This window comes from Haemaphysalis longicornis, unplaced genomic scaffold (genome assembly GCF_048455015.1).
Source record: "Haemaphysalis longicornis isolate Haplotype H1 unplaced genomic scaffold, Haemaphysalis longicornis Haplotype H1 scaffold_12, whole genome shotgun sequence".
NCBI lineage: Eukaryota > Metazoa > Arthropoda > Arachnida > Ixodida > Ixodidae > Haemaphysalis > Haemaphysalis longicornis.
In genome coordinates, this window is record NW_027526225.1 from 1088714 (window position 1) to 1232892 (window position 144179).

General features: G+C 48.3%; 2 protein-coding genes across 2 annotated transcripts; one reads left to right on the forward strand and one right to left on the reverse strand.

Annotated features, from left to right (window-relative positions):
- The first annotated feature begins 26011 nt into the window (after positions 1-26011).
- Positions 26012-60070, forward strand: LOC144162249 (uncharacterized). Its single transcript, XM_077692709.1, has 27 exons — positions 26012-26170; positions 27972-28007; positions 28906-29069; positions 30337-30477; positions 30999-31166; positions 31732-31995; positions 32753-32892; positions 33733-34134; positions 36675-36843; positions 38421-38705; positions 39437-39673; positions 40562-40779; positions 41926-42017; positions 43555-43679; positions 45254-45424; positions 46037-46157; positions 47732-47969; positions 48444-48942; positions 49699-50142; positions 50956-51102; positions 52114-52167; positions 53326-53763; positions 54511-54811; positions 57178-57335; positions 57643-57903; positions 58765-59062; positions 59711-60070. The coding sequence occupies exons 1-27, from the start codon at positions 26128-26130 to the stop codon at positions 59998-60000; spliced, it is 5904 nt and encodes a 1967-aa protein (XP_077548835.1). The 5' UTR covers positions 26012-26127; the 3' UTR covers positions 60001-60070.
- Positions 60071-65967: 5897 nt separating this feature from the next.
- LOC144161829 (uncharacterized) lies at positions 65968-104470 on the reverse strand. Its single transcript, XM_077692422.1, has 7 exons — positions 104389-104470; positions 97465-97585; positions 94031-94179; positions 84586-84766; positions 81012-81184; positions 73712-73850; positions 65968-66229 (listed from the first exon to the last, which is right to left on the reverse strand). The coding sequence occupies exons 1-7, from the start codon at positions 104399-104401 to the stop codon at positions 65986-65988; spliced, it is 1020 nt and encodes a 339-aa protein (XP_077548548.1). The 5' UTR covers positions 104402-104470; the 3' UTR covers positions 65968-65985.
- Between the last annotated feature and the right edge of the window lie 39709 nt (positions 104471-144179).

The following is a 144179-nucleotide window of genomic DNA, read 5'->3' on the forward strand; positions in this document are numbered from 1 at the left end:
GATAAGAATTTCAGAACGTGTGAATTGAAACCGCGAAAGGCAAAGACTTTGGCCTTGAGTCTCCTTAACCGGTTGGGTTTGGAGCGGCTAGAAAAGGAAGTGCGCAAGAGCCAACAGGACGTTCCGCGTGTGTTCTTTACAGCAAAGACACACAAGCCTGGGTTTCCGTTCAGAACGATTGTTACAGAAGAAGGATCTTGGCAAAAAGTGGTGTCCAACTATTTGAAGAAATCGCTAGAGGGTCTTGTGCCTACAGATCCGTTTCTTGTGCGTAGTTCTTTGACTTTGGTTGAGTGTCTTCGGGGAACTTTCCCAGTGCGAATGCTGCCCTCTCGGTAGACATTACGGACTTGTTTTACTCAGTCCCTCATGATGAACTTTTTAAGGCTGTGCGGGATCTAATTGAAGAAACGGGTGCGATTTCCTTTCAGAATAAGTCTGGAATCGCGGTGGATTCTTTCCTTGAACTTTTGAAAGTGTACCTGAATACCACGATCGTTCAACATAATGATGGGTTCTTTGTTCAACGGCGTGGAATATGTATTGGATCCTGCGTCGCACCCGTGCTGTGTGACATATTTCTAGCCCAGTTTGACACAGTGCTACACAGCTCAATACAAGACTCCCGCATTGTCAGGGTTTTTAGATATGTTGATGATTTTTTAGTCTTCTTGCAGCTAACAGATACGGACGAGCTCACTTGTGTAGCGGACCAGATTTTAAACCTGTTTACTGCCTGTTCCCAGAACTTGATTTTTACGCATGAAGTTCCTTCTGACAAAACCATCAGGTTTCTAGATTTAGAAATTAACTTCATGCCCGACCAGCACGTGTGTTGGAAGTATTGCCCAAGGTCTAAGAAGGCGATTTTGCCGTACAGCTCGGCACACTCAAAGTTGGTAAAGCGAGGGATTGCAAACCTGTGTTTTCTGAATGCCCTGAACAAAAGTTGTCCGCACGTCATGCAGGTGAGCCTTGCAGAACAAGTAGAACGCCTGAAAGCGTCTGGTTTTCCCTCTCATATGTTGCTGGCGGTTGGGGAATCTTTGAGTAGGAAATTAAACAAGCCTCCTGGAAAGTCTTGCTGCCCAGAGAAGAATGCGAGAAAAAAGGTGGAAGTGATTCCCTACTTCCACAGGACATCGCATGGACTGAAAAAAGTTGCGCAAAGATTTGGTGTCACCATGGTATTTTCAGCACCACGAAAACTTTCTGGGCTGTGTTCCCAAATTACTGGGGGCCATCGGAAAGGCGACCCCTGCAAGACTAACCACCAAACAAAGTTTACGTCGTGAGCGGTGGGTGTTGTTTACTCAGTCCCACTGTCCTGTGGGAAAATTTATATTGGACAAACGGGCGGGTGCATTAATGAACGTTTGAGGCAGCACCGAGCAACTTTGAGTTCGGGCATGGGTAGCATTCTAGCTTTACATACAAAAAGCTGCCAGGATTGTGTTCCAAAATTTCACCATGCCGTAACTGTGGGGAGGGGCAAATCAGGACGTGAGCGTGAGTTACTTGAGGCGTTTTTTATAAGAAAAAACAAGAAGACATGTGTCAGCGTTCCTTCGGTGGTTCTAACAGATAAAGAATTTCACTTCCTAGATGTATAAAGTTGTCTCTTCATGCTGTCAAGGTGTGCGCGTGCGCGTGGTTTTGTATATAAGTGTATCGTAGTTTCCCGATTAAATCAGTTGGTAGTCCAGCGTTGTGTTTGTGTCCCTCCTTCTCTTGTCCTGCGTGTGCTTGCCGCTGGTTTCTTTTTTGCAACAGTATGAACCAACAAGCCCAGCATTTCACTCTCTTGACAAAAAGCTTATTAGGCACAAAATACTTTTTTTTTTCCTGTTACAGGTAGCCACTGTCGTAGGCAATATTCCCCTCTCTGCTTTTCCTCCACCAGCATTCTAATCTTCTTTTCGTCCCCTCGACAGCCTTGAAGTTAACTTCTTCTGTGATACCCTTAAATCCTAGGGCTTCTGGAAGCCCAATATTCCCTTCATGTAGATTTGGATGGATACCCTCACATTCTAACACTATGTGCCGCATAGTTTCTGTTTCTTTTCCGCAGACGACGCACACCCCATCATTTTGTGAATACTTCCCCACAAAACTCTTAGTTCGCAGGCAACCTGTCTAGCCTCAAAAAGCAAATCACTGCCCTGGGAATTATCGTAGAAATTTTCCTTTCTGGTGTTAAATTTCTCAGCCCTGTACATCTCTAACGACGTTTTAGCTTCCATTTTTTCCCTCCATTTTTTCCCTCTCAGTGTGGCTAGCTGAAGCTCCATGCCCAGTCCAGAGTCAACGGCGTTTAGTAAACAGGCCGATGAAGGAGATTCCTGCTTGTGTTGTACGTTGTTTGACGATTCTGCGTGAGTGAGAGGCGTTTCTTTTACCGAAATATTTATTTTCAGTCTCCAAAAACACCAACGGCAGCTTAAAAAAAAAGGACACACCTGGGGAGAATCGAACTGCCGACCTCCACAACACGAAGCCGGGATTGTACCTATCCTTCATCATAACTGATGGCGTTTTCATGCAAAATGGACTAGGGAATAAGAAAACACGTAAAACAATAAGAAAGCCTGCAACTCGCTATTTTTCTAGCTGGGGACAAGTTTTTAAATACCGCTTTTCATCTCGCATACAGACAAAAGTATGTTGCCGCGCTACTGTATGTCATGGTTGCGAGCATTATTTTTGGGAGGACACATAAGGCTCGTAGTTCTAAAATGTTCGATTTAAAATGTTCTAGGGCGTTATCAGTAAAAGCATTTCGCGCTAAGGTGTTTTTAGGGATTCTCTTTTAATTTATGGTATGGAACAATATTCGACGAAAATCGGTTGTCTATCCCTTTAAGAAATGAGATCCAAGTGCGACACGGGGAGGGATGGCGTTCCTAGGCGTAGGATGAGAAGACGAGAGTGTAAAGTTTGGCTTGTTGGTGATGCATTCTTGTAGGCAAAGCGCGAGGCAGACACAGGACGAGAGAAGAGAAGGGACGAGGACGAGCACCGGAATGTGTCAGCACCCCCTCCCTCGCGCTTTGGGATAAAGAGATGCAATTCCTGAGGCTTTAGGATGTTCGCGCATGGCAAGTCTGTTATCTCTAGATGATTCTGTGTAATTTTTCACTGTTTTGGCACGGGGTATATATTCGTTTGCTTCTCGAAATAAACTCTGTTGGAAGTAAATAGCGCTCGTCCTCGTCCCATCGCTTGTCTCGTCCTGTGTCTGCCTCGCGCTTTGCCTACAAGGACGAGAAGACGTTTTATATATTTTTATGGGAGGGCAGTGTGCTAGTCGGGGTGAACAGGGAGCACGGTATGCGATTTGGAGCGCACCTTAATCGGCTGCGCTGGTCCCTTCCAGACCCGTGTCCGTGTGTTAATGTAATGTGAACTTTTATCATTGTGGATTTGGGAATGTTTCACAAGTGTTTAGGTACTCTGACTGCAGCCAAGAGACTAATGGCCGACTGAGCGTGTGTAATGATTCTTAAGCATCTGTTAAATCTCCCGCTGGCTATGCGCCAGTAATCAGCATCATCATGTAGATTTCCCCTGTCATTAAAGTTGTCGTCCCCGCTAAGGGCAGCCATGGCCCAGGTCTGCCTTGCGTCGTTCTTCCGTAACATTTTGGCGCCGTTCTACCCGGGAGGATGACCGCACGCGACGAAGGAGACCACCGACGTCCCCTCCGGCTTGAGGTTCGCAGAACCCCTCTCGTTTGACTGTTTTATACGCTGCTCAGCCCCGCCCTCAGCCGGAGGTCAGCATGGCTGGCCCTGAACACCTTCCGACGACCGACCGAATGCGTGCGATGAATAAGCTGCGCCGGCAGCAACGCATCCTTCGCGGCGCTACTGCGAGACTTCTGAAGGCAGCGAGGAATCTTCTGGAGGCCACCTCAGCGTCTCCGCATGACCTGCAGGAGTCCATTGACCAGCTGGAGAGAAAGTACTCCGCACTTCATGAGGTAGATGAGAAAATCATCGATCTTCTTGAGAGTGATGAAGTTGAATGTGACTACTTCGAAGCCTTGACGTACCAAGGACAGATATGTCATGCCATAAAACGCCTGCGCTCTGCCTTGAAGTCTCCGAAGGCTGTCGGTCTGAGACATAAAACCGACGTCACTTTCGCCCATCCAGATGACCCTCCTCAACGCGGCTCACGCACATCGACCTCGGCGGTTGTCTTGCCGAAGCTACAAGTTTCTGCTTTTCACGGTGAGCCATGTGGGTCCACGTGGATTGGGGACCATGTAGAGACGACGGCCCACAGTCACCCGAACCGTCCCAATGTCGTCAACGTGAGCACTGCGAATCGTTTGGAGCTCTACTTGCCGGTGCAGCAGACAGATGTCTTCCCGTTCACGTCCCTGACGGGGAGCCTACGAAACAAAGGCAGATGCGATCGCTCTGCACTCACCATGATGACGTCCGCAACCTCGACTCAGGCTAGCGTGAAGCCAGAAGATCCTCTCGAGAACTACTGCTCAATGACGGCGGAAGAAGAACCCGTTCCACACAACGTACCGTGCGACGCAGATAAGGGTTACCTACCTCAAACAGAACATGATAAGACGATAAAGAACAATTCGTCTGGTAACGTCCCCGAAGTCTTTGTACACGAACAAACCGTCGTAGCAGCGCAGGATTCTTCTCCAAAAGGCAGGAGATAGGGCTTAACACATCCAAGTGGGACCTAGAACCGAGATAGCGTCCAGCGTCCCAATGAGAGGCATTTGTGAAGAACGCGAGGCTACGCCAGCCACAGAGAAGGATGTCTAGGCTGCTTCTGTGCAAATGGAAGACAAAGTACATGAGGTAAAGTTCGGGAAAGAAAAGATAGAGCCTCCTCCATTTGTGTTTGAGTGCATCTTCGTTCCCAAGTACATCTTCGTTCATGAAGGGCACATCCTTACCGAAATTCTAGTAACTCGACTACCAAAAAACGTTGCAGCAGCGGGCAAGGTCGCACCCATCCAGGAGTCTGAGCCGTTCCATCCGCCTGGAGGTCTAGAAGCGGAATCACCCTCGCTCATCGCTTCGGCTCCGTGTGAAGAAATGGAAAGGCCGTATTGCGACCTGACACCAAGCACGAAAACAAATTCGACGGAACCACAAACTACCGAAAAGCGAATCCGAGGCAGGCGCAAGAGCTATTGGGCAACACCGCTATACTCGCCGCTCAGAGGCTATCGAAACAGCGAAAATGATAATTTCCCGACACCCTTCCCACTACACTTTCTACAGACGACCTACTGGATCCGAAACGTTTCAGCGGGCTGGAAGCATAATTTTGGTGCCGTCCACTTCGGCTTGGCGACGCTAGGTTCTGCTGAAAGTTGTACGACGGCGGATGCACCGTCGGAAACGCAAGATGGGACAGCACGACATGACAGCTTTACACGGATTCAAGTTGCGAAACGAAACCCAAACATTTAGGATTGTGGACTTCTTGCTCATCCTCGCAGCAATTTTCTGCGATCGGCCGTTTTGAGCCGACGAAGAATTCGGCGACAGTTGGACACCGTTATGATCGTGTCAGCCTGCGCATCCAAAACAAACGTGCGTTCCCTGCAGGTCCGAGACACCCCGACTATCATGACTTTTTAGGAGTTCGCTGGAAGTTGAGAAGCAAAAGGAGACATAAAAGGAGACTCAACGAAAACTGGCAAGCCTCGATGGCCGACTCAGCGTGGAGAAGTCGAAAACATGTCAGGACCGGAGCAACAGCGCATGTCTCTGCAAGGAGCCCGAGGATCCACTCAAGCTTTTTAATGGACGGCGGGACTCAGTTCGCGCATCGTTCGAAAAGAAACATCAGAGAACCACGGCGATTTTTGGTTGAGACGCAGTAACAGTGCCACCTGGAGACGCCAGCGACTAGCCAGCAAGTTCCATGTGCGGCACAGCGTTTGTGCGGACACGAACGTTGCGCGCGCGGAAGCATGTTAGCTCTCCGGCTGGCTATACGCCAGTCATCAGCATCATCATGTAGATTTCCCCTGTCATTAAACTTGTCGTCCCCGCTAAGGGCAGCCATGGCCCAGGTCTTGATTTCGTCGTTCTTCCGTCAACAGCATCTATTCGGTAGTTCCGCTAGACGGGAGGGGGGGTTCGCATAGAGGATTCAATTCCTGTCTGTAAGAAGGTAATGGAATTACAGCGAGTGCAAAGGTACTCCTTTACGACAACTGTTGCCTTCGTACTTTCGAAAGCCCCGGCGTCGGCGTATACAGTTTTCCTCGCGGTTTTGGAACTTTCCTCAAAAGAATTCGATCCTGGCTTGTCGCCTGTCCTCGCTTAGGTATGGATCTGTTTTCAGTAAGAGAGAGATTTTATGGAAAGTTGCTGGATAGGTGACATATCCATCATGGCACACAGCCTTTTTTTCTTTTGTGGATGTGTGACTACATTTTATAGGACGACCGGTCCCCGTTTTGTTTTCCTCGGACGCTCCTTTTGTGCTAGGAGAGTGGCCTCTCTGAACTTCCTCTCTGAACTTCTGAATGACCTCTTCCTCTCTGAATGGCCTCTCTGAACTTCCACTAACGTTTGCCCAGGATAATGCGGTTAGGCGCACTTCCGACATCGCGTTGCTATCAATCGAGATGAAGTAGACCGTTCGACAGCTATTTTGTAGCGTAAGCTACACTGGCCGAGGTTGAGCAGTTTCGCGTGGGCCTTGAAGGGCCGTGCTGCGCAAGCGCGAGGAACATTGGAATGGATTGGATTGAAATTTGGTTCGGATTGGATTGGAATTAAATTGGATTGGATTGGATTGGAAATCCAATCCCACTGGAGTGCGGTTGTGTAGATAATTGGGTCTGCACATTCGCCGGTCTGTGCATTCCAGAGGAGTGACGTCATAGCCGCGGCAGACGCACTGGCGCCGGCGCGTGCCCAGCTGTGCGCCTGCGTTGTGCAGTAGCCAAGTCTGACCCTGCGCCGGAGCCGCTTGATAGCCGTTTCGCGTGGCTCCTGGAGAGCCGTGCTGCGCATGCGCGAGGAGCAGTGACTGGACTGAACTGGACTGGACTGGACTGGACTGGACTGGACTGGACGGGACTGGACCGGACCGGACTGGACTCTACTGGATTGGATTGGATTGAATTGAAAATAGTTTTAGCAGCAGTAAGCATCATAATCAGCTAATGCTAGTCAACCAGGAAACCCAAGAATAACCAGCTGAACCTTAGCTCAGGCTACGTATATACTGGCGTAGCTGAGCTAAGCCACTGCTATTTTTTTCCACCAGAATAACGGTCGGAGCAGCAACCCTTGGCATTGCGAGTAAAAAAAAAAAAAAAACGGGCTCTGGTTTACAAAGCTACTTGCTCGCACGATATCGAAGAGCAGCTTTGGTTAGCCGGCGCCTCGGCTATCACATCGCTCTCTTTGAAGGGAACAAACCGCATGCGCCCGGAGATTAATAACTATTTTAAGTACAGTTTACGTGCAAACAGCTTTGTGAATTGTGGCCCAGTATTTTTCGCCTTGCTGCACATCGAGAATCGAATAATAAAAGTTGTCTGAAACTATAGCCAGCTTCCACAACTAAATGATGCACTAAAACACGAAAACGTTATCTATCTGCCTCTGTTTTCTACTTTCCCCATAGACGTGCTGTTGAAGACATTTTACTTTCAAGTAAACTTTATCTAACCCTCTAGAAAAGTAAGTACATCCCTTGGGAATTGAAATGGCAAAGCATATGTCATGGCAAAGCGCTTTCTTTACAGGGATATTCAATAATTGTGAAGGCGCGAGGAACAGACACAAAAAAATTGGCCGCGTATCTGCTCCTTTTGTCGCAAATGTCGTCAAAAGACCATAGTCTTTATCGACTTTTGCCAAGTAAATGCCTCCCTTCGCTTTCCCGCTCACCTCTCATGTTGTTCCTCTTGCGTCGCGCTCCTCTCAAGGTAAAGACGCCAAAGGTTTGCTTAAATCATTTTAAATTTCCCGCCTTTCACTGCTCCAAACCGGGTGTCTAGATGCCAACGCTGCCGTACGGCGAAGACGCGCGTGAATCGAGGCGCCCTACTTCAACGTTTATAGAACCGCGTTTCCCTAGTCCACGTGCGTTCCAAGCAGAACGTGGAATCTATCTAGTGGAACCTTTCGTAACTGTTGCCACTTGATTTCTTCAAATGCCGCCTGAAGCTATATGGCGCGGGCGACAGCAGGTGACGGCGGAGTGATATTTTTTTCTTCAGTTGATGAAGTATTTAATCTCGCCAAAATCAAACATGTACGATTTTTTAAAAGGAACGCTGCAAATATCACTTCTGTATTAATTTGCTGTCTTATATATACGTAATGTCTTGTTGTTCTTCAACAATATTGACAAGTATGAACATTACACCGGAATTAGACGGACACATTTAGCTGTGACTATATAAGACTATTGCGCAGGAATTGTTTTACTTTGGCCGGATGGCTGAATCGAGTCACAGGCAGACAGACGGACAGACATACAGACAGACCAAAATTTCTGGGTTTAAGTAGCCCAAGAAAGACTATCGTCTTAAAAAAAAAAACGCTAGCGCGCAAACACGGACCGCAGCAGACGACGTTTGTACACGTGTGTCCTCGATTCGGCCGCTGCGCGGAAAGCGCTAGTGTACGGCTGCACTCGCACTGTAAGAACTGGCGGTGCACTTGCACGACACTTTTGTGAACTAGTGCACAAAGTGCAGCCAAATCGAGGAGACCTATAAATTGTATGGGACTGGAGGTAGTGAAGAAAAAGGGAATAGCTACCGGCACGAAAACTAGAAGTGCAGAAAATAGTACAAGCGAAGATCAAACAAAAAGCCGAACAATGAATGGCAGAAATACGGAAGGACGAAAGCGCACCCAAGGAGTTTTGGAACCATGTAAAATCACTAAGCTCAAAAAACAATATCAATCAAAGATTCTTGATTGATGGGGATGGGAACATTTCTGAGGAGAACAGGCTTTAGCGCATATTCATCGAGTGAGTTGTGAGAAGTTTAGGGAAACAGAGGAAGTGAAGCCTACAGCGATAACAACAGCGACACAGGACACTGCGGAAAGGAAAATAAATCGGAGCAACCTTGATTGAAAAAAAGAAAAAAAAAACAGAGCAAAAGGTTTCCCCCAAACAGCAGTGGGCCCGGACGGAATACCAATGCAGCTGACAAACCTGCTTGGACCAAAAAGTAAACCATTGTCAATGAGAGCTATACATAAGGGGAAACATACCAAGCAAATACCGGAGGATGGCTCGAAAGTAGGATGAATTGAAAAATAAAGGCAGAGGAAAAAAATAGTATTTTTTCATACAGACCACTCACAGTAACGTCAGTCATGCGTAGATTCATATTGCAGGCGATAAAACTTGAAATTCAAGCATGGACGGAAGAAAATGAAATCCTTGGGGTACCGCAGAATTAATCTAGGCAAGACAGGCGCTTGGATGATAATTTGTTCGTGACAACACAGTGCATTGAAATTGCGAAAGCTCAGAATAGACCATTAATTATGGATCAAGCTCGTGGACATTAAATGGGCATGCGACAACGTAAACATATAACTGCTGTGGAGGGTGCGGAAACTCTAGGGCTTAGATGACGGGTTCACACAGTTTCTTATAGCGATCTATAAAGATAACAGAGTGCATCTGACATGGGAAGGACATAAATGCGACCAGCAGGTCAACACCCATTGAGGACTGAAACAGGGATGCCCTTTGAGCCTAATACTAATAATGTTTTACATGGGAGGGTTAGAAAAGAAACTGCAAGAAAGTCAATTAGGGTTCAACCTAACGTATATGCTGCAAGACGAAGTGGTACAACAGCGTATTCCGGGAATGTTATACGCAGACAACATCGTTCTTTTAGCTGATAACCAGAGCGATGTGCAGTGGCTCATAAATATTAGTGGCCAGGAAGTCACAGTCCTCGGGTTACATTTTAGCGCAGAAAAACCGGGAATAATGCATTTCAAAGACACTACCACTGGTGCAGTGTCTATCCAGCATGGCGAATTACCTCGAGTCAAGAAATATAAATATATGGGAATGTTGATAAACGAAGGGACAAACTACGTAAGAACTCACGAGGAGCAGAATAAAGGAAAGGGAAACCCAGCTATAATGAAGCATAGAGCTCTGTGGGGGTATAACAAATATGAAGTAGTGAGAGGAATGTGGAAAGGAGTAATGGCTCCGGGCCTGACATTTGCGAATGCTGTACTCTGCTTAAAATCAAACGCTATAGCAGGCCTTGAAGTCAACCAGAGAACGGTAGGCCATTTTGCCTTAAAAGCGCATGGAAAAACAACTAACGAAGCAGTGCAGGGAGATATGGGATGGGCTTAGTTTGAAGTTCGAGAAGCTAAGAGTAAAATGTGTGTCTAGAGGAGGCTGAGAGCAATGGATCAACGAAGGTGGACAGCTTAGGTTTTTAGGTACCTATACGTGAAAAGCATGGACACGCAGTAAATAAGGAAGACTAGAAGGCTGACGATGAAATACGGAAAGAACAGTGGAGAATCAAAGACAGCCAAGGTAACCAAAAAAGAGGCAAAACAGACAGAAACGAATAAATGGAGAGAAAAAATGGAAGCTAAAACGTTGTTAGAGGTGTACAGGGCTGAGATATTGGATATCAGAAAGGAAAATTTCTACGATAATCCCAAGAGCAGAGTTTTCATTTTGGAGGCTAGAGCAGGTTGCTTGAGAACGAAGAGCTTTGTGGGGAAGTACTCACAGAATGATGAGGTATGCGTGGTCTGCGGAAAATCATTTTTCTATAAAGTATGCAGAACATAGTGTTGGAACGCGAGTGTATCCGTACAAATCTACATGAGGGGAATGTTCGACTTCCAGAAGCCCTAGGATTTAAAGGTAGCACACAGGAAGTTAACTTCAAGGGTGTCGAGGCAACTAAAAGAAGATTAGAATGCAAGTGGACGAAAAGCAGAAGGAAACAGTGCCTAGGACAGCTACCACCTGCAACGGAATAAAATGTATGTTGTGCCTGCCCTAAGAGCAGCGGTAGTATTAAACGAAAAGTATAAAACACAGATATATTAGCTTCTTCGGTAAAATGGCACGTCATTACCCCGTTACAAAGGGGACGCCACTATCAATCAACCAAAATCAATCCTATCTTGAGGTCAAAATGTTCCCTCAAGGTGTATTTTTTATTTGCTATCGCGAAAAATCAAGCAGCCATTTGTTTTTAGTTAAAAGAACAACGCAAATATCACTTATGCATTAATGTCTTGCCTCGGATATGCCTAATGTTATCTTTTGCTTAACTATATTGACATGTATGAATATTGCCACAAGATTTTAGTAGTTTAGAAATGCTTTGCCCATGTAAACGTCTCGTTCAAGAATTCGTTTCACTATTGGCCGGTCGGTTGAATTGATGGACAAGCAGACACAGACCGAAAATTTCGCGTTTGAGCAGCCCAATAAACACTATCGTGTTGAAAAACGAATCCGATACGGAAAGTTTATGGGGCGAAGATGACAAAGCATTAGTCACTGATATTGTTGCCGATAAATCGGGTTGTAGATAATAGAAAGGCAAGGAGCAACCGATGCATCCACTACGGCTGGCGTCTTTCTTGTCGCCTTGTCTTGGTGTCAACACGTAGAATGTTTGCATAGCCCACTGCAGGAAGTGAGTGATAACTGCTTGACAAAACAGCTACTGCTGTATCGATGCCCTAGCGTGAGCCACAGGCAGATTAATATGGAAAAGAGCTGCGCACCCAACGGTCTCGGTCCGGTTCAGGGTGTTTACAGGCTAAGTATACGATAGACGTGAAGCCTATGGTTGTGGTTTCTTTTCAAGGACGTCAGCCAGTCTCTCTGAAAGGGCCATGATCGCACTCTGATGCACTTCTAAACCACTTTCTTGATAAAATACGCTTCCGGAATTTCCCGCTGTAGTTTAGCGCTGCATTTTTGCAGAAAATTAGTTTGCTCTAACACCGGAGGGCATTTGCATGTTTTACAGTGTTCAGACACTTGGCCCACCTGCATTGTTTCTCCCTGTGGAATTATGTTCACGCACTCTCTTATTGAAGAAACGACCTGTATGACCGATATACATATATCTTGCAACTGACGGCCGTCCGGTGCACTGTTCTCATATTTATCAGCGCTGCTAGAGATAAGAGAGCCACATGAGGTGACAGCCTGCCGCCGTACATGCAGTTCTCCAACATGGCAGCGACAGTGACGTCAGTGAAAGCTATGCATACTCTGCTGTAGCTCATAGGGACTTCATACACTAGATTTTTGGTGCTGCGCAGTTGATTCTTCGTGCACTGCGGGGTCTTCATTTTAGTCATCACAGGGCAGATCTTAGCCAACTTGGCGGGTGCGCAAAAAGCAATTAACACCATATTTTTGCGTAACCTTTTTAATGTCATTTGACACCGGATGCGAGTAGGGGATAACATTAACCTTCTACTTGTCATTCCTAAAACACCACTGCACATAAACGCTTTCGCTCTTTCGTTCATGACGGGAAGCACTGGGAAAGCTATATCGCCAGCACAGATCGGCACTGCGTGATTTACCCCTCGCAGCCGATAGGCATTCAGTTCCTGCTTTGCTTTTGTTGCGCTTTCCTTTAAAGTGGCTATCAAATGCGTTTGTTATGTCTCGAACTGAGACAAAGTGGGCCAAGGGCGGCGATACCACTTGAACGACGTCATTCATCCCGCAAACAGTGCTTAGACCAAGAGAGAGAGAGAGAGAGAGAGAGAGAGAGAACGGTCTTCAATGAAGCTGACGAGATTAGCCCTGTATAGACTCCTAACTTGCTACGCCGGATGCTTAAACGAACTGATGATAATGAAAGCTAAGATCACAACGGGGATGATGATCGTAATTGTTGGTTAGAGATTTTATAGGCACTGGAACAGTTCAGTACCTCTGAGGAAAGTCGGGAGAGATTTGGTAGCACGGCCAGCTCGTATATGGCATGATCAGGGGCCCAACACGTCGCGCAAGGGCAGGCGCACGAAGAGAGGCTGGCCCAGGGGCCAAAGACAAAAAAAAAAAAAAAAAAAAAAAAACAAACACCGCGCACATTCACAAATCATATGGTGCAAGTCCTCGAGCACGTTAAGAAGTGAGCGGAGTGGCGAAGTAGCCTGTTCAACCTTGAAGAAGCGCGTAGTGCAGGGTACATTCAGCAGAATCCGGTGTAAAACAGCTTCTTCATGCTTGGTAAGTTCGTGAGGCACCTTGAAATTAGAATGGGGGTCTTAGATTGAAGAGGCGTTCACCAGCCTACGTCGGTAGTTGTATGCTCCAGGCAAGCCTTGATGATAGAACCAGAGTCCTTCAAAAGCACTGAAGGACTCCTATAGAACTGAGGCATCTGCCCTTGTGAATGGAATTGGTGATGCAGGAATGCATACGTCATGTGCGGTGTCAGCCCTGTCATTCCCAATTATTTCGTTGTGGAAGGGAAGCCACTCAAGCGCTATATGGTGTTGCGCCTTCAAAGAGTGTAGAAGTAGGACACTTATGTAGAATGCACGCTGGTATTTCGGGTAAGACGACAAATAGTGAAAGGGACTCTGCAGCACTTCCGATACACGCTTCCACTCTTTTCGTCGCATCTGGACGCATTGTCACATCTATAGTTGTCGTCAGCCCGGAGAGGAATTGGGTGATTTGCTCGTCGCACCAGAACTATCCACCTACCGTTTGTGCTTTGCTTTGTGGCTTCCTTTTAGATACGAAGAATCTCTTGCTCGGGGGGATGTCCCGCGTCCGTGCCCCGTCCGCAGCGCCTCTGATGATGATTATGGCAGGATGCCCCTAGGGATTGGCCAACCAAAAAATCCATCACGAGATAGCTTCGCGTTCAACCACCGTAGTCATCTTCCCGTAGGGGAACCGCTGAAGAAGAAGAAGGAGAATAAGACAAAGCTGCGAAGAGGAGGGCGTGTACGTTGCTCTCAGCCGGTGCACCAACGTCAACAACCTTTACCTCATCAACGCTGACGGAGACTACCGATTCTACCACAGAGACGACAACATCGACAAGAAAATGATAGGCGAGTTTGGTCGCCTCGAGAACCACCGCCGACTCACCGTAACACAACAGTACTTGCGTGCCTTTGCCACCGGTGTGGACCCGGACGCGGAATTCCCTCTGGCGCTACTAAACACCAGATCACTCAACATAACGGCAACACAATGGCACCACACGGAATCCCCATGATGCTTCGCATCCTCATCAGGGTTCCCCACGGGAAGATGGTGTAATTTTTAAAGGGGTTCTGACAAAAAATATTGAAGGGAAGATAACTTGAGAGATAGATTGGTGTGAACACGCATACATAACTTGCAAAACATCACCGGCAAATACATCCTAGAACGTATTTAAAATCAATTTTAAAGGGTGCGAAACTCTACCTAGCAGCTAGTGGAGGACCTCATGCAATCGACATTGCCTAGATGTGGAGTAAATAAACAACTGTTTGAAACACGTCACGAGTTTGTGTTGGCCGCTTCCGCACTGCCGGAGTTTCTCGCCGGCTCGCCGCTCTCGAGCAACGGACGATCCGATCGTTGGCGGTGGAGGCGCCGGGATTTCGTTGGCTCATCGGGCACCTGGCCGCGACCTAAGTTCTACAGCGATTCTAGACACTCTATTTGTATTGCTTTTTATTACAATGGGCGCGAAAACTCGCCGGGGGCACTAAAAGCGCACAGAGCGACCCGCACGGTCGCTGCGCAGGCCGGCGCAGGTTGCTTGAACGATAGGTCAATTGTTACCGCTGCACGAAATGAGACTCAAGTCCCAAACAAGGCAGCTCATACGAGAAAGGAGTTAATGATGCGATGGCGAATTGCATTTAAAATGTTCATCTGCACCGCTTACGAGAGCGGCAATCGAATATCCGCGCGGTGTCAAGGCTAACACAACTGTAGGCAGACCTGTAGGCAGACCGGCTCCTACGCAGACCGCTCCTAGCGCGCGTCTCCCCACCCACTGTCTCGAGCGTCGCGCGTCGTTCTCTGGCCGCGGCAACAATTTGCACTCGAGGCACTTGCATCACGTCCACGTCGCTTTTTAATTAAGCGGCTGACGAGGTCAGTACGTAGGGGCAATAGCAGAGACTGCCGCCGACGCGGAATCGACAGTGCTACGGCAGCTGTGCCCTGTTCTTTCGTGACCGTTGGTGTCAAGAGAAAACTCCCGCAAACAAATAAAAGAAGTTACTGGCACCGCCAGGAATCGAACCTGCAACGAACAGAGAAACGGAACGAGAGCCCGCTGTGTTACCGATTCAGCTACGAGCCCACGCGGAGAAGGGGGAGACAGGCGGCGCACTCACCGAGCACAGCTGCGGATTTATCACCTGCGTTCTCGCTGAATGCCACCTGCTGGCATCACGCCACCTCTCGCACAGAAGTCTGAGCTTCTCGTGGTGAGGAGACGCAGAACAAAAAAAGATGTCGACAACATCCAAATCACCCTCGATGGGCACGACATCAAGCCAAGCAAATCAATCAGGATTCTGGGTCTGCTCATCCAGGCAGACGGCAAGAACAATGCATTGGTAGAGCAACTCACCAAGACCATCGAACAGGTCACGCATATGGTACGCAGGTTCACGAACCGACACAGAGGCATGAAAGAGAGCGACACGCTCAGTCTTATCCAAGCGTTCGTCCTCTCACGAATAACCTACGTGACTCCGTACGTCATCCTGAGTAGAACGGAACAGGGGAAGATCGACGTGCTCATACGCAAGTCACTTAAGCAAGCCCTTGGATTACTCATGAGCGCATCCACAGACAAGTTACTACGTATGGGGCTGCACAATACTGTATCGGAACTCATTGAGGGCCACTTGTCAAATCAGAGGGCACGGCTCGCTCGTACACGAACGGGCGCAGTGTACTGACCAAACTTCAGAGGGTTCCACGAGACCAGCCCCAGTCGTAGGCGATCCGGAATCGTGGCGTAAATCCATATTAGTCCACCCGATACCTAGAAACATGCACCCGAACTACCATCAAGGTCGCAGAGAAGCACGCGCAAAAACGCTGAATCAGAGCTACTCCCGAGTCCCAATGACGACCTACACCGACGCAGCCCACTACAACGGTAAAAGAGCCATGGTGGCCGTGGTGACGGACGGGTGTAAGCATTTGACCAGTGTATCCATTCCAAGAGCCACAGCCAAAGAAACTGAAGAACTTGCCATCGCTATCGCCCTAACGCAAACCAACACCACGGCCATTGTCACAGACTCACAAGAGGCATGCCGCAGCTTCATGTCGGGATGGGTGTCACCTGTGACGCTACGCATCCTGAAAAGCAAGACGCCGGACAGGAAGGTGGCAATTGTGTGGACACCGGCCCACTCCTTCATGAGAGGCAACGAACACGCCCATCTCATGGCCCGAGATCTCGCCCACCAGGCCGCGGAGGAGACACCGGAACCCACGCTTCTCAGAACCTTCCACGAAATTACCCAACACTACAGGCTCAGTAGAAGAACATCCCCGGCACCACACCCAGAGCTCTCAAGGAGCCAAGAAACCACACTCAGACTAATACAGACAAATACGTTTCCACATCCAGTCAGGATGCATCTGTTATTTCCTACACAAACCGACGCAAAATGTAACCAGGCACTCTACGGCACATAATATGGGAGTGTGTCAAGAACCCAGACCTGCCAGCCCCTTTTCCTTCCCCTACCCCGTAGCAGTGGGAGATGCTGCTGTCAAATTCTGCTGGTCGAGAGGGCCAGTCAAGCAGGGACAGCACATGGTTACCTGAAATGAGGAACCACCCCACCTCAGTTCAATAAAAAAGTTTTGTCTCTCTCTCTCTCTCGCACAGCTGTGCACTCCGCTCACGTCGAGTGTAGTGGCAATGAACGCGCCTCGCGCATGCGCTAGGAGTCAGAAAAAGTTTAAAGAAGCTCAGACCGGTGCATGACATCTCATTTCTGCCCCGTCTCTGCTGTCGATCTCGTCGCCTCCGCCGGCGGCGGCAGAGATGGAGGAGAAGTAATATTGTCTAACACTGGGTTTGAGCTTGCTTTTCTTTCATTAAAGGAGAGTTTCCATTCATGTGCTCACCAATGCAACTCAACCAAACACCATTCATGGATCTTGCATTGATTTGACCATAGCAAAAATATCTCTTTGGAGTAATAAAGGGTGTGGTTAAGTGCATTTTACTTGTCTCTGGTTTCCCTCTTTGTAGAGCCACGTCTGGGAATTCAAGTTACTTCGCATGGGTAATCGTTGTGTGTGTCGTTTACAGCTTCGCTTTCCAACCACCTTCACAGGGTGGATTGGCGCGCATTTTTTTTTGGCTGAGGTACTTTGCGACCACCTATTCTAAGTACTGGATGTGTTTGTTGACTACGTTCTAAAACTATTCACGATTTACACAAGAGATTAAAAAATGGTGTTAAAACAGAAATTTAAAACAGGGCCACCAGAGAGTCCGTGAAGATTGCCCACTGACGTGTTGGTTGCTCTGCAAGAAACTAAGGAGCCTACATGCGCCGCGCCTTCGACGAAGGCGCGGCGCATGTAGGCTCCCTACAAGGAACGCGAACGCAGCACGCCGTGCGGCAAGTTCGGTACCCGTGGGTGTCGTCCCGTGACTGAGCGTAGTGCTGATGAGCGAGTTTCCAAGTTATCTGATGGGCTTAGAGCAGTAATATTTGGCTAAAGTACTTTGTGGTCGCCCCGTTAAAATACTAGATGTACTTATGGACTACGGTCCGACAGCACCTAGGATTTTATGAAATGTCCAAAAAAGTGTTACAGGGTCCCATCTAATAGACCGTGAAAACAACGTGCATCGTTGATCACTGGTAACGCGTTTGATTCCTCTCTGGCACCTAAGGAAGTTTCTCGAAATAGCAGCCAAAGAAAGGGGACGCATATTGACAATATTGAACACTTTCCCGCTGCACAACGTCATTGGAGACGTACCAGAAACAGAGAAGCAACCGCGTTCGCTCCATGATTCGCATTCGCTCCAGAGGCACAATGGCAGGGTCCTGTTTATTGGCGGAGCTCTTGTTGGGTGGTAGATCACGCAGACTAGACGCGACAGTGTAGCAACGTCGTCTCTAAACCGAGCCATTTTCTCCTCCCTTACTTACAACTGCTTCAAAACTGAGTTTTTTTTCTTCGCGCATGCGCAGGGGGTTGCGGATCATGTCGGATTTTCCTTTAAACTATCCAATTAAAGCTTCGCTTTAAAGGAGTTTCGGAAGACCTCTATGCTTAGGTGTTAAGATGGGAGACGTGATAGACTTACTCCGTTGTCGAGGGAGCTTCTGGAACGCAGCTGGTACGTTCAACATCCATGCTGTATCATTTTATCGCGGTTTTCGCTATCACGCTGTTACCCCAAATGCCTTCTTTTTTTGGGTCGCGATGGCTTTGCGCGAGATAAATGTGGCTGTTGATAACTCAAGTAGGGCGGTGGCGCTTACGCGGATCCAATTTTATGAGCAAAGAAAGCGAAATGCCCGTGAACTTTTGTTCAGAGAATTACGTACCGCGCCACTATGATATGTAAAAAATTAGCAGTGGCTTAGCTCGGCTATGCCAGGATATGCGTATCGTGAGCTAAGGTTCAGCTGGTTACACAGAAACGGACGCCGCAGAAGTGCTTTTTTACGCGATCGTCCTGAAAACCGCGCGCAGGACTGTCCCACTGTGACCAGAGTAAACACCACCTGCTCTGAGTGTGGCAGACCAAGTCACGGTGCCTATAACTGTCCTGTCGAAGCAGATCAGGAGACAACGACGAAGTAGCTGCCTGTGCCATTTACGAGCCTCCAGGGATAGCCGCGAAAACCAAGTTCCACAGAGCCCAGCCGTCGGACTCAACTGGACCTGGTCCCACCTCCAATGACACTCAACGTTTTTGGCCACTTGTTCCAGGGCAAGGGCAAGGAAAATTCGCTAGCGCACTCCGAGGTACTAGGAGCGACACAGCCATCGTCCGCCTGGATACAATTGACGACGATTGCTTGCGTGGGAAGACACGCCGAGTTGCTGTTCTTGACGGCTCCATCAAGGAACTCCCAGAAGCAAAAATTCACGCATCTCCACGAAGTGAATCATGACGAGTAGGCGAAGCACTGGGAATCGTTCTTACCCTAAATCACCCGAGAGAGTGCTTACTGCTGCTAAAACGATTTCCAATCCAACCCGATTCAATACAATTTTATCCAATCCAATCCAATCCATTTCAATCCAATCCAATCCAATGGTCCTCACGCATGCGCAGCGCGGCTCTCCAGGAGCTCTCTCTCTCTGCCTCTAACCTTTTGTGAACCTTTTATTTTGTTCTTTTTCACCCTTTGTGAACCTTTTGTTCACAGGTGTTTCGATTTACACGGTGCTGTTGCGTGAGCACGAACGCCGGACGCCGGACGCCGGACGGAAAAGCCTCGGCCTTAAGGTGCATCGCTCCTAAAAATACAGGTCCCCACACCGCGTTTTGAGAGAGAGACCATCACAGCCTACATGACTCATCCGGTTTACGAACTGGTTCTTGGCACCATACCAGACCCTCACTGGGCAGCAATGTCCGGGTCTGGGCACTGGCCAGTAAAGACTGGGCAGTAATGTCTTCCCAGGGCTCCATGTCTTCCCAGACGTGGAGCCCTTTGTAAGTTGTGCTGCTGAGCACGAGGTCGCGGGTTCGATTCCCGGCCGCGGCGACCGCTCTTCTGATGGAGGCGAAAAGCAAAAAAAAACATTCGTGTGTACGAGATTTCGGCGCACGTTAAAGATGCCCACGTGGTCAAAATTAATCCGGAGCCCTCCACTACGGTGCGCCTCATCGCCTGCGCTGCGTCGGCGCGTTAAACCCTACAATCAATCAATCGAGGCCCCTTGTAAGCTGACTTTCCCACATTGCGTGTTGCGCACTGACACATGGCAATCTGCGGAGGACGTATGGTTACAGCCCCACTTCGTACTCTCCACCACCGCCACCTGCTTTCCAAACCGTGAATAGCACGCGCGGCGTCGATCTCCCCCGCCATTGCGCAATGCCACATTGCGCAATCCTCGGCGGCCGCCCGTGCGGCGCACTAGAGCCTGAGATGTGGTAATTCAACGTCGTTGTCTCTATCCACCAATTGAGTGTATCCCTAGTCTGCCAATAAGAGATCGGGCCACTGTCCTTACAATTCAGTATAGAAAATCGCCAATGTAGCTAAATCCCGACATAGCAAATTCAATCAGGCCACCAGCTTTGCTGGACCTCCCTATATCCAAGGGGGAAGGTCTTTGAGTTTTACTTTATTGTCACCTTAAAAGCCGGAGAGCGTTACATAACGGCGGGCAATAATGATTAGTCGGACATATCTAAATAATGAGGACAAATGAATGCAAAGCAAAAAAAAATAATCAAAGGCTCTTTTTTGCGAAAAAGATGGTCAAAACCTCAAAGCTCTCAAATACAAACTGCTGAAGTCCAAGGGCAACGCGCGCGCAACGAACCGAAATGATATGCTATGCGACCCGAATGCGATGGTGGAACGTTCATCATTACCGGCGATTCTATTACACTGCGTACCGTATCGTGTTTTGTACGTAAAGACCTCCGATTGTCTAAGTGTGCGGTGTGATTAATGTGCCTGCGTTGAAACCCATTGCGTGAGGTTGGCTTTCCTGCAGTACGTTTTGGCGCAGCTAAATCGCCACCAGTGTTGCATAGAAGGCTTCGCTTCAGTACCGTGTCCGAACCCGAGGGATGAGGTTCCATTCCGACCGCGGGAAGCGTTTCCTTTCTTGAGGCGCTTGGCTCTTTGTAGCGTGGGCTACACTGGTCGAGGTTGAGCAGTTTCGCGTGGCTCCTGAAGAGCCGTGCTGCGCATGCGCGAGGAGCAGTGCCGTCTCACGGCGTGCAGCTGGCGCGCCGGAGCCACCGCCACCGCGACTGGATTAGATTGGATCGGGTTAAATTGGATTGGATTGGATTGGAAATCGCTTTAGCAGCAGTGGGAATGATAATCAGCTATTCCTAGACAACCAGGAAACATAACAATAACCAGCTGAACCTTACCTCACGCTACGTACATCCTGGCATAGCCGAGCTAAGCCACTGCTGATTTTTTGAAACACCATGGGGAGCTTGACGTGCCCGTGTAGAAGCCCATTGTGTAAAGGTGGCTTTCGTGCAGTGCGTTCTGGAGTTACTACTTTGCCATCAGTGAAGCATGAAAGCTTCGCTTTAAAATATTACAAACAAAGAAAATTTATGTGGGTAGGTTACAAGGACATTTGCAATACAACAGATTAAACTGTACAGCAATGACAACAATAAAGAACACGGACCGACACATATTCACCAGTTGCACACGAGGTAAACCTACAAAAAGAATTCACACAGTGCAAAAAATTGTGGTGAGCGTTGTGTAGAAATTATTTAAAAGCGATAGAAGAACACATGCAGAAAAAAATTAGGAATTACAGTACGCGAAGATTAAATTTTTCGCGCAAGGTTAGGCGGTTGGATGGTACAGCGATACGGTTTGGTAAGTGATTCCAAATTATTATAAAATGTGCAAAAATGAGTTATTTATTGCTGAAGTACGGCCACCATTAGGTGTGTTTGGATGATATTCGTTTAAAAGTGATGACGTTCCGGATGGTAGTTCTAACAAAAGTTGAGTCTGTTGCGGGCGGTAAAAAAAGCACTGAAGTAAGCAAATGCGAGAGGTGTTTCGGCACGACGCTGACGAAGGGAAAGGTAATGTCTGTTTTAATGCACTCACGCTGATATTATTGCAATATTGGCAAGTCATGAAGAGAGCAGTTAGGTTTGGGGAATTTTCTAAGTAGGTACGAACATGAACTTGTGAAGGGCTCCAAATGGAAGAGGCGCCATATTCAAACTTAGGTAGGATGCTTGCTAGATGAAGAAGTTTTTTATATAGCTGGACGCTTATATTGATAAGTACCTCTTATCAAATAGCCAGATGTGCGCAAGGCGTCTGCGCATGTTTTCTACGTGCGTAGTCCATGGTAGTGGTGGTGGTGATTGCTTTCATTTGCGATATATCCGACCGAATATCCAGCCACCTGAAACTAAGGCCCAGCACCCGCTACCCTATACCATCAGGTATGCCAGAAAACGTCAGGTCTACAAGGTGTCTCCAATCCCTCCATTCAACAGTGGGCGGAGCGGTTGGCCGGCAAGGACCGCACGATCAAGCTTGACTTGGTGAAGAGGGCCCTCGCAGCCAGTCGATGCCAGAGGATCCCGGACTGAGTATCCCCTCCGCCGAGCGGGTGCCCTAACAACAGTATCTGTCATTGACTAAAGCTTTACTCATTGATTCATATAACCTTAGGGCGCAGTGAGTAAGAAGCGAGGTCATGCTACATCAAAGAAGATAGTTTAACGCCCCGGATGTGACATGTCATTTGCACGCAGGAGTATTTATCAGGTGTCGTCTGGTCAATGAGAATGAAATTATTTTGTAGCGTTATGTCATTAGGTCATTTTTGCGTGTGACTGATAGCAGTTTTCATTTTGTTAGGTTTAGGGTTGGGAGTGATGATCCTCACCCAGACGTCATCGCATTACGATCGCGCTTAGGCACTGTTTTAAAGACGATAGTCTTTCTTGGGCTACTTAAACCCAGAAATTTTGGTCTGTCTGTATGTCTGTCTGTCCGTCTGTCTGTCTGTGACTCGATTCAGCCACCCGGCCAAAGCAAAACAGTGCCTGCGCAATAGTCTTATATAGTCGCAGCTAAATCTACCCGTCTATGTCCGGTGTAAGGTTCATACTTTTCAACATTGTTGGAGAAGAACAAGAAATTACGCAAATATGAGACAACAAATCAATACAGAAGTGATATTTGCAGTGTTCTTTATAAAAAAATCAAACATGCTTGCCTTTTGCGAAATTAAATACTTCATCAACTGCAGAAAAAGAATTCACTCCGCCGTCGCCTGCTGTCACCCGCGCCACTATAGCTTCTGGCGACATTTTAAGAAATCAACCGGCAACAGTTACGCAAGGTTCCACTAGATAGGTTCCACGTTCTCCTTGCAACGCACGTGGAGTAGGGAAACGCGGTTCTATAAACGTTGAAGTAGGGCGCCTCGATTAACGCGCGTCTTCGCCGTACGGCAGCGTTCGCATCGAGACACGCGGTTTGGAGCAGTGGAACGCGGGAAATTTAAAATGATTTAAGCAAACCTTTGACGTCTTTACCTTGGGAGGAGCGCGACGCAAGAGGAACAACATGAGAGGTGAGCGGGAAAGCGAAGGGAGGCATTTACTTCGCAAAAGCCGATAAAGAGTATCGTCTTTTGACGACATTTGCAACGAAAGGAGCAGATACGCGGCCAATTTTTTTACGTTATGAAAGGCCGCATACAAACCGCAATGACGGTAAAAAGCCTTAATTTAGCATACTGTGTTACGCGGAAGCTTATTTATAAAAAAAAAAAAAAAACAGTAGAGGTAATAGACGTTCGCCCTGCGGGATGCCCAATCCTTCATTGACAAAGACGGACGGGTGGGTATTGGCGGCGGTGAATTGCTTCCTGTTTTATAGGACATTTTAAATCGAATTGACCGTTTTCCGGGAGGCAGAGGGCAGGTAGCTTAGCTAGTAGTAGATTATGTAAAACGTGGTCAAATTTCTAGGTGAGGTCTTGAAAGATGGCATCTACTCGGCGGTAGTTATCTTTTCCCCGCAGCACGTTAAGGATGAATGCTGCTAGCTATGTTTGACATATGTCATTAGTTTGGGAAATTCGTGTTGATGAGCGTAGAAAAATTAATATGTTTTAGGTAGGGCACACTACTAGTGGCTGTAACGTGCTCGAGTAACTTACATAAAATGCTTGGCAAGGAAATTTAAAGGTGGTTACATAGAATTTCTTGATTGCCTGATTTCGGACGATAATAATTTGGTCTTTTTTTCGGTCGTCCGGCATGCTACCCGTTTTTAATGACTGAGTAAGTATTGTGAACATGATTTTATTAAAAAAATGAAGTAGTAGTACCTTTCAGTAGTTTGTTGTTGATGAAGTCGCCACCGGTAGGCACTTTGTACGTTGGTATCAGAATTACGCCCGTGTTTTAACCGTTTGCAGAATTCTATTTGTTGGCGGCATGGATTTGTCACTCGAGTGAATCGCTGGGAGTCTGAACCAAGGGATTGCCTTGGAGAGTGTGAGCACGTTTTGAGTTATTTCATTCTGTTACGCCCTACTCACGTGACGGCACGTGAGCAGAAGAGAAACCCCCGAGCACCGCACAACTCAGGTTCTTGGGAAGTTGCGGCGTGTGTTACCAGTCTACTCGTGGAATCAATTTGCACCAAAAGGCGAAGAAACGGAAATGAAGAGAGAGAGAGAGAGAGAGAGAGAGAGAGAGAGAGAGAGAGAGAGAGAGAGAGAGAGAGAGAGAGAGAGAGAGAGAGAGAGAGAGAGAGAGAGAGAGAGAGAGAGAGAGAGAGAGAGAGAGAGAGAGAGATTTGTTGTGAACTGGTGAGGTCAGTCCTGCTAGTGCTTGTTACGCCAGGGCTTGCTACGGGTACAACAGTGAAAAAGCAAAAAAGAAATGTCGAAAACAAGATATAATGAAATGCTACCAGCAAAGCTCAGCAGTAAAGAAGCCACAGAAATAATCCGGGTGAAAAGGCGATGAAACAAAAGCAAAGAAAGAATTGCCGATGCAGTTAAATGGTAAAAATAGTATTTGACAAGTGTTACCAGGTTTTCTCCTTTATAGCACGGAAACAGACTTAGAAACCCCGGTGAAGTTTTTTGGCGATGACTTCCAATTCGAGTTAAGTGAGCTAAAAAAATGACAGTTCCGGTTATGATTGAGTTCCGGCCAAAGTAGCGGTTCGGTTCGCAGTAGATTGCACTTTTGGTCCCTATACTCCATCAATGGAACTTTGAACGGAACAGTTGGCCAAGTCATTTTGAGCTGATCAACCGACAACTTATTGCTCGAGATGGCCACGTCTAAAGCACGCCGGAAAGAAGCGAGGATGCACGAAGAGCAGATGGGCGCACATTGACCCTGCTTCAGTGCCTTGGAAGAGATGTGCAAGTTAGCCGTGTCCCAGGATCTTGTTATTGTAGCGTGAGCTTCACTAACCGAGGTTGAGCAGCTTCGCGTGGCTCCTGGAGAGCCGTGCTGCGCATGCGCAAGAAGCAGTGACGTCACACGGCGCACAGAACGTTGCTCGCTGCCCGGTGTCTCTCACACACCCCACGTGCCCAGCGTCTTCGCTGACCTCCGTTCCACACATGGCGGCCCGGTTCACTTGATGATCATGCGGGGCGTGGCCGGGTGTGGAAGCGATGGCTTGTGCGTCGCAGCAACACCGGCGTGCGCCTGTGGAACCAGCTTAGCTCTGGGGCAATTGGTGACGCTGCGCCCGAACCGCTTGATAAATACACATGTGTCATATAATGCGTATACTGTGTGCGTGTGTGTCATTGAAGCAGCAGTAAGCATTATAATCATGCTAATTCTAGACAACAAGGAAAGCTCAGAATAACCTGTTGAACCTTAGATTCCGCTACGTATATCCTGGCATAGCCGAGCTAAGCCACTGCTAATTTTTTTACAAATGCGGCTGCGCTGAATCGAGCATGTTGCGGATGTGGCACTAAACCGCTCTGGTTCGTTCGGGCTTCGGCCGTGCGTCTTGACCATAGGCGGGCGCATAGGGCACGTTGTCGCCCGGGAAGAAGGGCGCTTATCGTCGTGGCCGCAGCTAGGCAGGTTCTCGAGGAGTCGGCAGCGTTGGCGATGATTAGCGGGCCCCCCAAGACTTGCTGGCCTGTGAAGGCGCTCTCTCCCCTCTTTTTCCGAAGAGCACCATCGGTCCTGGAGGCGCTGTTTTTTTACCTCTCCCCGCCGGTCTTTCTGCAAGAGCCAGCGACGCGCGATGCTTAGCCAGCGCTGGCTGGGCAGTCCTGTGGCGGACGCCATATAAGGGACCGCTCCCCGCTGTCAGGGCAGGCCAGTCGGGCTCCGAGCTTCGGTAGGACCACGTACACGCGCCGACTTTCCCGTCCAGGAGGAGAGCTTGTGCGCTACCGGACACCATGAGGGTCCTCGCAGCCCTCGGTTTGCTCGTCGCAGCTGTCGGTGAGTGGTAGAAACGCTTCCCGGAGTGGAGACGCCTCACGGTTTAGGCCTAACGGTGCGGGCGAGGTCCAGGGCACGTAGCCGTGGGAACTTGAATTGGTGGCTTCAGGAGACCATCGTGCTAACCACAGCGGAGGGAAAAATCAAGAACGAAAGCGAAGGCCCACAGGACGTGCCTTCACTTGTGTCCCTGTTCTTTTTGCTGCGTTGTGGCTGTCACGATGAATTACGAACTCTGTTCAGGAGACCAATATGGAGGATAGCCGTTTGTAATGTTTGCGCAGGCAGGCGCGTTCCCACCGAGGATCACGTAATAGCTGCATAGGATACTACTTTTCAAATAATCGCATTGTGCGGCTTGCTGCACTCTAGTCACGGAAGCCAGATAGTCGATGAAAATAATAATAGACACAGCTTAAAGCGTGTCGCCGTTATTCGAACGCGACGCTTCATTTTACAAAAGAACATAAGGGCTGAGAGCTTGATGCCATTGCTCAGAAATACAAAGGTTTAAAAATATTGAAAAGACGTAGGCAGAATTACAGGGCCTAAGCCATGAAAAAAAACGAGTTACAATTTCTCCCAAGTGGAACCAAGCAATGAACCAGCACCGAAATTGAAGATGAACAAATAAATAGCTACGGCACTGCCTAAATATCGCGCCTGCAGCGCGAAAACAATAACAAAAAAACGCCTATTGATTTGGTAATTAACCAGAGGGTGCTTCAGAGAGGAGTATTGGCCTGTATTCTTGGGAACGTATTTACCCGAAAAGTCTGCATACAATGGAGCGCCAACTGTGATAAATAGCGGGGTAAAATAGATAGCGGCTTTCAAAAGCATTGTTTAGTAAAATGTGTCAGGGTAGCTACCTTCATAAACTACGTGCATCCGCCGACCAAAACTGCACGCAAGGGCAACCTTTTCTACACGGACCTACGATTGCAAGACGCCCAGCTGTCTCTCCCGTACTTCGGAGGCGGCGACAGCTTCGCTGACGGTGCACAGATTACTCCAGCTGCAAACGCAGTGATAGAGATAGGCCTCTACGGAAGATTAAACTGTCGCGTTTAAGTGAAAAGTGACACTATAATAATACATACTCCTGCACTTGAACACGCTTGTCGGTAACGTGTGACGAAAGTTCGTATCGGGTCCCAGCTGGTGGAAGCGAAGCTTACATAGCGCGCGGAGACTTTTTTCAAACAGGCCCTAGATAAACGGCAACATCTTGCCGACACTTTGATCAGACCGCAACTGGCTGTAAGCTTCCGCGGAGAGTTAATCGCAGGAAGTTAATTTTGTTATACTTATCAGAGTTTCAGGTTTACGTTAAGGGCGGGTGGACAATTAGCTAAACAGGTTCACTTGTTATGGTTCCTTGGCTTCCGATTAGTCGGCATTGCTTATACTACTACTTTATACTACTACTACAATTACTACTACTAATGATACTTCTTTATAATACTGCCACTACTAATACTACTCTATAAACAGTAATGAGCATAATAAGTAGCGGCGGGTGCTGATCAGCTATTGCACCAACATTTATATGCATTTAATGTTTAGTTACTTGCAAAAATAGCATGAATGAATGGTTAACCTAAGGTTTATGTTCCTATGTATTCGCGAGCAGGTATTGATCTACAGAAAAACCAAGAAAGAAACCTCAATATCGATTACTCTCCGAGCAGTAAGCTGTCGATGTTCTTGTCGGTTTGCGTTCGTGCGAAACATTTTTTCTAACAAAAGCAAAGTTCAAGCTGCATACTGACATTGTTTATTTTCTCTTCCCCCGCAGCTGCGTTCGAGGTGCCCCACACCTACCCCAAACTCGGTGAGCATTGTTTTGTGATATGCTTGGCTGTTATCGACAAAAGAGCACTCCTGTCACCGAGAATTGATGCGCGCACACGATTAACACCATTTGCAAGTATTGCGGCTTTGTAAAACCACATGAAGGCTTGACATGTTGAAGGTTGAAGGTTGAAGGAGGCATTTCTAACATTACCCTTATCAGGGGATAAGGTCTTACCGTGCGAGACCTCAAAAAGATGGTAACTTCACCAACGATTTCTCACTATAGAGTACCGGCTATACAAGTAAGCGTAAGAAAGCCATAAAGATTTGGTTCACGTTTGGCTGGCACCCAAGCAATACCCATGCCCTACGCAGGGTTCTGGAGACGCAAACAAAGGGTATCATCGCACTACACCTTCGTCTGGCGCGTGTTCAAACCTTCGTTTTTTGTCTTGCGGCGATTTATACCCGGAAGAAAGCAAGGGTGGCCCCTGAACTTACACGCACTTATGCCGCACTCAAAACGTCGGAAGGATGCTCGAGAATGTTATCTTGTTTTATCAGAGAATCTTATACTGCTTAAAGTAGGATGGTGAAAGGAAAAACAGCCCTCATGGGGAACACATCGTATGCAGGAAATCAGCATATGCTGTCTTATTACTGCTAATAACACGAAGGCTCACATCAATCAGGCAGCGCTCATGGCATTATTAATTTGCTACTGCCATGTTGAAAGTTTAATAGTGTTATCAAGGTGCACAACTTTAATTTCAAAAGTCACACTTTCATTTACAAGCGCAAGGTACAGTTGCTTTAACAATGGCAGACAACACTGTCACAGTAACTTAACTAGCCCATATGTGTTGACGCCAATAGCACGCTTCTTGTCTACTTCAAGGTGGTAGTGTGTTAAAAGAGAACCCTTTCGTCTGCAGTGTTCGAACCGAGGCAGGAATACACGTACAAGTACCGCAGCGCCGTCTCCCTCAGCGTCCCCCTCAAGGCCCCGCACGCTACCGGCGAGGAGCTCTATGGTTACCTCAAGGTCATCGTCACCGCGGCCGACCCCGTCGCCAAGACGGCCAGGTTGTTCGTGCAGGTAAGAACCCCCGCTCCTCTTTTACGCCAAGGACAACCTCCGTGGTGACAAAAATTTTCTGGGTGAAAATCCCGGACAAAAAAATTCACGCATCTCCACGAAGTGAATCATGACGAGGGGGCGAAGCTCTGGGGATCGTTCTTACCGTAAATCACCCGTCCGTGGCATTGCCCACTCGCGCATGTAAGTGAGTGACAACGCGTGTATATACGTGTATACAGCATATACAATTCCAATGCAATCCAATCAGCTAAAATTCAATTGAATACGATTTAATCCTTTAAATCCAGTCTAATCCAATCCAAATCCAAATCCAATCCAATCCAACCCAAAGCTCCTCGCGCATGCGCAACACTGTGTGCACGGACTCCAAGCCCCGGACAGAGCGAGGTCCTAAGGTGCTTCGCCCCCTAGAAGATGCCAAGCTTATCTAAATCTGCGCAAATTGTTCCCAAGGCTGGAGCAGCAACAAAAATAATTTTGTATCGCGCTGAATTTTTTTGGTTGCATTTAGAATTCAGGATACTCTTTTCAATACGAACACTTTCAGACATAGTGACCCGGTACCTTTAACAAAAACTGGTTCTTCGAAACTCAAATACAAAAATGCCACGTGCTTTCAGTGGACAAAACCTTCGCTCGCAATTGAAGGGTCCCATATACTTGAGAATTCTGGTCGCAATGGATGAAAAAAAAAAAAACGAGATGATGTAGTGGTTCAAAAACATATTTGTGTGTTATTATCTAGTCAGTGCAGTATTAAACCGCGGCGAGATGTACATCACCAAATGCTCATGTTTACTCTATTTATGAAACCATTACACGTGCGTTAATGTCTCTGGGAAACGGCAGATTACTAATATGGTTGTAGCTAATAAACCCAAAAATATCAGAATTCATATGATCCCTTAAGAACCCTGCCCAATTTCTCAAGATCATTTAGTATTACTCTTTGTGGTGAAAGCGGCACCAGGCAAGCAAGAGCTGTAGTTAGGGGCCGGAACTTCTACCGCGATAGTGTATCGATTGAGTTCACCAGGCAAACAAAGTGGTGCCAATCTCAGGTAAATTTTGGAGCTGAGGAGAACAACCTTACGCTGCATTTTGTGAAGCATTGTGTAGTTCTCGACCGAGACGTTCGGCAGGGACGTGGCCTTCGTCAGGCACTGTTACCCATCTAGCAGCAAGCTTTTGGAAATGAACTCAGGTGTCAGTTAGAACGACTCTTCCGCCTCGGTGTTTGACCTCCTCTTGTTTTCGCTTGCAGCTCCTGAACGTCACCACTGCGGTGTACGACAAGGAAGTGCACGACCACACCGCGCCGATCCCGGGACTGTACCACACTCCTCTGGAGCACTTCCTGGAGCACCTGGCCAAGCCGGTTATCTTCAACGTTGAGCAGCTCAAGGTGCGTCACCAACTCGCGCAGAGCACTTGTCGTGGGGTCTACAGGGACCCCCAGTTGACTAAGTGCGCGCTTGGGAGAGTATAAAACTAACTACTTCGTTGCCGGACACCCCTCAAATACGGAAATTGAAGTGTCCGAATCAGCTAGAAGGTTGACATTTACCCGGGCTTTGATTTGCAAATCGGGATTATAAGGACGCTATTGACTTACTATTGGCTTGCAAATCTGCACGTGATGCTTAAAATTGTTGCTATTTGTACTAATTTGAAATCACTATTGACAGAGCACATGTATAATTCCAAAGCGGCTTTATGTAGTGTCGTTTGAAGGCTATTAATGCTTCCCTTAAATAAATACAGAAAATGGATTCATCACTGCAAGCACAGCGTCTAAATACTTTAGGCTGCTGTTTAAAGAGTAGAGAAGCCCGCCTAAACAGCCAAACTTGGGCTTGACCCTAAACCTGCGTTGTCAAAGCCGGGGAAGACAAGATCACGCCCTCCGTCCCCTGCTGCGCACAGGTGGTGACCATCGAGGTGCGCGAGGAACTGCCCGAGCCCGTGGTGAACCTGTACCGCGGTGTGGCCTCCGTGCTGTCGTTCAGCGAGCCTCTGACCACGGCTGTTCCCTTCAGCAAGGTGACGCCCGTCGCCCCCGAGGACGAAGTGGTCGTCTACAAGGTCTTCGAGGTGAGCTGCCCTGAGCGCAAGCTAGCACCTGCTCACCGGCAATGCCGTGACCTGAAACGTAGATCACACCGCATAGTCTGCAGCAACATTACCTGACCTTCAGACTGTGGGGTTTAACGCCCTAAAGCTGCACGTGGGCGCGCCGCAGTGGAGGGCTCTGGATTGATCTTGACCACCTGGGGATCTTTAACGTGCGCCGAAACAAACGTTACATGATTTTAATTTGTGGCTTAGAAATTGTGCTTTAACAATACCTTTTACCTTTTCGCAAGACTGCGAACTTGATTAGAACGAATACCTACCTGGTCACGAGAAATGCGCCCGGAAAATTTAACGCAATATGCCTCTAAAGGCGCAGTACATACGCAGTAATCGTGTAGGAGAACGTTGTTTATTTAAAGACGCAGCTATCATTTATGGGCCACCTGCGTGTCGTAAGTGTCAGAGCTAAAGTTACGCAAGCCTCAGCTTACACTGTGTACAGTAAGCAGCGCAGCTCTATAAATGCGCAAAACGCCAGGACGGGAGTAGCATCGCTCAAATGGCATGACTGTGCGACGCGCAGCACGACCTGGTGGGCAACTGCGAGACCACATACCACCTGCTGTCCGACGTGCACGACCTGAGCGTGCTGAACCTGACCAAGACCAAGAACTACCACAAGTGCCTCGGGTACACCTCGGTGTTCCACCACGTCGACTACGAGTACCAGGGATGCCCGCATGTCTGCCCCGTGCACAAGCCCACCCTGCCCTACGAGCCGGTCGAGCCCGAGTACACCCACTACGTGGACCCCTACGGCGCCGGAGGACTCAGGGAGGACTACCAGGTGCGCACAGCGCTAAGCATACCGTACAGGGACTAGCCGTCACGTGACTGGCCTCACGAGTACATTGTGACTTATAGCGTACTTACTTTGGTTAGTCGGAGGCTAGCGGAGTTTAGCAGTCTCAAGCGGTCTGGGCTAGTTGGTTGAGATACGTGATGTAGACCTGCGAATAGCGCAATGGTGAAGGAGCAGCCCACGGACGGGAAACCGCCCATTCGTCTTTTTTCCTGAGGCGTTAATTCGAGGCCTACATATTCCCAATCTTAATGACGACATCTAAACCGTTTTTTTTCTGGAGAAGGCGTTGGCCACAGCGGCCCCTGTTCAGGTGATATTTCAACGAATCTTTGGGAGCGTTAGACACCCACCAGATGGCGCACTGTTTGTCCACAGATGTACTTGCTGTCAACCAACCTTTTATGATCATTTAGTTCCTAATGAGGCCCAGAGTTTTAAGATGTAAAACGTGAAAGATATACCACTCAATTCTTTACACTGCTGTTTCCCAGTTTGACAATCTGCGAATTGTTCCCCTTACACTACCAAGATGCCTGTAGCTGATCAAGATGCCATAATTGCTGTCATTGCCATAGCCGAAAAAATTTACCTGACGTATTGTTCATGCCTCGTTGTACCTTTCTAACAGTAGAAAGCGCACCCGTCTTAACACGCTGCTTCTTAAGATACTGACCAGGATGCACCTCAGCGGGACAAGGGAGAAGCTTCTTCACTAAGCCTCTTCCTTCGTTGTTTGCAGAAGAACGACGTCGGCGACTCGTTCCTGACCGTAAAGTACAACGTCAGCCTCTACGAAGAGTACGGCCTCCTTGAGAGCGTCCACGCTGTCGACAAGAAGGTGCTCCTCACCGGAAAGCAGCAGCTCGTCGCCACCTCCGTGTGAGTGCAAGGGCGTTCACGCCGCTACTATTCCACACAAAATAAGCACGCAGTCAGTTCCGGCCTCCCAGCCAAAAAGTGCAATCAGCTCAGACGTTTTAAACTGGCAGGCTTGTGCGCATGTACTGAAATAAGACTGGTCGAAAGCGTCATTAGTTTCATACCTACAGGAACTACTTTCCGTTGACTTAGGTACGGGCAGGGCACCATTGGAAGAAATAAGACAAAAGAAGGGGCCTTAAAGATGTAATAAGTCGCGAATGGTTGCCGAGGCATGTGAACTTAGTTTTGTAATTCTGTGGCAGGAAATGTCATAAGGTTTTACCGGGAACAAGTGATGTAAATGTTGAATAAGCCAGAGCTGAAGCAGCAGAAGCGTATCCTGACTTACCTCGAAAATACGGGAGGCAGACGTTTTGGAACATGGAGATGAGCATGGTGGTCGTGTGCACTGTAGGCTTGGCATGGATTGGCATGAATTAGAATTGGGCGTTTTTTTGGCATGAATCGATATGGGGCTTGGGAGAGATAGACCGACACCACTCCTTACGTCCATTACAGAGCTCCAGCTGGCCGGTGCATGAAGATTGTTGTAAATGGCTGATCACACTAAAATAATGTAGTAAAGGTCTGGCACCGAATTAAACTGTTAAAAAAGACAATTGAAAACTAAAACTGAGAACGAGTGTTGATCTAACTGACTAGAGTGGGCAGTACTACAACAAAAAGAATGGTGCTCGTATTGAAGGAAACGCTGCTTCCCAAAGTGAAACAAGTAATTTCCTGTATTCGTGGCATTCATATGCTTCTCTCTCTCTCTCTTTCTCTGCCCTCTTACAGGATGTCCCTGGAACTTCTGTTCAAGGAATCTGCCCTGAGGGTCGCCGACTATGAGCAACGTGAGGAAGTCTCCGACTACGTCAAGACTTACACCAACCTGACCTACGCCTACCCCGACCAGCACTACGTGACCTACGGCCCCGCCCTCGAGCTGGAGCACCTCAGTCTGTGGGGCCCCATCGACCGCAAGGAGGCCATGGTCGCCGTCCGCGTCCTCATCTCCAGGCTGGCCGAGCTGATCGCCCTCGACGACCTCGAGGTCAAGGACGACTACGCCGACCTTATTGTCCAGCTTCTGACCGTCGTCAACGCTCTCACCGAGGAAGACTTCTACCAGCTGCTCGACACCGTCGTGTCCCTTGAGAAGGTCAACGAGGTCAGCGAGAAGGAGTACCTCGAGAGGTCAGTGCCTTGGGGGCGGACAGAAAGCGATGGGAAGCGGTCAGACCGAGGGGGTGAACAGTTCAGACGTTCAAATGCGCACGCTCACGGGACAGCGAAAAAAAAAACGAGATACGAAACTAGCGCAGACTAAGCGTAAATATAAAGAACCAACTAGCCGAACAACACGCTTCACCGAGCGAATTTTGTTAAGAAACACGCGGACCTAGCCTTGCTGAGAGTGCTGGAATTTGCTCCGCCATAGCAGAACAAAACAACTACTAGTCCCATAGGTTTGTGTCCGCATCAATGACGTGGCTTGCTCATTGATATGATGGCTGGTTCCACGGTGTTAAGGTTTTTTGGGATGAACAACTTCGACTGCGGAATAAATATAAAACATAACTACCACTCGCGATTGCACTCAGGGCAGGCAAATATTTTTCTTCTGTCAGTAAACTGATGCCTGTAGTGTTAGAGTGACTGTTTGATCTCGGAGTCTCGAAAAAATTAAAATAAAGAGCGGAGGCGTAAATTTTGTATCGAAGGAGCGAAAGAATGTGGAATTAGTTAGCATAAAGTAGAAACGAATGACAAGGCGTAAGAGTAATAAAACGAAATGCTCAGAAATGAGAAGCTCAGCAAGACACCGCACCAATGCCGTGGTTTGTGTATTAGATGATGGTTGATTCCATGGCGTGTGATGCCGTTTTTTTTTCGGAGGGACAACATAAAGTTCTGAAGTAAAATACAACGGAAGCATCATCGTCAGGAAAGGCAATTATTTCTGTTGTGCCAGTTAACAGAGGCTGGTAATGGTAGATTGCCTGTGTGACCACGGCGTCTTGAAAACAAAACGTAGAGCGAAGGCGTAAATTTTCCTTTCATTTGATTTAATTTATTGCATCCTTAAAGGACCGAGGGTAATACATAGTGGGGGGGGGGGGGGGGGGGAACAAATACGCGCGGTAAAATGTTGTGCTGAATGTGCGCAAGAATGCCAAATTACTTACAATGGAGGACAAAGAAATGACGACAAGTAACTGTAATGAAACTAAATGATCAGAATTGACAAGTCTTGCAATTAAAAGGGGCTGCAAAACGCTTTTTTAAACCGCGATATATTGTGTGCGTCGTAAAAAAACGGAACTGGTAGTTGACACTGGTTCTCGCTTTTAGTGACCTGGTAACAACGCAACGAATTCCCAAGAGTAGTACGCAATAAAGCGAGATTGCTCTTGGCTTTCAACTAAACGAAAACATTAGCGCAGAAGTTAGCGCAGAAAGTAAAAGTAGCTCGGGAAGCGGGCTCCGAGACAACCACGGCAAAGTTACATCTTCGTGATCGCCCTTGAGCTAGACATCGCACACACAAAAAAGAACAAATATGGGAACAGGTTAAGTGCCAGGCACAACTGGAGGAAGGAAAACAGAAAGGAAAGGGGTGCACCTTAAGGGGTGCCTGGCGCTTAACCTGTTCCCATGATGAAGTACCAACTAGCTTGCACCGACAAATTAAAAAAGAAATATGGTTTCGGCAGTATTGTGTTCTCACCGGGAATGTTCAACTGATCCCCCTTAAAGCGGAGCATAATTTAAATGTGTTTCGGCCGCATTTTATATCGATTAATAAATTCCTTGCGTGTAAAAATTAAAACATTCCGTAGTCGCACCTTGCTGTGGGAGATCCCCCACATTATCATTTAAACGGGTGCGGGAACCCCCTAAAATGCTAATCATGAGACCACATTAAAATATCACAGAAAACATTAGTTGCAGTAGTCTCCAAAGCAGAGTTCTAAGTAAGCATCGGGCTACAATTGATAAAAAATAGGAATTTGAGGCAACAGCGAATAATCTTTAATTGTACGGGGCAGAAAGGCAGAAACTTGGAGGCTCACTAAGAGGGTTCAACTTAAATTGAGAACTACTCACCGAGCAGTGGAACGGAAGATGATAGGTGTAAAGAAGAGAGCGGAGTGGTTCAAGGAACAAACGCGCGTTAAGGACATGTTAGTACAAGTTAAGAAGAAGAAATGGACGTGGGCAGGGCATGTAATGCGAAGACAAGATAACCGTTGGTCATTAAGGGTAAGAGAGTGGATCCCTAAAGAAGGCAAGCGTGGCAGGGGGTGGCAGAAAGTTAGATGGGCAGATGAGGTCATGAAGTTTGCGGAGATAAATTGGTCGCAGTTGGCACAGGACCGGGGTAATTGGAGATTAATGGGAGGCGGGCGTAGATAGGCTGCTGCTGGTGATGATGATTATGATGATGATGATGATGATGATGATGTAAAAGCTTGTTTTCTTAGCTTTCGCGTAAAATACTTTGTTTTGAGACGCAGGTTAGCTTTGAACAGGTTAATTGTTGTAACGAAGCTGGAAACATGCAACGGAAAATTAAAATACAGCAGTAATAAAAGAACAGGAAGGCCGAAACTTGAATGCTGACTACTTACCTAGACAGGAGACTGATGAATACCATTATCACGGATGAGGAATAACGAAGCGGAAGGAATATGAATGTTGCTGATCGCGCTCTCCGGTTGTGCCGTTTGCAGGAAGGTCCTTCTGGACGCCCTGAGCCTTGCTGGCACCGACGACGCCGCGAAGACCGTTCTCAGGCTGCTCTACGAAGACAAGCTGACCCTCGTGGAAGCCATGCACGTGCTCACCGCTCTCCAGACCTCCCTGGTCAAGCCCGGCGCCGAAGTCCTCGACAAGCTCCTGGTGAGAACATTGCCTCCCATTATTTATGTATTTATTTACTTATTTATTTCCGCAATAGTCTCGGTCTTTGAAAGAAGGTCCTTGGCAGGAGTCAGCGATAAAACAAACGGATGGCATCGAATATGTGCATATAAATAAAATCAGTCATCTGGGGTACTGAAGGTGAACACCACGGCTTTTCGTACGAAAATTCAAGAGAACGAGCAGCAAATAATTCAAGAGGCTTGTCATTTCAAGGCTCACCTTCAGCAATTAAAAAGGTTAATCTTTTTGACCTTCTTTATACTGTTTTTAGCAAGTACAATAAGTACGTATAGACACAGAGCCTATTATTAGGTTCATAAAAACAGAACGAGCCAGTGCCAAAGCTTCCTTGAAAGATTAAAGCATATATTTTTGAACCAGAATAATAGTTGTTCCTAACGAGAACAGTTTGAAATTGTGAAGTTGAGGAGGGGAGAGAGAAAAACATTGTTTATTGGAGAGGTTAGCTCCAACCGAAAAAGGAGCTGGACACTCCAATCTTGGGAGTGATGAAAAGGTATAATGCCTGACTTAGAAACAACGAGGTAATAAAAATTGCATTATCGTTTATATCCATTGGGTTAGGGCTGGAATTAGGTTAATGAAAAGAGTTCTAAGTGATCGGTTAGACAGAAGACCACATAGGCAGTAGTATACATCAAAGCCAGAACGTGACAATGCTGTACTCAAATGGCCTCTGTGTATCGTGTAACACTGCACAACTCAACAGACAGACAGACAGACTCAAAGTAAAAAAAATTGGTTGTACGTCCCGCCGCCGAGAATTCACCAGGGACAGGCTACGCGAAGCGCAAGCTAAGTGCCGCAATCAATCAATCAATCAATCAATCAATCAATCAATCAATCAATCAATCAATCAATCAATCAATCAATCAATCAATCAATCAATCAATCAATCAATCAATCAATCAATCAATCAATCAATCAATCAATCAATCAATCAATGAATCAATCAATCAATCAATCTTTTTATTTCAACAACATCTGTGTTGGGGACCGTGAACAAAAAGCCACCAAACAGGCTTGACCGGGTTCACGGCCCTGTGTACAAGGCAAGCGCAGCAGCGGCGTGCTGCCAACATAAGTATGTATATACTTGAACACATATGAAGTTACAATACATGTACATTAAAACACAAATCTCATCGCAAGAAGATCTGCGTACGCATAGCAACAAACTATAAAAAAAACTTAAATGAGACACGAAGGAAAACGTAACACCAGTTTTCTAAAATAAAAGAAAAAAAGAGATAAATTACACCAAGCATATGGTTATACAATCACTAGGCAAGAAGTGGGTATCAATTGAACACTACGATAAAAAAGACACCGAGTTTTCAAACAAATACTATTTAGTGTCAAAGCTTGTTTAGATAAAAGGGAAGAACGTGAGGTAGCATTTGTGTGCCGTAGTTCGTGCAGGCCCGCGGCATTTCCCAGCCTGCAAAAGTACGGACCTAACGGATTAGTTACGTCCGTACGGATTAGGCCTAACTAGTGTAATTCTAAACTTTGCCCGTCGCCCGCCGCAGGAACTTTGCGTGAGCGACAAGTACGTCGAGAATCGCCTGCTCTTCTCCACCTCGTGTCTGGCCCTGGCCAAGACGGTAAGCAAGCACTGCACCAAGGAGCACTTCACCCACGTGAGCAGCGAGTTCAAGAGGAACATCATGGTCAAGAACGCGATGAAGATCCGCTCGAGGCAGCAGTACTCCTCCGAGGAGTACGACGAGGAAACCCTCGCCGAGTACAAGGAAGTGCCCCAGTACGACCTTTCCGTCACCTGCACCCTGGAGGACTACGCCAAATACGTCAGGGTAAGAGCGCACGAAGGACTTGCTTGTCACATGTGTTTGCTTAAATATGGTTCTTCTTGACCACACAGAACAAAACAGTTGCAGAATTCTTGCTTTTATAAGACTGAAATGACCTCGAAAGGACAGGTACTCTCCATTTGTAAAATACCTTTTGGATCGAATGAACGAACATGCTTGAAATGATTGTGTCCTCCTGTTATCTGGGTAGAACTTTAGAAACGGAGAGAGACAATAGACCTGTATTAGTCGAGCAGAGGCTGATGTATGGGCCTCGCCCCGTGAGAGGCATCCCTATTCTGCGATTCCTTGGCTTTAACTGGCTCTCCTCGTGAGCTGGGTGTTCGTGTCTGGGCTGGCTAGGGAAGCCATCCACTGCTCTAAGGCGGGGTTGAAAAGTAGGGGCAAATATGGGACGCTTCTGCATGCCCATACCATGTGGTCAGCGTGCCGGGGTGGTGACAGTAAGCGCAGGGGGAACAATGTTTGGTGGGGAAGATAGTAAGATGGAGGCGGGTGTGGTGAGGGTAGGTGTTTGTCTGGAGTCGCCGCATAGTGGTCGCTTCCTCCCGGGAGATGCGCCAGTGTGGTGGGGGGAGGTTGCGGAGAGTTTGTTTACGAGTGGTTTACGAGGTTCCTTCTCAAGGTTTCAAACACCGAACCCAAACGTCTCCAGTGCCTCTGGTACCGCCTTCCGTTTCTCACTCCGCCATGTCGGTTCCCTCCCGTTTCAGGCCGTCGTCGAGAAGTTGGAGAAGTCCAAGGAGTTCCACGTGGTGACCGTCCTCGTGCACACCCTGAGCAAGCTGCGTCACCCCGAGGCCCTCAAGGCGCTGGTTCCCCTCGCCTTGGGCAAGCACCCGCTCTGCACTCTCACCCTCGGCACCGAGAGCGAGTCTGAGGCCTGCCAGTACCTTCGTCTCGTCACGCTGCACTCGCTCAAGCACAGCGTCGTCACCTACCCCGCCGTTGTAAGTAAGGGTTTCTCATTCTGAGTTCTACGAGGTGCCCTTTTTTGTTAAAAGAACCGTGAAGACAAGAGAAACTTGGTTCATTTTGAACAAAGTAGACTGCAGTAGCCCACTTAGCCCCTATTCCAGCTATGAAAGACATTTTTGAAGTAAAAAGAAAAAATTACCACTGACATAGCTCGGCTATGTCAGTATATACGTAGCGTGAGCTAAGGCTCAGGTGGTTATTCTTAGGTTTCCTGGTTGTCTTGAACCAGCTGGTTATCATCCTTACTGCTGCTAAAACGATTTACAATCCAATCCAATCCAATCCAATTCAATCCAATTCAATTGGGGCGACTCCGGCGCGCCAGCTGTGCGCCGTGAGACGTCACTGCTCCTCGCGCATGCGCACCACGGTTCTCCAGGAACCACGCAAAACTGCTCAACCTCGGCCAGTGTAGCTCACGCTACAAAAAAGGCAAGGAATACTGAAACAAACTCTAAAATTTCACGTTGCAGTGGTGTAATATGTTCCGGCCCTATAAACATACGTACCAATGTGTCGACCGCGCTTTAGCTTTCAAGTGACGCGATCAAACAGAACTACAGGCCCCACTACAATCGGCCGGTGATGTTTCCTGGGGGGGGGCACCAATCACAGAAACAAGATTCTGTGACGTCATAGAGACGTTGCCGGAGAGTGGCTGCCGAGTCGTCACTGCTTCGTATGCTTTCCTTAATAGTTTGTGTTGCAATTTGACATCATCGTTGTAGGGACAAAACAGTCCTTTTGATGAACCAAACTTGTATTTGGCCTTCGAGGCCCCTTCGAATGGGGCTATCGGCGCTGCAGCGTAACAGCTGAGGCATTTTTGACGCGAATCCGGTACCTTCTTCCCACCGCAGCTGCAGCCCGTGCTCCAGACTGTGTACTTCGACAAGGACGAGGACTACGAGCTCCGTTCCGTGGCTCTGTCCCTGCTGCTGCTGACTTCCCCTGCAGAGCCCGTGCTGGCCCGCGTCGTGCTCGAACTGCCGCGCGAGAAGAGCCTCCAGGTGGCCGCCTACACCTACCACACCCTGGTGGCCTTCGCCAACCACACGCTGCCCTGCTACCTGCCCACGTGAGTGCCGGTCCACCCTTTGCACACAATGAGCGCGCGAAACAGGGCAGGTTGGTCCGCCTTCATGGTGGCTACGGAGTAGTAAACGACGAACGACTGAGCAAGGCACCATGCAATACTTTGCTCAACTTTTCTCTAAATCTTAGTCTTTCGGACTGCGGTCAACAAACACATTCAGTACTTAGGTCGCAAGTACTCCAGCCAAAAAATTACTCATATACGCCCATCAGATAACTTAGACTCTTGCTCGAAAGATTTTTTTCCTCTTTCCCGGTATTGGCGTTCTTCGAGCGCTCGAATGACGTCATTAGAGCGATGTAGCGCTCATTGGGCGGTTTCCTTCCAGTTGCAGCAATAAACGCATTTGGTATCCACTTAAAAAAATCGCTACAAAAGCAAAGCAGAAACGGAAGGCGGATCTGATGCGACGAGCAAATCATGCAGTGCCGCTTTGTTCTGGCGAAAACCAAAGCTTTCACGGTGCTTACAGACCCGAAGGAAAGAGGGAGAGCGTTTATTGGAAGCGTTGCAGGGTCCCTTTAGGGTGCGAGGGCGAACAAAGGCAAGAGAAAGGACGGTACTTGTCTCTGTTCCTCTTGTATCCACTTAATATGGCTTTCGAACTGGCCTTAAAGTACACTTTGACTAAACAAAAGGGAGGATAAGCTAGACCCCCTTTGTTTCCTTCTGCCGCGTTTTGCGTAGACTGCGTGGATCAGGCGCGCAGACTGTTGGAGCGGGTTGGTGCAGTGGTTACCATGGGAAACGGAAGCGTGAGGGGTTGGCGCAGGATGCGTGGTGCAGGATGCGAGACTGGATTCAGGATGCCGTGTCACCCTGCATTGCGGTCTTCCTCTCCTTCGCCAACTTCCTTCACAAGCCCTAAGTTTCACTCTCCCATACACATAGAAAAGCTGGGCAAAGATTTTCACGATTGCAAGCGAGACTACTGGGTTCCTTCAGCCAGATGCTAATGGAATGCTCGGTAGTGACCGGAACGATTAAGCTTGAGATCGCCTTACAGAACAAGGGAAGGAACCGGTAGCAGGGGTAAAGGTGATCAGTCAATGATTGCGTCTGTCCCTAATTCCGACACGAATTGAAGCGAGGTGATTTGACTTTATTTTGTTACATTTTTATGCACAGCGCCCACCGTCTCAAGAATCTCCTGCCTGTCCTTGAACGCAAGGAGTTCGGCCTCCACTACTCGAGCCTCAACATCCTGACCGCCTACTCTGGTAAGTGTACGCCTGAAGTGGCGCCAAATTCAAAAGTTGCGTGCTCGTGTAGGCATCGAGGCGCCGCTTGGGTACCAGAATAAGATATTCTCACAGTCGACCAAGGATGCACCTTTGCAGCTCCCCATGTCTAGAAGAGGTTTTGAGCACGATAACTGCAGCTCAGCTCTGTAGCGATATGCCACAGTGTAGTAGTCTTCAAATAAAGCTAGTTTTAAACAGTGCCTAATACTTTGCGAAGCTTAAATTTAAAATGCTCCGGCCTTGCGGTGAGTTCGTTAGGCCTGTTCGCACACGCGTTGTTACGAGAAAAGTGTGCGCTTGATGTGCACTTCTGTCGCACCAACCTCCTCACCGGTTTACGGGCGTCAGTCTTAACGACCCCGTCGGTGTTACACAGGGGGTAGTTTAACCGATTTGAAGCACGTTCAACTCGCATGAGCAGTACGTGGGCCCATATAAATCCAACATTAGCCATGCAGTATGTGAGATATCAAATTGGGAAAACCAGGGTAGCATTAAAGGACGTCGCAAAACAGTATGATTGATTGATTGATTGTTGGGTTTAACGCGCCGACGCAACGCAGGCAATGGGGCGCGCCGTAGTGAAGGTCTCCGTATTAATTTCGACCACATGGAGATCTTCAACGTGCGCCGAAATCTCGTACACACGGACGTTTTTGCTTTTCGCCTCCATCAGAAAAGCGGCCGCCGCGGCCGGGAATCGAACCCACGACCTCGTGCTCAGCAGCGCAACGCCATAGGCACTGAGCCACCGCGGCGGGTACACAAAACAGTGCGGAGTCACTGAGGTAGCTGAGGGGTATGATAACGGTATCTCATTCCGCGTTTAAAGCGGCCACAAGGACACAATGCAACGTCATTTAATTTACAAAACTTGCACTTTGATAACTCACTCAGCTCATCAGCAACTAAAGACGTTTTTCAACAAAAAACAAGAAAAAAACTAAAAGCTTTAAAATTTCGCGCCACAGGGACGCATGCATTGGCGGGAGTGACGTATTATGGGCCAGCGTTACAGAGTTACCAGTGCTTTGATTGTACGTTAGCATTGAAGTGATACGATGAAGCGGAACTAGAGACGCGACTGCCGCACCCAGTCAGGTTTCTTGGCTGTGGCTTATGTCGGCGTTTGCTAATCGCACAAGCAATATTCTGTGACGTCATAGAGAAGTCGCCGGATTGTGGCTGTGGATTGGTCAATGTTTCGCCTGCTTTCCCCGAATACCCCGGTTATTTGTCTGATGTTGCCATAACATTTGCGTCATTGTTATCGGGACAAAGCAGTGTATTTAATGAACCAAACTTGTATTTGGTCTTTATGGCCCGTTTAAGAGCGAAGCTTAAGCATCTTCCAAGTTCCTACGCGCTTGTCCGTCATTTCAAGATATGAATCCTCGTGAGCTAAGATTAATAATATACGCCGCGTAAATGATGAGTATCCCGATGGTGAAGCCAGGCGTGGTGTGTTTTTTCAGCGTGGGAAGCGAAACAAATACCTTTCAATCTTTTCCAGAGGAGACCGGCCTTGGCCTGCACGGATACCTTGGTCTCGTGAAGGGCAACACCAGCTTCCTTCCCCGCAGCCTCTTCACCGGCGTCGAATTCACCAAGGGCCCCTACACCTCCCCGCTCGTCGAGGTGAGCACACGGCGAGGGGCCACAAGAGATATCAATCTCTCGGCAAGGAACGTGATTTGGAACATCGTGATGGTAGCGCCCTTAAACACGGGCACTACGAAAAGAGACGACAAACCACAGCGCTGTGGTTTGTCGTGTTTTTTTTCTAGTGCCCGTGTTTAAGGGCGCTACCATCAAGATATTCGAAATGCAATACCAACTAGCCCAGTTGTCACTTCTACAAGAAACGCGAGGCTAAACAGACGGATGTTTCAAGTACGGAGCACTTTAGAGGTCTGGCTTGTCGACAAGGGTCGTCTGGGGTCACGGTATCTAGCAACCGTAGTCACGTGGCGTCACTCACCCAAACAGAGGGTTTGAAAAGCTAACCGCTTCCCCTGGTCGGGATGCAACCCGGGTCCGTCGGTTTGCGAAGCCGATGCCGATGCCATTGCGCCACACAGCAACACGTGACTCGTATGCAGAGGTTTGGGGGTGATCTTTGGGCTGCGCCATTTCCGCGGAGGCTGCCGTTGCTGGGCCGAAAATAAATACACAATCATAGAAAATAAGAAAAGGAACGACGAATTAACGCATTAATTACTACAAATACATGAAAACGCAATCCGTTGCCTCTTTGTAGGCCTTTTGAGGGGTTGCGGCGCCCTCCCTTGACTACTTTCGGTATCAACGGCAGGCCGATACTGAAACTACTCAAGAGAGGGCGACACCGCCCCCTTAACGAATTACTGCTCCACACTTCACAGCTTTCACATTGAGTAGCGCTTCCTCAATTTTTTAGTATTACGCAATAAGCAGAGAGATTGCAACGGCGCACGGGCAGTATAACACGATACATAGTTCGGATTTACGCTTTACCAGCGGAAGGCCATGGGAATGGCGAACTACACATAACTGTTTGGGGATACGCATCGCCTTGCGATGACGTGAGAGCGGAGGAGTCTTTTGGAAGAGAAGCCACAGATAACGCTAGTACGAAAGGCGGAGAAGCAGGGTTGTAGTAGTATAGTAGTATTAGCATCAACTTTAATATAGAAAAGGAGGACCCGTGGTCCAAGTAGGGGAATGGGGGCGGACTGAGGCAGGCAAAGCAATATAAGCTGCTACGAGAGAGGTTTCCATGGGTGCGATGAATTTGTTTTTTCACTGATGGTTCGTTGTTGGAGGTCGTAGCGAGGAGTACAGACCCAGCATTCAGAGTACCCGTTCTAGGCCGATTGTAAAGGAACAAATTTCTATTTAAAAATTTCTGTTTTGTGTAGCGTGTACTGATTTATTTGGGAGGATGGGATATGGTTTGTTTCTGATAGTTTGGGTTAGGCTTAATTAATTTAGCCCAAATGCAACTATTAGAGGCAAGCTTGTATGAGCACTTCGCTCACATCATCAGAAGTAGCAGAATATGTAACGGGGTTGCCACAACAATTACCGAGATCATTTTGCAGCTTGCTGTGGATTGTCCTTTTACGTGCTTTTCAAAGGTCTCCCTCAAATCCTTGGTTCATTTGTGCGTACGGTAGTAGCGTGGAGGGGCGTGCCCAAGGGGGAGGTTCTGAGGCCTCGCTTGTTCGCAGCTCTCCGTGGTGAGCAAGGGTCTTCACGAGCTGCAGAAGTACCTCCTGGTCGAGGATGGACCCCTGTCCCTGCTCGCCAACGCCTTCCAGAGGGTCCGCCGCAGCCTCGGCGTGAAGATGGGAGAGACCTTCCAGCCCCTGGACGTGCTTCTCGACATGCTCGACCAGCAGGTCAGGACCCCCGTCCTTTAGTGTCACATCGGGATGGAAAAGAACGCGCGGAGGTTACGGGTGCCCCATGCACAGTAATCAGAAAAAGAGAGAGGTAGAGACGAAGAGAGACAGAGAAGGAAAGAGTGAGAGACAGTTATAAAGATAGATAAAGAGATAGATAGAGATAAAGAGATAGAGAGAGAGAGAAGGGGAGAGGGGGAAACAGTCTTTGCCGCCGTAAAGGATTGATTTTGAACCGACTTTTACAAGTCTAGTGTGAGCTACCTAATTAAGAAAAGTTAATGATACTCGACACAATTACAGCGTCGTCTCGGCGGCTATTTGTTGAATGACTCTTTACGGGATAGTGTCAATAAAACAAGAGGCACAGCCATTTCCTGTAGCCATACTCCCGCCTACTACCACTTGGAAGCAGTCTCTATTTTTATGATATCGACGCGAAATGAACAGAAGCGCAGGAATGAAATCTTGAAAGCAGACTATCCGTGCTCCTAACATTGGAGCAAAGGTGGTATGTTGGCTATCAAGATTACGAGTTCGAGATGTATGGAGCGCGTTTCTAGCGACCGTGGACACTGTCCGCTTAAGCCCTTCTCGTTTTTCCGGCAGTTCAAGTACGACACCGAGACCATCGTTGAGGAACCCAAGGTTGTCCTTGAGACCGCCTTCCTGGGAACCGACCTGTTCCTGCCCATCGACAAGTATTTCGTCAAGGAGCTCCTCACCAAGGGTAAAGCTTACGTGCAAGGGACTTTTTTTTAGTACGCAGCACTTTGGCGGCCGCTACCGTGGTTGGGCTTCGGCGTCAGCGTCGTAACCGAGCGAGCGAAGACGGAGGGAAAACTGCGGAGGAAAGTGTGAGGGGGAGGCAGTGAGACATTCTGGGCGGTGGCGACGCGCTGCGAGGTGACGTCCACTTTCCGAGACGTGCGTTCCCTCTCTTAGACGCAGTTCGCGCTCCCTTGCTGAGACGCAGTTTGCACCGCCGACGCCGTCGCGGGAACCCACGAGTGAGTGCTGCCCCAGCGCACTGCAGCACTCAGAACGAGTGAGGAAACCGGTGGATGCGTTTCGCGTCATCCTCACTGCGTGGCTCATCCTAAACACATGAAATTTCCGCGAGAGGTTCAACTACGATTTGCAACAGCATGCTCGGTGGCAGCGACGCCGTGCGTTCGCTCCTCACGCGATCACTTCCTGAGACGCAGCAGATATGCGCCGTTACAGATAAGACTGCCCTTCGCGCTGCGCACAAATTCCGCATTAGGGAGTATATCAATCGTTAGCCTTTTTTTCAGATGCTCGCGTTGAAATTAATAGAACATTGCAGCCATTGTCTCATGCTATGAGAAACAGTGAAGCGCAGTACATTCGTCAAGCATGATCACCGCCCGTACACAAACTATTCCTCCCATGAAAACAATAGGCAGCTTACAGCGAAAAGGTACGAGCGCATCGATCGCCGGTCCGGGTGCGCCCATGTTTTTTCGTAACGGGGCCTTAGGAGCCGCCACAGTTGTTAGAGGAATTTACTTGCACACTGTGTTTAGAACGTGTTTAGAAGGTCTATAATATATAGTTTTCCTTTCTTCCCCTACGAAAGCTGAACATAAAAGCAGCACCAAAGCGCGTCGGCATACTGAAGTGTGCTGTTATACCCTGCTACGCTTTCAACCGGTGACCGAATGAAGCAATGATTTCACATACTGGTAAAATCATTTAGGAAATCAGAAGCCGCAATTTCAGTGTATCAATATCGAGAATAAAGTAGTGCAAGTACTAACATGGAAACTGCCACCTATAACATAGAGTAAACCTTTCATGTAACAAAGTCCTAGGTCAGGCAGCTGACTTCGTTAGAAGAAATTAGTTAAAAGAAGAGGTCCGTTAAAAGAAATTTGCTAATAGAAGAGATTTGTTAAATGAAATTTGTTAAAAGAAGAGGTTCGTTAAAGAAACTTCGTCAAAACAAGAGATTGGTTAATAAGATTTGTTAAATGAAATTCCTTAAAAGAAGAGGTTCGTTAAAGAAAATTCGCCAAAAGAAGAGATTGGTTAAAAAGATTTGTGAAAAGGAATTCGTTAAAAGAAAAGATTCGTTAAAAGAAATTCGTTAAAAAAAGAGATGGTTTGCTTCCTATGCAAGGCAGTGGGGACCATGAAGCACATGGAATAGGGCGAAATTTCGAGCGATTTCGTTAAAAGGAGGTTTTTTAGCATGTGCGCGGACACGTGTGCTCTCTCGCATGGCGGTTCCTGCGAACAGTGGCCTCATGCATTCCGCTGGTTCCGTATCCCTCGCAGGAGCCGAGTACGTGAGGGAGAAGTGGGTGCACCCTGTGAACGCTCGCTACGTGCAGCTGCGTCTGCCCTTCACCTACCGCAAGGTGGTCCCCACCGTGGTCGGCTACCCCGTCGCCCTGACCACCCGCTACCCGACCGTGGTGTCCCTGTCCCTCAAGGACTTCAAGCTCCGCTACCAGCCCAACCCCAAGACCCTCGTGCCCAGCATCCTGGCCGTGTCCGCCCTGGTCCAGCCCACGTGAGTTGTGGCGAGGAAAGGTTGCACGGTCCGCGATGTGAAGACACGCCATAAGGGGGCTTGGTGCACACGAAACGTATGATCGGGCACTCCATCCAAGGACATGGCTGGAACCATTGCTTCCTTAGGGAGCGATGCGAAAAAGGACTACTCGAGTGAATTACCACATCGTTGCATAAACTATATAAATGATGTAAAGTGCACGGATAACCTTTTTTGTCATGATTGACACCCCACTCGGTAGCCGTTAACTTTGTCGTGGGGAGTCGATTAAAACGTGCGGTGGATGATTCACAGGCCAGCTAGCCATGTTCATCTTGCGCCAGAAACGCGCAAAGTACAGCCTTTTGCAGTTCAAGCTTCATAGCGTCAGTAGGCCTATGCAGTGAGCTGTGACATTCAGTCATCGATGTTCATTTCCCACAACATGTCCAACGCCGTCTAAGACAATACTATTTCTCTCGCTCCCCACAGCGTCTACACCACTGCCGTCTCGTCGGCCGTGACCGTGACTCCCTTCACCAAGCTCGTCACCGCCGTGCGCGTGATCGAGAAGACCCGCTTCACGTACCCGCACGACCTGTCCCTGCAGTTCTCCGGAGTGAACCACACCCTGGCCTTCACCTTCCGCCCTCGCTACACCAAGCTCTTCACGCACGAGACCAAGACCATGACTTACACCACCCCCGCCTTCTTCTTCACCGCTCCCCAGCGCTCTGTGCTGGCCACCATGTCCGTGCTGGCCACCCAATCGAAGCCTTTCGAGTACAAAAAGGTCTTCGGCCACAGGCACCTGGGCGTCGGCCTCGAGGTCAGCGGCCTCACCGCATACCCCGAGAAGTGCCCGCTGTACAAGCTGAACAAGCCCAAGGAGCTCGTCAAGTCTCTCGTCGAGGCCGTGGTCAACCCGTATGCCGTCTCCAGGAAGTGGACCGTGCGCCTTGTCCGCAACCCCCACGCCCCCGTTGACGAGGTAAGTTTGCGCCATCGCCCCCCTTTCCCACAACCAATTTTCATAATAAAACCGTGAGGGAAAGTGTGGTTGGAAGTTGTTACGTGTAACATTGCAAAGGTTCAATAAGCAGACGTTTAAACGCACAAAACGAACATTTGAGGCCATTTTCGCATATGAGTGAACTGCACAGTAAGCCTTCACAAACTGAGGTGTGAAATTATGCATGTACACGTCGTGAAGATGTGCTCTCAGTGAGAGTTTCGGCTGCTCTTTGGACCCGCAGGCAGCCTCAAGTGGGAAGCTTAAGCGACGTAATTGGGGGCGTGAAACCATAACCATGTACTATCAAATAGTAAAACTAAAACAAAGCAACATTAAGGAATCAAGCTTAAGTTGAATTTTTGTTAAGGGGGTAGTGAGAAATGCTGAACATTGAAACGTTACTTGGCTTTGAAGGCTCTGCAGACAGGACCCCGTGGCGCGAGTACGAGCACAAGGTGAAGTCGTTCCACAGCCCCAGCTAGGGGGAGGTATACTTCAATCTACTTTTCAAGTATTTACTATTGGCGAAGCCAGAACTTAATCCGTATGTCTCATAACTCCACTCACTTGAAGACTGCCCGTAGATGACAAAATTTTTCTGTTTTTAGAGCAGTTGTGTACATTGGCAGATGCATCCACATGCATGCAGATGGGCTCCGTAATACAGTCAGCCTCAGTGGAAGCTCCGTTTCTAATACCAGCCTCCCTTGTCACATTCTTTGCGCTTCGCAGTACAAGCTGGCCCTCCGCTTCACCACCACGCTGAACGGCACCGACCCCGCCGACTACGTGAAGGAAGTGAGGCCCAAGTACCGCGTCTTGCCCCAGTACCCGACCGCCCGCCACACCTACCCCGAGGACCTTAAGACCCCCGTGTACGAGGAGCTGTACGAGAAGTTCGCCGGCGAGTACCCGCCCGAGCTTGAACACCACGAGGTGCTGCACAAGGTCGTCGAGGCCACCAACCTCGTCTCTTACCCGAAGGCCGAGAACGTGAAGCCCTTCCTCGTGAACGTGACCAACACCACGTACGCCTACGGAGTCGAGTTCGTGCTCACGGCCCTGGGTCCCCTTGTGCCCAAAACCGTCAGCGGTTACTTCGTGTACGGAACCACCTTCGACAAGACCCTCCACCTGTCCCAGCTGTACGTCAACAAGGTCGACAGCGAGTACGAGGTGCAGCTTGCTCTTGCAATCGGCTAAGTAACTGATAGATTCATAATTCCTGTGACGCACAGTTGTGATAAGGTTCGGTGTCGATTATAAACATTTTCATCCGTTAATCTTTACCAAGATCAGGGCATGTTCTGGGCTATGTTGCGCATGCGCAGTAACATTTTCCTGTCGACTGCGCCAATCATACAGCCGCTAGCGCAGCCCACTGATAAAATCACAGCTGCCAGGACGAAGAAGTTCAGAAGGTCTAAGGAGCGAATAATGCAGCCAAAGACAACGAACAGGATGAATGCGCATGGACAGGGCGCTCTGTCGGTGTGCAGCTGTGACGTAAGCAGGCTTGACCAGCGAGTGCAGATCACCGTACCAGTCGCAAAGAAAGTAACACGACTTTGTAGCTGATAGGGGTCCCTCATGGGCTAATTCGCAAGGCCGAGTACGTACCAAGGTATGCAAGGCGTAACAAAGCCAGAAAAGCAAAATTGAAGCAATTGTCAGGTTTTTGGAACTCAAGTAAAGGAAACACCACGCAACAAAGCATAAATGTAACAAATTTAACCAAATGCTGAAGTCAAGGTTTCCAACACTAAAACAAGTTGTGATATCACGAAAAATATTTCTCAGAACTGAAGCTGTAAGAGCTGAATCACTGAAGCAGGACCCCAAGGTGACCCAACGGACGTTGCCGGTCATTTCTCATGCCGTCGGGTGGGGAACAGTCGTAATTGAACAAATAAATACTTCGTTCGGGCCAGAATGGGCAGGATAAGACAAGACCGTAACCACCGTTCTCCTCCCGGTGTTCTCTCGCAGACCAAGGTTCACACCGCCCTCCTGAAGTCGCCCAAGCCCAGCCCGTTCAAGACTTACGCCGAAGACCGGGAGAGGCAGTACCTGTACGTCACCAGCAAGGCTGAGGTCTTCCACCACGTCTACGGACCCCTGAAGTACAGCTTCGAGGTAAGAACACTCCTACACGGTAGTGCACGATTTTGCATGCGCTACAGGAACAAGGGTTTAACAGCCTCTTGAGTGTAATGGCGCGCTGAAATGCCCTCATATAGTAAGCTTTTTGTTGCGCAATTGATTTGAGCTAGAAGCTTCTTCCGCGCGAGGCAAATGGTCGAGTCTTATTTCTTGTGTCTTCTACTTAACCATTTCAGCCCTCTGTTGAAATCTAACGATGACTTGAACGTCCGAGCACACTGCAAGATGTTGTCGTGGCTTGTATACCCGTACCTTGTCTAACTAAAGGAGGAAAGTAAAGAATGGCAGCGTTGCTGCGGCTTGAACCTTGAAATGACTTGGGTTTCGCTAGGCTACCAAATAATATTTCGTAATAGCCTTAAATGCACTATGCTGCGAAGAACAACACAACAGCTTGAGAGCAGGCAGGTCCTTAAACAATGTTATATAAAGACTCCCGGCCAGAATGAGAAAGTTTGAAGTGGCTGTGCTGCGTCATTGTCCGCAGGATCTCATATAAAAAGCGGATTGGTTAAAAATTTAAACTTTTCGAGGGCGTGTTTCCTCGGTGATTCGGTGATAATTACGAAATGTTTAGACGTGTTTTAGCAGCAATGTTTTCGATAGATATTGTGCTCAGTAACAGGAGTAACTATTGAGAATTGAGGATAAGGCGAAAGACGTCATTGCGCGAATGAGGCCCCGCCCGTCACCTCTTTTTCGCCGCTTGATGGAAAAACTGACAAGATATAATGTACAAGTCAGATAATCTGAACCTTGTTCGTTGCCTAACAACGTGATGTCTGCCACGATGTTCTCCTAACGAGTGTTCTTGGTGGTAGACCGCCTTTAGCCTTTCCCGACCAGCCCAAGTTAGTTACTGCTAAGCTCTTGTAAAACAGATGCGCAGAAAAAAAGGCACGGATGTAGGACCGCCGAGTCTCTGTCTTGTGTGTACCCCGTTGAACTGTTGTACATTCTCGTACCTTCACTTTGCAATCGCAGTTTGAAGCCACTCCCAGCCCTGTGCAGCTGGAGGAGCACTCCCTGCTTAGCACTGTGAGTACCTCCTCAAATATTCTCCCTTCCTTCCTTCCCGTTCAAGTGTACATACTTTAAAATCTGCACCCTGAAAAAACAAGCAGCAAGCTACTCCAGGGAGCAAACCGCACACACTTACTATAAATAAGAAAAGTGCGCACAAGCCATTAAATCTCACCGTAGAGGAACGCCTTAAGACGAAATTGTCGCTTGGCAATTGCTTGGTTTTCTAATGGTTAAACTCAGAAAAGAAAACGCTTTGCAAAAATGTCCTTTGGTGAACAAAACGTATTACAGAATTTGGGTGGCGCCAATCAAGAGTCCATGGCTCGATGCATAGCCCTTTAATCCTGCTTCGCATGAATATTACTCGAAATTTGAGATATAGCACAAGTGAGAAATAACGTAATTTTGAGCAGTGCTTTGTCAAAAGTACGCCGGGGTTGGAATATAGAAATAGTGTAGGGGAACTGACTGACAAGCAGGTTAAAACTAACTGGGTCGAAGACAGGCACGCAGGCACAACAATTGCCACCCATTACTTAGGCTCTATTCTCAGCGTACTGACTGAGAAAACGCTCAGCAATACAGTTAGTTACGCCCGCGACAGCGGGAATCCTGTGGACGCAACTCGAGCCCTGGCGTGCGCGAGTAAAGACGTTTATAGGGTCCATTAGGACAAAATACAAAATTCAAAAGGACTGGGCTTGAGTATCTCACTCGGCTACGAAAGACGTTTTTGAACCAAGGAAATGAAAGGAATATTAAAACTTTCAAATTTTGCTCAACAGGGACGTGTTATAGGCAGGAGTGACGTCATATGCACCTGCACGAAAAACAATTTTCAGAGTGTTGATTGAACGCTAGCATTCAAGTGATGCAATAAAGCAGAACATTAGGCCCGGCTACAGTCGTCCAGGCATGTGTCTAAGCGTTAGTTTATGTCGGCTGCCCCTAACTGCAAAAACAAGATTTTGTGACGTCATTGAAAAGTTGCCGAAAGGTGGCCAGGAAGTCGCCACTGCTTTGCGCGCTTTCGTTAATATCTCCGATATTTGTTGAAAGATTTCCATAAATTTGGTATCACTGTTATCGCGACGGCGCATTCGTTCTAATAAGCCAGCATTGTATTTTGGGCTCCCGGCCCCTATAACGCTTCCGCCCTTAACCAACCAGGAGGGCGCTGTCAAGAAGTACCACAAGACCGCGGCCAAGAAGCACCACTACGAGCAGGACAACGAGCCTCGTAGGATGAGGAGCCGCCTGTACAACAAGAAGGTGGTGGACGACGATTACGAGCTGTACAGGGGACGCACCGTGCAGCGCAAGCCGGTCCACCAGCAGTACGATGACGACTACTACCACCCCAGGACAAGGCGTGCCTTTGTCGACTACGACGAGCACGTCTACGACCACATCCAGCGCTCCAAGTACCACGACCTTCCCAACGTCGACGCCTACAGCGTTCTTCCCGTCTACCTGCCCTGGTTCTACGAGAAGTGCTACGACGACACCCTGCTCGGACAGGAGCTGACCAGCTACGCCTGCAAGAAGACCTTCTGGCACGAGCACCGTCTCGACAAGTTCGTCCTCAAGGTCACCCTGCCCACCGAGGTGAGGAAATTCGACGAAAATAGTAAAACAGAGAATAGAATGAAGTGAGAACTGGATAATCTGGTTATTTTTATACATGGTATGAATTAGCCTGTTTGGCCGCTATCTTAGCCACAGAACTCAAAACTTTTCGGCTTTTCCTACGAGTGCAGTATTGGAGATAAGTCTTAATAGAAGCCTTGTCGATAAATCAATTACCGGGATTGCTTATTGCGAATACCGGCAAAAAATTGCAATAGCGAGCGAGAATTCTCGTATATGATCGAAGACGATGAGTTGGACAAGGACAATATAATAATAAAAAATAATAAGCAAGTAAGCGTAAAGAAATAGAAAAAAATAAAGTTATTGTCAAACAATCGCTGCGTAAATTTGAGCGAATTCCTTGTTAATATTCCGGAGTGTAGGATTTGCGACTACCAGCTGTCTCCCAGTAATGCTCCCAACTGCATTTCGACTTCCTCCGAGAGTGTAACTGTCGTAAAGTGTACAGATACAAATGATAAGTTAAATGACCTTCTAAAAAATGACCTTCTGCATGTTTTTCATCACACCTGGTGTGTTTTATTGCTGTAGAACACCACCACGCTTGACATTACTTATTACAAACTGATATTGTTTGGAGAGGCACTAATGTCGGCGTGACAGCGGTGGCTGATCTGCTAAAGGTTGACAAAATCATCTGGATGGACGTCATCGCACACAGCTCACAGCAGGCCATGCCGTGCCGCACCATCGTTATCGCAGGTGCCCAGCAAGCTGCTCAACGTGACCCACAAGCTGTACCAGACCGCCAAGGTCTTCTTCTACGACAAGCTGACCACCGAGTACGTCGAGAGCCCCGTCGTGTCCAAGGGCGAGTTCCTCGTGGAGGCCGTGCTCGAGGACCTGTTCACCGGCGTGACCGTGGCCAACGTCACCGTGCACACCCCATACTACGAGAAGGCCGTCTTCACCCGCATGCCCTGGCTCAAGTTCCTCAGGCCCACCGTTGCCCAGAGCTTTGTTGGCCAGCTGGCATCCGTCGTCAAGAAGGGATACCCCGTCCGTGAGTATCTCGAAGGATCGAAGAGGCTCAGCAAGAGAACCGATTCATTCGGAGTAGGAGGACAGACAGACAGACAGACAGACAGACAGACAGACAGACAGACAGACAGACAGACAGACAGACAGACAGACAGACAGACAGACAGACAAAGTAACTTTATTTGGCCACATCTGGGGCGATTAGGCCGGTGACGTCTTATCCGTCATCCGTATGGATGGCAGGCCTCTTTTGGAGGGGGGGGGGTGTCCAGTGCCGGCGGCCAGGCGGCCCAGGTCTTCCTGTTTTGAGACCCAATGCCCCAAGGTCAAGAAGAGGACGAGAAATACTTTTACTGGAAGGAGAGGCTGTGAGACATGAGCGCATGCAGGATTTTTTTTGAGGGTGGCAAGCCCATTGTACTGTGGATAGGGGAGAGGGGAAATTGTGCGGCTTTTGCTTGGGGAGGAGCGCGAAGGGCCCCTTTCGCATTCCCCCGCCGACGCCCATGCTGAAAGCCCATTTGGAGAGAGGAAGTGCGGGGTGGGAGTGGTGGCCTTTGGGGGCTGAAGACAAGGAACTGGATGTGTGTCTCCGAGAGCACAGACATCCGCGTTCATGTCGCATGCTTGCATGTTTTCGCCGAATTCAATCTAGGCTAGAGGCTGCTGTAGCCCTGGCAATCCTTTTGGACACGGAGCAACATTAACCTTCGCCGCCACATGTACTACACTTCCAAATATTGTTTATCGGGAATAGCTAGTTCGTCGTAATGAAGTTGAGGGAGATTTTTAACACCATCGCGGGTTGTTCTCAGAGCACGCGTGACACTGGACGCCCTTTATCGCACTTCAGAAAACCGACAACAAAGGACTTGAAGGAGCATAGCTGAGGCTAGAATATATATAGATATATATAAAAGAACAGCTGCCCTTTTCATTCCTACACTCAGCGTTTTGCGTCTGTGCAAAAGTGCCGTTCACCTAGCTCCTTTTGAGCTCGCGATTCACGTCACGACGCCCAACTCGGAATTTTCGTTTTGACCTGAATTTTCTGTTACTTATTCCAAACTGTACTGAATTCAAGAACAATGTCCCTTGCGCCAAATGTAAGCTAAAGTAATGGATGTTTGAAAGAGTCCTGCTTCAAAGGTGCATGGTAGGGACGCTGCTACGGTGACACCAGGAACAACATAATTTCAGAGAAACACAGGCTGGATCGGAATGCGAATGTAAGCACATCCACGCAAGCATTTTTACAGCAAAACGGCATACCTCTACCGCCAACGGTTTCCTCTCCATGGGTGAAAACGCCAAGGCGCCAAGGCCTAAGACACCGAGAGCATGCGTCATGCTAATCAAGCATACAACATAGAGCTCAAAATTCGTTCAAGGAAACCACAAAACCAGCGTCGAAACCGCATTATGGATGATAAGACGTCTGTGATCAATGGGACCCCCCCATGTGTTCCTGGTAAAGATTATGTTTGCAGATTATCTTTGAAGGCTAGGCAGGACTAGTGTCACTGAAGAGAGCATTTGAAACGCCATGAGAATTGCGCGGAACGACGACACCGAGAGGAGACAACAGGAGACAACAGTCGTCGTTCCGCGCAATCCTCATGGCGTTTCAAGTATCAGACCAACTAGCCCGTCAACAAATCTTCCTGAACAGAGCAGTTCTTGTGTAAGACGACGAGCGCACGCGTCAGGGTAGGGGGTACCCAGTCTCTGCCTTCAGAAAAGCCGCACTTAGTGTCAGTAGATATGGTATTAAGTACTGCCACTCAGGCTCGCAAGTCAGCAACGGCGGCCATTTTGCCGTTCATCGGTGTTGCGAGATTGCTGCGTCTACGGCCTCGTGGTTAATGCCGCCACGGATAATTCGAACTACGCGCCACCGCGCCGGCAGCTGGGGGCCTGACGCATGGCCAGAGAAACGGCCCCGCTGCCTGCACACAAGGTTGCGTCGCCCCCGGAAAGGAGGGAAAAACAGGGAGAAGTTAAATTGTGTAAGAGAAATGAGAACAGGAGTTCAGGGCATCAGTTCTGAGGTCAGAAGCACAGCACCTGTCGATGCCCGCTAGCAACAGTGCGGCCATTGCTCAGAAGTAATGACCGGATGGAATGCTACCCCTCTCTTCTTCACTTTTGGAGTGCGTCAATAGGAGGCCTTCCGCTACATTCGCCCGTTAGGGAAAAAAAGTTCTAGCTTCCCCCTTCAGGCATAAAAGACAGGTTCTAATCGTGGCCTTATCCAAGCAGTCAGTTTTTGACATGCTCTACGGCTCCACAATCGCATTCTAGCGCTTTTGTGCGTCAGTTTCGTTAGTTAGAACTTTATATTATCCAGAAAAATATTTTTTATGTTTAATTCGGCCCCAATTACAGCCACCTGCCACGTGACCCCGTACTACGTCAAGACCTTCGACAACGTCTCCGTGCCCCTGGAATCCCTCAAGAAGGACGTTCCCCACGTTCTTCTCCGCCATGCCGTCGATGAGCCCGAGTTCTACGTCCTTTTCGAGCAGAAGAGTGAAGAGGATCAGGTAGGGGAGTCAATCAATCAATCAATCAATCAATCAATCAATCAATCAATCAATCAATCAATCAATCAATCAATCAATCAATCAATCAATCAATCAATCAATCAATCAATCAATCAATCAATCAATCAATCAATCAATCAATCAATCAGTCAACATTTCTTGGTTCTAGGATATCCCTAATGCTGAAATGCCTTTGTACATATTGTAAAACAATGCCACTAGCAGCTCCGGTAAACGCCGTAAAGGGCCACGTGACCCTTCCTGATAATCGGTTTCCTCACAAAGCGAGCTTCCCACCCCGCTGCAGGTACTGAGGGTTATCCTCAAGAACCAGACCCTGATCACGCTGACGCCCCCCAAGGACCAGCAGACGTACCACGTCGAGGTCAACGGAACCCTGCTCACCGTCGAGCCCCTCAAGTCGCACGTGCTGCAGTACTACTTCAACTACACCTCGCAAGTGCTCCTCTACGTGACCGCCCACAAGGACGTCGCTCCCACCCTGTGGCTGAAGGTTGTCGACTCCGGACTTGTCCTCGCCTACAACGGAAGCAGCGTCGTCGTCCACGTAAGCCTGCCTTGTGAGCCGAATCTCGGCGGAGGTCTCAGGGAGGTGCTGCAGCCAGGGGGGCTTGCGTCAACGTGGAGCAGTTTCCCATTTGTTTGATCAGCATCTCAGGGCACGCGCATGGGCTTGTGAGCACATTGCGGAGTAACGAGGGCGCTCGACCTCAAGCTGCGACTCGCTGCGTCAGTGTCCGTGTGCTAGACTAAATGCACCACAGGAGAACGAGTAAAAGGAAACAGTGGTAGGCGCGAGTGCAGAGTAAAAAGAGCTAGGTGGGTTGAATTGTTTGGTTTCTTCTTGCCGCAAAAGGATGCATTTCACACAGACTGCTACAGGACTTTATTTTAAGAGGGAACCGTCACGCCAGAGCTACACAAAACCCTGCGGCATGACACCCGCGGGAGTATAAAACGAACCTATGAAAGAAATGTACAAAACAAAGTTAGCGGAACACTTTTCCCAGAGTATCTACACATATCCCTCCACAGCGCCGCACCTCAGAGCCCAATTGTAGCTTCGGCGTGTAGGAGAGAAGTCAGAACCTTCGAACTTTTTTTTGGAGGATGGGTGGGTGGACGAGTTTTCTACATTAAAGAGTATCGCACGTCATTTTGTAACCCCTCCTTCCTGATATGGTTAAAGACGACACCACCATCGCTAGCTGCGCTGTTACTAAGCTCCGGGATAACTGCAACCACCACTGATATCCATGAATGCGTCCTGAAGCTCGCGTTTCTGCCCCCCCCTCCCCCCTAGATTGTTTTGTAGATGACCAGGTTGGCTTGGCAGGGTTCGACTCGACGGCGTGCCAACTACGCTGTAGAGGAAAGGACCATGACATTGTCCGCTCTCCCCGCGCAGGTTCAGTGGCCCAAGTACAACGGTGCCATGTCCGGCCTGTGCGGCGACAACAACAAGGAGCACCAGCACGAGTTCGTGACTCCCGAGAAGTGCGTCCTCACCGAGGCCGAGGACTTCGTCAATGCCCACTCGTTCGAGTACAGCAAGACTCTCAAGGGACTCGTCTTCTGCCCGCCCGGAGTGACGCCCAAGGTGGGAACTCCCTTCGTGACCCGCCCCCAGACCATCATGAGCAAGATCCGCGGATCCAAGAACGTCAAGGGCCGCAGGATCCAGCTCCAGAAGGACGATGTCGTGGGTGAGTGACACGCCAAACAGACGTGGGCAGGCAGACGCAGGTGGAGGCGTCGGCTCTGGCTATGTTCAATGCTGGCGAACCGGCGCCTTCTCAGGACATTGTCCGGAACATCCAAAGCGCGCACGCGGAGTCCCGAAACTGTTTTGTATGAACGCAGAGTTCCAGGATTGTATGGCTCACGCTGAGAAGTGGGCCTGTGTAAATGCTCATCTTTTTCAACTGTACGTCGGAGGCTTTCCGGGGTTTAGTGACATGGGCTGGAAAACTTGGAACTTCCTGCAGAACGACACATAAAAATCTTACGGGGCCGTACGCCTTACTTAGTTAAAGGTACAATTTTTAAAGCGAAGCTTTGTAGGCCTCACTGATGGCGGTCGAGGTCGCGTCAACACGCACTACCTGGAAGCGGACTTTACACAACGGGTACAATTAATTTCAAAAAACGACGATGATGATTAGCGAAGGCACATCAAGCGCCAAAGAAAAAACGCTTCCTGTGGTTGGAGTCGAACGCGGGTCCCTCGCGTTATGAAGTCGATATCTATCCTATTTCGCCATTCCGACACGGTCAAAGCCGCTTCGCCTTTTGACCATCTTTCTCTCAAGAAAAGGGCTTTGATTTTTTTTTGCAACTTTTTCCCCGCGCAGAGGAGGTGTTCGGTGCCGAGGTTGAGGGCGTGACCGAGAGGCGTAAGGTGCTCTACGAGTCCGGCAAGACCTGCGTCAGCCTGGTCAAGGTCCCGGCCTGCAAGCGCGGCTTCAAGCTGGCCCAGACCGAGAAGCGTGAAGTCGAGTTCGTGTGCTTCGAGAAGGATCACCCGCAGCTGAAGAAGATGCTCAAGGACATCCAGGGAAAGCGCGACCTGACCCTCGAGGTCGACCCCACCTTCACCAAGGCCGTCGATGTCCCCGTCACCTGCGTCCCCAAGAAGATTTGAGAACTCACTGATATTGCCCTAGCGTGGGCTGTAGAAAATAAACTATGACTGCTTTTTTTATTGAAGCGCATCCCCATCTCCCTGTCTCTTGACATGAGCACATGGAACAGAAGAGAACACAGGGATGGCACGTTTGCTGCTTGCAAGAGCCTGCCACGCCTGGTGGAGTTCCCTTGAACATTTTTGAACAAGCAGTCTCTCACTTGAAAGTCCCGGACTTGGAGTAAACGTTTCCAGTATGAGAATTCGGTGTGAGATAGCAGGGGAACCAGTATTTTTTTTTTTTGGGGGGGGGGGGGGGGGGGGACTTAGTTTGAGATTCATAATCCTGGCTGGCGACCTGGGTTCGAGCGAAAAATTCTTGAGCCGCCGCAAGGTTCCAGCTGGTCAGCTGATCCCCCCACTGCTTGTAGGTAGTGTGAAGGACTGGTGAAAAAGACGGAGATCGCTGACACTCCCATACCAGGTGGTATAAGATGCCACGAAATGGGCAGTGGGCACAGGTCATGTAGTACTGAGTAGGGTAGATTCTGTTGGTGAGGATACAGTGAGTGATGAGTTTGTAACATTTCTTGGGTAGTGGCTTCGTGCCGAGTGCGGCGAGTGACCGACTGATTAACTTTCGGGCTGATGGTAATGACGAGACACATGACTGGCTCATCCAGGGAGCGATGGTCATGTTCAGACAGGGAACTTGTGTAAGCCCCGTGCCAGGGCGGATGTTGCATGACTGGGGATGCCTAATTAAGAGAAGGGAGATATAAAAATTCCTATTTGTCGAGCAGAGGCTGATGTTTGGGCCTCGCCAGTGAAACGCATCCCTAGTCCGTGATTCCTTGGATTCGGCTGGCTTTCCTTGCCCGGGTCACCAGGTTCCCAGCCTAAAATCACATCAGGGATACCGCAAAAACCTAACGAGAATTCTTGTCGTACGACAAAAAACTTTGTTGTGACAGCATAAGTCCTTTTGTTACGACAAATCCATCTGTTGTAACGACACACATTTCTGTCGTAACGACAAAGTCAGTTTTCTCCACGACAAAAATTCCTGTAGTTGCAGCAGAACTGAAATTTACGCTTCTCTTCACAATGACCGATAAAATTCAAACCATGTGCAACTACCGATGGGACATCAGGATCACGAACAGGCAGAAATTCGGCACGACGGGACATCAAAATGAGGACAGGAATACGACACATGACAGAACATATCAGAATCCAGGCACGACAAGAATACGACAAGACGACAGTACGATACGCGAAAATACGACAAAACTAGAGAAATATTTCTTGTCGTCTTTTTCGACTGGGTTGGGCTGGGTATCCGAGTCAGGGATGGCTAGGGAAGCCTTTCACTGCTCGAAGGTGGAGTTGGGAAGTGGAGGCAGGTCTCAATTTTTTAGATGCGGAGCATCTTACAGTCTGGGCATGTCCCGCGTCGGCGTCCGCAGTCACACTGCGCATGCGCAACTCTCCTCCTTCCCGCTCTCCCACAGCTGCGTGATACTCCCGCCACTTCTTCTCTCGTACCAGCTGCGTGCACTTCGCTTTCGCTTCTCCCGCGTTCTCGCTTCTGCTTTCGCGGCGCATGCTCGGCGCTTGCGCATCTCTCCTCCTCTCGTCTCCTCTCCTTCAACCTTGAATGTAAATCGGGTAGCGCGCTGCGCGCGTTCAGTTCAGCGCTTGCTGCGGTTGACTCCACTTCACTCCGTTCTTCCGATGAAGTGTGATGGAAGTAACAGTCCCGTCAGTTAGTGGGTTGGCGCAAGCAAGCGTAAGCACCACCCCACAAACAACACAACGGAAACACAGCGGAACCCCGAGTTGCTCCGCATCTACTCAGCGTTCCCTTCGGGAAGATGGGGTTAATTTTTCTGAGATCGGTAACATCGAAGTTTTTATGCTAACTGAAACGTGGTATCAGAACGCAGAAGACGTCGTCCAACTAGAAAACTACAACACATATTTTTTCCCGAGTGCCAGTCGGCTGAATTTGGGGATTCTGCTTCTCGTTTGGAAGGAATAATCTTCAATACGGGGGCTTTTCCTAATGACGTCTTAACCGGGTAATATTCGATGTTTTACCAGCTCTCATAGAGCAGCGCCTTTTGGTGTGATGGCGTAAGGAGAAAGCAATGTTTGTGCCTCAAAATCATCGTAATGATTCGCATCAACACCTAGGTCACGGTGGGATCGGCGGAAAAGCTAAATTTGGCCGGCATTGATGCGAAGCGGTGGTGTTTGTGGTAAATCTCAGAACGCATCACTGGGGTGCGCTGTGCACCCACCGGAGGTTGGGGCGAGTTCTGGTGCCCTTAATCCTTATGACTTACGCAGAAGTTCCGACACGTTAAAGGTTGCGGGAAGCATGGGAGGTATATGGCTAAGAACAGATTGAGCCGCAAGCAACTGATTTAAAGTGGGGCTTCTTAATTTGTTCGGTAAATATTGAATTAGATAACCCTATTGAGAGGAACGCCTTTGTAAAAAAACACCGCCTCTTTGAAAGTCGCTGAATCATGTATTAGGTAACTTTGGATATTCTCACGCAGCGCTCTTAACATTAACTCATGACGTGCTAAGTTACTGTTTGACCTGATATTTTCCTGCTCGCAAAGTGCGTTTTCCTGATATCTACATCAGCATATGCATAGCGTCTAACAGAGTTCCGGTAATTATCCGATCCTGTTTTGTGGCTTGCTACTTGCTAAGTTCATTCCTCGTGCACACACGCGCACACTGTTGACATGAGGACGTGAAGAAGTTATGATTCTGGCTCTATACGTTGAGTGCACTTAATGTGATATGCGTGTGTTATGTAAAATTTTGACGTCCTACTTGAGCACAATGAAAGTTTGGCTTGACGGCCTTCACGTGAGCAAAAACTCGGTAAATGGGCTCGCAATGTCTACCCGGTTAAGGCCAGAGCTATAAACTATTTCAGTTATCGCCAGCGGATAACTGATCGCCAGCGGATTACCCAGGTCAACCCATGAATACATTTGGGTCTCTTTATGAATACAATCTTAACGGCACGATGTTCACATCTATACAGGGTATATCGCGGGAGAGAGGGCTCGGCTGTCTTTCGCTGTGAGCCGCAGTTGCACGAGAACAGGGGTATTGGCCGCTGGTCGTGGTGACTTGTTAGCGGTATTTCCGTTGATGGGAATATGGCTGGTCGCCCTTCGAAATGTAGGATAGCGTTGGTGCACCATTGTCGCTAATAACGCACTGTTTTTAACTAAATCGACTTTCTTATTCTATTTTTTTTTTCGTTTCCACTGACTGCAATTTGTACATCCCCCATGTAGGTGCTGTACAAGTGTTTGTACCATGCAAATTTTTGTTTTTCTATGATATGCATAGCTTTGCTTATATGATTTCACTTTTGTATGCCCCTTTCTTTTCTGTTTTCCCTCCGGGGTTGAGAACTTGAACTGTTTAGTTTGCCGTGGAAGCATCTCGTGAATTTCGCCTTTATTTCACACATGTCTATTTCTGTCTATGTGTTCTGAATACGTTTATCCATGTGTTATAGAAAATTCGCTCCAATCCACGCTGTGAAAGTGCTTGGAGAGAAAAGCTGTAAACAACAACCACAAAAATTGTCCATGCGACGTCACTTGAATTCACACACGTGTCTCTACAAAGAGTGAAACCAGAGGTTCTGCCAGCCGTTACCTGGAATTCGCGAGGGCGGCATCCCGAACAACGCAGCAGCGTCGGCCACGGCCCGGCTAGAGCGGCGGACGCCGCCGCTGTAGCCCGGCCGTGCGTCCGCAGAAAGAAAACGGAAAGGAGCGTCTTTCGGAGGGTGAGACAGCGGAATCTAGCCATCCTGATGTGCTAACTCGGGGCTACACCACCTCGCGGCACAAGCGCACACACCGAAACAGTTCGGCACGTGAGCTTTGTGATTCCCATTTCTAACGATTTATAGTTAGTTTAGTAAGTTTGAGAACTGCGAGAAACCTGAGGGAACTGTATTAATCGCTATTTATCAGAACCATTTGCTTCTTTCGCTTTTTGTAGTACCTGTTAAAATACAAGCGAATTGGTATTCGCCAATTAAAAAAAAAAAACGGAGTACCATTCGTGGCAAGCAGTGCGCAAAAGGTAGCGTTTCTCTAGCGGCCAGATGTCTGTATGTGGTCTCTACATTTCGTTTTCCCGCCTTGCAAACCAATCCTTAAGGTATCTTTGTCGTACGACGACTACATTTTCTCGGGTCCGGGTTACCCAGGAGGTGCCGTCGAAGAAGTTAAGCCGCGCGAATGAAGCGCGCAATGGACGCGAAGCTGCCCCATAACACGCCCAAAACAACCGTCGCCAAAGCAGACGACAAAGCCAACGCGCCCGCCAGGGTGAGCAAGCTCCTGCGCGCGGGGAACGCTGGGTAATAGCGCCCATTCGCCGCGCCATCTGCACAGTGTTCCGTGAGTGAAAGCGCCCTCCCGCTCCCCATCCGCGTTGGGGGTTTTTCGTGGCGCACGTCACGAGGAAACCGTTGGCTGGTAGAGGTAGAAAGCTTTGCTTTAAAATTCTATAGCTGCTCGCCTTGTAGCCGGGGGTGGGGGCATTGTCAGGCTTCGAATGCAGCTTTTTCTATCGCATCCTCATGTTTCTTCTTGCAAACATAAAAGCGCTCGCGCGCGCGCGAGCATGCGTGCGTGCGTGTGTGTGTGTGTGTGTGTGTGTGTGTGTGCGTGTGTGCGTGTGCGTGTGTGTGCGTGTGTGTGCGTGTGCGTGCATGTGTGTGTGTGTGCGTGTGTGTGTGTGTCTGTGCGTGCGTGCGTGTGTGCGTGCATGTGTGTGTGTGTGTGTGTGTGTGTGTGTGTCGGACGAGGCCAACGTTACTAGATAGGAAAATAATCTAGTAACGTTGGACGAGGCATTTTATTTTACGAACCGGCGGTGTACGTCGACATAGTGGAGTGCTTGTAATACCGTCGGACAGCAGTGTAGACACAGTCTTTTATTTGTCCTTTTCGCACTGTCCAAAAGCACGCGCTGTGAAGCCACGAAGGCGCACGCTCATTTTCCCTTTTACCCGTGTGTTTCACCCTCTAAACGCACACACCATGGGAACCCCGAGAGGCGCGCGTTCTTCTTGAGCTCTATTCTTTCTCTTTCCACTGTTTCTAACGACTACTGTTTCTAACAACAAGCAGAGCAACAAAGGCGACTTCTTTTTTTCTTTTTTACCTGTACCCAGGCTCCGCCTGTGCTTTATTTCTGTCATTTTCACCACTTCAATTTGTGTGTGTCTTGTCGCTTGTTTGTTTCTTGTATTTTGTTTTTATGTAACTATCCGTGCGCCAGCACTCAGGCCTCTGGCTGTTCCTGGGCACGTAAATCAACATGATTGATTGATTACTTGATTGATTATTATTATTATTATTAGTGAGACGGTGCGCTGGGCAGGTCGGACCTGGATATTCGAACACTCCTGGTCACCCGAGCTGCTACCGTCGCTGCCAAACAAACCGGTGGCCCCCACGCCCCACGAATCCACAGGCTTGAAAGAGTCTCACTCCCTGCCCCCCCCCCCCTCTCTCTCTCTCTCTCTCTCTCTCTCTCTCTCTCTCTCTCTCTCTCTCTCTCTCTCTCTCTCTCTCTCTCTCTCTCTCTCTCTCTCTCTCCCTCCCCCCCTCTCTCTCTCTCTCTCTCTCTTTCTTCTCTCTCTGTCTCTGACAGACATTAACAAAACTTGTTGAGCTACTTGGTTCGTGGTTGTAATAGATAGAAGAATAGGGCGCTAAACGGAAGAAGATGAAGGAAGACGCCAATTTATGTGTTTCCTGTCTCCCTTCGTCTTCATCCGTTTAACGCCCCATTCGTCTATCTATTGACACGCGTATTTGGCATCTAGAACGGGGGATGAGAAAGAGTCCCACACCATGAGAGAAAAATAAACGTTTCGTATCAGCAGCCCTCGCGTGGCATTTATTGGTTCGTTCCCTCGGAAGGGTGCGGGCTGCACTATTCCATCATCGAGGCCACTCTCGTCGACTGTCGGTGCGCGAGCAGGGTGAGTGCACTGGCGCAGGTCGCCAGGAGAGCGGCTCCCCAGCCGCCGACGTTGGCCCAACCCCCCGCGGAGCAGTAGGTGGCGCCCAGGCGGTGGAGAAGCTCGTTGCTCAGGTCGGTCACCTCTGGGACCAGAGGTGCGCAGTGGTGCCTGTCCGCCGAGTCGTTCAGGCATTTGCGGTAGCCCACGAGGTCGCTGCGAGTGGGATGAGGGAAATGTGCAGGGCCTCGTCACTGGCGAAACGGTTCCCGTAGAAGCACTGAACGGTCCATACCATTGGTCACATTTCAGGACATAACACAGTACTATCGACTCGACAGACGACAATTCCCTGAACCTCACTCCAAGCTGTCCAAATCAGAAGAAATGACTCTTCGTCGCATCCAAACGAATACCTCCGTCCACCCAATTCGCTTACACCACAAGTTTCCCACTCAATTTCGCGCCCAATGCACTTTTCGCTCTAAGCTTGGCACACTTGTCCACATTTTATTAGAGTGTGCGCATAACCCTGACCTCTCACCCTTTCCTTCCCCCCTCCCCCTCCATGAGCTGTGGGAGAACCGGATTACCAGCGACCACCCGGACGTCCAGCAACTACTGGCATCTAGGGCATCGGTCGCCCGGTCATCACTTGGATTCGCGGACTAGGGAACCACTCCTACTTTATGGCCCATTAAAGTTTCGTAGGATTCACGAATGTTTAGAAATAGCTTACGGTCCACTACTGGTCAGTTCCCGGAATTGCACGTCCAACCCGAAGGCCGATTTTTCTGCAAATTTGATTCAGGATGGCTATCTCCGAGTATGCCCACAAATCTAAGGCGCTCGTTGCCTAATCCTAAGCGTTACTCGTAGCATTCTTCTTTTCATAATTTGCGGAGCCCGTTATAAATCAACCGCACAAACAAGAAACGCCGTGAGGTATAGGCGACACACACAGAGGACGGCGGAGCTGCTTTCGATAAAGACACCCTGTTTTCCCGTTATCAAATAGTTGCGAAGCAATGTTAGACGGCATGTCCCTAATATTTAAGTGCTCTTCCAAGAAAAATGGGAGCACGCCACCGAAATCGACTAGTGCAGCTGAATGCAGAGCACGCGCATATTTATTTTGAGAGCCCTCTTGCTTACGCTGCCCGTTCTATTGCTTTTATCGGAGTACTCCAAAAGCATTGAATGACTCTGGTTTTATTAAAGCGAAAGCTTTCTTAGGGGGACCAATAGCGTTCTGTCAAAAAACGAATGCATTTCCTCGTAGACCGGTTGGTCGACCGAAAAGCGGTCATAAGATCTCCAGGCACACGGCGCGTGCGCGGAACCTCCGGGCTTCCGTGGTGTAAAAATGGTTACTTTGAACGGTTATAGAAAAGACAATACAATCATCAATCATGATTGAGAAGGAGTATTATAATATACTTTTATTTTATAAACCACGTACCGGTATACGTTTAGATGGTTCGTAGATGCGTTTACTTAGTGCGTAAAAATCGTCTCATGGGATCCCTCTTTGTTTGCAATTCGGGTCTCTGAAGATTTGACGATCGATTGGAGTCGCCTTTAGCAAAGGTTGGACGCGCTTTTAGCTTTCGCTCTTCTCTCAAACTTCTTAAGTTAGGGATATTTTCCACTCACTCATTAAAATGCGGGTTTCTGGTCCTGGTCGCTCGTATTCAAAACTACTCCTTGAGCATCTGACGCACTTGTTAGTGGATCTTCAGGAAGTCATATTTGTATGTTTCGGAGTGTTGAGATTGTCTTTAGTACACACGCACTTTTTTTAGCAAGCTTTCGGGCTTCTCACAACTTCTTTTAGGAAGGAATGGTAAAGTTTTTACCGGTGCTTCACCATGCATAGGCGAAGCACTGGTAATAAAACCAAGAGAACTGCCAGCGTAAGCAAGAGGCCGCCCATTATATATATATATATATATATATATATATATATATATATATATATATATATATATATATATATATATATATATAAATGATGCGGGACACAGAAAAAAATTCACAAGACGGGCGCTGACTCGGAACTAGTATTTTGTTAGAAAGTAACACAAATTTATAGCCGACACGTACAATCTGATGTGGTGAAAAGAAACAGAATTTGAATGCTCTGTTAAAACCGCGGAAAGGCCTGAGAAACGCTCACAGAGCTCACCACATCAGATTGTACATGCCGGCTATAAATTTGTGTTCCTTTCCAATAAAATATTAGTTGCGAGTCAGCGCCCGTCGTGTGAATTTCTTCTGTTCCCCTCGCCGTTTATTGGGCTGTTACTTTCCAGCGTGAATACGTACCAACTAGCCCAACTTTCGATTTTGCTGCTATAGTTTCAGCTACTATAAAAATGGCAGCACCGTGGATGATGGCGAGGGTGCGGAGTACGAGGACTCAAAATGACATCCAAGTTGCGCCCCAAGTGACATACTACCGTCATTCGATTTGAGCCGTGAGTTGCACGTTGATTATTCCCTAAATGAAACTGCAACTCAAGGCTCAATTCGAATTTCGTTCGATTTTCGCTTGATGGTGGTGTGCGCACGGATGAACGCGGACGGACATTGGGAGGTACCAAGGTACTCTGCGCCGTTACAGGCGAGGCAGTAAGCATTTTGACTCTCGGGTACTAACTCACGGTCATAGCCCAATCATTCCACTTCCGGCCACCGAGGTGAAAGGACGTGTAAACATGTGCTTTGACGGAGCGGCTTTTGCGGCCCAGGCTGGCCTCGGAAACAGGGTGCAAGTAGCTAAAGAAGATTATCCGAATATCTTGCCTCAACTGCCAACCGGGCGCATTGTGGTGAATACGTCTTTTTGATGCTGACGTGAAGGCACGCCCCTATCGTGTCGAAGATTTTCGGGATACGCTCGCCCGACCGGAATGCTCCCGGATGTCGTTGTCCTGGGGGCGTCCCAGATTAACCATGTCGGGCCGTCACCTTTAACAACACAGAAGCGACGAAGAAGACGCTGGCTTTAGGCGAGCAGGAGGTAAAGGGACACCGCTGCCTCGTCATCGACCCGCAGAACCAGTAGGTGAGGTTGAAGCTTGACTGGCTGCTGCAAGGGATTGACGACGAGGACATCCGTACCGCATTCGCGGTTTTCGGGAAGGTGACTGAAGTCACCAAAGAGCTGTGGCGTGTACAAGGTGTGCATGACAAAGGCTCAACGACTAGGACTGTTATACTGAAGTTAAAAACCGATGTTAAATTGGACGACCTGCCACACCAGATCCGTGTTGCGGGCGAGCTGGCGCTGGTGGTCGCCACGGGCAGGCCCATACGATGCCTGCGGTGCCACGGGACGGGGCACGTCCGAAGGGAATGCAAGGTTCCCCGCTGCTCCCGGTGTCGGCGCTTTGGCCACATGGACGCGCAATGCGTTCGCACCTACGCCGACGTCGCGAGGCCAGTAGGTGGTGATGTCACCAGCGAACTCGTCATGGACGTGAGTGAGGCTGAGGAAGCTGCACGTGGCACGGGAGACCAGGTGACCAGCGGCGGAACCTCAAGCACGCACCTCCCAAAAGAGGAAATCGGTCCGAAGACGCAGGAGGCTCAAGTCGGAGCCGTGCTTCAACCGCATGCAAGCAACCCTGCGTGTGTACAGCTCACGGAAAGCCTCGACGGCGGAATGCTCCACAGAAAATGGACGAAAGCAACGCGGCCGCTACCACACCACGCACGAAGCCCAGCCACGACGAGGCGGGTGAAGGGGATCCTACGACCGAGCCTGTAAGCACCGAGGAGCCGCCAACTAAGACGAACTTGATTCGACGGGCGTCCTTTTTGCGAAGGTCTAACACCCAAGACCGGACACTCCCACCAACGCCACCCCCGCAGCAGCAACCACACGGCTCGTGCGAGGTGGAGCCCGGGGGGCGTGTGACGACGCCATGACGCGAACACGTACGCGCCATGCTCTCGGTCTCCTTCTTTAAATCGAAAACTGTATGGAAGGCTCTCTAAACATCGGCACGTTGAATGTCAGAGGTCTAGCTACCGAAAAAAAAGCAAGGGCCGGTGCATCGCCTTTTAACGGAACGGGGTCTAGATGTCCTGGCCATTCAGGAAACGAAAATTGACGAAGAGGAGGAGACTGCGAGCATGGTGGACCGTTTCTCATTGCGTCATTACGCCTGCATAAGTCATGCCGTCGGCTCTTCAGCCGGGTGTGTCTTGTTTCTCAAGAAGTTGCCTGGCTTGGAGGTGCAAGCCGTGAAATCGTATAGTTCAGGCCGCCACGTCATGCGTGATTTGTTGCATTGTTCATTACTGTGGCGCATAATATGTGTATATGCTCCTAATAAGACTGATGATGGAATTTTTTTTGATAACCTTAGGAATAATTTAACCACTGAAAGACTAGTCATAATAATGGGTGATTTTAATTGCGTGCTATCGTCGCGAGATAAATCAAGCAGTAGCCCTTACAGAGATGCCAGCGCCGGCCTTCTGTCTGAACTTGTAGAAGAGTTCAGTATTGTAGAAATAGCAGAGTGTCGGCAGGGAAACCGTGATGTGCAGTACACCCATTTTCAGGGGTCCAGTCACGCGAGGCTGGATAGGTTATATGTGTCACTGGACTTAATAGGAAAATGTGAAAGTTATAGTGTATTGCCGGTTTCTTTTTCAGACCATTGCTTGGTGCAGGGCAATACTGGGAAAAAGAAATATAAACCTCTCTTTAACTGGGACCTCTGGAAACTAAATGCACAGCTTCTTAGAGATAAAGTATTTGCTTCTTACACCACAGATAAGCTTAAAAAATTGAGCTAGATGAGAACCAACCAATTTTTCAGAAAGGGGAATTGTATAAAGAAGATATAAAAGTGAAAGAAATCGAAAGGTCCTGTTGCATAAGACACGAGGAAAAAAGAACAGAAAATGCGTTACAAACGAACTTGAAAAAACTAACGAAACTGGAAGGCAAAATGCCTGGCGTGTTCAGAGACGACATTCGACAAACTAAGCAGAAGCTCGAGCTGATAGATGAAGACCGATATCGCGGCGCACTGGGGCGGGCAAGAGCGGAGCATTGGGCTGCTGGGGAAACGCCCACCAAAAGAGCCTTAGCAATAGAAAAAGCGCACGCGAAGCGCAGCTAAATAGACGAGATAATATGGAAAGGGCAAACTACAGCTCCGAAGCCTGAAATCAAAAGGGCGTTCTTTGAACACTTTCAGGCCCTCTTCGCGTTTCAGACGGTTGACATGGAAGGTTTTCGGAAATATTTTGTCAGGGGTATGCCCACATTAGTTGATGACGCGAAATCGGCGCTGGAAGAGCCAATTTCGCGCGATGAAGTGAAAACGGCGATTGACGACCTAAATCCGGGCAAATCGCCTGGCCCATATGGGCTCAGTGCAGCCTTTTACCAGGAAAATAAGCATCTTCTGGTTCCCATTCTTGCAAACATGTTTAACATAGCGTTAGAAAAGAGAACTCTTCCTCCATCCTGTTCTACTGCCCATACCGTGTTAATCCCGAAAACAGATGACACCGAAAAACTAAAGAGCGTTACATCTTACAGGCCGATATCCTTAACAAACGTGGATTACAAGGTGTTTATGAAGATTCTCGCCAGAAGGTTTCAAACAGTAATGGAAGAATCAGTAGGACCGCATCAAACGTGTGGAATTAAGGGTCGTACGATCTTTTACAACATTCATAAGGCGAGGTGAGTTCCGGAGTGCTGTGACGCCACTAACACTGGCGTCGCAGTGCTTCAGCTCGACCCAGAGAAAGCTTTTGACTGCGTGTCACATGAGATTTTCTTTTTCGTTTTAGAACAAGTTAACGTCGGAAGTGCAATAAGACAGGGCGTTGCTTTGGCATATCAAAATCGCGCCACACGCCTAATACTGAACAAGAACCTTGGAGCGCCTATTTGTGTACAACGATCGGCGCGCCAGGGATGTCTCCTGAGTCCACTGCTGCTTGGTATTTATTTAGAGGCCTTGTGCCAGACCATCATCCAAAATGAGGCAATTAAAGGGTACAAACTGCAGGCAACCAAAGTTAAGCTCTTAGCGTATACGCGGATGATGTGGGAGTTTTTTACACCGACAAACAGAGCATTTCGTTGGTGGTGCAGACGGTCAAGCGCTTCGGGGATGTCACAGGACGTCGGGTTAATTGGGGAAAGTTTGTCGGCTTTTGGCATGGAGCTTGGTTATCGACAACAAGCACTTTCGAAAACGTGAGTTGGGCGACAACATCAGTGAAGTACCTGGGTACGCCCCTTGAGAATTATCGAAATAGCGAGCCCTACTGGCGAAGACAGGTAAACAATTTGAAGGAAAAAGCAGGCAAAGGGAAGGGGGCGTGGCTGTCTGTATTTGGGAAGGCCACTGTATGTAATTTATTTCTCGTTGCGAAGATTTGGTTTGTGATACAAACAACTGCATTGCTCAAGGGTTAATGTACAGAAATTGCACAGGTTCTTTGCCGTATTTGTGTGGTCGTCAACGTGGGAAAGATGCAGTCGCACCAATTTGTTCAGGCAGGTCCGCGAGGGTGGCTTGGGGCTGGTACACTTGTGCGTAAGACAGCTAGTTAATCGCTTTCTGTTTTTACGAGATACTAGTGATCCTTTTCTGACCACGGTTATTCAAGTTCGGCTGGCGCGTGCTTTACCTGCATTTGTCGATCCTCAGGAAGCATGACGAGTGACATCCCCGGTTATTTGAAAGAGGTTGTCATGTGTTTTCAGTTTTTAACTGCCCATTTTTCTCTTGAATATTTGAGTGCGGTTGCACGTAGAAAACTGTATAAGCATGTCTGCGATACTGTCTTTCCAATAACGTCATACCGAGCTCTGTACTGTGGAGGCCCAGGACAAAACGTTTTGAAACGTGTAAGGCGAATGGAAGTTAATTAGGGGGTCAAGTCCTTTTTCTTTAAACTGCATACGAGTACACTCTCACCGAAAACCTGGATGCAACAAAGAGGGCTGTTTGTACCCTGGGGAGCCAACTGCTCTATTTGCAAGCAACCGGAGAATATAGAGCACGTTTTTCTACATTGTTGGGCGGCCGTCTTCTTGTGGGATGTCCTTCAGAGGATTGTCCACAAGGATTTTCCACTGCATTCCTATGGCATCCGTTTTTTGAGTGTGGACAACGAAGAAGGGGTTCCCTACGATTTGGTCATGTCGCTGAGCCTCTACAGCATTTGGTGGTCGCGCATGGCCTGGCTCCACGGGGACGTGGACGTGAGGCCGACAAGACAGTATTTCGTAGAGAGTGTCACGCAATTCGTGGAAGTGCAAAAGTCAAAGGAGTGCCTTCCTGAGTGGCTGTCAGGGGCAGAACCCCTGATGGCACTGAAGGAATTTTAAACGACAATGTCAGCATAAGTCAGGCTGGTAGCCGAACGTGTGATTTCGTGCATCTTTTGTGTACCAATTGTTATGTAATGTCGAAGACCGGCAATAAAGGAAAAAAAAAAAACGGTTGCAGCCCAATGGGTAAGACGACTGGTACTAATTCTGTCTGGACTACCAGACACAGGATCGAATCCTGGCGGTGCCTGTGTGATTTTTTGCGATAGTAAATGCTATGCACACGAGCGCGCACGGACATTGTGCGGTCCCAAGGCACTCCGCACCTAAAAGCCGGTAAGCCATGCAAGTGGACCGTGGTGGTCGAGCTCGCTCACCTGCAAAGTCTCCGGCGCACTCGCTGGCTCACGACGGCCTTCCGGAACCGGGAGCCGTTGCGGTAGAAGAGGCTGATGTCCTCCTCCACCACCGAATCGCACGACTCCCACGCCTGGGTGAAGTCCTTCAAGCCGCAAGCTGGAATGGCCGATGCACAAAACGCCAACGATTACACAATGGCTCGGACTTGAAAGTTTTTAAGCTTTGAAATCACAGCACACATTGCGCTGCGAAATATAAAAAAAATCAACCACCTCTCTGTCGAAACCACAGCAATGAAGGACTGCCAAGCTTTCCAAAATCAAGCCTCACACCCCAAGAACCAACCCACTGGCGAGTTTAACAATGGACGTTTTTTTCAGTACCGGTCCCTCTGCGGCTGCCTAAACTAAAAATGGCAATAAGGCACACCCACCAGAAAGTTTGGCTTTCGGTGAACTCGTGCACAAAATATCCTGGTACTGCAGTCCCTCCCGCACTGACCCTTCACCCTTACTTTTCACTCTAATATAACGGTAGCAGGCGCACGTTCTCGTGACTAATCTGCTTTGCTCTAAGCGCCCCTTTCGTGTTTTTTTTATTTCCGTTACCCCCTCACTGGCAGCCATGTGCTGGCAGCGTGGTCAGCCTCAATAATCTTTGCCCCTTTTCTTAGAAAACCATTATTGCGTGCACGTACGAACCCACCACGAGGTGTAGAAAGAGAAGAAGAAGAAGAAAAAAAGAAAACGTGCAGTGCTAGACAGTGGAGCTGCTCCCTAGCAGAAAACTGAGGGGCAGAACTTTTGTTTATTTTTGTAAAGTTTGACGTAAGAATCAATCTGCACGCGAACGCCAGTTTCTTGTCGGAACGGTTTACTGCCCTGCGGTTGCGCTCTCTAGTGCTTTACTGATCCTGGCAAGCCATAGCTTTCCCTAGCGGTCAAATGTCGTCGTTGTTAGGGGGAAAGGTGCAATTTCCGTCTAGTTTTGCGCGTCCATGCTGCCCTATATCAATCCAAACTGCTTCGACAGCGCCAGAGGGGCACAATCGGATAGACGTCGGCTTCATAACGCGGGAGGCCGAGGTTAGATTCCGGCCACGGGAAGCCTTTGAACTCTCGCAGTGTCCAGAGCCCCGTCTGACGACATTGAAATATTTGGACTGGGTTAGCTCCTCCTCAAGCGTTTCTCACTGTCGTGTAGGGGTTCCGTCGTAGCTTCTTGATGCCAAGGACGGTGCTTCGATACCGGCTCCTGCCCCGGTTATTATTTTACATTTAAATTATAATTTTTACGGCTTATGTTACTTTTTGGCATTTTAAATTATTGCTTTGTGTTCGTTAGGCAATGTTGTAATGTTGGTTTAGATTAGGTTACTTTACTTCCCGTTAGGTAGAGTGATGTAGTACCAAACGTGGCATTTTCTTTTCTAAACGCTGGTGGACGTCGATATAGTGTAATCCTTATAGTACTGTCGGACGGCGCTCAAGGCACAGATTTTAATTTTTCTTTCCTTCCCCCACGATAATAATCATCATCATCATAAGAAAAAGTTGGCTTTCTTGCAGTGCGTTTTGGCTGGACTACAGACATCAGTGAGAGGCAGAAAGCTTCGCTTTAAAAAAATCAAAGACCATTCTGTCCTGCGACGGTTTTGTTGTCACTGATGTGCACTGGTCGGCATACCAGTGACTGCAGACACATTCCGGGATGATGTCGAATAGATGCACGTACGCCGTTGGCTCGTCGGCTGGGCGGGACGGGTGTTGGCATTGAAAGTAAATTTCTTGGTCGCGAAAAGTGCACACTGTAAATTAATTTACACCCTTTTTGTCTAGAACTGACTCTGACACCCTACATGAAACAAACCCCCTTTGGGAGGGTGTAATAATTAACGATAAAACATCATTTTAAGGGCAGTATTCTTGTGTTTTGGTGCGGTGTAAGGATATTATAAACAGCAAAACCCTCTTCAAGGGTGCTGTACTTAGTTTTTTTTTTTTTTTGCGAGGCTGTAATGGTGTGGGTTATAAACAGTGATTAGACCGCCCCCGTTTCGTTCCCGACACATCCATATTGAAATCACACGTCCCTGTCGTCCTGAGGGGCGGAAGACACTGTAAAGTGATTTACAGCCTTTTTGTCTCTAACTAACATCCTTGCAACCTAACAAAAAACAAAGAAAAACACCCTGTGAAAGGGTGTGACTCACAATAAAACACCCTTTTAAAGGCAGTACTATTGTGTTTTTGCTAGGGTGTAACGGTGTTAACAGCCAAACCCCCTCCAAGGGTGCCTTTGTTTTTTTGCTAAGGTGTAATGGTGTTAGTTATAGACAGCGCTCTACACCCACCCTTTAGGGTGTAAATTGTTTTCAGTGTAGCTCGGCGGCCGCATGTCGTGGGAACGCGGTCTCTACAGGGCCCGTATCTACACCGGGATGTAGTCAGAGTTGCTCCTGCAGGCAGCTGCTACCGGAATGTGAGCACGCCGGAAAGCTTCCGTCTGGTGGCGGAGTTGTTTTGTGCGCGTATTTTTGTGTGGAGCCTTAGTTGTTGGTTATGAGGGGGTGCAGGTAGCATTCCCACGCCATGGGCGTTAATAGCATCTCCGTATCAATTGAGAGTTTTAGCCTACCATGTGTACTGTGTTACCGTGTGTACCAAGACACGACTGCGCATGCGCGCGGGCACGGCGAGGCGTGCCCGCGCGCATGCAATGGTTCCTTTCCGGAACCAATGCGCGGCATGGCGTGGCGTGGGCCACCGGTCAGCAAAACTAAGCCACCCTACTGGAACCAATGCCCACTTGCCTAGTCGGGTCCCGGTACGCACGGTACACTGCGTAAACACGGTACGCATGGTTAGCTGAAACTCTCTAATGGCATCTAAGTTCGTGGCAGGCGCTGTTGCTCAGAGGAGTCTTTTCCACCCTATAGGCATGAAATGAACTCAGCCCTGCAATTTCTTTTCTTAAGTTAGTAACCAATTTACACTAACCGATGTTTTTGCCAACTGTCATGCCATTTGATGCAGTCACACTAGGATTGAACAGGAATGAACTGAAGCTGCCCGAAACACGGAAAAGAACCCGTGTTGAGGTCGATTCCACACTCCGCCTGAATGTGCGCATGCCGTGGCATGGCACAGCATGCAGAAAAAAAAAAAGAAGTGCGGGGCTCAAGTGAGTGGCTTTTGCATCACCAAAACTTTCCCGCCCACTCAGTTGTGAACCTGCAGCAATTTTTTTCCGCAAAACGGCAATACAACGGTTCCTCTCCGCACCTACTACCAACTCCGTTAACCCTTGAGAGCGTACTCCTTACAAGTGCTGGATGGAGCCTTAAATGACGGCGTTTTAAAAATGCGGACGGAGTAAAAAAAAAAAAAAAAACCATGGAGTCACTGAAGGCTACCACTCCATAAGGTTTCTGAACTCCCGGCTGCGATGGCCGCTTTTCTGATGGAACGAAAAGCGAAAACGCACGTGTGTTCGACATTTCGGCGCACGTTAAAGATCCCCACGTGGTCAAAATTAATTCGGAGCCCTGCACTACGGCGCGCCTCACCGCTTGTGCAGCGTAACTTCGCAATCAATCAAATATTTCTGTACTTTTCCCACCAACGGGAACAGCCGCCAGATAGAAAATATTTCGGCGCAAAATATGCTGAAGCGTTCCACAGCACATTTCTCTCTGAGTATTGATGAGTCCCTTGTCGAAACACCAGAGATGAACTTGCAAAAATGAATACAGGAGTGCACCTTTGTAACGTTCGTCCTATGAGCAGACATTGTAAAGATTAAAATTGGTGCCGCACATAGTATCTCCTAACTGCGTCTGCGCAACACAGCATAGAACATGTGCTGATTGATATTGTAGCGATGAGCTCCAGTAAGGAGAGTAAAAGCGTTTATTAACAGGGCGAACGTGTGCCGGCAAACACTGGCGATCCACAGCTAGAGAAAGAGAGCTTGGACTTCTTTCTCCTCTGTCCACCAGTGAGCACATACCCATTACTAGAAACAGACCCGTTAGCCGGTCGGGGATTGCTCCCACAATAATACAATCGCGGCATTGCTCCCCCTCCAAGTTGGCATGGGCCCGATGCCAGGGAAGCAAAACGAAAAACAGGCACGTAGATGTTCAATGATGGGCGAGCGTAAGGGCACGTAAGCTCGCATAGCATCATGTTTCGGGTTCGCAAGACCGGGTGTAGTACGGCTTGATGCGTACCACATGGACAACTTCTGGGTCGGACCTCCGTCGTGAAGAACGGGCTGTTGTGTCCTCAGGTACGACCTCATAGGTAACGTCTGACAGACGGCGAAGAACACGGTAAGGCCCAAAGTATCGCCGAAGCAGCTTCTCCGAAAGTCCTCGGCGGTGAATCGGCGTCCACACCCCCACAAGGTCACCCGGTCGATACTCGACGGTACGGCGTCCCTTGTATTTCTCGGCGTCGATTTGTTGTTGATGTCGAATGCGGACGCGTGCTAGCTGGCGTGCTTCCTCCGCCCATTAGGTAAAAGCCTCGGCATCAGTGCTGGTCACGTCGTTTGAATCGACAGGCAACATTGCATGTAATGTTGCCGTTACAGAGCGTCCGTAAACAACTTCAAACGGTGCACATCGCGTTGTTTCTTGCATAACAGTGTTGTAGACAAACGTTGCGCAGGGAAGAATTTCGTCCCATGTTTTGTGCTCTATGTCCACGTACATGGATAGCATGTCAGTTAGGTTTCTATTAAGGTTTTCGGTGAGGCCGTTGGTTTGAGGGTGGTAGGCAGTGCATTTCTGGTGAGTGCTATGCGTTAGCTTGAAGACGTCCTGTAGGAAGGTGGCAGTAAAAGCGGTGCCCCTGTCTGTTATAATAATTGTCAGCGCGCCGTGGCGTAGAACAATGTGTTCAACGAAGAATTTGGCGACTTCAGAAGCGGTGCCGTTGGGAAGGGCCTTGGTCTCGGCATAACGCGTTAAGTAATCGGTGGCTACTACGAGCCACTTGTTCCCCGACGCCGATGTTGGAAAAGGCCCAAGGAGATCCATCCCAACCTGCCGGAACGGCGCGCCGGGAGGATCCACTGGCTGAAAGAATTCCGGTGGCCTGACGGGAGGTTTCTTGCGGCTCTGGCAATCCCGGCAAGTCCTCACGTAGTGTCGTACTGATCGAAGAAGGTTGGGCCAGTAATACCGTTCATGAATCCAGCCCCGCCCGCCCCCCTCCCGCTACCAGAGCTCGACGACGTCCCCCCGCCTCGTATCCCCAGCCCGTGACCAGCCGATTCAGAACCGCCATGACCTGATGACGCCACCAGACGACGACGACGTGTCCCCAGCCCTGTGGTCCGACGTGGTAGCAAGCCCTCACCGGTTCGTCATTCCTTTGCGGTCGTCGCTGCTGCGGGCGGAAGTTCACCAAACCTATCACTTACATCCGTGGTGGCAAGAGCTTCCTCCCTGTATATTCTCATCACATCGTTCATCTTCACCGAACTCATTATGCTACCGTGGCGCCGACCGGGATGGTCGCCATCGAGGAGAGGGTAATGTTACGCCACCAAAGACGAGGAAGACGACAGCGGCGTGTAGGGTCCCGCACGAGGATCTGCGACGACGACGAAGCTGGGTGGGGCATGTTGCCTGGATTGGTCTCACCCATGGCCACTTTGTACACAGACGGTGGGCAAATAGATCGTTCATCACCCTTCGCCATGGCTCGCCTCATCTCTTCCGCCACCACGTTACAATATTATCAAAGATTATCACATGAAAGGGTTTGTAAAAAGGACTGTTGGAGATCAATTTCTGCTAGGAGCCCTCCACACATCATATCCGACAATTAATCTATAAATCCGCACGCAAACAAGTTCCTTTAGAAAAAAAATGACATAGGCGTAAAGGCCTGTGGGAACATTATCAACAAAAATGCTAGTAAAAAAGATAGTAATGGGTTGTATTTACTAACTCCTTACGAACTTTACTACTCCCCGAACGGTACTTAGGTCCTGCCGCTAAGTATGGAACCTTAACAACTGCTTCTTGCTTGATGCTAACATTCGCTGATAGTAACGAAATTCTATGAATTTCTGAATATAATAACTAGAGAACTTTTCCCACACCAAATAACGATTATAAAGTTTTTGAAAAACCACATGCTGACTTATATACGCTAGCATTTTAAAATGCATAATTCCCAAATTATCGCTTAATATTTGATTTTCGCGACAAGCCCACCGACTCTATCAGAGGACTTTGCGCTGCTGGCTACGACAGCAAGTACATCAGATGTATATGTAAGATAACTAAGTTATACTTGCTCTCCTTCGTGCATCCTGTTGATTTTCTTGCTCAATTTATTTGTTGTCTAAATGTGATGTGTGCGTGTTCAATGTGTCTATGTCGTGCTGCGCGCTCAGCCGTTCCACGTTGTCACGCCTAAGTGTTTACTTGGTTATGCACGGCCAGTCAGTAAAAGCACTAAGCACCAGATGGATACTGTGATAAGTGATAACTGCGATAACTGGTTAGTGTTTGTAAGTGTGACGACCTTTTTTTTTTAAAAAAAAGCCCGCCAGCCCGCATCTTCCCACGGGGGGAACACGAGTAAATGCGTCGCATAGGGGTGATTGCATTGGGCGAACGTTGCGTAATTGGGTAGTTTGTGGTTACCGTTTGGATGTGGGGAGGGTTTCGTCTTTATTATTCTTATTGTTGATTTTGGGACACAGGAAGGACAGGTGAGGGTATTGTGATCATTATTATATTTGAGCGCAGGTGACTGAAATCCGAGCGGCCGCTCCGCCGCTTATTTACACTGCGCGCGCTGTCGCGGGAGAGGAGTATGGGGGAGAGACGCGCATGCGCACACTTCCGTATTCAAGCGGGCGCCCTTTCCACCCCCCCCCCCCCCCCCCCCCCGCGCTGTTATCACGCAGCTCGCACGCCGCTAGCACGCCGCTATCACGTGTACACCTGCCGCAGTTGCTGCTGAGCGCGACGGAGCGCACAGGCTAACTACTGCGCACTTCCTCCCGCACCACCCCAGCTGCTGTTGAGAGCGACGAGGCGCACGGGGCAGCACGACGCATGCGCGCGCAGACGCGCTCCTGCCGCACCGCCGCAGCTGTTGTTGAGAGCGAGGAGGGTACGGGGGAGAGACGCGCACCTGCGGAGGGAGCGTGGGGACGGTGCCGACAACATCAACGAGTGACATCGCCAGCCTAAGAAATGCTCCGCATTTAAAAGTGAAGGCTTTAGTGCCACTGCAGTGTCTGATCGGGAAACGGCACAGACTGGCGCCGTGTCTCGGTCCTTACACTGAAGGTGTGGCTGCATGAGGTTGGTAGATGGCGCTGCCTTGCACAGGGTGTCGAATTCCTCGAAAAGATGCCTCTCCAGTCCCGCTATTTCTGCGTTCAGGAGAATGGCGCCCGAGCAGCCAGAGTCGTTGGTGGCCGCCCGTACGCAGTCCTTCATTTCGTTCAGCAGTCTGGAAAGAGAAGGGAAAAGAACAGACCTGATTGTGCTAGACTAAATTTGTGCTAGATTCCCAATTTGTGCTTTGCAGGGGCTATTCGCCCCCACAAGCGGCAGCGCCTGTAGCAACGCGCACTGTGCAGGCATTCAATTGAATACTTTTTTAAACAAGAGAACAGCGAGCCGGCCTGGCATACTCTGTAAGGCATCGGCTGCACGACCAAGAGGACAGATTGAGCGCCGGCCCAAACAGAGGTTCTTCTATCTCTAGGTAGGATAAGGGTTCAGACAGACAAAGGTGAAGTAGGGTTTGCTGGCTACCAGCGCTTTCTCACTAAACTGGTCCACCTTGCTAATGCCCGAACACCGAACATTGGCTAGGTGGGACCCGTAGCCAATGTCTAGTATATCACCCTTTATTTCTTCTTCTTAGTATATCACCCTTTATTAATTTCTTGTTTACCAGCCGTCAGCCTGCCTGGTAAACAAGACATGAACGGACCCCTATGCAAGTTCCTTGAGCCGAACCACATCTTCAGCGGTGTGGTATATCAAGCCAATACTGGGGTAAACAGTTGGGCTGAACTCGGAAGCAGGTGCGGTGTGAAGAAGAGGAACACACTCGAGTTAGCGGGAACGCAGCTGGAAAGTTTTGGCAGCTTGCTTTAAAAAGAAACTGAAGGGAATTTGTCAAGCTCCTGTTTTTGCTTGCACTGCGTAGACTGGCTCAAATATATACTCCTTTCATCGTTTATCCTGGCGATAAGGCGGTATTTATTTTATAAAGCCTGAAAGAAGAAAAGCTAACATGCGCGGTTTGCGGCGGCCGCACCAACTAACAGCAGAGACGTCAACACAAGGTGGTACGTGATTGGACGATGTACAAGATTAGAATTCAAACAAGTTTCGGTTTCGGTTCTTGTGAAACAACATGCTTCGCATCCGGCGCCATCATTGGATTGGGCATTCTCGATATCTCAGCAATCGTCATACTGCGCTTCTGCCATGCTGCCGGCTGTAAAATGAGCCAGATAAGCATACCAACAGGGTTTGCAATCGTAACAATCACTAGCCGAGGCGTACACAGGGAATGAACGCCCTCCGCGTCACCGCAGATGCTCAAATGCAATGCGCTTTTCCCTCATAATTGGAGCTTGCCTCAGTCATGACTGTATCTTAAAAAGCGTGTTCGGACCATGCCAAGGGTCTGCTGATTCGGTGCTGTGCCCACAAGTAGTCGGGGCTTATGGCAACACCACGCCAACGAGAACTCGCTAGCGCGTCAGGGTCAGCCTTCTCGCGTTCTGCGAACTCGCTCGTGCAGCAACGAACGTTACAGCGGGAAAATGATGAATTCAGTATAGCAAAATATTGCCCCTAAACGAATAAATGAACATAAAAACCAGAAAACATGCACAACAAGGGATTCGAACTCGCGACTTGCAATACACTGTGCTTAGTGCCCCAGACCACTGGGCCATAAGCCACTGACTCCTAGGGCAGAAACAAAGTATATAATGTATAGCCAGTTTACGTTTTTATTTAGTTTTAACATTTCAAGCAGCTTATATGACTATTTGTTATAGAGCGCTCATGCTGTAATGGTCCCCTATTCTTCCCTTGACGTAAAAGCGTTCGCAGATGTATTATCGTGCTGCTGACCACTGTGCTAGTTCACCCAGCGCAAGATGTGCTTCCTGCACCCTGGTTTTTCTCTGTACGATAAAAGTTTCGGTTACTTTTCATTCTATAGTACCTAAACTTACTTCGCTGACTCTTCTCCCGCCTTCAACTGAACTTAGGTTTTTCTACTAATGTACAATGCAGCCAGTTAAGCGTCGCATGTGAGCTTGTGGGGAGCGACTTGGACTTAGAGCTTGAATCTTGACACAGCTTACAAACTAACAAACTAGAGGCACATTCTTCTTGACACAAACGTGCCGTGGCTTTGTTTCAACTGAGCCAACGTATTTCGACGAACCGCCGGCAGCCCGCCGACTAAACGCTGGGCCGACAGATCCTGCCGGAGGGTCGGCGCGAGCAGTGCAGTAGCGCAGTCAAGCGAAGCCATCTTGTTTTGACGTCATACGAAACGTCACAGGAAATTGGCAAGGAGGATAAAGAGAGGAGGACAGGATTGTCGAATTGATTTTTCTACTGAAGAAAGTCGCGTAAAAGCAAGGAGATTGGTCGAAACATCATAGTCTAGACACTCCAGACTAGAATTTGCGCTAGTAATACCGCAATGTTTACAAGTCAATTTAGTGTCTCTTCAACAGTTCCTTGCTAAAAGCGTGGATGAGTTCTTCGGGGTAGTTTGGTCCCCTTATTTTTGTCGCTAACTAGGGAAAACGAGCTAGCAAAGGAAATTCGCTGTTTTATGCTTTAACTTTTCAGGAATGAGAGCAGAATGACAATCCTGGGCAATGAAACTGAACGATCACAGTTCCATCTGTGGTTGCAAACGGAAAACCTCATATCCAGCCACTATCGCCTTATGCAGGAAGCTAAAACGGATTAACGTGATGTAAACGCTCCTTCAGATGTTAAGCTCCTTGCTTGCCAAACAATAATTAGACAAACGGAAGAATATGCCAGCATAGCATAATATGGGGCCTGCTCACGTAAATTAGCATCAGTGAACTTGAAAGAATTAGAATTCAAAGAAAAGCTGTACGATATCTATATATATATATATATATATATATATATATATATATATATATATATATATATATATATATATATATATATATATATATATATATATATAAATATATATATATATATATATATATATATATATATAGTATACTCGAAGTGCCGGCCAACTGGTTCACCTTCCGATCTAATCAGAGCTAATAGAATTTAACTGCTTGAGTCACGAATGCGGACATTAAGACTTGACTTTCTTTCCATCCTTATACACAGCCAAACAGCACTAGACCAGACACAGTACTTGACACCTATATCGACAAGACATAAGAGATATCACCACTCATGAATCCGAACACCATACTTTGCACGTACCGACACATTTAAATTTTCTTTTTTCTGTGAACAGTGGAGGAATGGCCTAGAAGCATGTGTTTAAGAATATATGGTGTTTTTCTTTATAAGTGCATTATTGTTGTACTGTTCTTATATGCCGAATTGTACTTTTTTTGTCTGACCTGAGTGGCTGATCCTGTTCTTTTTATTTTTATCGTGCCAACCTGCCCATCCGCAGAATAACATAAATGAAAATGATATACGAATTCTTCCTCAGAACCAATGAACACAACGCCCTCACTCTGGGTGAGTTCAATTGATGACGTGTTTTTTTTTTGTGCCCCCATTCATCAACATGTTTCGGAAGCAAACTTCTCGACGCTAGCAAAACGTGACGAGCGGCGAGAGCACAGCTGAGCTTACGGGCAGACGAGTGCAGCCCGATCTCCCGACGCAGTCAGAGGCTGCGAGGATGCGTTTCCTGTGAACGCGGCCAGCATCCGGTGGAAAGTGACCCCACACAGCACCAGCTGCTTGACAGCCTTGAACTGGTCGCACGGGTCCCGATGCTCCTGACGCAGCATCACCGCAGTCTTCTCCATCGCTGAATACCCCGCCGCGACGAAGAAAGGTTAGCGTTCCATACAAGAGCCGAATCCCTGGTCAGTAATGTAAACGGGGGAAACAACAGGGAAAACAACGGGAAAAACAACAGTGAAAGCAACAGGGGAAACAACGGGAAAAACAACAAGGGAAACAATAGGAAAAACAACAGAAAAAACGACAAAAAAAACAACAGAAAAAAACAGAGAAAAAACGAACACAAAAAACAACAAAACTGAAAAACAACAACAAAAAACAAGAAAGCCAGCAAAAAACAACAAAAAACAACAAGGAAAGCAACAAAAAAACAACAAAAATAATGAAAAAACAACAACAGGAAAACAACGGGAAACAACAAAGAAAACACCGGGAAACAACAGGGAAAACAACAGAAAAAACAAGAGTAACAACAGGGGAAACCACGGGGAAACAACAGGGGAAACAACAGGGAAAGCAGCACGGAAAACGGGAAACAGCGCCTGATGTTTAAAAATAATCGAATTGCCTTTGTAAACAGAAGCAAACGATCCTCAGAGCATGAGAGACGACGAGAACTGAAAAATTGCGATTGCACTTTGGGTAACCGTTGCTTCGACTCCGCGACAGAGAAGTTCATGACACATAAAAAAGAAAAGTTAGAAGGCGTTAGTACGTCTCAGGGCACCTAAAAGTACAGCCAACCAATTTTTGTGTAGTAAGTGCTCTCTATATCAAACAAAAGGGCATCACTTAAAACACATTGAACCGAAACGGTTTCTTTGATCGCGCCGTTGAACTTTTGAAAGCGGGAGGTTTAAACCTACCAGCTATACGCATGCTGCCAAACCGAACGCTGGCCACCACGACTGTGAGCAGACCGGTCTCACGCGTTTAACGGTACGTGAGATGAAAACAGGCATTTAAAGTTTTGTCCACATTGGAACAATAATAAGAAGCAGTCTTTCCTATTCCTTCATGCGGTTTTTCAATTACGCATTGAAATTGAAACGAAACTGCTTGTTTACGTACGGTAGTGTCACGTTTACACACAACATGGCGCCACGTTTTAGACTTCAGGAAGTTTAGTACGACATTGAAGCTATTTCGGCCAATTTATTAAGAAATTATCTGTGGTTATCCCACTGCAAGAGGACGCGCACACAACAAAAAATTTAGTGCTCTTAAACTTTGTTAAGAAGAATGACCAGCGAAGCTGGGGTGCCCAATGCTAGAGTCTCCTTAATGGCTAATTATCATGTAATTTGTTTCCGCATAGTTCCGGTAAAACAACCGTTACAGCCGTTTTCTGTGACCATACTTCCTCCGTAGAATTTCATGTATTGACAGCAGACAGTAATTCTGTAACGTTTAGAACTTCACGGTGAAGTAATTAATTGTGACAAGTAAACGAAACTCGGCATAACGGCAGTGTTGTCTTTGCGGCTAAGTGGCGTTGGCTTCGGGATTCCTTGGATAACACAAGGGTTAGAACCGTTTTTGTAACCACACTCCCTCTGTAGATGGTCATGCTTCACTGTGCAACAGGCAATGTGGGAAAGTCAGCTTACAAATACCAGGCTTACAAATACCTAACCAGCTTACAAATACCAGCTTACAAATACCAGCTTACAAATACCTTACCAGCTTACAAATACCTTACCAGCTTACAAATACCTTACCAGCTTACAAATACCAGCTTACAAATACCTTACCAGCTTACAAATACCAGCTTACAAATACCTTAGCCGCGCGTGGAAAAACGTCTAACGAAGCAGTACAGGGAGATATTGGCTGGGCGTCGTTTGAAATTTGAGAAGCACAGAGTAAAATATGTTTTGAGATGAGGTTGAGAGCAATGGACCAACGAAGGTGGGCAGCTAAGGTTTTTAGGTACCTATACTTGAAAAGCGTAGACGCGCAGTGGTTAAGGAAGACTAGAAGGCTAACGACGAAATAGGGAAAGAACAGTGGAGAATCCAAACCAGCCAAGGTAACCAAAAAAGAGGCAAGGCAGATTGAAACGAATAAATGGAGGGAAAAAATGGAAGCTAAAACGTCGTTAGAGATGATACAGGGCTGAGAAATTGAACATCAGAAAGGAAACTTTCTACGATAATTCCCAGGGAATTGCTTTGGTTTTTGAGGCTAGAGCACGCTGCTTGCGAACTAAGAGCTTTGTGGGGAAGCATTCACAAAAGGATGGGGTATGTGTGGTCTGCGTAAAAGCAACAGAAACTAGGCGGCACGTAGTGTTACAATGCGAGGGTACCCATGCAAATCTACATGAGGGAAATATTCGGCTTCCAGGAGCCCTAGGATTTAAGGGTAGCACAGAGGCAGTTAACTTCAAGGCTGTCGAGGCGACGAAAAGAAGATTAGAATGCAGGTGGAGGCTGAGGAAAAACAGTATTTTGTGCCTAATAAGCTTTTTGTGCCTGCCCTAAGCAGGACTAGTATTAAACCAAGAGTATAAAATATAGGTATATTAGCTCTTTTTGGTAAGATGACACGTCGTCACCCCGGTACAAAGGGGAAACCAATAGCAATAAATTAATCAAAGCTTAATCGACCAGATTTAGGGGAAATCTTTAAAGTGAAATAAGTTTCTGCAAATAAAATTTGACATCCACCTCAATGCAGCCGCACGGCCACGAAGGAAAGCTGTACAGCTTGCTCACAAACGTCCCAGTTGAAGAAAAATTAGTCCTGGTCCATTATTCGGACCCAGGACCACTGCCAAATACCAAATGTTTTTTCGCAGAAACTTACTCGACCTTATAGATTTCCCCCATATCTGGTCTATTAACACCTGTCCTACCGCCGCGATGGCTCAGTGCTAAGGGGTCGTGCTGCTGCGCCCAATGACGCGGGTTCGATTACCGGCCAAGGCGGCCGCTCTTCTGATGAAGGCGAAAAGCAAAAACGCCCGTGTGTACGAGATTTCGGCGCACGTTAAAGATCCCCAGGCGGTCAAAATTAACCCGGAGCCCTCCACTACTCGTGGCTCATCGCATGTGTAGCGTCGGCGCGTTAAACCCTATTGTCAATCAATTAACACTTGTCCTTCACTTCGAGTTGTTGATCAATTCGGTTTCATGCTACGAACGGCTAGCCTGCTGGTTAGCTCAGTTGGTTGAGCGACTGCTGCGGTTAGGCAATGGTCTCGGGTTCGAATCCTGGACCAGAACTAATTTCCCTTCAAGTTAGAAGTTTCTGAAAAGCTTTACAGCTTCCCTTTGCAGCCGTACGGCTGCATTGAGGTGGATGTCAAACTTTCCTCCGCAGAGACCCAGCTTATACCGGTCCCCTCAAGGCCGGCTTCACCTGAAACCACAAGTGCGTTGCTGGGAAGATATTTTTTAGGGGAAGTATAGGTCGTCTCGTACCAAAATATCAAGGCCCTAGGACTTTTTAACATTTTTTATGGATTTTTATATACTGGGAACCGATTTTTTCGGGGGAAAGAAACCTGTGGCGGAGGGAGCGTGCCCCGATAGCGGTATAGACTGTCGTCAAGCCCAGCTATAGAGCAGCTCCGCTGCTAAGAGCCGGTTGTCTGTCTCTTTAACTCTGCTTACGCGCTTTAATGCGAAAACGTTCTGGCTTCGTCTAGCAATACTCATCAAAGACTTCTTTATTCTTAAGTCGTGTCTGCCCCAATTTCTTTTTTTTTTCCTTCGTCTTGTGTCTCTCCTCGTTGCCTTCTTCACGCCTTGTCGGCGTATCTGCGTGGTCGACCGCGCTCGGCCGGTTCAGCATTTGGCGGCACGTCCGGCGTAGAAGCACATGTGATCCCGACACACGGCGCGAATTGCCTCTAAAGGAAGACTGGTGACATTTCTGACCTCTACTTCCCCGGAATCAGCGTTCCCGTTTGGCGGGGTGTGCCCGTTCTTCTCACGTGCCGTTACGCGCTGTCACGTATACCTCCTCCCCATTGGCTGCAGTACCACGTGGCCAACGACGCAACCAGTAGGACACCATTAGCCAATCAGAACCATGCAGCGCCCTGACGTCCGGGTAGCGTGCTCACCTTGCATCCCGGATGCTATGTTCCGATACCCATACAGACTACAATGCCCAAAAGTTTGTTTGTAAAGCCATTACTTAACTTCGTTTATACAAACGCCCTGAGAAATCTGGCAACAATGTGAGCTTTTTGGCGAATTTTTACTATGTGCAATCCGCCATTTTTGGTACATGCCGCTTTGGATGGTCTAAAAACACAGGAGTTTATACTAATAAAAATTATAATGCTTTCATGGTATTAACCACAATGTTGGCGCTCGTCGTTCGTAGTCGCGAGCTAGCATTGGAGACTCCTCAAACAGATGGCGATTATGTGGTAGGTGCCCTGGAAAGACGCCCTTTGTAGCGCCAAGAGTGGTAACGTGAAAATATAATTGATTGGATTTCGTAGCCAAGCAACACGCTTGTCGACTCAAAGAATGTAAAAGACGTGGCTCTGCAGCGCTGCAGTTAAATAGGTCTGATCTGGTGTGGCATATTGGTCGGCCACAAACATCCCGCTCGAACGGCGCCGTCGCGCTGAGGAAGCGTTCAGAGGTTGTAAGCAGGCTTCACTCTGGAACACGTAATGCCAAAAAGCCAGCTTACAAACACCAAGCTTATATAGAACCACCTAAACTCGGGCTCGTTTCCAAACACAAATGTATTGCTGGAACTTTTATCTTCCAGCGGCAATATACGACCCCTTGCATAGGAACACGAAGCGACACCACGCCAACGAGTAGTCCCCAGCGCGTCATTGTCAATCTGCGCGCGTTCTGCGAACTCGCTTGTGGAGCAATGAACGTCACACCGCCAAAATGGAGAATTCAGTATAGCAAACATTGCCTAAAAAGAAATAGATCAACTTTAAAAATGCACTATCGGGGATTCGAAATTGCGAATTGCAAGGCCACTCCAGGCCACTAAGCCAAAAGCCAGCACTGGCAGAGGCGGAAATATAAAGCATATAATATATGGCCAGTTTAAATTCTTATTTAGTTTTAGCATTTCAAGCAGCTTAGATGGCTATTTCTTGTATAGCGCTCGTGCAGTAAGCGTACCCCATTCCTTAGACGTGAAAGCGTTCGCAGATGTGTGATCGTGCTGCTGACCGCTTTGCTAGTTCGCCCAGCGCAAGATGTGCTTCCTTCAACCTGGTTTTACGCTGTGCGATAAAAGTTTCGGTTGTTTTTAATTCTTTACTACCTAGACTTACTTCGCTGACTCTTCTCCCGCCTTCAAATGGCCTTAGATATTTCTACTAGCCTACCAGTGAGCGAAGCGTCGCATGTGCGCTTGTGTGGAGCGACTTGGACTTAGACCTTGATAGAGTCTACAAACTGACGAATAGAGGTACATTCTTCCTGGCATGAACGTGTCGTTCCTTAGTTTCAACATAGCAAACGAACTGCGACGACCCTCCGGCCGCCGGCCGACTAAGCGCTGTGCCGACTGATTCCGTCGCAGGGTCGGCGAGCCGCACTAAAGCCAAGCCATCTTGTTTTGACGTCGTTACGAAACGTCATAGGAAATCGGCAAGGAGGATGCAGAGAGGAGGACCGCATTTTTGAATTTATTGCTCGCCTGAGTAAAGTCGCGTAAACGCAGCGAGAGTGGTCGAAACATGGCCTAGAGACTCCACACTACAATTTGCGCTAGTAATCCCGCACTGATGTCTACCAATCACTTCAGTGTCCCTTTAAGTGTATTTCGAGACCTCATTGTGGGAACTTGGTCAGATGATTATAGTAAAAGGGATCCTATAGCATAACGATGCATTCGTGTAGAAATTTCGGAAGAATTATTTGAAGGCTTTTTCGGAAGTAACTTTCACTAAATACCGCGCAGCCAAATCGGCCTGGGTAAGCAGATAATTGTGCAAAAGGACAAAAGATAAAAGTGAATTGTTCGTTTCTCGGCAGTAGTGATATAAATACAGACAGACTAGAAATAGGCTGAACGCTGATCTCAAGACAAGGGAAGAATATTATGCTAAATTCGTTTGTGGTAAACCATCAATAGCGCGAACTTCGAAACCTATAAATTGGTGGTGTCGAATTCACATACAGAGTTCCGCTTGAAATGCAAGCGAATGGTAATTTTATCCTCGTATGCATCTGTCAATTAGTAGTTACTTGCAGTCAGTAGACCCTACAGCATTGCACATTCACCGCATGACTTTCCTGATCACTTGCTTGCAAGGTCGTGAGCTTTCCGCAACGCTTGCTGGCACAGTATGCATTTAAAGCGAAATTATGTCTTTTGCTCGACGGCACGGGGAAGTGGCCGCTTTAACCGGCTAGAAGTGGAAAAAGGTGTTTGTCTTGGCCCTACGCGCAACATTGTGCAGCGAAACCTTTGGAGGACATTTAAGCTTCGCCTGGAAACCTGGAATTTGATAATGTTATCGAACCCTGTTCCACTTGCCTTGTCATTCCCTTTCCATGCTCTTCGGTCACGAGTTTATTATCAGGTTTAACGCGCCAACGCTACACAGGCGATGAGGCGCTCCGTAGTGGAGGGATTAATTTTGACCACCCGGGGATCTTTAACGTGCGGCGAAATCTCGAACAAACGGGCGTTTACGGTACACTTTTCACCTCTACGGGGGAACTATACGAAGTGGCCCAATTGTCATCTTTTTGACTCTGGAATCTGCACCATTTCATTTTAGCGCGCACCGCTTTGGCGCCCAGTACAGGGGTTTCGCGGCGGCGTCGGCGTCCCCGTAACCGAGCGAGCGGAGGAGGCACCCCAGGCCATAGAGTTTAATACAATAATAACTAGAGGGGAAACTGGCGCTAGTGTCAACGCGAACATGGCAGCGGCGCTTACGCTTCAATGGGAATGATGGGTAGTTCCGGAACAGGATTGCGTAGGTTCAAAACGTGCTTATGGCTGCGCAAATTGTGTTTTTTGACAAAAAAACTGCTTTTGTCCGGTTCTCCGTTTACAAATTACATGGCGAACAAGAAAGTTAGTGACCAAAAACTGGTTTTGCACGAAATAAAACCGCGCGTTTAAATAAAAAGCAGACGCGGAGTCGAGGAGGTTTGTGGAGCAGGTTTGCCATTTGCCGCCAACTACAGCAGGACGCGGACTTCTTTAAAAACTGTTTCTAAAAGTTTCGGCTCTGGTAGTTTGTAATACTAAGAAAAGTTTTTGTGCTCATAAAAAAAGAAACTGATTATTTTTGGAGCAGTTATTCTTGCCTGAATTAGTGACATTCATCAAGCTGCGTTCCTATCAGCCGCCGGTAAACTGCTGGTCTACGCCGTAGGAGCAGGCGTTCGCACGAAAGGTGTGGCTGTTCCAAGCGATTCGCAACCGTCATCAGCTTCGACGATACATTGCTCTGCCGAATGAGCAGCTCCGTAACTCCTGATTCGCAAACAACTTCACCGCACCGAGCGCCGTCATTTGTATTTTCGTGCTCGCTGTGCCGGCAATGAATTGATAACCCACCAATTCGCAACTCTGGTTATAAAACATTCCAGTCAGGGCGGATTCGGTGCGCGCGCGACATGCAGTTCAAGGAGAAACGTATTTTCGATCGCTTCTTCCAACAACCCGCGTAGGCAAATGCGTTCATGTAAATCCAAACTGAAAACGAAACTGCCTGCAATCCATAGTAACCGCCACAAGCCATCGAGCGCCAATCCGAATCCAGAACTACCCATCACGCCCATTGAGGCGTACGATCGCAGCGCCAGATTCCTCTCTAGTTGTAATTGTTTGAAACTCTATGCCCCAGGCAGAAAGAATATGGAGGGGCGGCGTCTGGTGAGCGAGAGGTCGGCATGCGCTGCTAAGGCGTCATCTCTCCCGGCTAACGATGTTTCACTGCCTCCCCCTCACACTTTGGCTACGCGTCGCCGCTGAGGAGCGCCCTCACCCCACACTTGAGTCGTTCGCTCCTCCTCCGCCTGTGGCTCATCCGAACCACGCGACATTTGCGCGGGAGGTTCAAACACGATTTGGAACAACATGCTCAGCGCCAGCGACGCGCTGGGGAATAACGACAGAGCAGCGCGCGCCGCCCTGCATTCGCTGATAACCCGATCACTTCACGAGACGCAACAGATATGCGCCGTTACCGCGAAGACTGCAGTTTCACGCTGCGCATAAATTTAGCATTACGGAGCACGGTAATCGTCATGCGATTTTTTTGTGTGAAATAAACACGTAAGCGATTCGGCTGTCGGCACTCAAATGTTGAAGTGCCCTCTCTGAATGAAAAAAAAAAAGATATTTTTCGAAATTGTTACCTCTCTTGCTATAACACGTCATGGTGATGGCGGTATCGTTGAATAAAAAAGGAATGAATGGACGGATGACTGAAAGAAACGACGACTAGGTTGCTATATCTAGCTACCTTTATCACTAAGAAGATGAATATACACCAAAATACATCCTGCCAGTGATGACATATGGAGTGGGAATTTGGCGCCTTAGCAAACAACTGGAAGGCAAACTTAGGTCAGCCCAAAGGGCCATGGAACGAATAATGATAGAAGGAACACTCAGGGACAGGAAACAAGCTGACTGCATCAAGGAAAAAGCTAGAGTAGTTGATATCATAGTCCAGGTAAAGAAAAAAAAAGGACTTGATCTGATACAAAGTCTAATGTTCAAGATAGGTACAGCATTTCCTTTTGCAGAAGTGAAACTGTTGGCTCACTAATACAAGCACCTCCTTTCTTCTTGACCTTGAACGCCTCAAAGATTTCCCGCTCTCTTCGTGCAGGATACCACGCGAGAATCACGCAGTCATGGAAGAGGGGGGCGCAGCCGCAGGAAGCGCGATGCGTTGCCAAGGTGGTGCTTGATGACGTCCGTACATTCTTGGCATGCTCCCTCAGGCCATCATTGAGGCAGTGGCCTGTCTGCCCGATGTAAGTGCGGCCACACGGTGACAATGGAATGGCAATGTATCGGCACGTGGCGGTTCATGCATTTTACGAGACATCGTGTTTTTTCCGACTTGATCTGGCCATGTAGTGAGGGGAAATGACAACCGGTGCACCACCAGGGTAACAAAGTGGATACAGAGAAACGAGTCTAGAAGAAGGGGAAGGTTATGAATTCGATGGAGGGCAGAGAGAGAGTTCGCAGGCAGCGAATGAACTCTGGCAGCGGAGGACAGGAGCGGGTGAAGGTCAGTGGGAGAGGCCTTCGTCCGGCAGTGGACCTAAGTAGGCTGGCGATGAGGAGGTTGCTGAGAGTACCCATTCAATGTCCTAAAAATCTGGGCCCGAAGTGTAAATATGCTCACCTTTCGAGCAGCTCGTGTGCAGCTTACTGTCATAGCGCTGGCCGATGTAATAACGGACGTTCTTCATGTTGGCGAAGAGTTCGTCGACACCGGTGCACTTCCTGCTCAGCACGTGGTCGTTAGTACACTGGATGTAGTCGTTGAGGACCCTGAAGGGAGGGAAATCGGCGACGTCGATTAGGCCTAAAGGCGCCACGACGACGACATACAAGTTTGGTTGATCAAAAAGACTGCCTTTTCCCGATAACAACAATACCTATTTTATCGCAAACTTCTAACGAATAACCAAGATATTAAAAAAACTCCCGGGCCATCTCTACTAACGTGAAACCTGCCGAAGGGCGAGGCATGCAGTGCATAAGTGTATACAAACATTGTAAGTCTCTTGCCACACGGTGCGCGCTGACTGGGCGCCTGAGAAGCCCTGGTGGGAGGAGCAACCGCACGCTTGCCGACGTGGTGGCGCCCTCTCTTGCGTTGAACCGCATTTAAGCAATTAAATGAGAGGCATACTGGCCGTAAGTTGTCTTCATGTCCCACGCCACAGCATGCTAAGAAGTATGCTTTACAGGAGAAAACCTGGCGTTTGAATCTAATTTTGAGACGGAATCCAACAAGTTTATGTTACTAATGCAAATAAATTCTGATTATTCCTGTAGTTTAAATTAGTTTAAATCGTGTTAGTTTATTTCGAACCTGCTTTATGCATTATACGCTTGTTTTTGCCTCATCATTTGACAACTTAATTTACATCGACGACATTAGACGACGACGACGACGACGACAGGAGACACCGTCAGAAGGCGCCCCTAGTGCTTCGCCCCTAAAAAAACAAATTTAATAGTGGCGACTCCTCCAACCCTTTCCGGCAGGCTCTCTGTGACGTCACAGAAACTGGTTAGTGCAACGGGCAGCCGGCGACCTGAGAGACCGCCAAGAAACATAACTGGGCGATCGTAGTTGGGTCTCCCTAGCGTCACTAAATAAAGGCTTTTAGAGTATCGGCACTCTTTTCTCCACGTGATATTTGTTTACGTATGGGCGCAGCCATTTTGTTTCTGGGCGCCTCTCCTCTCTCTCTCTCTGCTGCGCGGACGCTAGAGTGGCCGGTCGCACTCTGCCCGTCACAACCGGCGGCGGTTTCGTTGGGAGAGATGGCAACACTGCAAGCCAAAAACAAAATGGCTCCCTGACGCTTCCGGGGGCGCGAAGTGGCGGTACTCTTAAGCGTAGCTTATTTGGTGACGCTAGGTCTCCCGTTTCGTTTTATCGTATCACTCGAATGCTAACGCGCACTTACACACTTATAATTACGTTTTTACTGCCGGTAAACATTCCGTCACTCCTGCCCGTATTACGTGACTGTAGCGGGGTAATTGAGTTTTTCACTAATTCCTGTGCCTTTCCGGTGTAAAAACCTATTTCGTGTCCTGAATGGAGCACAGTCAGCTACAAAACGCCCGTTCTTTCAAACGGAGCAGAGTTGTGTTTTCTCTTCATGACCCCTTTAACGGGATGGGCAACCGATTTTTGCGGAGTGCATGTCCCTCTAGCACACATCAAAGCCGGCGCTTTATACACTGGGGTAACCGCCAGGAATTTCCGAATAAACAGGCAAAAATAATTTGAATTTGGCACTAAACTTTTGAAGTCCGACAGGTGGCGCCCCGTAGCGTCAAAACGTGTGCAAAACACTCCGTCCGTTTCAATGCGTGATTAAAAAACCGCATCAAGAGATTTGAAAGACTGCATATTATGGTTGTTTTAGCCGGGGGTAAGGTTTTAAATACCTCTTTTCATCTCGAGTACAGTGAAAATTATGTTGCCGTTCACCTGACTACAGTGATTGCCAGCATTCGTTTTGGTAAGCCACGTATGGCTAGAAGATCTAAAAATTCTGATTGCAAGACTTCTAGGGCGCTATCAGGAAAACCATTTAATACCCCTGTCACACGGGCACTTTCAATCGCGATTGAAGTGAATCGCGATCGAGTTTTCGAGCGCGCTCGACGCACTGCCGCTGCTTCACGTCCCGTTTCAATCGCGATCGAAAAGTTGCCCCGGTTGCACTCGTGTACGCTAGATGGCGCTAACATTGTACTTGCGGCCGGCGTCTGGTAACTTCTCGCGGTCGTAGGTATACGTGACTATGTAAATGTTACCTCACGCTTGTTTGGGTCAAGTTATTTGACACAGTTTGTAGCGTTAGTTGAAGTTTTCACCTTCTGTGTCATTACTGAGCGGTGACGAGAGTATCGCCGCTTTCGTTCAATCGCGCTTGGAAGCCTCGATCGCGCTTGAGAAACCAGGATTGAGTCCGAGCGGGATCGAGCTCGATCGCGATTGAAACTGCCGTGTAGCATGTGCCCGATCCGGATTGAGCTCAATTCGGATCGACTCAATCGCGATTGAAAGTGCCCGTGTGACAGGGGTATAAACTTCGGTACGACAAACTAGTAATCGGAGACACAACTTAAAGGGGCCATGAAGAGTAAACACAAGTTTGGTTCATTCAAAAGATTGCCCCGTTAGAATCATACTGCACCACTTTTAACGCACATTTCGCTCGATTAAGCTATACAATTCGTAAAGAACGGAATGGCCATGCGACCCACTTTTCCCGCAGCAGAACGTATACGATGTCATATGTGCCCAGCGGAGCGTTCGGCTGAGGCTGGCGAAAACAAACGCAAATTAGGCAGGGCTTATTAGCTTGCCAAACGAGCTATTTGGGTATATATGTAATGCATATTCACTTTCCTGCTGTAAGAGTAAACAATGAAAGTTGTGAAAACATACGTAAACATACGTAAACATAGATGTACCGATGCGCACTGCTGTTGGTAGTGGTCGCACTATGCTTGTTTTAGCTGTCATCCGCTTTGGAGTTGTCTTACACGACAGTGGCCGTTTGGTGTAAGCGACGTCGTCTTACCTAACCCTGTTTGTAGAGCATACCCCAAGTTTCACAAAACGATTACTTTCTACAGCAACAAAAACGAGCCAGGTGTAAATGCAGTCAAAAACAAAGCAACGGTGGCCAATGGTCCGTGGCTGGTATGGTAGCGCCATCTGGGAGGGGTGACGGCAAGCAAGGCTGCAGAGCCGAATGACGCACTGGAACTTCGTATTAATACGCGCCAATATGACTTCATTGCAGACGTCACGGAAACTCACGATTTGGCGGGAGAATCAAAATTTTAACCTAAATTGATTAATTTCTCAGTGATTACGGCATCGTTTGCTGCCCTGAACAAGCTTTGGGGGCACTATAGAACACGAAATCTTTCGAATAAAACAAACTTGTATTTTATCTTCATGGCCCCCTTAGTGATGCCCTTTCATTTGAAGTGCGGAAAATATGCTCGACAAAAATTGGTTGTCTGCCCCCTTGGGAGGGAACGCTACAGAGCGGCATCTTGTTTGGTCCGTACTTGCAGGTGCGTGGCTTGTTGGTTTCCTCCGGCGCATCGAGACTGAAGAACATCTGGTAGTACGAGATACCACAGGACATGAACTCCTTCAGTAAGACCATCTTGTCGCAAGCTGGTGTCACTGTGCGGAGAGAAAGCGAAAGGGAAATTGGCATTTTATTTCGACGTTTTTAATTGGTAGCGGCTATTATCACGGCAACCGTGAGAATTACCGTGACAACTTTCTCACGGCAGTCGCCGCTCATTGGCTAGAAGAGCTACCCGGAGATTCTACGGGATAAATGCTCCATAAAAAGCCGCAGCTGCGCCATGTTTTGTGGCATTGTAGGGAGCGCGTATTTTTGGGGGATGTTTTTACAGAGGACACCTGGCAAAGACTTCTACCTACAACCTCATGGCATAAGGTATCTCTCCGTAGACAAAGAGGATGGAATGCCCTATGACTTAGTCATGGCGCTGGGCCTCCACAGTAAGACTACAGCGACGTAGATGCCCGTTCTGCAAAGTAGTATTTCAGAGAAAGTGTGGGTCGTTTCGTGGAGGTTATTAAGTCTCAAGAGGTCTCGCCTGCGTGGCTGCCAAAAATAGTGCAGCTTAAAGACGTCACTAGCCCTCAGTCGGGCCGCCTCACCACGTCGTTTTTGTATGTCATTACGCTGTTCATCTGTGATGTGTTGCGTATTGTCGAATGCACGCAATAAAGAAAAAAAAGCGCCAGCAGCTCTGTGGTATAGTAATTGGTTTAAACGAGAAGCCTGAGGTTCAAGTTCTACATTGCGATATTTTTTTTAGGTTTCGGAAATTTCGGTCATCGTGATTTTGTTAATGCATTTTTTACTCTGGTTTTTACTATATCAAGAGATCGACGCACATGACTTCTAGAATGGGTTGAATTACGTCTAATATAGGTTGTGTTATGTGTCGTTGGGCTGGGTTAGATTAGGTTTGTTGCAGTTTGACTGGACTTCGGTAGGTTCTGACGCTTTCGGTCATTTTACGCTAGGTTCGGTGAGGTTATGCGTTCGGTTAGGTTATGTTAGGTTCGGTGACGTTATGTTACGTTAGCTACGTTGGGACGTAATATTATACAGCAAATTTTAGGCCAGCCGGCTTTTGTGGAAACTGCCGTGAGAATTTCCCGGAGGTAATTCTCACGGCTGCCGTGAGATTGGACGCAGCCTTTTAATCTGTTTCATGGTAAAATAAGTCGTAAGTGCACATTTTAAACTTGAAAGCTTAACCATGAGTATCATACCACAACAGGCTCTCACATTTACGTTCGAACGTCTCACACACCAGAAGTTAGTCTTAATGGCCATCAAATCCCTCCGGCTAGCATTATCGCTCATTCTTACTCTATGACTATAGGAGAGCTTTTAAAGAAACCTACTGTTTCGCGCTCTTCTATTAGCGGGAGCCGTACTGTGAACAAGGGAGCCGTAGTGCTCCAGAAACGTCATTTGAATATTTTGACTTTGGTCAGTGACCAATCAACCATTTCAAGTATGTTTCCTGACCAACGTCATGCCGTAAAACCATCGACTACATCAAGTTAGGCCATCAGTATCGACAACCAGCCGTGACCAGGGAAAAAAAAAGAGTGTGAACAAGGGAGCCGTACTGCTCCCGAAACGTCATTAATATATTTTGACTTTGGTCAGTGGCCAGAAAACCATTTCAAGAAGAAGACATTAATATTTTCCTGCATTGCGGCGAGCGTTCCGAACGCGAAAGCCGGCAATACTGTTTTTTTAACTTTTTTGAAATTTTGAATGCTTGCTGGGCGTAGTCAACCAACTCATGCCGTGCTTAGCTTAGGGGGTCGCAAAGTACCTAAGCAAGAAATTACTGGTCTATGCCCATCAGATAACTTAGTAACTTGCTCAAAAGACTTTTCTCTCTTTACCCGTCGTGGCGTTCTTCGACCACTGGAGTTACGTGATTACAGCGATGTGGCGGCTATTGTCCGGCTTTCCTTCAGCTGCAACAATGAACGCATTCCACAGCCGTTTTAACAAGAAGGCCACAAAACCAACACTCTTAAAAAAAAGGTCGGAGCATTCACTAATGGAATACTAACAAGTTACTTGTCCCAGTATACACTAGGTACTTAGTAACTGGAGGTAGTAAATGCAGCACTTGTCATAATTACTAACCGAAGCAGGCAGTAAGAACCACTACCCCAACTAGTAAAGTCCCAGCGATAGCACTTTTCTGAGCTACGTGCGTTTACTAACTGGCCATGCACAACCTAGTCATAAGCACGACCTAAATCTAGTGCTACCACTTCCTACACTCAGTTAATTTACTAACCATGCAGTTGTTAGTCCCAGAGCCTACGTACAAAACCGCGGGGTAGTAAGGTTCGTAAGGAGTTAGTAAATACGGCGGTTACTACCTTTTTACGACCTTTTTTATTAAGAGTTTTAGCAGAAACGGAAGGCGTATCTTCTGCGACTGGCAGACCGAGCAGTGCCGCTCCGTGCTGTCGTTAACTGCAGCTTCCGCAGTGCTTCCAGAAACGATGGAAAGAAAGAAAGCGTTTATCGAAAGTGTTGCAGAGTCCCCTTAAAGTGCTCCATTGTCGCGCGAAAAGCTGTGGTTGTTGTATGATTAATAAAACGGCCGTCGCTGTCGAGAAGAAATAAAAAAATTCGTGATGGCAGTTAAGTCTGCTTACAATCTGCGAGGGCGAAAGCCTGGCAATACTTATTCGCTACTCATTTACTTTTATATATCAAACTTTTACCTCTCTCTTCTCTTCGGTTCTTTATTGTTGACGGCAGGCTGCATTTCATTGACTACATTTCACAGCAGTCTTGCTCTCCGCGGCCTTGTTACCACCGATGTCACTACATCCGCCAGGAGATGGCGCAAGTGAGACAGCGCTTTTGAACGCACCATTCTATAAATTTGTGTAATCTAACCAAATCTCTGAATTATAACCTATTTCAGATGTTTACCCGGATACCGTAATTACGCAGTGTTTTCAAATTCGGTATGTTTCACGAGATGCCGAAACAAGCCCCCAAAATTGTCCATTACCAGAAGTTATCGTCGATGTGTGTGTCCTCCATAACTATCATAAAATACGATTTTCAAACGCATATTTTCGTTCAGGCATATTGACGAATACTGAAGTTTTTCTCGAGTGAGTGACAAGAGTGCGAGATGGAACTATGCGGCAAAGAAGCTCTTCGTGTTTGGGTGCGTGCATCAGTTGTCTTTTAAAGCAAAGCTTTATTACTTTCATCCAGCCGTTTCGCGCAGAATTTGCAAGCTAACCTTTTGACCGGGGACACACCCCCGGCGACACACCCCTCGAAGCGCATCGCGTGATTCGCCGGGCCCGCTTTCGGCGCTGCGCACAAGGCATCGTTTTCAGTCGTTCTGCTCATACGAGCGGCGGCCGGCGCCGCGGTAGTGGCCGGCCAGCTGATCGGCAGCTGACCACCCCCGCAGCCTCCAATGCTCACGCCGATGGGTCGTATCGGGCTGCGTGATTTGTCTCGCACCCGGCGAAGAGGAACGGCGCGTTCGCCGTGAATGAACGTCGCGTTCTCCGCGTTCGCCCCGGCAAACGCCGGCGGGCCTCCTCCTGTGCGCGTTGCACGGGACCGAACGGCTTTGAGCCATGCTCGGCAATGCAGCTACATCAAAGGTTAACCAAGCAAAACGAAGACTCAACCAGACTAAGACAAGCTTTTGCTTTGCATATCCAAGGTTAAGTGAGCTAACCCGCGGCCATTTTTTTTTCTCATAGGAATGGCCGAGGCGAAGGCTACAAGCTCAACAGCGTCAAGCCCGTGATGTCAGGGAACGCGCTATCCTACACTTTGGAGAGAATGCAACCATTCGGAGACAAATCGCACTACGCAGTTTGTAAAATGTAGCCCTGAATGCTCAAAGTAATGTTGTCCTTTGTAAATCAAACTATGTGAATCTATAGTTTACAATAGCTGCGTCGAGAATAGTGTTGTGACCGGCGCGAGTGATACTAGAGTGACTTTCCGACGGAAGCCACCTACGTAGAGAAGCTACGGTAAATTTGTGTTCACCGCAGCTTCTGAAATTCTGAAACAAAAAAACCATTCGGGGATTTTGTTAAGTACATTATAGTACAGGTTTCTCACAAACAAGCACAGGGGAAATGACAGAATTGGTTTGCACGGTACAAAGGTAAATTTTTCGAAGAAGAGTGAAAGGCGATTTCATTTTCTCGTTCCGTTATCAACCAACTAACCAGAAGCAAACGGCTAACCGATAACGGCTAGACAATAACGGCCAAAGAAGTGTTACTACTCACGGGTCGTTGTATTCTGCGATTCCTGCAGGCACAGCTCCGGGTAGCCCGCAGTGAGGACTTTGGTGAAATGTGTTAGGGAAGGTTCTACATCGCCTGGTGATCGGCAAACAATCAGCAGACTGACGCATTTCATAAAATCCGCGTAGAGCCTGTAGGTAGAAGGCGTTGGGCTTGCCTGAGGCACGTAAATTTCACAATATAGCTGGAGCAAAAAGCGCTTCAACTTTGAGTAAAAGCAACAAAGACCATACCCTGACAACAACAAACGCCGAAGCGAAACCAACAACTGCTTATTTTAACCGATTGAACACATATATAAACGCTGCACTGTGAATTGATTTACACCCCTTTACAGCGAAGTTGTTAGCCTCTCGTTTGTCGGAAAATTTCGTGTCGTCAACAAAATACAATGCGGGACGCAGCAGTTCTCGCCCAAGACGGCGAGTGCATGCTTCAGGCTGATTCGGCGTGCAGCATAGAGCTTAGTGCTGCTTTCAGCCAAGAAAACCAAAACACGCATCAAATCGCAAATGAGGCACTTTAAAGAAAGGGAACGCCCTCCCACGCGTCCCTGGCAAAGATTACTAGGTTGCACTGCTTTCGAAAAGGGCGTTTGACGCCGTTCGAAGTTCTCGTGTGAGGTTCAAACTGCATAAACTCATTCAGTTCATTCCAAGACTGCCATGGGTAAACCACGAAAATGAAAGACAGCACCAGAGCAGCGCGAAAATGACTAATACCCCCCTCAGCATCTGTTGTGTTTGATACAGCTTCGCTGGACACTCACGTTCGCAGGGCGGGATGGCGGCCATTTTTTGTATATACCTAACATCTTTACACCTGACCAAAAAACAATGAAAAGCACCTTTTGAAAGGGTGTAGTTAATGATAAGACTCTTTGAGAAGGGCGTATTCTGTTTTTTTTTTGCTAGGGTGTAACAGGGTTAGTTATCGAAAGGATTTACGCACATGAGCGTGTAATTTATATTACAGTGTGCGTATTTGTTGAAGAAAAAACGCAATCTTATCGATCACCTTATTGAAAAGGAAACAGAATTCCTATCACAGTGAGAACAGAGCATGAGCCCCAAAAAAAACATGCACGGTGTACATTACACGTGTTGTGTATGTATGTATTGATTTATTGATTGTACGGTTTAACGCGCTGACGCAACGCAGGCGATGAGGCGCGCTGTAGTGGAGGGCTGCGGATTAATTTTGACCACCTGGGGATCTTTAACGGGCGCCGAAATCTCGTACACACGGGCGTTTTTGCTTTTTGCCTCCATCAGAAAAGTGTCCGCCGCAGCCGGGAATCGAGCCCGCGACCTCGTGCTCAGCAGCGCAACGCCTTAGCAACTGAGCCACCGCGGCGGGTGTGTTGTGTTGTGTTGTGTTGTGTATGTATGTATGTATGTATGTATGTATGTATGTATGTATGTATGTATGTATGTATGTATGTATGTATGTATGTATGTATGTATGTATGTATGTATGTATGTATGCATGCATGCATGCATGCATGCATGCATGCATGCATGTATGCATGTATGTATGTATGTATGTATGTATGTATGTATGTATGTATGTATGTATGTATGTATGTATGTATGTATGCATGCATGCATGCATGCATGCATGTATGTATGTATGTATGTATGTATGTATGTATATATGTATGTATGTATGTATGTATGTATGTATGTCTGTATGCATGCATGCATGCATGCATGCATGCATGTATGTATGTATGTATGTATGTATGTATGTATGTATGTATGTATGTATGTATGTATGTATGTATGTATGTATGTATAGCCTTGACACCAGCTCCGAGCTTTATCCAGTAGGGAAATTTTCTACTTAATGAAACGTGCGAAAACTATATAACTCCCCAGCAGGCGTTCCGATGTTCACTCCTAGGTGTGACAAAGTACGCCTGCTGGTGGACTTTCGTTTCAAGTTTCAATCCAATAAAATCATTCTTTCATCCATTTCTGATTCACTGTCACCTTGAATGACTTTGGTTTAGTCCTGCTGTCCTTTAAAATGAAGCTTTTCTATGCCTCTGTGCCGCCCATCGTTACGCTAAAACACACTGCAGGGAAGTCCAACACACACACGCGCACATACAAAGCGCTTCCCGTGCACTGGGTCCCCCGCGTTATGAATCCGAATTCTACCACATTGCGTCAATCTGACACGGTCGAAGCGTTTCGATTTGGACTTCCACCTTCAGTCAAAGTGCACAGGAGAAATCTTGACATTTTCAAAATCTTTCTCTTAAGAAAAGGGCTTTATTTTTTAAATCGTCTTGCACCAACTGCTCAGATTTTACGCGAAGTAAGCTAACAGCAGAGCATTGTTCTTTGTTTCAAGCCCTTCAAGCCCTCGACCCCATTACGGTCGGGCACTTACTATAAAGACCGGTAGATCACACACTATATCTCCTGATTTAGGAGCAGCGCGGTTATATTACAATGCGGGCGGCCGCACTCAATGATAATTTAGTCGATCATGGTCGCGTTCCGAAATTCCGACAGCCCGACCATGATTGCCGTGAGGCTGCAGCTGCGGTAGACTCAAACTCAGTCCGAAGTTCGTGAAGAGTGACTCACCTGCAGTCTTCATCCTTAGGAGGGCGATTCGGATGCGTGCCCTTGATAAAGGTCGTGCCACACGAAAAGTACGATCCGGTGTATTCTCGAATGTTACAGCTCTGCTTGGAGGCCCGGAACTTTGCTCTGGATCTCGCTGCAGAGGGAATAGCGGGTAAGGAGGGGATGTTCATGACGACCAAGGCTAGTCGGGACGTCTCGAAGCGACAGGCCCACTTTATGCTCCGAAAATATCATCATCAGCCTGCTTGCGTACACTGTAGGACGAAGGCCTCTCCCAAACATCTCCACCCGCGTCTGTCGAGCGTGAGCAGAGTCCCTCCTTAACCCCCCGAATTTTCGTAGCTCACTCTCCGTCTGTCGCGACCCGTACATTCCCTCACTCACTCACACCCACACGCACCCTCCCACCCCCCCATATATATATATATATATATATATATATATATATATATATATATATATATATATATATATATATATATATATATATATATATATATATATATATATATATATATATATATATATATATATATATATATATATATATATATATATATATATATATATATATATCAGTGTGTCGTGTGTCGAACCGAAAAAAATACCGGTTCGGTTGTAGTTCTGATTCAGGCGAAATCATTTCGTTCCGGTTCAGTTCCGGTTAGACAAAATCACATGCCGAACCTGTTCGCCAACCGGTTCGGGAGCTTGAACCGGTTCACGAACCGGTTCGATGAGTTGAATTATCAGTGGAAATAGTAAAAAAACATTAAGTAGTTTAAAATGACAGTCAAATCGAAACACAAACAAAAATTCAAAATGCTGCTGTTCCCCAAGGGCAGTGGCGCAATTGCAAAGCAAGCTTTAAACAATTACGAGATATTAGAAAAAAACCGATGAAGTGGCGAGGATTTACCAGATACTTGCTCGCCCGACCTTTATGTTGTCCTAGCGACTATGCATAAAGCCACCGCCAAGAGATATGACGGTGGGATATATTTTCTGCCCTTTCCTTTTTTGTTGAAATCGCAATCGTCGCTATAGAATCGCCCATCACGCTAACCTTGAAGCCTTACATTTAGGCCTGCGTACTGGCGCGTTCAAATACCAGCGCCTAATACCAATGGCGCACATTTTTTATACTTGTAATAAAACAGAAAAATCCAACAACAGGCACATAAATACTACCAATGAATTAGATTATTTAGTCATCCTGAATGATTTGTTTCACCTTATCGAATGTGTTAGCCACACTTTTGTTAAAAGTAAGCTTTATTTAACGCTCCCTGAGTGCATTATTGCTCTGACCACTGCAATTCGTTTTGCGATAGCTATGCCGGATGTGCGCATTACAATCAGTATGTCATTGTATCGCCTGACCCACGGCCATCGTTCCGTGAGCTATATTGCGGAATCTTTAACAGATTATGCTGATACAAAATGAAAGGGAAATTTGACGCGCGGAGCATGAGATGGGACTTTTTTGGATAGACGCTCTTTAATTCGACCACAGCAGTACTCCCCTCCGGAACGAGTAGCAGTAAAAGTAATGTAGCGAGTTGGGCAGTCAGTACAAGTGCACCTAAAAAAAAAGCAGATCCGAAAAAGACAAAACGGCAGAACAAGCAGAAAGGATGATCGCTGGGCGAACAGGGCCGTGTGAGGTACCGGCCTGCCTTTCTGCGCGTGTCATCTGCTTATTATTGTTTCTGCTTCCAAGACAAGTTCGAGGGCTGCAGTTTCTTGCCAAGGGATTAAGTGCGCACCTTAAAAGTTTTCCATGACATATCTGTTGTTATTTGTATCTGTAAAAAAAACGGAACTTGTCTACTATACTGTCCTCAAAAACTGACCACAGAACTCACTTCGTTCGCATTGGTGACACGTTTAGTTGCGAAAGGCAGGCTGTTCTGCTCGCATTCATCGACGAGCAGCGAGGGGCCACAAACTGAACTCCGAGCCGCGGGTGTCCCTCTGAGGGGGAAACGTGTGTTTTGTGTTTGTTCTTCTGCTTGTGTGTGCGCGCTTCTCCTTCCCTCCTCGAGCCGGGGACGGCCGGAAAAGGAATTCGGCCCGTTTCTCCCGCTGTCCTGCGACCCCGGCGAGGTGTTAAGTGACGTTTCGCCGAACCGTGCCGCGCCTTGGTCCACAGACGCCACGACCACCAGTCTGCCGCTGCCAGCCCTCGAGACAGCACCACTTTTTTTACGGAGCTGAGCAGAAGAAGGAACCTTTATTTTTTTCCACTTGTAACCTTTTCTTGTTTTTCATTTATTCTTAAATAAAGTTTTGCCTTTTAATCCTTCTAATGTTTACCCGTTATCTTTATGGATAGCGGACGCATCGACCCCGTCGAATCACGTACCGCGAGGCCAGAATAGTAAAAAAAGTGAAGTCTGCCGCTTCGGCCGTTACCGTCAGGTGCGCCAACGCAAAGGATTACGTCACCACGGGAAGCCTTCCGTCGACGGCTCGCCTATGACAGCACCTTCTGCAAGGACAGCCCGACGTTCATCGGCCACCACGAAGCAAGGGCAACCAACGGCAAGGTAGGCTCACCTTGATACCTACTAGTCAGCTTCGCATCCAACGCAAGTGATTTTCCATTGAACGGAGGGTACTCTGCGAAAAAGGCGGCAAGCCTTAATGGATCCACACAAGCTGACCAGTCAGCGTGAAAAAACGAGCTCCGCCACAGAAGACGAGCCACGGGAAGCTAGCTCTAGACAACGACGAGCCACTACGCTGTCCCTCAAGGCTCAAGCAAATTACGAGACTAGCCGCGACCGGCATTGTCGTACAGTCGACGCGTCATGGAGAAATGTGGAAAGTGCTTTAAGTACGTTTCCACGGGATAGTATAGCTGACAGCGGGGCGACTACAACAAGGCTTCGTGACACATTCCTTCAATATCAAGAGGCCAGTGACACGTACGCCGCGTTCCTATCAAAGACAGGCACTGCTGAAAGCCTTAGCGAACTGGAGCTTCACAGGGCCGTCGACGCAGACCGAGTTGGTACCGTCCGGGAAAAGTTACGCGAGAGCGAAGACGAACGCGACGGCGAGAGGGAGAACGACCGAAAAGAGGAGACAATGTCCCGGGTATCATCAGCTCGCTCGGTTACTTCTTCGAGATCGCGGCGAACGAACTCGTCTACGATAATCACGGTTGCTGCGCAGGCACGCGCACAGGCACAGGCCGCCCTAGCGAGAGCCTCTTTTGTTCGAAAGGAGGCAGCCATGAAACTTGAGAGAGCTAAGTTGGACGCTGAACTTGAACTCCTTCAGCACGACAAGGAGGCTGCGGCTGCTGAGGCACAGGCGGTGGTTTTGGAGGCATCGGCGGAGCACGATGGCGGGGAGTGTTCCCGCTCGCTCCCTCCACTAGACGCTGCGCAGCGCACGGAGAGTTATGTCGCAGAACAAGCAAGTCTGCATGCCATGGATCTCGTATCCGCGCCCCTCGCACCTGGCGACGGTCGCCGTTGTAGCAGCCACTCAGAATCCCAGTACTTGTCGGCTTCACAGGCCCACCAGCGGCCACCGCCGCCAAATCCGGAACCGCCCAACGCAGGCGTAGAGTTGGCTGGCGTTATGCGGTATCTGTGTCGCAGGGATCTGGTTTCCAGTGGCCTCACCGTATTTGACGACAAACCTGACAGCTATCGTGCTTGGAAATCGTCATTTAAAGGGGTGATCTGGGACCTCGATCTATCTCCGCAGGAAGAGCTTGACCTTCTAATCAAGTGGCTGGGTCCGAACTCATCAGCGCAAGCCAAGAGGCTTAGATCGGTGCACGTCGACAACTTCACAGCAGGATTGAACGTCGTTTGGAAGCGTCTGGACGACAACTACGGGCGCCCTGAGGTGGTTGAAGACGCGTTGCTAAGTAGGCTGGAGGAGTTTCCAAAGCTTTCGCACCGAGACAACGTGAAGCTGCAAGAACTCTCGGACTTGCTCCGCGAGCTTGAAGTGGCAAAGAGAGATCCATATCTTGCGGGACTCAAATACCTTGATTCCGCCCGTGGAGTTAACTCGATCGTCTCAGAGCTGCACCCTGGGCTTCAGGAAAAGTGGATGTCCGTGGGCTCCAAATACAAAAGGGAAAACAACACCGCATTTCCGCCCTTTTCTTTCTTCGCAAGCTTCATCATGGACGAGGCTAGCATGAGAAGCGACCCTAGCTTCATGCTCATCCGCAATGATGCTCCTGCTGCATCCAACCCGCGAAGAGGGAAGCAAGACTCGAAGCCCCCTCACGGAACCCGTTTCATCTCTGCCCGGAAGACAGACGTTGATTCGGCTTCCTCAACGGACCAACAGAAACCGGGAACCCGCACCGAAGTGCATGATGAACGTAATCTGGACGCGTGGTGTCCCCTGCATAGAAGACCTCACCCCCTCGCGGGGTGCCGCACCTTCCGCATGACAGGCTTGGCTGAACGAGCGGAATTTCTCAGACAACGAGGAATCTGCCTCCATTGTTGTAAGTCGACAGATCACTCAGCGAAGCAGTGCCAGGCAGTTGTGAAGTGCGTGCTATGTGGAGCGGGAGACCATGCTACAGCATTTCATCCACCGACAAGCCAACTCTCAGATGCAGCCTTGGAAGACAGAAACTCTCAGACCTTTCCGAAACAAGTCTGCTCTACACACACTCAAGTAAACAACGAGGACGACGAAAAGTCTTGCGCCAAAATATGTCTTGTTGAAGTGAGGCATGAATCCCAGCCACACAAGGTGTTGAAGGCCTACGCAATACTGGACGATCAAAGCAACCGATCACTGGCCAGATCAGAACTTTTCGATTTCTTTGGAGTTAACGGAACTCCCACTCATTACATGCTCCGCACCTGCGCTGGCAGTGCTGAGGTGGCTGGAAGGACAGCCCATGGATTCACTGTGCAGGGAGCCAAAGACGAAGTGACGATTTCGCTCCCTGCTCTGCTTGAATGCAGTGAAATTCCGGATAACAGAGGCGAAATTCCAACCCCTGATGCTGCCCGAAGCTATCCTCACCTAAGACCCGTTTCCGCTTGCATTCCGCCTGTTGACCCCGAGGCAAAAATATTGCTTCTCCTGGGCAGGGACGTCGTAAGGGTCCACAAGGTCCGGCAGACGCGGAATGGGCCACACGACGCTCCTTACGCCCAGAAGCTTGACCTTGGTTGGGTGATCGTGGGAGGTGTTTGCATCGGACGCTCGCGGAAGACGAACGCTGTCAGCGTTCTCAGGACCCACGTCCTGGAGAATGGACGCCCATCTCTGTTCGAGCCCTGCGAAAGCCATTTCACAGTCAAAGAAAGACCAATCACCAAGACGCCAGTTCAAGGTCGAGTTCCACTCAAGACATCACCGGAAGTGCCCTTCGAAGACAGCCAGGCTCACACGCTTTTTCAGACAACTGAAGAAGACGACCAACCTGGTCTGTCCATAGAAGACCGGCAGTTCCTTGAAATAATGGACAGAGAGCTCACTCTTGACGAGTCAGGTGGTTGGGTTGCTCCTCTTCCTTTTCGTACACCAAGGTGTCGCCTTCCAAACAACAGGCAGCAAGCTTTGTCTCGCCTTCTGTCATTACGTCGCACCCCGAAGAAAAATCCTGAGACGAGGGAGCACTTCGTGAACTTCATGAAAGGAATGTTCGAAAATGGTCATGCAGAGGAAGCCCCACCACTTCACCAGGGCGAAGAATGCTGGTACTTGCCAATCTTCGGCGTGTACCGTCCGCAAAAACCAGACAAGATACGGGTAGTATTCGACTCCAGCGCGCAACACGAAGGCGTATCCCTGAACAACGTGCTGTTGACCGGCCCAAACCTGACGAACAGCCTTGTTGGCGTTTTGATCCGCTTTCGGAAGGAACCGGTGGCGGTGACTGCGGACATACAACAGATGTTCTACAGTTTCATGGTTCACCGGGAGCATCGCAACTACCTGAGATTCTTGTGGTTCAAAGACAACAACATCTCAAGCGAGATTATGGAGTGCCGCATGAGGGTTCACGTATTCGGCAACAGCCCCTCACCTGCGGTTGCCACCTACGGGCTGCGAAGAACGGCTGATGAGGGCCTGCAGGAGTTCGGCGGTGCAGCAGCGAAATTCGTTCGAAGGGACTTCTACGTAGATGACGGGCTCAAGTCCCTTCCTACGGAAGGAGACGCGATCTGCTTGCTAAGGAAATCGCAGCAAATGCTAGCATCCCGCAACATGAGGCTACATAAAATAACCTCAAACAGAGAAGGTGTTCTGAAGGCATTTCCTCCAGAGGACCATGCGAAGGAGCTGAAGAATCTCGATTTTGACTCAGACACAGTGCCTACGCAGCGCAGCCTCGGGCTTTTGTGGGACGTACGTGAAGACACATTCGTTTTTCGCGCACCCTTTGAAGACAGACCATGCACCCGACGAGGAGTTCTGTCGACCGTAAACAGCCTTTACGATCCCCTGGGTTTTGTGGCTCCAGTTACCGCACAGGCAAAGCTTCTCCTGCGTGAAATAACGTCCGATGAGTCCGAATGGGATACACCCCTCACTCCCAGCAGGCAGCAAGAATGGGAAGAATGGAGGAATTCTCTTCGCGCTTTAGAGGACCTGCGAGTACGACGATCCTACGCATCAGCCTCGCTGCAGGAAGCCGACAGGAAAGATCTCCACATCTTCGCAGATGCGTCCACGAAGGCTGTGGCCGCCGTAGCATACTTAAGGGTCACCGACAAGAATGGAAATCATCACGTTGGATTCATCATGGGAAAGGCAAGGTTAGCACCACAACCAGAAAACACCATTCCTAGACTCGAGCTTTGTGGAGCTGTGCTTGCTGTGGAGTTGGCCGAACTAATACAGGGTGAGATAGACTTCAAGCCAAACAGCGTCAAGTTCTACACTGATAGCAAGGTGGTCTTGGGATACATTTTTAATGAGACCCGAAGGTTCTACGTTTACGTGGCAAACAGAGTTCAGCGCATAAGACGATCCACGAGTCCAAAGCAGTGGAACTATGTTCCCACGGACCAGAACCCAGCTGATCACGCCACAAGAATGGTGTCTGCGACACGGCTGGCCCATACATCCTGGTTGACAGGTCCTGACTTTCTGTGGGGGCGCGACGAAGAGGCTCCGTCGTCACAAGATTCATTTGCTCTACTGAGTCCGGAGGGAGACAAGGAGGTTCGCCCAGAAGTGAGCACACTTGCTACCGGAGTTGAAAGAAAGCGGCTTGGATCTGACCGCTTCAGTCGATTTTCGACTTGGAAGGCACTTCTCCGTGGTGTGGCGTCTCTAATTCAGGTTGTGCTTCGCCGACGCTGCCCCTCAGAGCCTCCGATCAGCACAGTTGAGGTTTCTTCAAGAGCAAAGAACATCGTAATGCGTGCAGTTCAGCGAGACACCTTCCCCGAGGACGTACAGTGCCTTCAGGCAAACCAGCAAGTCCCGAAAACAAGCTTCCTCCGCAAACTGGACCCATTTCTCGACGCAAATGGACTTCTGCGAGTCGGCGGCCGCTTGAGCAGGGCTGACCTGCCCGACGATGAGAAAAACCCTCTCGTAATTCCTGGTCGTCACCACGTTGCCACACTCCTTGCACGCCACTACCATGAGCAGGTGCAACATCAGGGCCGACACTTCACTGAAGGAGCGGTCAGATTGGCAGGTCTATGGATTGTCGGAAGCAAAAGGTGCATCTCTTCAGTCATAGAAAAGTTCGTCTTGTGCAGGAAGCTCCGAGGACAACTACAGGACCAAAAGATGGCAGATCTTCCCGCTGACCGACTGCGCGTGGACCCTCCATTTACCAACGTTGGAATTGATGTTTTCGGACCTTGGACGGTGACTGCCCGCCGAACAAGGGGTGGCGTCGCCAACAGCAAGCGCTGGGCGGTAATTTTTACCTGCTTGAGCATTCGCGCTGTGCACATCGAAGTGATCGAATCAATGGACACATCAAGCTTTATAAACGCTTTCAGAAGATTTTTGGCGATCCGAGGACCGGTCAAGATGATCCGTTCTGACTGCGGAACCAATTTCGTCGGAGCGTGCAGGGAGCTCGGCAACGTCGACCGTTCGGAAGTGGGAAATTTTCTTTCTGACAATGGCTGCACATGGGTTTTCAACCCACCGCATGCTTCACACATGGGTGGAGCATAGGAACGCATGATTGGCATCGCCCGCCGCATCCTGGAATCAATGTTTCTGCAGTCTCGCCACCAACGATTGACACATGAAGTGCTGGGGCGGTATTCTCGTAACTGTCCCTTTTGAAAACGTCCCTTTTGCGTCCCTTTCATCGTGACGTACTTCCGGTTAAGCACTGGGCGGCGACAGTAGGTTTGTTGCGCTTGCGTTACGTCACTTCCGGTTTTTTTACTTTTAGCCAATCATGGCTCGCCAAAAGGGACACTTTCGAAAGGGACGCAAAAGGGACAAAACTCGAGAATACCGCCCCTGGTCACATTTCTGGCAGAGGTGTCCGCAATCATGAACGCAAGACCCCTGATACCTGTGTCTTCTGACCCTGAAGATCCCATAATTCTAACTCCGGCGACACTGCTTACCCAGAAGTACGGCAAAGCAATTTCTTCGCCCGGAGAGGTGGACACGGCCAGCCTGTATAAGCGTCAATGGAACCAGGTGCAGGGTTTGGCTAACGAATTTTGGACACGCTGGCGCACCACGTACCTGTGCACCTTGCAACAACGCCGCAAGTGGCAGATGACGAAGCCAGATCTCATGGAGGGCGATTTCGTGCTGCTTAAAGACGAGCAAGCAGCCCGCTCTCAATGGCCAGTCGGGATCATCGTCCGAACCCTCCGCAGTTCCGACGGCAGAGTACGCAAGGTTGAGGTCAAAACAACAAGAAACGGAACCCCAACCATTTTCTCCAGACCCATCACGCAAGTTGTGCACTTGTTTTCGCCCTGCAAGTAGCGGTGGTGTCGAACAGCCTTGACACCAGACGGGGAGTGTTCTGCTCGCATTCATCGACGAGCAGCGAGGGGCCACAAACTGAACTCCGAGCCGCCGGTGTCCCTCTGAGGGGGAAACGTGTGTTTTGTGTTTGTTCTTCTGCTTGTGTGTGCGCGCTTCTCCTTCCCTCCTCGAGCCGGGGACGGCCGGAAAAGGAATTCGGCCCGTTTCTCCCGCTGTCCTGCGACCCCGGCGAGGTGTTAAGTGACGTTTCGCAGAACCGTGCCCCGCCTTGGTCCACAGACGCCACGACCACCAGTCTGCCGCTGCCAGCCCTCGAGACAGCACCACTTTTTTTACGGAGCTGAGCAGAAGAAGGAACCTTTATTTTTTTCCACTTGTAACCTTTTCTTATTTTTCATTTATTCTTAAATAAAGTTTTGCCTTTTAATCCTTCTAATGTTTACCCGTTATCTTTATGGATAGCGGACGCATCGACCCCGTCGAATCACGTACCGCGAGGCCAGAATACAGGCCAAAGAAAAGTATAGAGCGATATCCACGTTTTGGTGCTTTTTTTTACTTATTCGGTTTTACTTACTTTTAGCGTAATATTTTAAAACAACGTGATTCGCCTTTTTTGTTGTTTTCCGTGTAAACACATTTTTGTTTCAAACTGGCGCATTTGATGCCCCGTGCTATATCTCTGCTCCGAGGCGCAGCTTATGTTGCAGGCCGGCAGACCTATTTTAACCAGCTGGTGATATCAAACGTGGATCAAAATGTCGACACACGGACGTTCTCGATTTCCATCTACTTCAGAAAAACGGTCGTGGGGAAGGGAGATCGAGGCCACTTGTGGTCAGCAGCAAAAGGCTTAGCCACTGAGCAGCTCCTGCGGTCACACTTGTCAAGTATTAACAATTTGCAGGTGTCGGACCTTTTAAACAAATCATGAAATGCGAAACGTTTGCACACATCGGGTGTGGGCTTTCGCTGTTGCGCATTGGAGCATTGCTGCAGCCTGAGTGTTCCAATAAAGTCGCAGCTATGGAAGGGCAAAGTCGTTTTATATCCACTGCAAGCTGCCGAGAATGACACTCCGTTTTGTCAGCTTGCACTATGCTCGCGCTTCCAGCAGCAACAGACCATTGCTACATTGGAGCTCTTTGATTTCCCCTGTTGTTACATAGAGCGTGATAGTGTTCAATTGTCTGGGGGGGGGGGGGGGGGGGGGGAGTGCGCGAGCGGGTACGAAGTTGATGGTACGTGAAAGAAAAAAAAAAATGTCTGAATTGCATTGACTGTGCAATATCAACAACGGAGGGTCGAACCGTCTCGGCATGAACCGGTAACCGTTATTTCTTTTTTTGATTCTGTTCCGGTTCAGGTTCAGCGTGCTCAAAAATAACGGTTCGGGTTCGGGTTCAGTTCCGGCAAAAGTACCGGATCACTTCCGGTTTTTGGTTCGGTTCCGGTTCGACACCCTGATATATATATATATATATATACACAGAAAATAAGGGTTGGCAGTCAAGAAAACCTCGGAAAGCAAAGGGGAGGTCGTGGTGGGTCATAGAAAGAGATGAAGAATTTTTTGAGTTGGAAAGAAAGTGGTGAAAAAAAAGTGGTGAAAAAAAAAAATATATATATATATATATATATAAATATATATATATATATATATATATATATATATATATATATATTATACACCCAGCAACATTAGGTTTCAGGTCAGGTCGCAGCTAGGGTGTCTACATCGGAATGATGTCTCGCGAAGTTATCATTGACGGCGTCGGCACATCAATTTCCGGTAGCGTAACTGCACACAAACGTGTTTCCGTACCAATTTGTACCCTCGTTTTCACGCCCGGGCAGGCCTCTCCGCTGGAATTGAGAAGCTCGGAGTCCAAGAAGTCGATGCTGCTTTGAATGGCGATGGGAACCAGGCAGTGCGATGAATTCCTGGCCATCTCGAGGCATTGCACGTGTAATCTCTGTATGCTGCGATTAACGAGGGTGCAGTTAAAGTGGCCGTGTAGGCGATGAGGCGTGTGGTTCTTTTCGAGACGAACAGAGTGCTGATGAAGTCGCTTTATTCGAAGCAATTTATGATTGTGGGGTTTAACGCGCCGAAGCTACGCTAGCTGGCTACGAGACACGCCGTAGTGGAGGGCTCCGGATTGATTGGGCCACCGGGGATCTTTAACGTAAAGCGAAATCTCAACGCACGGGAATTTCCGTTTTTCGCGTACATCAGAAAAGCAGCCATTGTAACCGTGACCGAACTCTCGGCCTCTGGGCTCAGCAGTGCAACGCCTTACCCTCACTGGGGTGGTTCCCGTTTGAGCCCATTCCCATTCCAACCATCCCGCTTGTTCCCTCCCGTTTCAACCCGGCGCAAAACGACCTTCCCGTTTCGCCCTTTCCCATTTCGCGTGTTCCCTTTTGAACCCATTCCCATTTCAACATTCTCGTTTGTTTCCTCCCACTTCAACCCGGCACAAACCGTTTCATATTTTCCCCTTTATCCCCTTCCCGGAATAACGTACCTAGTTCGACTCAGATGGCTCGTACAGAGGCGTGCGATTTTTGAAATCAAATTTACGTCCGCCTGTATTTTAACCCCGCGTTTTTAGTTACGTCCGACGTAATCGAAAGTCAAAAATTACGGTTGCGTCCGCTGTAATATGGAAATAATTGAACTAACGTTGAACGTATTCCACAGTAGGCTTTCCAGAGTTACGGCTGGCGAAACCAAAGTACGAAGATGCCCTATTAACATACAGCCTTATTGCAATGGTTCGTTTTACGATAGGCCGCACCAATTAAAGAACAGCACGTAGGTTGCTGCGTTACGTCCGACCTAGTACGGCGTTGGTGAATTACAGCTGAAACCGCATCCTGCCGTCTGCTTCCGCGTTGGTCGAGCGGTGTGGAATGTGTTGCTCGCATGCGTACTCCAGCAGCGGTGTTAGTTCGAGCCCCGAGGGTTGCATATGTCAGTTTCAAAGTATTGAAGGTTTTATATACGAATGCAGATGCACGGCTTTCCATATGCAACACACAAAAAAGGAAAAGACCCCAATCAACAAACAGAACCTCTTTCCACGGCCGCAGTGCTAGGGGTAGTACAGGACTACGGTTTTATCTCTACACAGGCAAGAGATGTCACGAAATATAATTACCAAATATTTCGAACTACAGAAAAAACATATTTTATGACAGCGGTAACTATTACGGACCAAGCCAGTGGTGCGATCCAGTTTGATGTGGGGCTAACTCTCACTTTTATGCAACTATCTGTAAAAGAATGGCAAATGAAGTCTAAAGCTGAAACTCTTTCTTAGAGGAAATGGTTAACAGACATTTTTCATCCAGCGTTAAGAACACCCTAAGCTTTATTCTTTTGCGTGTACTTTTTAATGATAATACATAGGGAAGCACGCAGTGCGTGAAAAAGCAAAGCAGGTATTAGGTAGTAGTAAAGTTTGGTTCGTCGGTGATGTTGGGTGGTGTCGTAGTACAGGGGTGAAAGTACCCGATGACGCTGACGCAAGAGGTAGATAATGAAGAAACTTCTATTTACACGTATTTACAGTAGACGATGAAGCACGGACATAAGACAATGAGCAAAACTCGGCTAAAAATTGAAATGCGCCGCGCGTGCGAGGAGGATATCACCGCACGATCCCTGGTAGGGGCCCAGAGGCCAAAAAAGTACCGAACCACCGCACGGTTGGCGAAAAATTCGTGGGGCACTGGCGCCCAGAAACCACCACGGGAGCAAGTCTTGATGCGACCGCTCTTGGTCACAGCTCCCGGTGAACTCGTCGAAAGATACGCGAGCGGGTGCAAGCGAAACCGCCTCCCCATAGCAGCGCACATACCAATTAGGGTTTTGATCTCCGCTCCCTTCCTGTCCGTACCCGAAGGTAAGGAGGACAGGAAAGCCTTCTTCAACGCCGCGTAAAAAGCCGCCGACGAGGCTCATACAAAGGGTTGCGACTCGCTGGCGTCGGAGGCGGCCACCCATCACTCCCGCCGAAGGAGGGGGACACAACAAGGCCACGAGAAGGGAGGGGGGTCATCGTCCCGACGGGGCCTATCGGCGCTGTCATCATTACAGTAGTCATCCATATATATAATGCTTCAAACATTTTTTCCAGAACCAGTTGCCGCGGCTTGATAACGTTTCTTTGAAATGCCAGTACAGAAATGTATCCCATGCAATGCGCGCAGTTTGGGTCCTTGCAGTGGGTATACCGTTCCACTTAGGCACATGCTTCTTGATTATATAAAGGAAACGTGCAACACTCTAGATTTGAACCCACATCTATGCAGAATATTTCATGCTCAAGTTCTTGGACAGTGAAATCGTTCCAGCCCTGACTGATTAGTTTGCCGTGGTGGCCGCTAGCAGCATCGGTAATGGAAAAACAGCCTTTAGAGAGCAGAATTTCTTTCAGCGCGATTGTTCTTTTGAGACGCACGTCATTAATGAACGAACAAACAAACTTTTTTGATTCCGTAGAGAGGCCAGACAAACGAGAAATGCGCGAGCATTTCCGTATTCAAAAAGCTCCAAGAGCACAGTATCGGACTCAGACATTGGCAAACTTTTATCCGCCGGAAATAACGGCCGTATGCTCAATTTCAGATAAATTGCTGCGTAGAAGATTTTACAGTAATGCATGGCCCTTTCCTTGGATGCACATTTTTGGGAATACTTTCAAAAACAGTGACGCATATTTTCAGAAATTCGAATGGGTTGAACGATCGGGTGCAAATGGGAAAGGCGTTTTGGGAGCGGGTTGAAACAGGAAGCGTCCAAACGGGACGGGCGTTTCGGGAATGGGTTAAAACAGGACGGGTTCAGACGGGAATGGGTTGTTTTGGGCTACACTCAGCCACTGAGCCGCCGCGGCGAGTTTCATGCCAAACAAGTGAAGGAAAAATCCACACGCGCTTGAAAGTACCTCGAACTAGCTAGGAGTGCCCGCTATTGTAATAAAGGGTGTTATATTAGGTGCATTTCACTTGTCTCTGGTTTCACTATTTTGAGAGCCACGGGAGGGAATTTAAGTGACGTCGCATGGGTAATCATTGTGGGTGTCGTTTGCAGCTTTGCTTTCCAACCAAATTCACAGGGTGGATTGGCGCACATTTTTTTCACCAAGCACGCAGTTGCTACGGCTCGCGGATACCGCAGGAACATTTCGGCTACCTCGTAGCTCGTATACGTGTTAATGCATAGTGAAGACAGCAAATAAAAAAAAAAGCTGCTTAATAATCCAATTGTCGTGCCAAGCCCAAGCCAGAAGTTGTGGTCTTCTCATAACCCCCTAAGACGACATAAATTCCCAGGTGCAGTTTTCTGTCTTGTATACTTACTAAGAAAATATATGGCTGCTACCTCAAATTACCCCTCGCCCACTGGCTGCGGGTCCCTGCCGGTTGAAAGCAACTTGCCCCATTGGAACACCGGCGTGAGCCCATAATTCTTCTTCAACTTGAAAGCCGTTCCGAGCGACATTGTTGCGTCGGCGGCCCTCTTTGACCAGCTGGTCATAGTTCTTGGGGTGGAAGAATAATAATAGATCTTAGTCTGGCCGCATATAAATTCTTTCTTTCTCCCTGCGCCGGTGTATTTCCCGCCTGATTATGCGCACATCTCCGGTTGCCGGTTTAGGCGTGCACGGGTTGGGCGTGGAAGCAGGGGGCATGCACGCACAGCAGGGCTTAACGCCGCTACCGATGACCTGCTCGTTGTGGTGGTGGGACGAGGTCTTCCAGGTTCTAACTCACTATGGGACGGACGCAGATCGTTCGCTGGGAGGAAGAAGAGCGGAAACTGAAGAAGCGTCAACCCAAACAGAAAGGTGAATTGGCGCAAAAACAAGGCAAAGCCGCTGCCGCCGCCGTTGCCGCCTCGAGTTCCAGCTGGTCGAGTAGCTAGGAATTCCTCCCGGATGAACAGCAACTGGCCCGCTGGGAATGCCAACGTGGGCCAATATCACTTGTTCAGCTTAAAGTGTTGCGACATGTTCGACAGCCTTTTACTTCTAAGCAGTGGTGGTCCCAAGAGGGGGGGGGGGCGAAGGGGGCGATCCGGGCTCGAGCCAGCCGATGTATACCGGTGCCAAAAACCATTGTGCCGCTACGTGATTTGTGCGCAAGCGGGTTACTCTGCATACGCGAACACGCCGGCATGGTTATCACCTCCTCCGCAGAACTGGTGCAAGGAGGGGAGCGGTTCTTTTTTCGTCCCCGCCCCTCCTCCCCCCAAAAATTCGTCGTCCACAAAAAACAACCTCTGGGACCGCTACTGCTTCTAAGTACCCGTTCATGACCGGTTGCCGGTTTACGCGTGCACGGGTTGTGAGTGGAGTAAGGTGTGGGGCACGCGCAGCTAAAGGTTTTAAGCCCTTACTGGGGACATGTTCGTTGTGCTGGGGTGAGCCTTAAACATGGCCGTCAAACAGCCCAATGCGACCGGTCTGGTGTCCTCCGTGGTAGAGTGGATTGGGTTGGCGTGTTACACAAGCAGCAAGATGCCTACTAAGCGGGAAGGAAAGAGGCAGCTCTACTTTTCTCCGCTAGGGTCTTTCCAAATTTATTCAGGTAATTGGATAGGAAGTATGCTAACTCGTAAATTACAAACAAATGTGCTTTGTTTCGTGCTCTCCGGGGAGGGCGTGCCGCTTTGCAGGTCATCGTTTTCACAGAGGAAGGGCACTAATTTTTTTACCGAGTCACTTGCAGATTTTCCCAGTCGCTTGTCGCATTTCTTGGGCTTATTAGCGTTTTACTGGGGATATCATCATTGCAGCGCTAGAGATGTTACTAGCACTACCCTCGTCAAAAGCGTGGGAAACAGGCTGGGAGAGTTAGTATTCACGGATGCAATCGGTGAAAGTGGTGTCAAGGAAATAGCAGAGTTGGCTATGTCGTTGTTGGCCGTGCCCATCAGCAATTGGCCGGCGTGGAACGCTGGTTCACGTAAATAAATAAATAAATAAATAAATAAATAAATAAATAAATAAATAAATAAATAAATAAATAAATAAATAAATAAATAAATAAATGAATAAATAAATAAAAATAAACGAATAAATAAATAAATAAAAATATTAATGATGTAACTTTATTAGGAAAAGGGCTGGCTGTTTGTTTGTCCACCAGTTGGTGAATAGGTTCCTTTTTCTTCGCGATACAAGCGATCCTTTTTTACGAACAGTTTGCCAGGTCGTATCCAGTTTGCACATGCAGGGAAGGATTTAAGAGTATTTTAAATAGGTGGTCATGTCACTCAGGTTTCTGTCAACTCAATTTTCGATGGACTATTTGAGTACACTGTCACGTAGAAAATTTTGTAAAGACGTTTGCGACAGTCTGTTCCTGGCACCGCGATATAGAGAACTGTACAAAGAAAGCCCAGGGCAGGATGTATTGAAAAGAGTTAAGCGTACGTCTGTAAAACCGGGGGTGAAGTCCCTTTTTTTTTCAAACTTCATTCGGGGACACTTACTGCGCAAACATGGTTAAAGGAAAAGGGGTTAGATACACCGTGGGGTACTGACTGCACAATTTGTAAACAACCGGATAACACAGACCACGTTTTTATACCCTGTTGGATGGTGGTTCACTTTTGGGATGTTATGCAGCGAACTTTACACAAAGACTTCCCACTTTACCCTCATGGTATACGGTATTTACCCACAGAAAATGACGGAGTCCCCTACGATTTAATAATGCTCCTGGGCCTTCACAGCATATGGTGGGCGCGCATAGCGTGACTCCATGGCGACGTGGATGTCCGACCGGGCCGGCAGTTTCTGCGGGAGAATGTCACGCAGTTCGTTGAGTTTCTGAGAGTCCAGCAGCCAGTATCAGATTGGCTTGATTTTCTAGAGACGTTAATTGCTCGAAAGTGATGATTAAACGACAAAGCCTAGCCGGAGGCATGGCTGGTCTGTTTTTGTCGGCGTGTGTTGTACCACATTCCGTGTGTGGTTATTTTAGATGCGACTGCATCTCATTCACTCGCCTTGTCCCTCCATACGGCGTTGTTGTTGTCCGTCCACACCCTTCCCCCATTCTCCTCGTCGCGCGAGCTGCGCTCTCCGCCGCTCACCCCCTCTCCTCTCCGATAGCGAACACTCTCTCGCGAGGGGCATTGGATTGGAATCGATGGGGTTGGCTTGGCTTGGCTTGGATTGGATTGGATTATATTTGGATTGGATTGGATTAAAGTTGATAGTGTTGGATTGTGTTGCGTCATAGCCGAGCCACGTTGCGTCATAGCCGCGGTCGTTCCAGCACCGGCGTTCAGATTTCCATCGATGCATTGAATGGAGCCTAACAATTCTGCTATGGCCCGCGCAACCGTAACAAGCACCGATCACTGTGATAACAGGAATGCTAGCACCCCTGAAGACAAGGCTGCGAAGCGGCGTGAACGTGATGCTGAACGCAAACGATTGAAGCGAGCAGCCGATTCCGAACTTCGTAAACGTGATACCGAACGCAAACGGTTGACGCGAGCAGCCGATGCTGAACTTCGTCAACGTGAACCCCCAAGATGCGTGGCATCTCCACAGGGTTCCCCTTGCGGGAAGGTGGGGTACTTTTTGTGTTGTACGTGTGTGTTGAAGACTGATAATAAAGAAAAAAAAGTGGAACTTGAGGGCTTCTCCTAAGCTTGTCTTTCCTCCGTGCAGTCCATATACTCACTTGCACAACACCTTGGAGTAGTTGGCGGGTTCCGAGAACAAGTTGTCGTGCACGTTGAACACGAACTTGAGGCCGCAATCGAAGTACAGCTGCAGGTAGGTGTCCTCGCTGCAAACGGGAGGCTTCGGGGGCACGCAGAAACGCTCGTACTTGTCGCTGAGAACGCCGGTCACGTGCAGCGAGTGCTTGGCGAAGTCGGAACTCAGGTCGCAGCGCAGCTCATTGGCGATCGTCGTCGAGCAGTTCTTGAAGACCCCGAACGCCCTGGAGGGACGGGGAAGCACGTCATCAAGCAGCGAAACAAGGACGGCACTGGAAGGCCTCGGACGTAGACAGACCTCACGTCCGTACGCAACTTTGGAGAAAATGGCGGGCGCTGTCATCCGAAATGCCCGAAGTTTTAGTGCTAAAGCATTGCGGGGTTCCTTGTACGAAAAATAAGCTACCTCTCTTTCAAAACGGCAGCAACGGGGGAACGCAAACATGTCAAAAATTGATTGATTGTGGGGTTTAACGCGCCGACGCAACGCAGGCGATGAGGCGCGCCGTAGTGGAGGGCTCCGGATTAATTTTGACCACCTCGGGATCTTTATCGTGCGCCGAAATCTCGTACACACGGGCGTTTTTGCTTTTCGCCTCCATCAGAAAAGCGGCCGCCGCGGCCGGGAATCGAACCCGCGACCTCATGTCGAAAATCAAGTCCAACTCCAAACGAATCAACCCTGAAACGAGCGTGCCGTTGCTTGTCACATGGCGTCATGAAATCGTTCACTGCAGACGAAAACTGCAGTCTGCGTTATTTTCGTGTGCAGTGAACGCACGCATAGAATAATGAAAGTAAAACGAGAAACAAAGCAGCAAGTGTGAACAAAGAACTGTGAGCCTTATTTCGCAAAGCGGGGAAACCTTGGAACAGCAGATAGATAATCTGAAACCAGATGACTGGTACTGACAACGATGAACCACTGAAATACTTCACTATGATTCGTATGAGCGTGTATGTAACTCTCTGTGGCCATCACAAACTACCGACAAGAGAGGTTTTCTGATCGTCTGCTACCGTATTTGGCTCCATCCTACCGTGAGTCGCCACCGGGCGTTTCGTTTCACCTATCCCAGCTTGCGCGTCCAAATTACCCTCCATTTTCCAATATACGAGAATTGTTGTTATTTATTTTCAGAATAAACAGGTAAGTACCGTCTGCTTCCTGCTGTCAAACAAATTAGACCACGAAATGCGACCTCCGTGTAAAGTTTGAGCGCGAACAGACTAGCGGTTCGCTCAGGAAAAAAAAAGTGTTCCTTTTACCTATGTAACAACCCGTATGTTTCCATGCACTCCGTACTGACGGTTCACCAATGAAGCTGTAACGTGCGGCCGGTGTTTAGACGTATGTTACTCTTTACTGGGTTCATTAAAATATTTTTTTATTACACGTTTCGTGATCGTAGTATTCCTTTTCGTTGCCGTTCCCGTTGCCTGCTCTTCGGAAGTACGTACGAAGCGTGGCCTCCCTTGTAAACGGCGCGAGAGGAGGAGACGAAACCGAGAGTACAAAGCGCGGGCGCTGTTTAAAATGATCCACAAGCAACTGCGCCGGATTTCCGACCAGTTGCGTGGCGTTCCCATTTCGAAGTAACGTGCCGTCGGTATTCGCATTGCCACGTTGACCACGCTCCGCCCGAACTACCGGCCGCCCCAGCCGCTCCATTATCGCTTAATCTGTGCTTCATGCAGTAGCTGGCTGCGCACCCCTCTGCGGCAAGCGAGATAAACCCACACCACTATCTCCCCTTGTAAATCCTCTCCAGCGCGGTTCTTTTCACGCATGCTTGCCAAGGAAAAATTGTCTGCGTACAGAGGACCGCTTTCGTCTAGCCGTACAAAGCTGCGCTTTAAAAGGTTTTCTCGAGCTGTCCAAAGGACGGTGAAAACAAAATTACCAGCAAGTGGCGCCTGAGCAGCGCGAGTGCGGGAAAATTGAATCGCAATGAACCAACTTAAATTCCACCCTTCACGGGAGGAGGTAATGGGGGATGGAAACCGGGTGAGGGGTGAGAGGGTAAGGGGAGAGAGGGTGTTACGCGGCGAGGGCAGCAGAAGATTACTGTCTTCGACGAGGCTTCAGGAAGGTAAGTAGACATTTACAGTCTGGGTAAGGCTTACTGTAAGTGACATTCCGCGCTTTACGGGTAGTTCAAAAGCAACCCTTGGTGGCTCAGGCTTCACGCGAAAGCATTGTAAATGGCGAAGAGGTTTCTCGAGAATACTCACGTGCAAAGTTTCGTTTTGGGAGGATCCTGGCTCACGATCCAATTGAACCTCAAGCCGCACTCGAAGAAGCGCTTCGTCGCTTCCTCGCCATCGCACACGGTTTCCTTGGCGTCGCCTGACTGGGCGGCTCCGATCGCGCGCAGGACCTTGACTGCGGTGAACAACGGGTGCGCAGACGCAGGTCATCGTCTCGGTTTAAAGGGGCCAATAAAGACAAAACATAGCTTATTCCAGTCTGACAGAACTAGGCTTCGGTAACTAATATCTGTGCTACACGAGCGTTTGAGAGGACATTTCAGTCGAACGACCTTCGAAATTTCAAATGACATTCGAACTGGAAGGAGTTCCGCCGATCTACACGACAATTCTCAAAGGCAGTTGAAAGATTCCGCGTTCGCCCGCCATGTGTTTGAAGTCACCACTGCTGCCCTCTTTCGTTATTGACAATAATTTAATTTTAAAGTTAAAATGACCAAGAAACAGTTATTAGCGATCACATTTATAGCATTCTACAAGCGTGCACAAAACATGCGCTGAAACGCAGTTTTTTTCCCTTTTTTTGCAGCGCCAGTGTTGAGAGTACCAAGTTACCTTGTGATCGCAGAGTGAGTAATAGAAAACAAAAACAAGTGAGATATTACGAAGATTGTGCACTTTAAACTTCAATTTTTACTCATAAGTAATTGTTTTTGTAAGTACGGCAGAAACTACTCCCGAGAATACGACCATTCGCGTTTCGAAGGCCTTTGAGAATTTCAAAGGTCAGATGTCGCCCTCCATCGACTCAAATGGCCTTTCAGTCAAATGCCTTTGAAAAACGTCGTGTAGCAGCTCGAAGTAGTCATTTGAGTCAAATGACATTCGACTCAAAGGCCTTCGAAGTGCTCGTGTAGCACAGGTATTACTCAGCTATGTTTTGCCCACGAACGACATCCTTAAAAAAAACACAAAATGTATTGAGAAACTTTTAAATTTCGCGCTACAGTGATGCATTATGGGCACGAGTGACATAATATGGGTCAACAAAAAACGTAGATGTCATTATGTTAACTGCGAGTTAGCATGATGCGATCAAACGGGACTAGACGCCCCACTACAACCACCCAGTCATGTTTAATGGCGGTGCGGTGGCCAAGCGCACAAACAAGATTCTGTGACGTCATTCTGTGACGTCACCGGAAAGTTGCTGGGAAGTCGCCATTGCTTCATATGCCTTCTTCAATATCCCCACCACTCGTTCAAAGTTTGGGGCATAGTTGGCGTCACTGTCATTGAGACACAGCAGCCTTTTGATGAATCCGACTTTTATTTTGTCCTCATGGCCCCTTGCACGCCAGTAGGGTTAAAACGAATGAGCATCTATTACTATTATATGCGCTCAATACAAAAACTACGCGAACTCAGTCATAAAGTGCGGCCAGTTATGCTTTTAAATAGGGAGTGTTTAAAAGGCAATCCAGAGATAGCAGTAAGGTTGTGGTAAGCTCTCGTAAATACCAAAATGTTAGGAACGAGAACCAATTTTATTATAAGCGGCATTTCGTTATAAGTAATATCTCGTTAACGCGGATGTAATTCACTCTGAATGCACTCGAGTGTGGGTCATAAAGAAAATTCGCGTTAGGGGACAATTCAAATAAAGTAACTTAGCTATAATGGAGTTCTACTTGCTGTGTGCAACTCGCGCTGTATCATGGATACGCAAAGCTCCGCCTGTTGCGGTCACTTCTGACCGCGTGAAAGATAGCGTAAAGCGCGATACACGTGCAGGACAGGAGCGCGCGATTGGCATGCAACTTATCGTGACGACGGTCGTACAAGACCGGTTTTGGAGTCCTCAAAGAGCATTTTTTTCTGCCTTCTCTATTTTTTTTTCAGAAGTGGTTTGTCTTGGTGTGTTAGACGGCTCATGACTGCGCGAACTTGGCGGTGACAAAACGCTCCAGCGAACGCCTCAGAGTAGCAGAGAAGACAGAGATAACGAGGCACGCGTCAAGCATGAACAGCGACTGAGAGACAGCTCGTAGACACATGTTGCCAGCGGTGGCAACAGCATGGACGAACGGAATAGTCTGTGCTAAACCTGCCCGCACTGCCTTACTAAAAATCATATAAAATTCAGTGTGTAATATAATAGCACTATTCATTCTTACTTCAAGTTGGTAAATGTTTTCTTTTTGGTCTCGAATTTCTCATGCACGTATCTAAATCGGCCGGAGTACGCCTAAACCGGGAGGGAACCATGGAGCGAGAAAAGTGTCCGGAGCGATGCCGACGACGCACCGCACGCCCGCATCGGGGCATGTCTCTCAAATTCACGCGTGTGGCTAGTCGCGGGAGCCATATTTCCAACCAATCGTGCATCTCATTGGATCGCTCCGTCGTGCACGTGTCTCGCGCTTAAAGGGACACTGAAGTGAATTTGACAAGCTCCCGTTTTTGCTTGCACTGCGTATACTGGCTCAAATTAACACACTTTTCATCATTTATCCGGTTGACAAGTCGGTAATTATTTTATAAAGCTCGAAAGAAGAAAAACTACCACGCGCGGTCTGCGGCGGCGGCACCAACCAAACGCTGTGACGACAGGAGGATGTGCACCGTGATTGGACGAAGCCCACGATTAGCATTCAAACAAGTTTCGGTTTCGGTTCTGTAAAACAACATGCTTGAGATCCGATGCTATCGTTGGATGGGCATTCTCGATATCTCAGTAATCGTCATACCGTTCTTCTGCCATGTTGTAGGCGGTAAAATGCCTAATATAAGCCTCCAAAAACGGCTTTGAATCGTAGCCATCACTAGCCGAAGCCTACACAGCGGATGAACGCCTTCCGCGCCACCGCAGACGCTCAAATGCCATGTGCTTCCCCCCCCCCCCCCCCTATTTGGAGCTTGCCTCACTCATGTCTGTATCGTAAAAAAATGACACCACCTCCCCGCGAGGGAACCCTGAGTTGATGCGAAGCATCTCGGAGGTTCCGAAACGTTCACGAGATTGGGTATACAAATAAAGGAAAATGACGGAACTCTGGACGGCACAGCGTGACTCAACCGAAGCAGCAACTGAGGAAGCGGCGCGCGGACCGGGTTTATTACATAAAAGAGATGGAGACGAGCGGAGGATATGAGAGAGGAGACGCGCATGCGCGCTTATCGCACAGGTGCGGTGATGAGTAGCGCGCGCGCTATCGCAGAGCTGGCGTGGAGAGGGGGCGAGGAGGAGCAGCGCGCGCGCTATCGCACAGCTGGTGGGGAGAGGGGGAGAGGTGCGGACGGACGACGGACGGACGACGGACGACAGAGCCGAGAGCAAGAGATGCTTTGGATCTAAAAGTGTGTTCACACCAGGCCAAGGGTCTGCTGATTCTGGTCTGTGCCCACTGCCCGCAAGCAGTCGGTGCTTACGGCAACAGCACGCCAACGAGAACTGGCTAGGGCGTCAGTGTCAGTCTGCGCGCGTTCTGCGAACTCGCTCGTGGAGCAGTGAACGTTACGGCCCAAAAATGGTGAAATCAGTATAGAAAACATCGGCCGAAAACGAAAAAAATCAGCTTAGAAAAAAAGTACCCCGCAAGGATTCGAACTTGCGACTTGCAAAACATCATACCTAGCGATTGAGACCACTCAGCCACGGGCCAGCGCTGTCGACGGTGGAAATATGAGGTATTAAATGTATTACCAGTTTTTACTTTTATTTAGTTTTAGCGTTTTAAGCAGCTTAGGTGACTATTTGTTGGATAGCGCTCGTGCAATTAGTGTAAATTTTACAATATCTCACGTCTAGCAATTGAATTTCTTAGACGGAAAAGCGTTCGTAGATGCGTTGTCGTGCTGCTGACCGATGTTCTTATTCACGCAGCGCAAAAAATTGCTTACTGCTCCTTAGTTTTACCAGAGTCCGTCAATGCTTTTCAGAAAAGCATTGACGGACTCTGGTTTTACGCTGTAAGGTAAAATTTTCAGTTGATTTTATTTCCTTAGTACCTATATTGGCTTCGATGACTTCTCCCGCCTTCAAGTGGCCTTAGATTTTCCTACTAGCGTGCCAGTCAGCGAAGCGTCACATGTGCGCTTGTGCAGCGCTTGTGTGGAGTGACCTAGACTTGGAGCTTGATACAGTGTACAAACTAACAAACTAAAAAAAGGCTCATTCTTGCATTCAGAAACTTGTCGTGGCTTAGTTTAAACTGAGCGAACGAATTGCGACGACCCGTCGGCGGTCGCCGGACTAAACGCTGGGCCGACTGACTCTGCCGGAAGGTCGGCGAGTCGTGCAGTAGCGCAGTCAAGCCAAGTCATCTCCTCCTGACGTTACGCGAAAACGTCACAGAAAATGGGCGAGGATGCAGAGAGAAGGACGGCATCTTCGAATTGATTTTTATACCAAATTAATTTGCATAAACGAACTCAGAGTGGACGAAACATGGCCTGTAGACTGCGGACTACAATTTGCGCTAGTAATCCAGCAATTTTTACGTATCACTTCAGTGTCCCTTTAAAACTGTACAACGTCGATTTTCGACATGTGGGGTGATTTTGATAATTGAATGCTCTCGAGGCTGAAGGTTTTTCGTGGAGACCTACTGTAGACCTTATTAATTTCTGAAGTGCCTAAATGTGTAAGTGCCAGCATTTGAAATTTTATTTCGCACATATTTCGTAATTTTATGTTTCTCAAAACACACAATTCGATCCTCGAGCCAGTAGAAAATGTCTCCTGCATTAAACTACCCGCGTCGAAACTTCGACGTGTGGGTTGTTTTAGTGGTCTAACTCCAATAAAAAATTACGAGTTTTAGTACTTGAGTATTCACTGTTCACATTATTCAACACCCAAAACTTTAAAAACACGGCAACCGTACATGCGCCTGCAAATTCTATGATGTACGATTTATGCTTTACGCACGCGTGTTAGGAGGTAGCGAAATTAGATGAGCCGAAAGATGTTTGGTGCAGGCAGCATGTGCCTGGACCACGCGCCACAAAAGGGAAACAGTAGTGCGCAAGGAACGACGGAGTGGGGCTCCGAGAAAGGGCGATACATCTCTCGCAGAAAAGTGGGAACAGCAGCAAAAAAAAAAAAAAAAAAAGGCCGTGTATCTGCTTCTTTCTTCGCAAATGTCGACGAAAGACGATAGTCTTTGTCGACATTTGCCAACTAACTGCCTCCCTTCGCTTTCCCGCTCACTTCTCATGTTATCTCTCTCGCATTGCGCTCCTCCCAAGGTAAACACGCTAAAGGTTTGCTCAAGTCAGTTTAAATTTACCGCGTTCCACTGCTTCAGGCCGGGTGCCTCGATGCCAGCGCTGCCGTACGGCGGAGACGCGCGTGAATTGAGGTGCCCTACACTCAACGTTTATAGAACCACGTTTCCCTACTCCACATGCATTCCAAGCAGAACGCGGAACCTATCTATGGAACCATTCGCAACTGTGGCCGCTTTAATTTTTAAAATGCCCCCAGAAGGTGGAATTAAGCATATTAATTTCCCGTCATATTTGCGTAATGTCCTGTTCTTCTTCAACAATGTTGACAAGTATGAACATGTAAACTGGCTTTAGACGTTTAGATATGGTTGTGAATATATAAAACTATTGCGCAGGCTTCGTTTCACTTTGGCCGTGTGGCTGAATCGAGTCAGAGAGTGAGACCAACGCCGCCTGTATAATCATTGCCTAACGCGTGAGCGAAAAATGGCCAAACAGCCACTTTCCTGCTGCTCTCTCCTACCCTTTCCCGCTCCGCAGCATTGCTGCGTGCTTTCATGTACGCCGCACAGCACCGCTTCTCGGAAACTATGCAAAATAGTTGAAAGTTTGTTTAGCGCTCCCCAGGCTGCGCTCCTCCACCTTCTGGTTTTTCACATGCCTGTCTTGGTCTGTCGCAGATAAAACCGCCTTTGCCACCGAACAAAATGACTTCAGCTGCCGCACGCTGACGCCGGCTTAGCGCGCTTTGCGCGCCGGCTTTGCTCGCATTTCGGCATTGTTTTGTCCCCTCTGTTCGCTCTCCACATCGGTACGCACTTTTAAAATTGAGGACTGTACTATAGAAGCACCTGGACAGCGGGGCGGGACCCTCAGCTGCTTATCCTTTTATTTTCTATAATTTTCTGAAATGTACAGGCACGTGATATTTTTGGAAAGTAATAGTTGAAGTGAGCACCTGAACAAAAAATGTGCACGCAATTTTTTCTTCCCTAAATCCTCCAGAGAGAAAAATATCAGCAAAGTAATGGCTGCACCATCCGAAAATATCTTTTTTCTGTTCGGTATTTGTCTACCGAAAATTAATATGTTCTTACACTATTTCAGTTCCGCCTCTGTCAGTTATCTTTGGAAAAATGCAGCAAGTATGAAGCGAACGACACGGTGAAGGTGATCCCCAGTGCACCCCAGAACTATCGCCCCGTCGCGGCTAAGATGTGAGCGAAACGGCTCTTAAAACCGAACAGGCAAGGTGACAGACACACGTCATGGAAGTGTGTGCAGCGTTCGCGACTCGCGAGCAGTGACGTAAGGCGAGATGTCCGCCGGCTCGCGCCACATGGCTGATGAGGGCTTGAACTAGGCGTCCCTCCCCGCCCCATTGAAAAGCGCGCGACGCGTTAGGCAATGTTAATATAGGTGGCGTTGGACAGACAGACAGACAGACAGACAGACAGACAGACAGACAGACAGACAGACAGACAGACAGACAGACAGACAGACAGACAGACAGACCAAAAAATGGCAGCATCTCCACTTCGTGGATGATGGCGAGGGTGCGGAGTACGGGGACTCGAAATGACATCCAAGTTGCGCCCCGGGCCCCCCACCGTCATTCAATTTGAGCCGTGAGTTGCACCTTGATTATTCCCTAAATGAAACTGCAACTCACGGCGCAAATCATTTCGCTTGATTTTCGCTTGATGGTGGTGTGCGCGCGGATGGACGCGGACGGAGATTGGGAGGTCCTAAGCTACTCCGCACCGTTACAGGCGAGGGAGTAAGCCGAACTCACGGCCGTAGCCCAATGGTTAAGACGACTAATACTAACTCTGTCTGGTCTACCAGACATGGGCTCTAATCCTGCCGGTGCCTAGGTGATTCTTTCGCGATTGTAAATGCCATGCGCACGGGCGCGGACGGACATTGTGCTGTCCTAAGGTACTTCGCACCTATAATTTGAAGGTTAGCCCAAGAAAGACTATCGTCTTTAAAAAAAGGTTGGCCTCTGCCGCACGTGCAATACGAGCAGCATTGGGCAGGGGCAGGAGTAGGCTCTCGGACCAGCCTGCGGCCTCTATCAGTGTGTCCGGGAACCGTCTCGCCGGTGGTTTCAAGAACCGCCGAAAGAGGTAGCAGTGGTCTCGCAGGGGCAGCGAGCCTCCCCCCGTTGACGTATAGATGTTGATTCCTTTGCGCGAGCCGTTCTCGGGCGAGCCCGCGCTGACGTTAGAGGCAACACAAACGAACCACAGCTACGCTGTTTAAGCAGGTTTCTCAGTGGGCAGAACTGGGTTTAATTTTTTACCTTTCAGTCTCTTGGCAACATTGGTGGATACCAGCTTCATCTCGGCGGCGCACACCTCCCGGTACTTCTCGGTGAGCACCTTCGGAAAGTACTCCATGTGCCGACCGAGCTCCTCGTCGTCTGTGCAGGACTCCTTCTGCAGAGCCGTGCTAAGACAGACGTAGTAGTTTGTGATGGACCTGCAACGCGAAACGGCAACCCACAATGAGAGGCGACTCTGCTAGTACAGACCTTTTTTATAACGAAATCACTTTATTCGAATTTTCTGTTTATTCTAATTTATTTTTTCATGGGCCACACTCGAGTGGCCCATGAACCATATTCGCATGTGACGAAATGTAATTTATTACGAGATGCTGCTTGGAAAATTGTAAGTTTTTGCCAGGATAATTTCGTTGTTAACGGGTATTGTTAACGGGCATTGACCGCACTGCCGCTGTGCTTTGCTTTTAGCAATATTCGTACTAATATTTCCGTTGCAATACTGGCGCAGTCTAAGGAGGTCGCTGAAATGTGCGGGCAACGGGGGGTGGTGACATCCCAGGGTGAATCCATTTCGATATGATGGGAGGGGTGAGAGCAGCATTGACAAGAGTCTTATTAATGGAAATTCCGGGTGGGCCCAAGCGGGGATGCTTGTTGCCAGGCGGCATCGGCACGCGTGGCGAGCGTGGTCCAGTTGTAGGCGGAAGGACGTGGGCGAGACAGCAGCAGGGGATTGTTCATCCAGCGGAGGGGTTACGAGGAGGCTCTCCCTATCCCCGGAGTGTGCGGTCTGGTTGCCACGTCCCTGCATAAGGTGTCCCGGTATCCATGCCAGGCGAGTTTTAGTGCCATTCTGAGCGAATATGTTGACCATAGCTTGAATCTGGTGGACAGTAGGATGGTCAGAGAAAGCCTTGTTGAACTTGTCAATAGCATTTGCGGAGTCGGTGAAGATACGAATACGGGAAGGCAGAGGAGCAGAGCGTTGTAGGCAAGATGGTCCAGTGAATGGAGATTGCCACGCAGTTCGGCTTCAGTGTGATACGGATAGAGTGCATGTTTTGTAAAAGAACCGTCAAATTTGGGTAGCGCTCGATAGCGCCACGCGAGGCCCCTTCGGTGTCGGTCCAAGCTGGCGTCGGCAAAGATGTCAATTTCGTCGGGGAGCTTCGTGTCCAGGATGCGACGGAGGGCTTTTCGGCGTGGACACATCCATGCTTTGGGAATGCCAGGTCGATGATGTGGCGATGTCAAAAGTGGCCTTTCCCAAGGAAAAGGCGGTGCCAGACTCAGTGGTGGTGACGACATAGTTCGAGAATTCCACGCAGCGAGAGCCGCTCCCTGAGACGTAAGAGATCGGCGTTGTTCGTGTTGGAGGGCAGCTTAAGAAAGCAGGGCTTAGAACGGAGGCAGAGGAGCCGCCTTTTCGAGGTCATCGATGGGGGTATGTCGCGGCAATCCGGTTATTGTTCGAAGCGTGGCCCTGTGCATCACTGATAATGAAGAAGAGAACGACACAGTTCGCCATTGTGATGGAAGATTGTGAGGCAAAAGTAGAGGAGAAACAAACAGGAAAATAGCGGTGGGGAACTTTGGAATAGGCAGTCGCAACACTCGAGGAGATACACTGGTGGGATTTGTGGAGAGAAATAACCTGATGTTAATGAACACATTGCTCTACAAACGAAAGAATAGGAAATTGACATGGCGAAGTCCCAACGGTTCGACAAAAAATTTAATTGACTTCATTTTAGGTGGCAACCCAGGTATTGCACAAGATGTAGGGGTGCTAGGCAAGATTCGAAGCAGCGATCATGAGATAGTTACTGCGCAAAATAAGGCTGAATGTCAAGCGAGAAAAAAGTAAACTTACGAAAAGGAGGAAACTGAGCATGAAGTCAGCCAGAGAAAGGACGCAGGAATTCAAAATAACTGTTCGAAACGAAATCGCGCTTCTAAGCAAGGAGAACGACGTTAATCTAGGCAGGCTAGTTGACAACGTAACAACGGCAATCACAGAATCAGCAGCAGCTATGGGGAAAACGTCATATATAATATAATATAATATAATATAATATAATATAATATAATATAATATAATATAATATAATATAATATAATATAATATAATATAATATAATATAATATAATATAATATAATATAATATAATATAATAAAATAGAATGGAGTAGAAGTTTATTTCATGTTCTTTATAAGACACATAAGAAAACAAACTTGAAAACTAACTCGGAAAACAAATCAACAAATTGCGAAACGTAATTACGCAAATTTTTCGAATACGGCGAATTAAACTGAATTAGTAGAGCTGTCAAAACTGATTAATAGAATCAAAACTCACGACATATGTGACTACACCATGGCAGTGATCAAGGAAAAGCTGGAAACAGAAGGAAGCTTACAATCAACAAAGAGGAAGTTAGCTATCGTCAAAATCGCAAAATTGCAAGTGTTCGCACTCAGAGACGAGCAAGGCAACATTACGCACAGTATGGACGATATAGTTAATGCAGTAGAACGATTCTACACCAGGTTTTACGCCAGTGATATACCTGGGGAAACTGATGAAGTACGAACTAAGCTTACGATGTCTTACTAATAACTAACGAAGAAGTTGAAAAGACTCGCAAAGACATGACATGAGGACAGGCTGCAGGAGAGAATGGTATAACTGTGGGCTATTTGAAGGAGCCATGAAGACAAAATACAAGTTGGGTTTATTAGGAAGACTTCTTAGTAACGATAACAATGATACCAATGTCATCGCAATCTTCGAACAAATAACGGGGATATTAAAGAAAACGTGTGAAGCAGTCGCGACCCCCTAGCCGATTTCCCGCAACTCTTCTATGACGTCACAGAACCTTGTTTGTGCGATTGGCGGCCACCTAACTGACCTGTCGTGACGACACATGACTGGACGTCTGTAATGGGGCCTCTAGTTCCATTTGACCGCATCACTTGAATGCTAACGTGCAGTTAACGCACTGAAAATTATGTTTTATTGTTGTGCTTTTTTTTCGTTAAAATACATCTTTTGTGGCTGTAATGGAGCTGAGTGAGATACGGAATCCTAGTTCTTTCAAATTAAACGAACTTGTATTTTCTCTTCATGATTCCTTTAAAGGAGGGAGGAGATATTGTACTGGAAAAGCTTGCTGCACCATTTTCAGAATGCGTATTGACTGTGAAGGTTCCCACAGACTGGAAAAACACCCGGCATAATTCTGATCCACCACGAAAAGAGAGACACCAAAGACAAAGAATTACAGACCCATCAGCCTACTCTCAGTTGTACACAAATTTTTTACGAAAGCGAGAGTTATCCGCATGAGTGACAGCCTAGATTTCCAACAACCCAGAGAGCAGGCTGGGTTTAGGAAAGGATACTGAACAGTGAACAACATCAATGTCGTCAATCAAGTAACAGAAAAAAAAATCCGCTGTGTTTAGTAATCCCCTTTACGTGACATTGATAGGCTATAAAAAACGTTTGATTTAGCAAACACGGCAGCCGTGCTTGAAGCATCGAAGACCGTAGAACAGAGGAGACCCACAAAAACTCTTAAACGACAAGGGTAATTCCTCACAAGAAAAACGAAAAGTTCGAGATTAAAAAATTCCCCCGCATTTCCTCGAGGGGGAGAATGTGAAAGTGCGAATGCACGGTTGTCGGCCCGCTTGCGGCGCTTGCGCTCGGCCCCCGCAGCCCACCGCCTCGCCGCCTTCTCTTCCATCTCTTCCATCGGGTTTGTAGTATCACGTGTACACCACGCAGTTATCAAGCCGCTATAACGCCGCTGAGTCGCCAACGCACGCCGCTGACGACGTAGTTTGAATGCGTTAAAGATATAACGCGCGTCATTAACACTGATATCACCGTCGCGTCCGTGGCTTGGTCGGTAGGGCGTCGCGCTGCGGCCGCGAAGTCCTCGGATCGAAACCTGGCGCCGGATGCTGTTTCTTTTTTAAATATAGAGGAGCACTGCGGACGCCGCCGCCGCCGCCGCCGCCGCCGGCGGTGGATGGTTTGGGGTCGCTTATAAAGTGCATTCGCACTTAAAAGGGTCAGACAGGTCAGACAGGTACCATCTCGTCAGACAGGTACCATATCGCGGAAACTGTTCACAGCCTGAATGGAGGAGATATTTAGGAAGCTTGGCTGGGACAACGCTGGATTACGGATAAATGAATACTAATTGAGCAGTTTGAGGCTTGCTGACGGCATAATCTTGCCCAGTGTTTCGGCAGAGCAGTTGGAAGAACGATTGAGGAACTGCAATCACAGCTTGGTCATCGGGCTCCAAACAGAAATAATACTAAAGTATTGATAAATAAGAAATAGCCTAATTTTTAATAACAACATTATTGAAGTGGTTAATGAACACGAAATTCTTGGTGTCTGGTATTCGTGTCACCTGAGTTGGGAGCCGCATGTGAGATATGTCGCCCATAAACTCAGTTGAATAGCAGGAGCTGCATCTAGCAGTCGGATGGTCATGCCAGTGGATGTTTAAACTCCAAATATATTATGCTTTGTTCGAGTCGCAATATAAAGGAGCCAAGAAGACAAAATACAAGTTTGTTTTATTCGAAAGATTTCGTGTTTATGTCCCCAGCGCTTGCACGGCAGCAAATGATGCCGTATTTACTGAGAAATTTTTCGCAGAAGGAAAGTTTCGCAGAAGGAAAATCCACCTCACCTGCAGACAGGGAGCGGCTGCGTGTCTTCGTTCCCTCTGGCCTTTTGTATGCTGACCTCAAACTCCTTGGCGCACAGGAAGTGCTTCTGCCAAACTTTGCCTCGTGCGCACACACCAAGATCCGCCGGATGGCGCTTGGAGGCTGCCGGCTCCGACGATGCTGGGAGAGCACGGACAACCGACGATTATCGCATGACTCGGAGCTTGAGTTTGCTCGTCGCTGTTAGAGGTAGGTACAGTCTTCGTCGAAATTTTCTAGGTCAAGCCGAAATTGCGTAGGCCGCAAGAAATTCAATGTACAAGCTTAGGCCCCCAGCGAGGCTGAAACGTTTTAAGCCGGAAAGCTGGAGAAAACACTTTTCTTTCTTACTGTCATAAAACAATTTTGTCACACTTAAAGGTAAAGCTTATTCTATGAATTCTTTGTGGTCCAGAAGGCTTAGGAATGGCCTAGCAAATTGTGATAAAGGGTATACATATCTGGTGTGAAGCCGTGGTCTAGTGTGAGCGCTGGCTACGTACGCAGGTAAGCACTGCAGACGATCCCTCCTGTCCTTGCTGCAGACGTTCGTCCTCAATCGTAACTGATGCTATACTCGGTTACAACTCAAGAACGGCACCACCTTATGAAGTGTATCACTCCGCCAAAGCGCCGGACCCATGACGTCAGTGCGCGCGCGTTTTGAAACGGGTTTGCTATGAATGCGTCATATCGTCTGCCTTGTCTCACGCAGTTTGTTTGTCGTCACTGGAGTCGTTTATAAGCATATTAAGTCGAAAAAATCACGGGAACGGCTCACGCCATGTTCAAAATATCCGCAGTAATGCTCTACTTGCGCCGCGCGGAGAAACATCCGGCTACGGTTTGATAAGGCACGGCGGCAACTTCCAGTGCCGTTCTTAAGTTGTCACCGAGTATAGGCAAAACCATTAAAACCTGAAATACTGGATGTTTCTAGTTCCCTTCAATCGTATTTATGAGCAGCCGGCTTAACACATGCAATTATCTTCTACAAGGCGACAAGCAACGTTATAGTACTTGTTGGGCGGGTGACATCAATTGCAAGAGGGTTGTCGGCACCATGGCTTAGCCGCCGGCTTTCCCTTTTTCTCTGTCCTCCTCCCTTGATACCACTATTCTTGAATCACCCTACCCATGCGTTCAAGAATGTTGGGTTCCGACAGCGATGCGATGATATTCCTCGCGTATTCCTCCGCGACGCTCCGGGTATACTACTCGTTGGACTTGCGAGGAGATTGTAAGCTTTCTCTGGCGACTAGATGTAGATGCTCTTGCATCCTTACTTCAGTTACCATCTCCATTCTATATTATCCTTCATGTATCCTACATAAACCATGCTTGTGCGCTGCTTAGCGTCCTCTCTATGTGAGCTTTCCAACCAAGTTTTGCTTTTATTTTAGGGATCTGTCTCATTCCAACGCTACGCCCGTGAAAAGCTAAGCCACGGAAGGAGCAGCCATGAAGAGAGCAAAGAACACCTTCAAGTTCAGATGTCGTGTCAAGCAGAAAAAAAAGCCATTCCACTCAATGTGGAAGCTGTCGGAAGTGCAGAGCAGTGATTCGCCATAATGGGCTGTAGCGTCGTTATCCGTTCACCACCCCGTGCAATTCAATTTTCCCGCCTTCACAGTGCTCGAGCGCCCACTGCCTGAAACTGCGCCAGCGGGGTTCTGTTCTTTTCGTGCTTGGCTTAGTAACGTATGCTGGAGCTGTTTTGCGTCATCTTGAACACGCCATTTTCTTCTTGCGCGGCCGCTTTTTTCGCTTACTACCGTAAAAACCAACCCGACGAGCGTTCCCAACTAAATGAACTCGGGCGCTGCCGGTTAATTACCTATATTTTGCCTCAAATGTGCCCACAGGTTTTTTTGTACTAAACAACGGGCAGATGTAGGACAAGCGCCAGTGGTTTACGACTTTCGAACGCTTATGACTATATAATTCGTTTGGCTTTCGAAGCGTCTGGAGTACGCCGCGACGACGGCGCTTGCACGGAACGCCCTGCATGTTGCTGTGCTTAGGCCCAGCGAGCGAGCTACGACGACGACAAGGCGAGCCGCCTAAAGTGCTCTGCACTTAAAACGTCAGCGCTGTAAGAGCATACCGTTGTGCCGCTGAGCGCACACTATATTGTTGTTCCGGAAGAACTGCTTCATTGGCTCCAGCTGCGACCTCAGGAAGCCCGTGTCCCGGCACCCAGTTTCTTGAACTAGATTGGCCACGCAACTCTTGTATTTCTCGACGAGCCTGCGAGGGTTCCAAGGGCGCCATTTTCCGTCACCCGACCACATAGGTAGGCGCAGTCTTGCACTGTTAGCAGAACTTGTTGAGATAGTCTGTTCATTTGGGCAGTGCAAAGAATAGGGCGCTGAGCAGAGGAAGACTAAGGTACGCACAATCGACATGTGCAGGAACTTGTATACGTTGTTTGTGTCTACCTTCGTTTTCGTCTGTTTGGCGCCCTCTTCTGTCAGGTTGCCCGAGAGGCTTGTTGATTAGTTTCAATCGTTTACAAGAGCGTCAAAAACGAGTCTTTCTTGCGATGTTTAAATGCGAAAATTTTGGCTAGTCTGTCTGCCCCAGAATCAGTAAAAATGTTCCCGTTCGATGATTCCGCAAGTGCGTCACACTCGTGGCTGCGGAACCACCCTGATCAGTGACTGAGGGATGAAGTGGGATACTCACGAGCACGCAAACCTGTTATTTCCGGGTTGTTGCTGTAAATTCAGTCCAAACGTGGCGTCGCACAGCTCTCGCTCGGCAATGAAGCGGGTTTCATCGCAAGCGCTCTCATCTGCAACAAGCGAGGGATGAGCAAAAAATAAAAAAATAAAACGCAGTTCCACTCCGCGTCACATCTGCTCAAACAGCATAGCTGTGGTTCTCTTATGCCGGATCGAACGTAAACGGACGTCCGCCCAAGAATAGCTGCGCCGTCTCCGCGCATATTGTATGCTTCGCGCGAACGAATGGACAGCCAGACGTGAGTGAGTTACTCTGCGCTCCCTAGCAGCAGGGAGTGGAACCCGCCGATGATGATGATTGCTCCTTGTATCCCCTTTGTAGCAAGGTGATGACGTGTCATTTTACCCCACGAGATCACTGCCCCCTCTGTCGGTGGGTTAAGCAGCGTGCCCCTACCCCTGCGTGACGCAGGACCTACAGCAGACTTCCGAAAAGGCTCGACCTACGACAGCTCCGCTGTTAAAAACAAAGACAAGGTGCGCAAATTTCAGCAGGCAGACAGTGTGAAGAGTTCGGTTCAACTTACGGTTTTTTCCGTCGTATTCAGCCGGCAGCTGAAGGACTTGGGAGCCATCGCAGACAGCGAACGAAAGTGCAGCGCTCAGGAAGCTGATCAGGGCCTTCATTTCAATTAAGACCTGCGAAACTTTGTGTATGTGAGTCAAAAGAGAAGGAGCATTTTAGATTTATAAAAGCGTACGTAAGGACATTGAGTTCTAGTGACGGGAATCGCGAGCGTGTTAGAGTAGCATACATACCCCCGACACATGGCTAACCCAGTGGCCCAGATAGACGGATTTGTAAGGAATCGGTAATGTACTCTGAATGCGAGGGTTCAGTACCCCCACAGGACTCGTTTTTTTTCTCCAGGTTCGTTGATAACATAAATGAAGTTAACTTCATTTGCAGAAAACAGTCAAGCTATTTTGCTGTGCTCTTTTTGGAGTTCTAGTTTATGTGTTAGATAGCGCAGTTAAAGTGCTCCTGTTTACCCAACTTTGCACCTGAATACTGAGAAAGTAATAAACGAGCTACTCAGTGAAAAACGCCGACGACGGCGTCTGGTTTTGTGGGAGCGGAACGGCCCCTAAATTCCAATTGGTTGGTACGAGTCGTGGGGCTCGTCAATAACGATCCGCTCAAGCTCAAAGCGGACGCGCTTCGTAAATGAAACAAAAACGCGCATCAAAGCAGATCGTCCTTTAAAGAAGCCGAGGAGATGAGTGGCGGGAAATGTGTGGTGGTGGTGGTTGTGGTTTGCGACGGGAAAATGAAAGGAAATTCACTGGGGGAAGGGAAGTAGAGGGGGAGTGATAGGATAAAGTTGGAAGAGAGAGAGAGAGGGAGAGAAAGGTATAAAGAGAGCTGTCAGTCCTAGAACGCTGTCAGTCCGGGCACACCAGTCAATCACTGCACTCCGGGCTACAGCCGCTGCGTGAGGCCGGTCGTCTCCAGGAAGTGTGTGTGTTGGGGGGGGGGGGGGGGGGGGTGCGGAAGAGGTCGGGGTCGGGAGAGGTGGTGGTGGTGATGATGATGATGATGATTGCTATTGGTTTTCCCTTTGTAGCGGGGTGATGACATGTCATCTTACCAAAAAGAACTAATATACCTATGTTTTATACTGTTGGTTTACTACTAGCGCTGCTTAGGGCAGGCACAAAAAAGTTGTTAGGCACAAAATACTTTTTTCTGTTACAGGTGGTAACTGTCCTAGGCAGTACTCCCCTCTCTGCTTTTCGTTCACCATCATTTTAATCTTCTTTTCGTGGCCTCGACAGCCTCGACTTCCTCTGCACTTCCCTTAAATCGTACGGCTTCTGGAAGCCTAATATTTCCCTCATGTAGATTTGGATGAATACCCTCGCATGTTAACACTATGTGCCGCATAGTTTGTTTCTTTTCCGCAGACCAGGCATACCCCATCATTTTGTGAATGCTTCCCCACAAAGCTCTCAGTTCCCAAGCAACCTGCTCTACCCTCAAAAAGCAAAGCAATGCCCTGGGAATTGTCCTTAAAATTTTCTTTTCTGATGTCCAATTTCTCAGCCCTGCACATCTCTAACGACATTTTCGCTTCTATTTTTTCTCTCCATTTATTCGTTTCTATCTGCTTTGCCTCTTTTTTGGTTACCTTGGCTGTTTTGGATTCTCCACTGTTCTTTCCGTATTTCATCGTTAGCCTTCTAGTCTTCCTTAACCACTGCGTCTCCACGCTTTCCAAGTATAGGTACCTAAAAACCTTAGCTGCTCACATATTTTGGTCTACTGCTCTCAACGTCCTCTCAAAACATATTTTACTCTGCGCTTCTCGAACTTCAAACGACGCCCAGCCCATATCTCAATGCACTGCTTCGTTAGTTTTTCCAGGGGATGTAGGTAAGCGGAAGCCTCACTCAGAGGCGGTCTCGTTTTTTCCATGGTACTTGTTAGTTGCTCTGTGAATCTAGAACCAAGGAATAAGCTTACCCGCGCATCAACGTTAAAAAAAAAAAACTATGCCAAACGCATATTTGACTCGGGGCCACGCAGTATTATATGAATGAGTCCTGCTTGTCATAAGTCAACTAAAGAAAAAAATACCGTATTTACTCGATTCCAAGCACCTCCCCCTTTTCAACTATCGCGATTCCCGAAGTGAGGGGGGGGTGCTTAGATTCGAAAAAAACTACATCACCCCCCCCCCCCCCCTCCCCCCGGCCACTTCCTTTGCGTCGTATGTCGACGAGACCGGCGCAAGAAATAAAGTTTTATTTGGCAAATATTAAAAACAAAATAGGTGCAGACAGTGAACAGATCGCTTGCATCTGATCCTCAGTCACCCTAACTACCATTTGAGTCCGTTGCGCCGCTTGAGCCACCGCTCTCAGTAGCCCCAACAGGTCCTCTTTTGTTCCATTCAAGTGGCTTGTAATTGAAAACTTCATAATTTACTTGGCCCGAGCGTGCACTCGGGCCCGCTTCCAGGCGTCTCAAATCCACCTTGCGATGGTTGCTTAGAAAAGGGGACGCTTAGATTCGCATGAAAATACTTTTTTCAAGATTTTTCCCGAAAGTAGGCGGGGGTGCTTAGAATTAGGGGGCGCTTAGAATCGCGAAAATACGGTAGTTTTCTTCGGACTTCCCCACTGTTCGCTTTCTGATTGTACTACAAATTCCGCGCATAGGTGTTCGCATAGCACCACAACGGCTGTGTATAAAGACAACGACAAGACTATCCCTGATAGTTATCGGGCCTGCAAGGCAAAAAAAATCAATTTTAACGCGTTTAAGCTTAAGCTGGCTCACGGGACGAGCATGATTCGAAGACCTGCGGTTTTTACCTTTTTTTTTGAAGTCAGAAATACAGCTACCGTTTGCCTTCAGATGCAGGGAAAATAAAGGCAGTCACGACGGGCTATCATTATTGACTCAAATATTGAATGGAAGGCACTGTCCTTGGTTACGGTGGCAGAAGAACGTCCCACGCCGCTTCCAATCGCCCCACCCGTACGCTCATGTTCTTAGAATGGCCTCGCTACGGATATGTTGAAGGGAATGTCTATTCCGCCTTCGGCCGGGAGAAATGCGAAGCCAAAATTCTTCCGGCACTCGCCCCTCATTGGTTGTACAGCCGCGTGACGTTTGACTTAAACATAATCTGCTATTCTCCCGGCACATCTTCACCAGTGACAAAAGTGAGGGCCAGGAGTAACCTAACATGGCCTAACGTAATCTTGCCTAGTCTAATACAACCAAACTGACCTTACCTAACCTAACCTAGTCTAACAAAACTTGACCTGTCATAACCTAAACTAATCCAAAGTAACCTAGCCTTACAATACCGCCCATAACCCATCACAAACTATAGTAGAAGTCCTGTGCGTCGACCTCACGGCAATTGTAGGAATAATCGGCCAAAAGCGAAATTTCCCAACGAAAGCCCCATAAACAAAAACTTGCAAAGTTCTGAAACGGCAGAAAAAGGAAGATGTTCTCCTCAGGGATACGAACTGTTTCCTTTGCATTTCAAAACGAGCACTATATCACACCACGACAGCAGCCGACGGGACAGATTTTGCGGCGTATTCGTCCCAAACATGATTCAAGTAACGTTCTTAGCCAATCCCAATCGACAGCAGGAATAAATTCCTCGCGGCGTTACTACCAGCTGCCGGTAGAATAGGCAGTACCGATGTGTAACTAATAATTCGACGGCACTACCGAAACACATCCCAGCCCTCTCTAGTGCATGTCGCTTGCGTTATCGGAGAGCTTTTAAGCGCTAATTATGCTGTATTTATTGCTGCTTTCTCGGTGCGCTTGCGAGGCACCGAGAGATGAATGCGGGCAAAGCGGGTGCCGCAGAATTCGTAAGAACGTGCGGCTGAAGTCGGTTGGTTAGGTATACGGCGGTTAAATACGCTAGTAACACTACCGGAATAGCGACAATCAGAAAGGAAATTGCGTGGAAATACCTTGCGTAGACGGTAGATCGAGACGACTGGCTCCGGACGTGGGTGTTCTTCTTCTTCTTCTGCCTCGGGGCTGCCGGTCTTTTCTACCGGTTTTTGGAGAGCTGCGTTTCGAGTCACTGCAGGCGGGGCGCTTCCGCAACGATGCAGAACTTAAAAAAAAAAAAAAAACAAACGCGATGACAAGCTCCTGTCTGCACCAAAACCGACTTAAAGGACGGTAACAAACATTATTTACGAAAGAAATGCGTCGAAGTAATATCAGGGAGCATTTTTCTAATAAAGAAATCCCGGAAATAAGAAAAAAATTAAGGCGGAAGTGCCGGGGCTTCTTCTTCTTAGGCGGTTCGGGTGAAAAGGAAAAGGAAGTGCACTGGGGATATTATTGTGCCCAACTGGGTGCTCACCTGCATACAAAGT

Excerpts from the sequence above, each read along its gene's own strand:
- LOC144162249 (XM_077692709.1), top strand. The coding sequence starts at position 26,128 with ATGAGGGTCCTCGCAGCCCTCGGTTTGCTCGTCGCAGCTGTCG. Across the intron at positions 46,158-47,731 it reads CAAGGAGCTCCTCACCAAGG|GAGCCGAGTACGTGAGGGAG; the intron begins GTAAAGCTTACG and ends TATCCCTCGCAG. Across the intron at positions 51,103-52,113 it reads CCCTGAAGTACAGCTTCGAG|TTTGAAGCCACTCCCAGCCC; the intron begins GTAAGAACACTC and ends TTGCAATCGCAG.
- LOC144161829 (XM_077692422.1), bottom strand. Across the intron at positions 94,180-97,464 it reads AACAAGCCACGCACCTGCAA|GGTCCTCAACGACTACATCC; the intron begins GTACGGACCAAA and ends CCCTCCCTTCAG. Across the intron at positions 73,851-81,011 it reads CATGCAGCCACACCTTCAGT|CTTGCGGCTTGAAGGACTTC; the intron begins GTAAGGACCGAG and ends CGGCCATTCCAG.